Consider the following 126,360-nt stretch of genomic DNA (forward strand, 5'->3'; position numbering starts at 1 on the left):
ATAAATTTATTTATTAGTTTTTTCAGTAACTTGGCTAGACTGATTTATTAATGTTTATTTCCCCCACAATGTAAAGCATCTGGTGTCACTCCTCAGAGGGCTCAGCCGTAGGCATGCACACAATCATCCTGAGATGGCAGTGCTTCTATTAGGCTTTTTAGAGTCTCTTTCCATAATCTCTCCATTAAACTGTCTTGTACCACTGATATCATAACCAGCTGTTAGAGCTCCACTAATTTTGGTTCATTGAGGTATAGTTTTGGATGGTGCCTTGGAGAATAAATTGCTCTTGTGTGAACCAACTAAATTTGGGGAAGGGTAGTTTTTGAGGTTTTTGACTGAGGAGGGTTCCTAACTGTCTCTTCCCCTGGTTCTTACTGATAGCTAGCCTATGGTTTAGCTTGCTGATCTTAATTAAGGAGTATGTAATTTTTTACCACCCAGATTTCTTGACTGCTTACCACTCAAACCTCAATTGGTTGTGACATAATTCTTAAGGTTGAATTCCTTTACAATTTGTACAAATAAAGTCAAATAATGTCTTTGGGAAGAATTGCAGTTCTTTGTTCTTATGTACCTTCCCTCACCCTGAGCAAAAACCTCTGAGTTCCTGTTCTAGAGCTATGGGTATGACAGTGGCCACTTCTCTCAGTAACACCTCTGCTTCAAAGCAAGCACTGTATAAGGGCAGAAGCCTCTTATTTTCTCAACTTGCCCCGGCTGAATTGGAACCCCTGCAAACTATGCAAGTGTGAGCAGAACTCCAGAGTCCTCAGCCTGCTGCACTTACCATAGGTCCTCCACCGTATGAATGGGGTGGGGTTAGGGAGCCCCTGATGTCTTCCCACACTCACCAGAAATTTAGCTTCTTCAGCTCAGAGCTGGGTTGATGAAAAATGCTAATGGCCTGCCCCTCTCAATGTGATACTGTGTCCCTTAGCTGGGAGCTGAGGGTAGACAGAGCCTTGTTTTCCTGGCCACACATAACCAAAGTGGAGATTCTGTCATACTGAGCTGGGATGAGTGTGGAGAGAGAGAAAGTATTGACTCAGGTGCCATGAACTCTCACTTTTCTTACCAAAATTTAGTAGATTTTTCTGAATAAGTATTAGAGCAACTTCTAGAGACTTTAAATGGTTTTTTTTTTTCCTGTATTTTTCTGAAGCCGAAAACGGGGAGAGACAGTCAGACAGACTCCCGCATGCGCCCGACCGGGATCCACCCCCCACACCCAGCAGGGGGCGACGCTCTGCCCACCGGGGGGGATGCTCTGCCCCTCCAGGGGGGTCGCTCTGTTGCGACCAGAGCCACTCTAGCGCTTGGGGCAGAGGCCGAGGAGCCATCCCCAGCGCCCGGGCCATCTTTGCTCCAGTGGAGCCTCGGCTGTGGGAGGGGAAGAGAGAAACAGAGAGGAAGGAGAGGGGGGAGGGGTGGAGAAGCAGATGAGCGCCTCTCCTGTGTGCCCTGGCCGGGAATCGAACCTGGGACGTCTGCACGCCAGGCCGACGCTCTACCACTGAGCCAACCGGCCAGGGCTAAATGGTTGTTTTTAAAGTAATTAGCTACAGGTCTGGCCTGTGGTGTTAACCAGGAACGCTGAAGTCAGTTCGAAATTCTGGGTTTGCACAGTAAAGGCACATATGGCAATCAATCAATCAATGAACAACTAGGCTGAAGCAACTATGAGTTGACACTTCTCACTTCCTGTTTCTCTTTCTGCAAAATTAATAAATAAAATCTTTAAAAAATAATTTGCTCAGGAATGATTGTTTTATTTGGGTATTGGTTCTCTGAAACTCTTGACATTGCCATTCTAGAATTCAACAACTTTTGAATTCTTTATTTTTGTGTAGTAGTGTATAGAGCAGAGGGAGACTTTTTCTGGTACAGCTGAAGACAAAGGTGGTTAAGTATTTACTCTTCTTAGTTGAAGGGACCCTCAGATCTTGGCACACACCACCTCCCTTTGCTAACTGCCTGTTTGGCACAACTGGAACGACTGCTCTCTATCTCCTCCCTATCATTGTTTGGGAACCACAACAGCATCTCCAAAGGTCTGCCACCAAGTGACCACTAAAAAGCAGTCACCTAAAAGAGCTAGATGATGTTGTTCAGGAGTTGGGGTGGAACGCTTGACCTAATCAGTTCTATGGAGTGGTTAGAGAAAGACAGAGTAAAAAGTCTTCTAATGTCTCTCTCTTCTTTCCTTTCCAATCATCATAAAAAAAGAAACATTGATTCAAGGAGAGAAAGCATGTGTGTACAACAGTATACCATGTCATATGGAAGTGTTCAGTGAAATCACAGCTGAGAAGAATATATTGTGTAATGGTGTGCATTGCCTCTTATTTTGGAGAGATGAACACAGCAGTTATTTTACTGCTTTAAAAGCCTGACTTAGAACATCTTGAATAGGAGAAAGTGGAATAAGAAACAAAGAAAATTTATGAACATCAAAATAGAAAATGATTTTCATATTAATGTCTTTTTTTTTTTTTTTTTGGTGACAGATACAGAGAGAAAGACAGATAGGGACAGACAGACAGAAAGGAGAGAGATGAGAACCATCAATTCTTTGTTGTGGCTTCTTAGTCTCCTTAGTTGTTCATTGATTGCTTTCTCATATGTGCCTTGACAGGGGGTTGGGGAGGGGTTCAACTGCTGCAGAGTGAATGACCTCTTGCTCAAGCCAGTAACCTTTTGGTTATGTCTGTGATCCCACACTCAAGCCAATGACCCCGCGCTCAAGCTGGATGATGCTGCTCTCAAGCTGGTGACCTTGGGGTTTTGAACCTGGGTCTTCTAAGTCCCAGTCCGATGCTCTATCCCAATGGTTCTCAACCTTTCTAATGCCGTGACCCCACAATACAGTGCCTCATGTTGCGGTGACCCCAAACCAAAAAATAATTTTGGTGGCTACTTCATAACTGTAATTTTGCTACAGTTATGATTTGAAATGTAAATACCTGATATGCATTATGTCTTTTCCGATGGCTTTAGGCGACCCTGCTGGGGTTGCGACCCACAGGTTGAGAACTGCTGTTCTATCCACTGAACCACTGCCTGGTCAGGCTTAATGGGTTTAAGCAAACCACTTGGGTACTATCTGATTATCAAGCACAAAACAAGCAATATGATATCTGCTCCAAATATTTTACCTTTTATCTGTTTGATGACCTTGGTTAGAATTTCATTGGTCAAACTGAAGAACAGACATGTATTTCATAAAGATAAACTATATTTGGAAACATAAAACAACTCTGAATAACTGTCTGAAGTTATTAAAGTTTAAAGAACTAAAATCATATAGAATATGCTCCTTGACTTAAGAAATTTAGATTAAAAATTAATTTAAAAATTTATAAAAATGCCAAATATTTGGAAATTAATCAAGCACACCAATATACTGTAAGAATTAAATTAGAGGTAAGAATTAAATTACAAAGGTAAATTAGAAAATATTTTGAAACTACAGTATATCAATATTTGATATTCATATTGAATTTAGGAAAATTTATAATTTTAGAATTTTATTAACTTAAAAGGATTAAAATCACTGATCTAAGTTCATATTCTAAAAGATAAGAAGAGAAAGGAATTTAAATGCAATGCATATAGAGGAAAGAAATTTATAAATTAGAAAAAAATAATGTAAAGACACATGCACCCCCAAGTTTATCACAGCATTATTCACAGTGGCTAAGATATGGAACCAACCAAAGTGTCCTTCAATGGAGGATTGGATAAAGAAGATGTGGTACATATATACAAGGAAATACTACTCAGCCATAAGAAACAACATAATGCCATTGACAACAACATGGATGGACCTTGACAACATTATACTGAGTACAATAAGTAAATCAGAAAAAGGTAAGAACTATATGATTTCACATATAGGTGGGAGACTCGTGGACATAAATACAAGTGAAGTGCTTAGTAAGGGGGAGGGGAGAAAAGAGGGACAAGTATTCCATGACGGAGACAGTTTGACTTTGGTGATGGGTACACAACACAATCAACAGTTCAAAGGCTATGGAGATGTGTACCTGAAACCCATGCATGTCACTGGAAAAAAAGTCAGACACTGGGTTACCCATCACCCCAATGCCAATAAAGAGAAATGAGGACCAAGTAGGCATAAGGTATGTCTTTCATTTAAAATTGCAGCAACTTGAGAAGGCAGGTTACTCCTGTTCAAAAGAACGGTCTTAACAGTCCCCTGGTACTTCTGGTTTTTATAGGGTTCAGGGGCTGTTAGTAATGGCATAAGGGGCAAAAGAAAAAAAAGAGAAAAGTCCGTGCAGATAGTCGCGTAACAGTGTGTGGGAGACGGGAGTCCGGTTTGCAGGAACATCTTTTCTGCAAGTTCTTCGGATGTAGCACAGGCCTAATCAGCATAGTCCAGTCCTATCTGGTGTCTTGGTAAATTTTCAAGGCCAGGGTGGAAGAGGGAGTAGCCGTCTCCAGGAACAGCCGGGTTGTGATACCTCTGAGAAGCTGTGCAAGAGAACTCCCTGTATTTCTTAGGTCAGTGATTTTCAACCTTTTTTGAGCCATGGCACATTTTTTACATTTACAAAATCCTGGGGCACAACATCTAACAAAATAACACAAAATGACACTCTAACACAGTACATATTATACATATAGTTAATAACATAGTTTCTAAATGTATTTATACTCACTTAGTGTGAAACCTGGGCCTGTTTCAATGAACACAAAAGGGATATCCTGGCAGGAATGGTAGAAAGATACACACGAAGCTCTTCCTTAACAGTTCTCAGTCTCTCTCTGTTTTTAGTTTTTATCGCAGTCAAGCTTGAGAAGCTCACCTCACATAGATATGTGGTTGAAAATGGGAGCAATGTCAAAATAGCTTTGTTGGCCAGAATGGGGAACTCCTTGGCAACAGATAACCAAAAACTGTCCAAAGGAAGATCAGCAAACTTTAGCTTTAAAGTTAGATAACATTGTGATGCATTGTATATCACCCTCGGCAGGGGCCTCTTTTAAAAAGAAAAAGGTCAAATATCTATATACATCATCAGGATAAACATAACCAGCTGAGGCTGAGGCTTCATCTAGTCGTGGCAACATTTACCTCCAGTCCTGACCAGGATAAGAAATCGGGACCATGGGGAGGAGTAGCAGCTTCAACTACTCGCCCTGGCCACACAATGACAAGTGCGCGGCAGCCTGAGCAGGGACCTTCCTGGGTGTGGATGAGAGGCGGCCTACTATTGGTTCATCGCTAGTGGTCGGGATGAATCCTAGAAGGTGATTGGTCAGTGAGCGTTCCTTGTGTCTCCACTCTTCCTGTCGCTGATAGCTGGAGGGATTGTGAGGGGAATGTCTATGTTCGGATGGAGGCGGCTGGCAGGGCAGATAAATAGCCTCCGCGGGCCATATCCGGCATGTGGGCCGTAGTTTGGGGACCCATGTTTAATCTCCCCCGGGCACACCTGACCATGTCTCATGGCACACTAGTGTGCAGCGGTACACTGGTTGAAAAACACTGTCTTAGGCAACAAAATAAAAGTAAATTTGTGAACTAAGCTCTTAGTTATCTACAGTGCCTTAACTCCTTGCAAGAAATTCTGTGACTTAGCCCTTAAAAAACAATCATTGTAATATAATCCCTTACATGTAATCTTATTAATCAATGTCACTCTATTAAATTTAATTTTCTAAACAAAAAAAGAAAAAGATAAAAATTTAAAAAAGTTAGCATTTTCTCATTTAAAAATACTTACAAAATTGATTACTTATAATGATCAAGAAAAAGTACAATATTGAATATAAACTGTAATTTAAAAATAAATTTTAAGTGCAAAGTGATAAATTACTAATATCAAGAATTACAGTGAACATATCATGGCATATTTTACACACAAAACTGAACCTATTAAAGAAATTTATGAACATATTTATGCCAATACATTTGACAATTTGGATGAAATAGTCTCTGAAAATGTCAACTTATCAAAATTGACCAAGTAAAATGAGAACATTTAGATAACCATGTATTAATCAAAATTAATTTCAGACTTAAAAATTTCCCAGGAAAGAAGCTGAATGGACAGATAGATTCATTGGTGATTGCTATCAAATATTAAGGAAAAATAAAACCAGTCATATATTATCTTTCTCAGAAAAATGCTACAAGCACCTCATATGTTATTTTATGAGGCCAGCATAAATTTGACCCCCCAAGTAGGACAATAATAGTACAAGGTAATAAAATTATACATCAAATCTCTAATAAACATACATCAAAAAATCCTTAACAAAACATTGCAAATTGAATATAGCAATATAAATTAATGGTGGTACATCATGACCAATGGGGCTTTTCTCAGGAAAATAGGATTGCCTGACCAGGTAGAGGCACAGTGGATGGAGCATTGGCCTGAGATACTGAGGACCCAGGATCAAAACCTCAAGGTTTCTGGCTTGATTTCAGGCTCACCAGCTTGAGCGTGGGGTCGCCAGCTTGAGCGTGGGGACATAGACATGACCCCATGGTCGTTGGCTTGAGCTCAAAGGTTGCTGGCTTGAAGCCCTAGGTCACTGGCTTCAGTCTAGGTGCTGGCTTGATTAAGGGGTCATTGGCTTAGCTACAGCCTCCTGGTCAAGGCACATATGAGAAAGCAATCAATGAACAACTAAGATGCCACAACAAAGACTTGATGCTTCTCATCTCTCTGTTTCTGTCTGTCCCTCCATCACTCTCTCTCTCTCAAAAATGTATTAATTTTTCACTTAAAAATAAATACAAATGCAATTCACAAAATTAAGAGATTAAAGGAGAAAAATCATATGATTATCTTAATGGAGGCGGAAAAAAATTTTTTTTTTATTCAGTGAGAAGAGAGGAGGCAGACACAGACTCCTGTGCATCCCAACTGGGATCCACCTGGCAAGACAACTAGGGGACGATGCTCTGCCCACCTGGGGCATTGCTATGTTGCTCACTAACCGAGCTCTTCTTAGTGCTTGAAGTAGAGGCTATGGAGCCATCTTCAGTGCCTGGGGCCAATTTGCTTCAGTCAAGCCATGGTTGCAGGAGGGGAAGAGAGAGAGAGAGAAGGAGAGAGAGAGAGAGAGAGAAAGAAAGAAAGAAAGAGAAGTGAGAGAGGGAGTGTTCCCTGGTTGGGAATTAAACCCGGGACATCCAAATGCGGAGCCAGTGCTCTACTACTATGCCAACTGGCCAAGGCCAGAAAACAATATTTCACAAAAGTCAACATGTATTTTTAACTAAGAAAAAGAAAGAAAAAGAGAGAGAGAGAGAGAGAGAGAGAGAGAGAGAGAGAGAAAGGAAGGAAGAAAGAAAGGAAGGAAAGAAAGAAAGCCTGACAAGAAAATTGAAAAAGAACACTTTCTCAATTGGATAAATTATATTAGTGAAAATTTAAAATGAACATTCTACATTGCAGTGACTCTTGAGGCTTTTCCATTTAGACCAGGGAAAAAAAATGGATTTCTCTCTCACCACTTTCATTAAACCTAATAGTAGAGATCTTCAGGCCATAGTAGAGGTGCTAATCAGTGCAGTAAAGCTAGAGGTAAAAGTCATAAAGTTATGAGAAAGACACAAAACTGTCTTTATTCACAAATAAAATTATTATTTTGCCACATAATATCTTTCTCCACTTTGTCAAAACATAGACACTGATAGTCTCTGCATATTAAATATATGCAGAAGACAGGAGCAAAGAGAGATTGAGATCTTCCTTAGTCTTACTGTATCAGGGAAGGGATCGTTAATTCATGTTTGATCAGAAGCTTTTCACTGGACCAATCATCTGGGCACCATATTTAGTCCAGCATGAGACACAGGGCACAAAAACTGTAAAACAGAAGGAAATCTTACCTCTTGCCACAGCATGGATGGACCTGGAGACCATTATGCTGAGTGAAATAAGCCAAACAGAGAAAGACAAATACCATGTGATCTCACTCTCATATATAGAATCTAATGAACACAATAAACTGAGAAACAAAATTGAAACAGAGCCACAGACACAGGAAACAGGGGGAAAGGGGAAGAGGGGACTGGATCATAGAAGGTGAAGGGATTAGCCATAAACCTATATATATAACACATGGATACAAACATCAGAGTGGAAATAGTCAGAGGGAAAGAGCAGGTAGAGGTAGGGGATGGAGGACAAAGCAAGGAGACTGGGAGTAGAAAGAGACTTTGCTTGGGGCAGGCAGGGGGCAGGATGCAGGGTAAAGGTGGTGTTATATTGAAGTATACACTTGAAAAAGGTATCTTTAGGTGAACCATGTCAGCCCAATAAATTAAAAAAAATATATATATATGGTCTACCAGAAAGTTCTTTCCGTTTCTATCACAACAAGTTTTGACACGTAAGCACATGTTTATTTGGCGCATGTGTGCCTCTCTATTTTTATCACTTAATGTATACATACTGACGTAGCAAATTAACTAAAACAAAGTTGATTCATGTTAGTCTTATGTATGAAGCGATAGTGTACCCATGGCTACTGATAAAGTTCATTTATGCCACTGTAATTTTTACGAATTTCAACAAGGAAGAAATGCTACAGAAGCATGTCTGTCACATCCACCATATTCCCTGGACTTAGCACCCTCCAACTATCACTTGTTTTTGTCCTTACAAAATTTTTTGAAGGGCAAAAAATTCAAAAATGAAGAAGATATCAAACAAGCACTGGTTCAATTTTTTGCATCAAAAGAGAAAACATTTTTCAAAAATGGGATATACAAACTTCCTTTACTCTGGCAAGAAATCATTAATAATAATGGTAATTATATTATTTAATAAAGTTTATTGACGGTAAGAAAAATTTGTATTTTGTTTTATTCCAAAGATGAACAGAACTTTCTGGTAGACCATATCTATATATACATATTATATATATAATAAAAGAAAGTGTCCAAGAGACAGGATTGTGTTGTCTGAAATAAGAAAAGTCTTGTTTAAATAATTTTGAAGCCACACATCTAAGAGAACAGATTCTAGAAAGAACTCTCCAGAGTTGCCGTATCAGTTATGGTGTAATCATGAAAACAGAAATCACTAATTTGTTGAAATATAATCCATTTGTATAGCTGATAGAGGAAGGCTCATGATGCAAGCAGCCCAGGGCTAAGTAGCGGCTTGAAGAAGAAATAATCTAAAGCTGGAAAGACGACAAGGAAGTGATATTGAAGCCCACAGGCCTGGGCTTCAGTACATTACACAGGGCCTATCTTGTGGGAGCTGGAGCAACCGAGGGGGTAATCTGGCGATCGGATAACACCAGGGGCAATCAGCAAGTAGGGAAACCCCAAATTGCCCTCTCCTCCTCACTCACAATTTTCATCCAGGGCTTCCTATATTGGCCAAACCCAGCAGGAGCCAAATAAAGGAGAAAAGGGGCTACTGTGCTGCAGATGCAATATCCACTGCAATAGAGAGCAGCAGGCTAGGAGAACAGGTCTCAGAGAAAACAGATAAGACCAGCAATGATGTCCTCTCCAAATATTAGTATTAGAGAGACAGAAAATTTTCTATGACAAATAGGGGCTTAGAAAAATTCACAAACTTGTTTTTTTCTTTTTTAGTTTATAGATGCCATAAAGCTTCATTTATTCTTTTTTTTAATATTAAATTTAATGCAGTGACATTGATAAATCAGGGTACATATGTTGAGAGAAAATATCTCTAGATTATTTTGACATTTGATCCTGCTGTATACCCCTCCCCAAAGTTAAATTGTCTTCTGTCACCTTCTATCTGGTTTTCTTTGTGCCCCTCCCCTCCCCTAACCCCTCTCTCCTTCTTCACCCCCTCCCCCCTCCCCCAACCTCCCACCCCTGTTGCCATCACATTCTTGTTCATGTCTCTGAGTCTCATTTTTATGTCCCTTCTATGTATGGATTCATCTTAGTTTTTTTTTTCTGATTTACTTATTTCACTCCGTATAATGTTGTCAAGGTCCATCCATGTTATTGTAAAGGATCCGATGTCATCATTTCTTATGGCTGAGTAGTATTCCATAGTATATATGTACCAAAGCTTTTTAATCCACTCGTCCTCTGACAGACACTTGGGCTGTTTCCAGATCTTCGCTATTGTGAACAATGCTGCCACAAACAAGCGGGTGCATTTCTCCTTTTGGAGCCATTCTATGGTGTCCTTGGGGTATATTCCTAAAAGTGGGATAGCTGGGTCAAAAGGCAGTTCGATTTTCAGATTTTTGAGGAATCTCCATACTGTTTTCCACAGTGGCTGCACCAGTCTGCATTCCCACCAGCAGTGCAGGAGGATTCCCTTTTCTCCACATCCTCACCAGCATTTATTCTGTGTTGTTTTGTTGATAAGCGCCATTCTGACTGGTGTGAGGTGATATCTCATTGTGGTTTTAATTTGCATTTCTCTAATGATTAGTGATGTTGAGCATTTTTTCATATGCCTATTGGCCATCTGTATGTCCTCTTTGGAGAAGTGTCTATTCATCTCTTTTGCCCATTTTTGGATTGGGTTGTTTGTCTTCCTGGTGTTGAGTATTACAAGTTCTTTATAAATTTTGGTTATTAACCCCTTATCAGACGTATTGTCAAATATGTTCTCCCATTGTGTAGTTTGTCTTTTTAATCTGATCTTGTTGTCTTTAGCTGTGCAAAAGCTTTTTAGTTTTATATAGTCCCATTTGTTTATCCTGTCTTTTATTTCACTTCCCCGTGGAGATAAATCAGCAAATATATTGCTCCGAGAGATGTCCGAGAGCTTACTGCCTATGTTTTCTTCTAAGATGCTTATGGTTTCACGGCCTACATTTAAGTCTTTTATCCATTTTGAGTTTATTTTTGTGAGTGGTGTAAGCTGGTCATCTAGTTTCATTTTTTTGCAGGTAGCTGTCCAATTTTCCCAACACCATTTGTTAAAGAGGCTGTCTTTACTCCATTGTATTTCCTTACCTCCTTTGTCAAATATCAGTTGTCCATAGAACTGTGGGTTTATTTCTGGGTTCTCTGTTCTGTTCCATTGATCTATATGCCTGTTCTTATGCCAGTACCAGGCTGTTCTGAGTACAACGGCCTTGTAGAATAACTTGATATCAGGAAGTGTGATACCTCCCACTTTATTCTTCTTTTTTAAGATTGCTGAGGCTATTCGTGTCCTCTTTTGGTTCCATATAAATTTTTGGAATATGTGTTCTATATCTTTGAAGTATGTCATTGGTATTTTAATTGGTATTGCATTGAATTTATAGATTGCTTTGGGTAATATAGACATTTTAATGATGTTTATTTTTCCTAACCATGAGCACGGTATATGCTTCCACTTGTTTGTATCTTCCTTGATTTCTTTTATCAATGCTTTGTAATTTTCCGAGTACAAGTCTTTAGTCTCCTTGGTTAAGTTTACTCCTAGGTACTTTATTTTTTTGGTTGTAATTGTGAAGGGGATTGTTTCCTTAATTTCTCTTTCTGACTGTTCATTGTTGGTGTATAAAAATGCTTCTGATTTCTGAGTATTGATTTTATATCCTGCCACTTTGCTGAACTTATTTATCAGGTCCAGTAGTTTTTTGACTGAGACTTTAGGGTTTTCTATATATAATATCATATCATCTGCAAATAATGATAGTTTTACTTCTTCTTTTCCAACTTGAATGCCTTTTATTTCTTCTTCCTGTCTGATTGCTGTGGCTAGGACTTCCAGGACTATGTTAAATAAGAATGGTGAAAGGGGGCACCCCTGCCTTGCTCCTGATCTTAAGGGTATTGCTTTTAATTTTTTCCCATTGAGTATGATGTTGGCTGTGGGTTTCTCATAGATGGCTTTTATCACGTTGAGGTATGTTCCCTGTATTCCCACTTTGCTGAGAGTTTTGATCATGAATGGGTGCTGGATTTTATCAAATGCTTTTTCTGCATCTATTGAAATTATCATATGGTTTTTCTCCTTCTTTTTGTTTATGTGATGAATCACATTGATTGATTTATGAATATTGTACCAGCCTTGCCTCCCCAGAATAAATCCCACTTGATCATGGTGTATGATTTTTTCCATATATTGCTGGATCCGGTTTGCTAATATTTTGTTGAGGATTTTTGCATCTATATTCATCAGAGATATTGGCCTATAATTTTCTTTCTTTGTGTTGTCTTTGCCTGGTTTTGGAATCAGAATTATGCTCGCCTCATAAAAGGAGCTTGGAAGTCTTCCTTCCTCTTGAATTTTTTGAAATAGTTTGAGAAGGATAGGAGTTAGTTCTTCTTTGAATATTTGGTAGAATTCCGTTGTGAAGCCATCGGGCCCCGGACTTTTCTTTGTTGGGAGTTTTTTGATAACTGTTTCGATCTCATTTGGTGTAATCGGTCTGTTTAGGTTTTCTGATTCTTCCAGATTGATTTTTGAAAGATTGTATGTTTCAAGGAATTTGTCCATTTCATCTAGGTTGTCTAGTTTTTTGGCATACAGTTCTTCATAGTATTTTCTTACAATATTTTGTATTTCTGTTGTGTCAGTTGTTATTTCTCCTCTCTCATTTCTAATTTTATTTATTTGAGTCCTCTCTCTCTTTTTCTTGGTGAGTCTACTTAAAGGTTCATCAATCTTGTTTACCTTTTCAAAGAACCAGTTCCTAGTTTCATTGATCCTCTGTATTGTTTCTTTAGCCTCTATGTCATTTATTTCTACTCTGATCTTTATTATTTCCTTCCTTCTACTACATTTGGGCTTTACTTGCTGTTCTTTTTCTAGTTCTTTTAGATGCAGGGTTAAGTTGTTTATTTGAGCTTTTTCTAGCTTCTGACAGTGTGCCTGTAGTGCTATGAACTTCCCTCTCAGCACTGCTTTCGCTGTGTCCCATAAATTTTGAGTTGTTGTATGCTCATTGTCATTCGTTTCTAGGAATTTTTTTATTTCTTCTTTGATCTCATTCTTAATCCATTCATTATGTAACACCCTGCTATTTAGTTTCCATGTGTTTGAGAATTTTTGAGCTTTTCTGCTGTGATTCATTTCTAGTTTCATGCCGTTTAATCGGAGAAAGTGCTTGATATGATTTCAGTCTTCTTAAATTTGTTGAGAGCACTTTTGTGCCCTAACATGTGGTCTATCCTGGAGAATGTACCATGAGCACTTGAAAAGAATGTATATTCTTCTACTTTAGGGTGAAAGGATCTGAAGATATCTATTAAATCGAGGTGATCTAGTGTTTCCAATAAGTCTGCTGGTTTTTTTTGTTAATTTTCTTTCTTGAGGATCTATCTAGTGATGTTAGTGGGGTATTGAAATCCCCTACTCTTATAGTATTGCTGTTGATCTCGCCCTTTAAATCCATCAAAGTCTGTTTTATATATTTGGGTGCTCCTATATTAGGTGCATAGATATTTATAATAGTTATATCTTCCTGTTGGATTACTCCCTTTATCATTATGTAGTGGCCTTCTTTATCTCTTACTATATCCTTTGTTTTAAAGTCCAATTTGTCTGATATAAGTATTGCTACCCCAGCTTTTTTTTCCTTTCCGTTTGCATGAAATGTTTTTTTCCATCCTTTTACCTTCAATCTATGTGTGTCTTTTGTTCTAAGGTGTGTCTCTTGTAGACAACATATGTATGGGTCCTGTTTTCTTATCCACGCAGCTACCCTTTGTCTTTTGATTGGATCATTTAATCCATTTACATTTAAGGTTATTATTGATATGTAGTTGTTTATTGCCATTTTCTTCTTTAAAGGTGTATTCCTTTTTTTGCTATATTCTTTTCCAACTTTGATCTGTTTACAACAGGCCCCTTAACATTTCTTGCAGCGTTGGTTTGGTTGAAATGAATTCCTTGAGTTGTTTTTTGTCTGGGAAGCTTTTTATTTCTCCTTCAATTTTAAACAATAGCCTTGCTGGATAAAGTAGTCTTGGTTGTAAGTTCTTGTTCTGCATTACTTTGAATATTTCTTGCCATTCCCTTCTGGCCTCAAGTGTTTCTGTTGAGAAGTCAGATGTCATCCTTATGGGGGCTCCTTTGTAGGTGATAACTTTTTTTTCTCTTGCAGCTTTTAATATTTTCTCTTTATCGCTTAGCTTTAGTATTTTAATTATGATGTGTCTTGGTGTTGGTTTCTTTGGGTTTCTCTTTAATGGAGTTCTCTGTGCTTCTTGGACTTGTGAGAGTTTCTCTTGCATTAATTTAGGGAAGTTTTCAGTTATGATATGATTGAACAAAGTCTCTATCCCTTGTTCTTTTTCTTCTTCTTCAGGAACCCCTATGATGCGGATGTTATTTCTCTTCATGTTGTCACATAGCTCTCTAAGTGTTTCCTCTGACTTTTTGAGTCTCTTTTCTCTTTTCTTCTCTGCTTTCATGCCTTCATTCCAGTTGTCCTCCAACTCGCTGATTCGATCCTCAGCTGTATCCATCCTGTTTTTAATTCCTTCCATTGTGGTCTTCATTTCTGATATTGTATTTGTCATCTCTGACTGATTCTTTTTTAATATTTCAATATCCTTTTTTATACTTGCTATTTCTTTATTTAGGTTTTCAAACTGCCCCTCCATTGTTGTTCTAAGATCCCTAAGCATCCTTACAATCATTATTTTGAACTCTGCATCTGGAAGTTTGATTATTTCCATATCACTCAGCTCATCTCTCAAAGGTGTCTCTTGTGGTTTCATTTGGGTTGCACTCCTTTGTCTTCTCATAATGGTGTTTTATTTGTAGAGTTGTTTGAGTCTAGGCTTGGTGTTGTCTGCCTCCAGTTTTCAGTTGTGTTATTTCTAGGTCTTCTTGGGTTGGTATCAGCTATTATTTGTAATCCACTTTTGGATTTGGGCAGCTTTGAAGTCTTGATTTGTTTGTTTTCTTAACAGGTGATAGTCTTGTTAACTGATCTCAGCAGGGGGCTTACTTGAAACTGTAACCAGGAATGCTGTGGGTGTAACCTGAGATGCTGAAGGTCTCTTCCACCAACTAATCTCACTGGGGGCAGGGTTTTTTCTCAGCTTCAGTAGGGGGAGGTGTATCTCAGATCTCCATGGAGACCTGAGTTACTGTCCCTCCTCCCCACTTCTTGTTTTCAGCTGTGTCTTGTTGCGCTGATTGGAGCTGGATAGATGTCCCCAGATCTCTGATCCGGAAGCACTTCAGCTCTGTTTTGTGAAAGGTTCAGTCCCTCCCCCAGCTATGGCCGCCTCCAGCACGAATGAGTCAGCTTTTTTTATTTCGTTTCTTGCATACCTTAGCCCCTCACAGTCTTTCCCTCTCCTTGTCCTTTCCACTTGGGAGATAAGCTGGTCTTTTCAACCCACCTTGCTCCCTGGTCGCCAGGTAAGTGGCTGTGAGCAGTAGTTTCTGCTCTTTTTCCTCTGTGAAATCCTCTCTGGGCTCTCAGCCTCACCTCCCCCCCTCCATTTCTGTAAGCAGAGGAGATTCAGGCACTCCTTACCAGGATTATTGTGGCTTCCTCTTTGCTCCTTGGTTTTTGAGAGCTGTTCTTGCAGTTCAGTGTTGGTTTTTCATGCTGATTTTTCCTAAATTGATTTGTATTCCAGTTTGGTGTTGGGAGCTGGGCGTCTGTGCGTCCGCCTACTCCGCTGCCATCTTCAAAAGTCAAGCTTCATTTATTCTATTTATTATTTTTATTTATCTATCTATCTATTTATTTATTTTTTCCTGTTCTTGAAATTGATGTTATTTAATATAGTCCCTTTTTTAATTCCCCTACACTTTTTTTAAATACATGGTTTTTATTACATCTTTAAAATAGAGCAAATAAGTCTGAAGAATTATTCAGCACCTTGCTGTTTCTATAGTTATGACAACCTGAATTTTATTCATCAGCCTGCTCAACTGTCCCTTTTTCAGAAACATAGATACCATCCAAAAATGTTCTGATATCCTTCTTTTTAACTTTTGTGGTGTGCTGGCTGAATTTGATGTAAGTTCAATGCCTTTTCCTTCAAGAATCAACTCATCTTTCTGTACTTAAGATACTGAACAAGCAACGCCTGACCTCATCTGAACCCTGCAGATGCATTTTTCACTCATTGGTGGGGAAGTGAGAGTACACAGACCTCATCTTGTTACGAAAGCTCAGAGTAATGCCCTTGATTACGTTTTGCACGTGACTGCAAATATTGCAAACGGTGGCCAGTTCCTCTCTATTTCCCCACCATTTGTCAACCCAGAGCCTTTTCTTTTTCTTTCCAAGAGGCTGAGTTCTACAGTGATGTGATTGAAGTTCCTCCACAGGATGCCTCGGGGGCCCTTCAAAATAACTATGTCCCTTCAGAGTGATGTCAACATTTCCTGGGATGTAGACAATCTGATTGCTGAGACTGGTCTTCATGGTCTTCATGCTCGTAGTACATGTGCCAAAGAGAGAATGTCTTTGGCCCTAAACCGTTTTCACTTACTCCACTCTTCCTGCTTCTAGCAACCATCAGTTTGCTCTATGTATCTATGGGTATGTTTCTCTTTTGTTTTGTTTATGTATTTGTTTGTTTTTTAAATTTCCACAAATAAAATAAAATGGTATTTATGTTTGTCTGTCTGACTTATTCACTTAGTACAATACCCTCTAGTCCATCCATGTTGTCGCAAATGGCAAGATTTCATTCTTTTAATTGCTATGCAATATTTCATTTTATATATACTATATCTTCTTTATCTGCTCATCTATTGATGAACACCTACGTTACTTCCATATTTAGGCTATTATAAGTAATACTGTAATAAACAAGGGTTGCATATATCTTTTCGAATTAGTGGTTTTGTGTTCTCAGATTAAATATCCATAAGTGAAATTGCTGGGTCATATGGCAGTTTTATTTTTTAATTTTTTTGAGGAACCTCCCTACTCTTTCCCATAGTGACTATACCAGCTTACAACACCTCCAACAGTGCACAAGGAGTTCCTTTTCTCCACATCCTTGACAACACAGTTACTTGTTGACTTTATGATGATAGCCATACTGATGGTTGTGAAGCGGTATCTCATTGTGGTTTTACTTGCATTTCTCTGATAATTAGTGATGTTGAGTATCTTTTCATTCATCTGTTGGCATCTATATGTCCTTTTTAATGATACATCTATTTAGGCTCTCTGCCCACTTTATTTTGGGTTTTTGCAGGGTTTTTTTATGTTGAGTTATATGAATTCATTATATTTTTGGATATTAACCCCTTAATTGGATACATCATTTGTGAATATATTTTCCCACTCAGTAGATTGTCTTTTCATTTTGTTAATGGTTTCCTTTGCTCCATGAATATTTTTAGTTTGATGTAGTTCTGTTTGTTTATTTTTGCTTTTGTTGACCTTGTCTTGGGATACATATTGAAATGATATTGCTAAGACCAATGTCAAAAAGTTTACTGGCTATGTTTTCTTCTAGGAGTTTTATGGCTTTGGGTCCTACATTTAAGTCTTTTTTTTTTTTAAAGTTAGTGAACTCAAATTTTATTCATCATAAAATTTATACAACTCTTTATCACTGTCAAAACTCCCCTCCATTAACTTTTCCTCATCTGTATCTGATGATGAATCACTGTCTTCAACGAGTGCAAAAACAAGCGTGAAAAAGTGAGAAATGCAAGTAAAAAAATCTACAACCACTGTATAAGATACACCAAGTTGTTTTTTTCTGTTGTTGTTGTTTTTTTATAAATTTTTATTAATGTTAATGGGGTGACATTAATAAATCAGGGTACATATATTCAAAGAAAACATGTCCAGGTTATCTTGTCATTCAATTATGTTGCATACCCATCACCCAGAGTCAGATTGTCTTCCGTCACCCTCTATCTAGTTTTCTTTGTGCCCCTTCCCCTCCTCCCTCCCCTCTCCCTCCTTCCCTCCTACATCCTCCCTCCCCCCACCCCTGGTAACAACCACACTCTTGTCCATGTCTCTTAGTCTCGTTTTTATGTCCCACCAATGTATGGAATCATGTAGTTCTTGTTTTTTTCTGATTTACTTATTTCACTCCGTATAATGTTATCAAGTTCCCATCATTTTGTTGTAAATGATCCGATGTCATCATTTCTTATGGCTGAGTAGTATTCCATAGTGTATATGTGCCACATCTTCTTTATCCAGTCTTCTATTGAAGGGTTTTTTGGTTATTTCCATGTCTTGGCCACTGTGAACAATGCTGCAATGAACATGAGGCTGCATGTGTCTTTACATATCAATGTTTCTGAGTTTTGGGGTTATATACCCAGTAGAGGGATTGCTGGGTCATAAGGTAGTTCTATTTTCAGTTTTTTGAGGAACCACCATACTTTCTTCCATAATGGTTGTACTACTTTACAGTCCCACCAACAGTGAATGAGAGTTCCTTTTTCTCCACAGTCTCTCCAACACTTGCTATTACCTGTCTTGTTGATAATAGCTAATCGAACAGGTGTGAGGTGGTATCTCATTGCAGTTTTGATTTGCATTTCTCTAATAACTAATGAAGATGAGCATCTTTTCATATATCTGTTGGCCATTTGTATTTCTTCCTGGGAAAAGTGTCTGTTCATGTCCTTTTCCCATTTTTTATTGGATTGTTTGTTTGTTTGTTGTTGAGTTTTATGAGTTTTTAGTAAATTTTGGATATTAGGCCCTTATCTGAGCTGTTGTTTGAAAATATCATTTCCCATTTAGTTGGCTGTCTGTTTATTTTGTTGTCAGTTTCTCTTGCTGAGCAAAAACTGTTTAGTCTGATGTACTCCCATTCATTTATCTTTGCCTTCACTTCTCTTGCCTTTGGAGTCAAATTCATAAAATGCTCTTTAAAACCCAGGTCCATGAGTTTAGTACTTATGTCTTCTTCTATGTACTTAATTGTTTCAGGTCTTATGTTTAGATCTTTGATCCATTTTAAGTTAATTTTAGTACAAAGGGACAAACTGTAGTCCAGTTTCATTCTTTTGCATGTGGCTTTCCAGTTTTCCCAGCACCATTTGTTGAAGAGGCTTTCTTTTCTCCATTGTGTATTGTTGGCCCCTTTATCAAAAATTATTTGACCATATATATGTGGTTTTATTTCTGTGCTTTCTATTCTGTTCCATTGGTCTGAATGTCTATTTTTCTGCCAATACCATGCTGTTTTGATTGTCGTTGCCCTATAATATAGTTTGAAGTCAGATATTGTAATGCTCCCAGCTTCATTCTATTTCCTTAGGATTGCTTTGGCTATTCGGGGATTTTTATAGTTCCATATAAATCTGATGACTTTTTGTTCCATTTCTTTAAAAAATGTCATCGGAATTTTGATGGAAATTGCATTAAATTTATAAATTGCTTTGGGTAATATGGCCATTTTGATTATATATATTCTTCCTATCCAAGAACAAGGAATATTTTTCCATCTCATTGTGTCTTTTTCGATTTCTCTAAACAATTCTTTGTAGTTTTTGTTATATAGGTCCTTTACATTCTTTGTTATGTTTATTCCTAGGTATTTTATTTTTTTATTGCAATCGTGAAGGGGATTATTTTTTGAGTTTGTTTTCTAATATTTCATTGTTGGCATATAGAAAGGCTATGGACTTTTGTATGTTAATTTTGTATCCTGCAACCTTACTGTATTGGTTTATTGTTTCTATTAATCTCTTTGTGGAGTCCTTCAGGTTTTTGATGTATAGGATCATATCATCTGCAAAAAGTGAAACCTTTACTTCTTCTTTTCCGATATGGATGGTTTTTATTTGTTTCTCTTGTCTGATTGCTCTGGCCAGAACTTCTAGTACCACATTAAATAAGAGTGGAGAGAGTGGACAACCTTGTCTTGTTCCTTATTTAAGGTGGAAAGTCCTTAATTTTATGCCATTTAATATGATGTTGGCTGATGGTTTATCATATATGGCCTTTATCATGTTGAGATATTTTCCTTCTATACCCATTTTGTTGAGTGTCTTAAACATAAAGTTGTGTTGTATTTTATCAAATGCCTTTTCTGCATCTATTGATAAGATCATGTGGGTTTTTTTGTTTTGTTGATACGGTGTATTATGTTCACTGTTTTATGTATGTTGAACCAACCTTGAGATTCTGGGATGAATCCCACTTGATCATGATGTATTATTTTTTTAATATGTTGTATTCGATTTGCCAGTATTTTGTTTAGTATTTTAGCATCTGTATTCATTAGAGATATTGGTCTGTAGTTTTCTTTTTTTGTGCCGTCCTTGCCAGGGTTCAGTATGAGTGTTATGTTGGCCTCATAAAATATGTTTGGAAGTCTTGCTTCTTCTTCAATTTTTTGGAAGACTTTCAGTAGAATAGGAACCAAGTCTTTGAATGTTTGATAGAATTCACTAGTATAACCGTCTGGGCCTGGACTTTTATTTTTGGGGAGGTTTTTAATAGTTTTTTCTATTTCCTCTCTGCTAATTGGTCTGTTTAGGTTTTCTGCTTCTTCATGAATCAGTCAAGAAGGTTGTATTGTTCTAGAAATTTATCCATTTCTTCTAGATTGTTGAATTTGGTGGCAAATAGTTTTTCATAGTATTCTACAATAATTCTTTGTATATCTATGATGTCTGTGGTGATTTCTCTTCTTTCATTTTGGATTTTGTTTATAAGAGTCTTTTGCCTTTTTTCCTTGGTGAGTCTTGTCAAGGGTTTGTCAATTTTGTTGATCTTATCAAAGAACCAGTTCCTTGTTTTATTAATTTTTTTTATAGTTTTTCTGTTCTCTATTTCATTTATTTCTGCTCTGATTTTTATTATCTCCTTTCTTCAGCTCATTTTGGGTTGTCTTTGTTCTTCTTTTTCCAGTTCATTAAGGTGTGAAGTTAAGTGGTTCACTTGGCTCTCTCTTGTTTGTTCATATAAGCCTGAAGTGATATGAACTTCCCTCTTATTACTGCTTTTGCTGCATCCTATATATTCTGATATGTCGTATTGTCATTTTCATTTGTCTGTATATATCTTTTGATCTCAGTGCTCATTTCTTCTTGGACCCATTCATTTTTTAAATCTATGTTGTTTAGTTTCCACATTTTTGTGGGGTTTTTTTCCTCTTTTTTGCAGTTGAATTCTAGTTTCAAGGCTTTATGATCAGAAAATATGCTTGGTACAATTTCAATTTTTCTGAATTTGCTGATGTTATCTTTGTGGCTCAACATATGTTCAATTCTTGAGAATGTTCCATGTACACTACAGAAAAATGTATACTCTGTTGCTTTGGGATGAAGTGTCCTGTAGATGTCTATCATATCCAGGTGCTCTAGTGTTTCATTTAAGGCCAATATGTCTTTATTGATTCTCTGTTTGGATGACCGATCTAGAGCCGTCAGCGGTGTATTGAGGTCTCCAAGTATGATTGTATTTTTATCATTTTTTTTTTTTAGGTCAATAAGTAGCTGTCTTATATATTTTGGTCGTCAGCGGTGTATTGAGGTCTCCAAGTATGATTGTATTTTTATCAGTTTTTTTTTAGGTCAATAAGTAGCTGTCTTATATATTTTGGTGGTCAGCGGTATATTGAGGTCTCCAAGTATGATTGTATTTTTATCAGTTTTTTTTTTAGGTCAATAAGTAGCTGTCTTATATATTTTGGTGCTCCTTGGTTTGGTGCATATATATTAAGGATTGTTATGTCTTCTTGATTCAGTGTCCCCTTAATCATTATGAAATGACCATTTTTGTCTCTGAGTACTTTTTCTGCCTTGTAGTCAGCATTATTAGATATGAGTATTGTTACACCTGCTTTTTTTTGGATGCTATTTGCTTGGAGTATTGTTTTCCAGCCTTTAACTTTGAATTTGTTTTTATCCTTGTTGCTTAGATGTGTTTTTTGTAGGCAGCATATAGTTGGATTTTCTTTTTTAATCCATTCTGCTACTCTGTATCTTTTTATTGGTAAGTTCAATCCATTTACATTTAGTGTAATTATTGACACTTGTGGGTTCCCTATTGCCATTTTATAAATTGCTTTCTGTTAGTTTTGTATCTTGTTTCATTCTTCTCTTTTGTTTTTCTATCATTTGGGTTTTTTTTTGTTTGTATTCCACACTTCTTTTTTCTGTTGCTAACTTTTTCAAGTCATGTGCTTCTGTGGTGTTTTTTTCAAGTGTGGTTACCATTAAGTATTGAAAAGGGTTACCTACCATATTCATTGTAGTACCCTATCTTATGAGTGTTTCTGCGCTTCATCATCCTTTGCTACTGCTAATCTCCGTCCTCTCTCCCCCCTTTTTTTCTTTTGTTGTCACAGTTTTAAATTTGTTTTTATTGTGTTCTTGGTAGAGCTGTTACTTGTGGTTTTGTTTTGTTTTGTTCTTTGAATCTGGTTGGAAATCCCCCTTTAGTATTTCCTGGAGTGGGGACTTTCTGATCATAAATTCCCTCATCTTTTCTGTATTTGTGAATGTTTTTATTTCTCCTTCATACTTGAAGGATAGCTTTGATGGGTATAGTATTCTTGGCTGTAAGTTCCTCTCTTTCAGGGCTTTAAATATTGGGGTCCACTCTCTTCTAGCTTGTAGAGTTTCTGCTGAGAAATCGAATGATAATCTAATAGGCCTTCCTTTATATGTTGTATTCTTCTTTTCCCTGGCTGCCTTGATAAATTTTTCTTTGTCGTTGGTTTGTGCCATCTTCATTATGATGTGCCTTGGAGTAGGTTTGTTGCGGTTAAGAAAACTCGGTGTTCTGTTTGCTTCTTGAATTTGAGGCTTTAGTTCTTTCCACAGGCTTGGGAAGTTCTCATCTATTATTTGTTTGAGTATATTCTCCATTCCATTTTCTCTCTCTTCTCCCTCTGATATACCTATTATTCTTATGTTATTCTTTTTGATGGAGTCAGACAATTCCTATAAGGCTTTCTCGTTTTTTATTTTTATTTTTGAATCTCTTTCTTCTTCTCTCTGTTGTGCCTCAAGTTGCTTGTCTTCTATTTCACTAATCCTCTCTTCTATCTGGCCTGTTCTATTAGCTAAGCTTGTTACCTCATTTTTTAGCTCGTGAATTGAGTTTTCATTTCTGTTTGATTTGTTTTTATAGTTTCAGTTTCCTTGGTAATATATTCTTTGTGTTCGTTGAGTTATTTTCTGAGCTCCCTAAATTGCCTTTCTGTGTTTTCTTGTATATCTCTGAGTATTTTTAGGATTTAAATTTTAAATTCTCTGTCATTTAGCTCCAAGTTTTCCAATATATTAAATTTTTTCTCCATAGATTTTTCCACATCTATCTGTGTTACCTCTCTATCTTTTGTATCCATGATATTTGATTTCCTTTTTCTTAATGGCATCTGAGGGTGGTCTTGTTGATAGCACTGAGAATTAATAAAGAATAAAAAGCAAAAAAAATGGAAAAAAATTTGGAAAAAAACCCCACAAAAAAACCCCAATAATAATTTATTATTCCCCCCCCTTTTCTTTCTTCTCTTCCCCTTCTCTCCCCTCCTCCTTAGGAAAGTATCGTGATGACCTCTGAATTATATTATGCTAAATGGAACAAAAACTGCCTATCACGAAGGGCTTGAGTTTGGGGGAAGTGTTCAAGGGGCAAAAAATGAAGTAGGGACCTAAAAAATGCAAAAAAGGAAAAAATTATTTTCTAGTATAAAATGATTTGCTTGTATGTTATGTTCGACTAAGAGATATAATGAAAGGGATAAGAGGGAAATAGAAAAAAGGAGAAAAAAAACTATTGTATTAAGTAGAGCAAAGACTAAATAGAATGGAAATCCTGGGTTGGGAGGAATGCTAATGAGTTAAAAAGCGAAGTAAAAAGCACCCAAAATGCCACAAAAAAAAAAAATCCTTGAGTCCCAAATTAAATTATTTGTTCGTGATTGAGGATTGAATGAGAGGAAAAGTAAAACGAGAAAAGAAGAAACTAATAGAAAGGGAGAAATAAGAAAAAGGGGAAAAAGAAAGGAAGAAAAAAAAGGAATAGAAAAAAACAAAGAGAGAGAGAGAGAGAGAGAGATAGAGTTAAGGGTTTTGGAGTGTAGCTCTCATGGAGAGTAAGGAAGAAGAAAAGAAATAAAATGTAACACTTATGGGTAGTGTAGTTCAAGAAAAGGGAAGAATAAGATGGGCAGAGAATAAAAGGACCAAGGTGGAGGAAATAGCAATAATAATAATAAAGGCATGAAGATAAAAGTAACAAAAAAAACCAGTGGAACAAATTATAAAGTCTGTGGATTTTTCTTTTTCTTTTTTTTGTATTTTTCTGAAGCTGGAAACAGGGAGAGACAGACAGACTCCCGCATGCGCCCGACCAGGATCCACCCGGCATGCCCACCAGGGGCCATGCTCTGCCCACCAGGGGGTGATGCTCTGCCCCTCCGGGGTGTCGCTCTGCCGCAACCAGAGCCACTCTAGCGCCTGGGGCAGAGGCCAAGGAGCCATCCCCAGCACCCGGGCCATCTTTGCTCCAATGGAGCCTTGGCTGTGGGAGAGGAAGAGAGAGACAGAGAGGAAGGGGGGGTGGAGAAGCAAATGGGCGCTTCTCCTATGTGCCCTGGCTGGGAATCGAACCCGGGTCCCCCGCACGCCAGGCCGACGCTCTACTGCTGAGCCAACCGGCCAGGGCCAGTGGATTTTTCTTGATTTTGAGAGGTTAACTTCTTCCTTTTTTTTACTCTCCCTCTTCCTGGTCGGTGACTCTGTACCCCAGGCTCTGCCCCTGTGTCACGCTTAGGTAGGGATTTGCAGGTGATGAGATTCTACGGCAATGTCATATAGTTGGCTTCAGTCTCGTTGGTAATCAAGGCTTGTTAGCGTTTGCAGGCTCCGACAATGAGAGAGTCTGTTTTCCCGGAGCCTCTCTCCTAGTCTCCCCTTCCTGAATTAGCAGCCTGGTGATCCAGCTATGAGGCTGCCACTTCCTCTGCCTGGGGAATAAGAGGCTCCAAGAGCTGGCAAATCCCCACTCTAACCCCACTCACTGCAGGGCTCTGGGTAAGGTTCTGGCAGTTAGAGCCGCCAGCATAGTCAGGCGGGACTGGGAGCCAATTGCTCTCAAGGTGACTTTCAATGAACATCTAGGCCTGTTCAGCACGCCTAGCCCTCTGTGGGACCACTCTCCCCAGGCTTTCTGCACTTTGTAGCCTGTTTTGGCTGAGAAGAAGATGCCCTATTTACTGCCTGCAGTACAGGTCTTAACATCTGCCAAGTCCCTCTTTTTAGCGTATATTCCTGAGTATGAAAGCTCTGTCAATCAGAAGTTGCCCCCACCCCTTTAGCAAGAGGCACTAAAGAATATCACGCCTCTTGTCTTGGATCCCTGAACTGAGAGAGATATTGTCAATTAGAGCCCCGCAGGTCAGTTGGGAGGTGTGCAGACTGTGGGTTAAGGTATGTCAGTGATTGGATCCACAGTTTGATTGGATCCACAGTTGTGCTTCAGGACAGACTGGAAGCTGCCCACGCACCCCTCCCCTGACGCTTGATTGTTAGCTTGAATGGCTGGGTGAGGTGTCCCGCCCGTGGAGAGAAGCTCGGGCATAGGGAAGTTCGCTTTGGCGCACTCCCTGCTTGCCGCTGGCGGTTGGGGTGCTCTGGGCACGCGGGCAAGTGGGGTGCTCTGGGCACGCCCACAGCTGGGGATGCTCGCGGTGTGTGGGTCACTAGGGATGCTCACAGTGCACTGGCCCGCAGGGGCGTGGTTTTTTATGGCACACGGGCTGCCACTCCTGGAGTGCGGGCAGGCAGTTGCTCGCGTGGGTTAACTCACCACAGGCACACTCCCTCCTCGGCTTGAATGAACATCCGTCCATGCCACAGTTAGCTTCCTCCACACCCTCAGCTCCCTCCTGATTCTCAGTTCCAAGTGAAAGCAGCCCTTTCACCTTCAGTGTGTGTGGAACTCCTGGATGCTCCCAGGATAGATTTTTCTGTCTCTAGTTGATGAATTTGTTGAAATTTTGGGGAGATCTGTCGGACGCACTGCTCACGGCGCCATTTCTGTGATGTCACTCCCATTTAAGTCTTTAATCCATTTTTAAATTTATTTTTGTATTGGTATAAGAAAATAATCCAGTGTTATTTTTTTTCCATCTATATGTTCTATTTTCCCAAAACCATTTACTAAAAAACCATTTACTTTTTCCTATTGTATAATCTTGTCTCCTTTGTCATATTTTAATTGACCATATACGCTAGGGTTTATTTCTGAACTTTTTATTTTATTCCATTGATCTATGTGTCTGTGTTTGTGGCAGTACCGTAATTGTTTAATTATTGTATCTTTTGAGTATAATTTCAATTTAAGACACATGATAACTCCAGCTTTGTTCTTTTCTCCTGATGTTCTTTTTTCCTGAGGTAGCTTTGGCTATTTAGGGTCTTTTGTGTTCTATATAAGTTTTATAAATATTTGTTGTAGTTCTGAGAAGAATGCCTTTGGTCTTTTGATAGAGAGTTCACTGAATATGTATATTGCTTTGGGTAGTATGAGCATTTTAGCAATATTAATTCTTCCAATCCATAAGCACAAGTCCTTCCATTTATTTTAATTCTCTTCAATTTCTTTCTTCAATGTCTTATAATTTTCAGAGTACAGATCTTTAACCTCTTTGGTTAAATTTATTCATAGCTGTGCTATTTTTTTATGCAATTGTAAATGGGATTGTTTTCTTAATTTTCCTTCTGATTGATTGTTATTAGTGTATAGAAATGCAACAGATTTCTGTATATTAATCGTGTATCCTGAAACTTTACTGAATTAATTTATTAGATCTAATGGAATTCCTGAGCTCATTTTAAAAAGGTTTAAACCTCTGATAAACACTCAACTCTAAGATAGAAAATCCTTTGAGTATTTACTTACAGTCAAAAGCATTTTGCGCTGAACTCATTCTGGGCTTTGTAGCTCTAAATCCAGTGTTCAGAATTACAAACCCCAATCCATGTTCTGCGAGAGAGCTTGCAGATTGTAGTTGTTTTCATCATTCCATTTATCAAGGAACTTGAGCCAGTTCATGAATGTAAACTATAGTCTTTCTGCTTAGTATCTTGTCCATGTTTTGGTTCTAAGAACACAACATTCTCAGCAGGTCTTAACATTTTTATGTTTACTTTTTTTCTGTTAAAATTACAGGAAAAATATGTATCACCCTGTCAAAATTGTAAACAAATGTTATACTTATTAATTCATCCAATTATTCATCTATTTATTCATTCTTTCTATCACAAACCACTTTGGGTTTTACAATGTTTAATGTTTATGTATTGGATCCTTAGGACTTAATAATGAGTACCCCTGAAGAAGCATGCAATTATATTTTCAGGAAATATAAATTAGATGAAGTGAAAGTAAAGAAAGACTGTTGGTTCCTATACGAACAGTTCTTAATCACTAGCAGGAAAAAAATATTGTTTATTACTGCCTACATAGTATTATTTATTTTTAAGGTCCTTATACATTGTAAGCTTCATAAAGAAAAGAGCTTTATCTGTCTCATTCCTTTCTTTTTTCATAGAGGCCAGAAAATGATGAAGTATATAATGAAAATTGAGGTGACAGTTCAAATAAATAATTCTAATAGTTAATGCTTATAAAAAATATGTATAAGTTATTAATTAAATACAAATATTTTTTTTATTTTTTAAAATTTATGATGCATTAGTTTCCTATTATTGCTATAACAAATTACCACAAAATTAGTATCTAAAAATAACACAGATTTATTCTTTTAAAGTTCTGGAAGTCAAAGGTCAAAAATGGGTTAGCAAGGATGCTTTCCTTTTAGAGGCTCTTAGCGAGAATCTTTCCTTACCTTTTCTAGCTTCAGAAGATATATTCTTTTCCTTGGCCTTCCGGCACTTTTTTTTTTTTGTATTTTTCTGAAGCTGGAAATGGGGAGGCAGTCAGACAGACTCCCGCATGCGCCTGACCGGGATGCACCCGGCACGCCCACCAGGGGGTGATGCTTTGCCCATCCGGGGCGTCGCTCTGTTGCAACCAGAGCCATTCTAGCACCTGAGGCAGAGGCCACAGAGCCATCCTCAGCGCCTGGGCCAACTTTGCTCCAGTGGAGCCTTGGCTGCGGGAGGGGAAGAGAGAGACAGAGAGGAAGGAGAGGGGGAGGAGTGGAGAAGCAGATGGGCGCTTCTCCTGTGTGCCCTGGCCGGGAATCGAACCCAGGACTCCTGCATGCCAGGCCGATGCTCTACTACTGAGCAAACCGGCCAGGGCTCCTTCTGGCAATTTTAAAGACAACAATGCCGTATCTTTCAATCTCTCTCACTTTTATGTCCCGCTGACATTTTTTCTGAATTTTAACCTCCTGCTTCCTTCTTATAAGGACCCCTGTGATTACAAGGGTCCACTTGAGTCATGTACCTATTTCAAGAGCTTTAACTAGATCACATCTGCAAAGCCTTATAACCACATAAAGAAATATACTCACAAGTCTAGCAATTATCTATGGACATCTTTGGGGAGCCATTATTTTGCCTTCTATATAGAATGTCTCTAAGGGATTAAAACAACTGTTGAATTTCAACTCTCAATGGGAACAGATATTTCTGTAGAATAGCTTGCTTTTCCATTGAACCTTATCATGTACCGGCTGCATATTCATTACTGTATGGTTTCTTTCTTTAAAAAGGTAAATTCATTTTTTCTTCTGAATGCTTGAAATCACAACTGGATAAAGCAGTTTAAAACCTCTGGTGCAGGTGTATTAACAATCTCACAGAGGCAGATTCTATAACCCCCCAACTCACAGAGGAGGAAATGTACATAGAAAAGTTTCTCTTCCACTGCTAGCTTTTAAATGATCTTAGAGACCCTGATCTGGTTTCTAAAATGCAAACTACCTGTCACCTCTTCCAACATTTGACACATTTATGTAATTCTTGCAATTTAAAACAATCATGTATACATCATCTTTTTGTCTTTACTATAGAAGTTTATGTAGCACATTCCATGCCTAAACATATTCCGAGGGATGCACACAAAAACGTGACAAACTGTCCTCAGATGAACTTTACTATCTAACTGAAAACAAATACTAGACCCAAGTTAGTTGTAATTGGGCAAAGACTCACTTATTACCTGAATTCATGTGTCCCTACTTTAATAGGGAGTCTGTGAGTCTATCAGTATCTGGGTATCAATGCCCAGTTAGATTCCAAATCAGGATTTCTTAAGTGTTAGATATTGCTGTGTCTTCAAAGCATATGAACTTGAGTAAATAGCCAGTGGTCCCCTAAAGGGAGGGAAGGAGGAATAATTTTCATTATTCTTGTTCTGGAGTTCTAGGGTCCTTCTTCCTGAGGACCCAGCTTCTCCTTCCTAAGGAACCCCTTCTTCCAGATGATGAGTTTGAGGTCTGAAATTGGTTCAGATCAAAAGATTGTAACAATTAACTGAGGCTATAAATCAATAGCCTCTTCATAAACCATCCTTGACTGCACTGATTATTTTCATCCTGTCCTTCTTGACCATGCTCTATTCATCATCTTCTGAATGTTCCATGGTCAGACCTAGCAGGATATCACCTCAGCCTTGGTGCTCAATAATCACTGCATCAACTTGACTTCTGATATTTAAGTGCCAACACCTGGCCTCTATGTGTTGGTATCTCTCATGTTCTACACCACCAAATGCCCTGTTCTGTAGTGGCACGATGGACAACCTGCACTGGCATGCAGCGGACAGGCCACCATGGAATGTTTTAAAGATAAAGGGATCCATCCTTCTCACCAGCACATGTTCTTATTTTTGGTAATTCTGCTTCTAACATCTAAAAGCTGTGATTCAGAAATAGAAAATAGAGGACAAACTGGCTGAGATTTCAAAGAATCACCAGAAATTTTATACCTTAGTTCTGAAGTAAATATGGGGATTAAAAAAACAAAGCCAAAATGAAAATATTAGGATGCAAACTTTGTGCTTTCTGGAACTCTGATTCTTAGCCTTAAGCCTCTTATTGAAATTGGCTGTGATTTCTAGAATTAATGAACAATTTATCATCTAGTGGTCAATTTTATATCTTATTAATATTTATTATTAGTATAATATTTTGAATTTCTTTCTTATTTATGAATAGGTAATACAAATTGTCTTATTAAATTCAAAAGACAGAATTTATAACGAAAACTATGGGTCCTTCCACTTTGGATCTCACTCATGTTAGTAATTTTCATAAATTATTTTTATTTCCACAGAAGGCACATTATACACACTGCTTTGCACTTATTTTTTCATATTAAAATATATTTTTAAAGTTTTCTTTCTGTATTAGTATAGATAGACCCCACGTCAAATTATTTAATGACTACCTAGAATTCCACTACATGTCTGTACTAAACTTTATATTATCAATCTCTCCATTAAAAATAATGCTGCTTATTATGTTGTGATGGGCACAAAACATAATCAACAGTTCAAATGCTATAGAAATGTTTATCTGATACCTATGTATTCTTATTGATCAATGTCACACTGTTAAAATTAATTTCTAAGTAAAATAGTAAAGTAGTACAACCATTATGGAAGAAAGTATGGTGGTTCCTCAAAAAACTGAAAATAGAACTACCTTATGACCCAGCAATCCCTCTACTGGGTATATACCCCCAAAACTCAGAAACATTGATACGTAAAGACACATGCAGCCCCATGTTCATTGCAGCATTGTTCACAGTGGCCAAGACATGGAAACAACCAAAAAGCCCTTCAATAGAAGACTGGATAAAGAAGATGTGGCACATATACACTATGGAATACTACTCAGCCATAAGAAATGATGACATTGGATCATTTACAGCAAAATGGTGGGATCTTGATAACATTATATGGAGTGAAATAAGTAAATCAGAAAAAAACAAGAACTACATGATTCCATACATTGGTGGGACATAAAAACGAGACTAAGAGACATGGACAAGAGTGTGGTGTTAACGGGGGTGGGGGGAGGGAAGGAGGGAGAGGGGAAGGGGGAGGGGGAGGGGCACAAAGAAAACTAGATAGAGGGTGACAGAGGACAATCTTACTTTGGGTGATGGGTATGCAACATAATTGAATGACAAGATAACTTGGACATGTTTTCTTTGAGTATATGTACCCTGATTTATTGATGTCACCCCATTAACATTAATCAAAATTTATATTAAAAAAATTAGAAAACAAACAATGCTGCAATGGGTCTCACTTGTGTGTGTGTGTACATGCATGTGAGTCTATAATTAGGCACATGTATTTCCTAAAAGTTAACATGCAATATTAAGATATAAGTACATTAAAATGTAAGAAATATTAGGACAGTTTTTCAACAGAAGTTGTACAATTAACACTCCCTTATAAGACTTTTTTTCCCACATGTTTCTAACACAATTTGCTATAAAATTTATTGATTCTTGCCCTGGCCAGTTGGCTCAGTGGTAGAGTGTCAGCCTGGCGTGCAGGAGTCCCGGGTTCGATTCCTGGCCAGGGCACACAGGAGAAGTGCCCATTTGCTTCTCCACCCCTCCCCCTCTCCTTCCTCTCTGTCTCTCTCTTCCCCTCCCGCAGCTGAGGCTCCATTGGAGCAAAGATGGCCGGGGCACTGAGAATGGCTCTGTGGCCTCTGCCTCAGGTGCTAGGATGGCTCTGGATGCAACAGAGCGAAGCCCCAGAGGGGCAGAGCATCACCTCCTGGTGGGCGTGCCGGGTGGATCCCGGTTGGGCGCATGCGAGAGTCTGTCTGACTGCCTCCCCGTTTCCAGCTTTGGAAAAATGAAAAAAAAATTTACTGATTCTTGGTAATCTGAGGAGTGAAAAACTATATCTGGTAGTTTTTAGCTTATTTTTAAATTCTAAATAAGGCTGCGTATATTTTATTTCTTTCCTGTAAACTATCTATTCACTTATATTGAGTTTTATCTCTTTTGTAGTACTCAAATAAGTTAGCTCTTTTTCTGTGAAAGAGGTTGAAAATAGATTTTCAAAAGTGCTATTTGTCTGACCTTTTTTTTTTAGCAAAAAAAAAAATAGTTTATTTCAGTCTTATTCATTTTTATATGTATTCTATGTCTTCTGGGTTTTATGTTATGTTTAGAAAGGGCTTATAAGATTTTTAAAAATTATTTGAGATTTCCAAATTTTATGATTTCAATCTTCATGTTTAAATGTATAGTAAATCTGAAATTTACTTTGCCATACCATATATATGAGCTCTAATCTCTGTTTTCTTTAGTTGTCTATCAAGTTATTTTTGACAATTTATTCAACAGTTAATTATTTTTTACTGACTTGAAATAAAACCTTTAAGATAAATGCTTCTTCAAATTATCTGCTTCTATCTCTAGAGCATGTAAAATGTTCTATAGCTTCATCTGTATTGTTAGGGTTAGGGCTGCTCTGGTCTGATTAATGCAGCTCTAAAACAGGTTTTCATGTGGAGAGATGTGATTCCTCTTTTTTATTCTTAACTCTATCACCCTGACAATTATTAAAGGATTTGAAACATTTTAATTTAAACTTGTCTGAAGGTAGAAGTCTACCTTTTTAAATTGAGGTACAATTGACATATAGCACTATGATAATTTCGTATATACAACACAATAATTCAGTATCTGTTTATACTGTAAAATTATCACAAAAACAAGTCTAGGTAACACTGATCACCCTACAAACTTACAGAATTTTTTTTTGCAATGAGAATGTTTTAAGATCTATCTTAGCAACTTCAGATATGCAATAGAGTATTAATAACTATAATCATCATGTTGTACACTACATACTTGTGACATTTATTTTACAACTGAAAGTTTGTTCCTATTGACTCCCTTCACTCATTTCACCTACCTTGTCCTTATAAAAACAATTTTAAACCTCAGAATACATTAAAGTTATAAATGAATTAAGGAAGAACTTATTTCAATATATATTAAGTGCCCAAAGGGAAATATTTTAGGTTTGGTGGGTCATACAGTGATTGTTGCAACTACTTCACTCTGCTGTTGTGGCATGAAAGCAGTTACAGACGATATGTAAGGAAATGGGCGTAGTGGTGTTCCCATAAAACTTTATTTACAATAACAGGCAGCTGGACAGATTTAACCTGTAGGCCAAAGTTTGCCAACTTCTGTAATAGTTTCTTGGCTTTCTATTTAAATGAATAAAATTGACTCAACCTATCTAAGTATGTCAGGCACTGATATCTTAGTAGGCACTTTTTATGTTTAAAACTTTTGCGAATGAAACTTAAAAACATACACACCAAAAATAGGACAGAGCATATATGCTCATTCTACAATTTCATTTAAAAAAATGCTAATCCTACTTAAACAGTGAACTCAGAGCCTTCAGACCCATCCCAATTAGATTAGCAGGAATAGATAGGACTGCAGTGGCTTGATCGGCAAATGTGTCCAGGGCCTGTGATATAAAAGGAGTTTTACTCTTTTTAGTATTTTCAATCATACTTCTCAGATGATTTATTTCTGCCTTCATTTCATCAGCTTTCTTCTTAAATCCATTATTAAGAAATTCCTCTTGGGTCTAAAACAAAGGGTGTGGAGAGACAGAAATTTGCTTTTGAAAATTGTTAATTCTCAAGAGTAAGATTTTCTATGCAAGAATGTTATTAAATTTTCTTTATTTTATACATAAAAGTATTCTCTCTTATTAGATCATCAGAGGATAGTATTTGAAGCAGACACTATCTTCTGGGTTAGACCTGAATAGTGAGAGGAAGGATAGTTTTCAACCTTATTAATAATCACGCACCATTAGGGTCTTGCTCAGATACTAAGCCAGGCTTGAGGCAAATGGAATAATATGTTCCACAAAAGTATTAATTAGGTGGGAGACATCAGTCCACTTGCACAAATTTTCAGTCTGCTTTGAATGGCCTGGTCCCTCATTTTGTGGCAACAATAGGAACATATAGCTGATCAAGAAATCTGATGTAAACACCTCTAGATGAGAAAAAAGAAAATTCCCCCAATGCTATGTGATGACTTAGGCAAACTATCCATAGCTGGAGCCAACTGAAGCTGGTTTAGAAGGTGTGGGTTCCCCGTATTTCTATGTCTGGACATATCTGATAGTTTTAGGCAAGCATGAATCCAAATCAGGGGTTTTGCTGGTAGTAACTTCTTGATAATTGACAGTGATCTTGGTGAAGTACTCTACTGGTGCTTATATTAAAAACACCAGGTTGGAATATCTACTTGATAATCTAAAAAACCTTGTTTAATTAGGGCTCCACGAGATTATCCTAGAAACGCACTACTGTAGCAACTCAAACATTGCACAGGCAATTTATATTCATCAGGGACTTGGAGGAGCCAAGGTCACCTTGGACTCCTGAGAGTCTCAGTGTGGAGCAAAACTCAGAGGCCTTTAGGAAAGCCAGGATTCAGTACTTCTGGTGAATCAAATGCACTAAATAGCAGCAGTGGTTCTCTTTTAAATTTTTCTTTAATTTTCACCCATTCCTTTCTCATTAACCAGGGCGATGACCATCAGCAACTACTGAGGCCAGGGCCGGCCTTACCTTCAGCTTGTGTTCCAGTGTCTTCGTCTGTTCTTTCAGAGCCTCGTCTCTTTCCCACTCCAGCTTCTCTCTCAGTTGGACCATGTTTTCCTGAAGGCTTCTATTTTGCGCCTCCATCTGCTGCTGCTGCTCCCAGTGTTTCTGTCTCAGCCACTCCTTCTCCATCTCAGCTGCCTCCTTCCTGGCCCGCTCCTCTGCCCCAGGGAGGTGTTAGAAAGAGAAGAAAGTAAAAGATCAGGCCTAAACTCTACCATCTTGATATCAGAGAGCAAATCAGATTTGAAAGGGAGGATGAGGAATCTCAGATTTCACCTGATTACGGCTACACCATCAAGAGCTGCGTTGAGAATGTGATGGGAAAGGCCTTCGGATCTGCCTGATGTATAACCACAGCTCTGCTTGTTATTTTCAAATTTGGCAGGAGAAGGGCAACTTTGGTGTTTTGGAAAAATCTTCATGTGATCTGTCAGAGGGCACTGCAGGGACCTCCCCTCCCCCCAATACTGAGAGTTGGGTTGTGCCCCATACCTTCTATGGCCTTCTGCCCTTGGGTCAGGGTTCTATCTGCCTGCAGGATGGATTTCTCTATTGGCATCTGTGACTGCAGGAAGTCTTGGAAGACTTCTTTTGCCTGAGGAACCAAGAAGAAATGAAGAACTTGGAGTTCCACTGAGGAGATTTGTTCTGTGCAAACAAGTCTATTCATGTCATTTTTACTTTTTATTTAAAATGCTCCAAAGTGTCCAAGCCCCTTACTGTGGACAGAGACTTTGTATATCTTCTTCCAGCCCCTCTTCCAACAGTAGTTGTCTCCACATGCCCTACCTTTCAGCCAGTCAGAATTATGTGCAGCTGTACAAACCCATAATCTCTTGGTGCTTTTATGTATTTGCATGTTTACTTGGGGTACTTCCCTTTGGATAACTTCTCAACCTGGACAACATGTACACATACTTCAAAATTTATATCCCTGTCCTCTTCTGGCAGGTTTTATAGACTATATGTCCAATGTGAAATGCAGACTCTAATCTATACTGCTGTTCTCTCTAGCCGCTTGCTAGAAGTATGACTTGAAGCAAGTTATATAATCTGCTTTCTAATTCACATCTATAAAAAAATGTGAGCAATAAAGGTAAGTGCTTCATAACATTTTTTTGGAAGACTAAAATAAAATTTTAAGAGAAAGAGATTAACACTCTGCCTACAGAGATTAGCAGTTCAATATGTTAATTGTATTTTTACTATTACATTTATTACCATTACCAGTGCACACCAGGGTCAAAGGTTCGTGTTATCACTCTATGTAACTGTCGATTAATTTGGTTCTCTCTCTCATGTTGATCAGCTGTGAGTACAAAATTCAGACATTCCATCACAGATACTCAATACTTAGTACACTAAATTTCATATTGCTGGATGGAGAAATAATTATTTCTCTTCTGTATCTTGTGGATCTCACAAATCCATACTCAGCTTTTAGAATAAACATTTCTTCTCTCTTCAGTAGGAAAGACCAAACATTCAGCTTGAAAGCTAAACAGGCATGCTATCCCCATGATCTCATATTACCCACAAGGCTACTGTGCTCTCAGATTTTCAGGCGTGCCTCTTGACCTTCATCTGTGGGATCCCCATGCTCCCCTCCCTCCTCACCTTCACTCCTTTCCTGGGTACTTCCCAATAGCGCCGTTCAATCCTTTCCTTTGCTCTCCTGTAGTTCTCGTGCCCTCCGGGAACAGAGAAATTTCCCTTCGAAATAGCATCCATTAGAGCCATTGAAAGCTGATCCAGTGTATTCTGGCAGTATTTAATAGAAGCCTCTTTATTCTTCTGCAAGAAACTCTCTTTTTTATTCTTTATGATATCCTGCAAGAGAAATGTAAACAGGAATCATCAGTCAAAAGGAACAGAGGAGATAAAATTCTGAAGAATCTAGTAGTTGGATACTCTTAAGAATGTACTTATTGGTCCAATGTATTAGTTGGTCCTCTTAAGAATGTACTTATTGATCAATACCCTGTTAAATTTAATTTTCTAAATAAAAGTAAAAAAAAAGAAACAAAGAAAAAGTATCCTAAGTAGAGCAGCACAACCAATGTAGCAATAATCAAGAGATTTATTTCTAACTCTGAAAACTCTCTGCAAGACCCTGCTAAAGCTTCTTAACCTTCCTGGGCCTCAGCTTCCTCTGTGAAATGTTGAGATTGCATATATATACTTTGTGGTTCCCAGCAACTGTACCATTCTGTGATTTTTATCTTCTATAACAATCATACAACCAGAAATACTATAAATAATTACATGTTAAGAGAGTCAGTCTAAGGAAACAGTGTCTAGGAGTAGGAGTGCATATATCCAGAGAGCAGCCAGCTCGGGAATGACTTTCGGGGATTATGAAATCATGCCACACTTCACTAAAGAAGACACTGATGCTGATTTTGCTTGAGAGATCTTGAATAACTTTCTCCAGTTTGAGGAAAAAGAAGTAAATATAGTTCTCTAGAATTCTCCCTCTCAGGAGAATTCAGTCTACTTTAGTCTGAATAGGAGATGAGCTATGAAATAAATATGTAGACCGGCAGGCATCATTCGAGAAGGACGAGAATAAGGAGGACAAATGCTAAGACAAAGTACCATAAGCTTCTTCTGGAACTCCCTCTGGTCATCCTTGAAGGAGTTCTCCATGAAGATTGCAATGGCTTCCCTCTCACAGGCCATGTGCACATCCAGCAGCTCCTGGAGCGTGTCTGTGGGGAAGCTCACTCGCTGCGCCACCTGCTGGCTGTAGTGCTCGGCTGCCTTCTGCACGGCCGCTGAGTTCTCAATCTGGGCCAGAGCTGTCACAGCGTTCTCCAAACAAGGCACTGATCCTTTGTTGATGGTATCTACGTAAGTCACCACCAGAGTCCCCAACCCTGTAAGAAACAGAGAATAGGGTTCAATGCCAATTTATACTCAGTGAGATCCAAGATTCTGAGATCACAATTCTGAAACTACACACACACATCCACACACACCTACTTATTTCTATCATCACTTTAATTTGCACATTTACTCACTATTCCTGTGTTCTCCAGGCCATCATATTAAACAAATGTTAAATTCCTACCCTCATCTAACATAATCAGAAGTTTCTGTGAATAATTATTACACATTACACAGATAAAGGAAAAATAAACTACACAGATAAAGAAGAAGGATAGTTTTGATAATAATCATTCTTAATTCTTAAGCTTTCAATAGATTTTCAAATACTCAGATATGTATTTTGGACTAAAATAACCTCCCAAGAAGTGTCTTTGAGGAAAACACTTAATATATAGGAATTCCCCTGAAAATACAATGTACTTTGTTTTTATTCCTAGTTCATGGTTTTATTATCAGTGATGGCTTCTTCTTAAATGTGGGACTCCAGGGTATATCAGTGATAATATTTGGAAAGGAATTTGTTAATCCTATAGCAAAAGACACATACATATTTCTCTTTGGAGTATGAATATTATAAATACACATTTTTATGTAAAATAAAACTACTAAAAACCATGTATTATAAATAGTTAACCCATATTAGACCATCAGAAATATGGTTTTGTAAAAGGACACTCACGGTTCCCAGTAACTTGGACTCCTTCCCTGAGGGTCTTAGTCCTTGCATGGGTGAAGATGTAATTACAGAAGTTTTCCGATTGTTTCCGGAACTTAGGATCCAGTTGACTTTCCAAAATATTATCAATATGGGCTAGGAGCTCTGTTTCTTTTGTTGGCCGGTCAAAGACAAAACACTTCCGTTTTGGAAAAAAATGCCTGATACACTCCTTAAGTATGTTGGAACTTTTAGCCTTGGGATTTAGACCTGGAGTAAATAAAAAACATAGTTACAGTCAGCATGGTCCTGGTACAAGGCAGCAAAGATTTTTATGAATGGGATTGTTGATCATTGGAGACTTTTATACTCACTGAATTTCTTTAACATATTCTTACAAATTATAAAATAAATTCATATGAATGACAAATTACTGGAGAGAAATTTTAGGACACATCTACCTGAGGGAAAAAATTATGGCTCATATCCACAAAACCAAACATGGTAACTGATCTATTAGATGTTTATCAAATGAGTGATTTAATGAATGATGGTCAAATATCAATTTCTGATATACTTCAATCAATGTTGAAAGTAGTAAACTGTAGGAACAAAATGAGGAGGAGCTACAAAGATAATGGAGGAATGATTACCATAGGACATAGGATACCTTGTTCAGTTAAGAAAAACTTCATTGACTGAATTTGCATACTACAAATAAGATTAGCTATTTGTTTTATATAGAAAGTCTGAAAGCTACACACTACCTAAATGTAATTTGAAAAAGTCATCAGTACTCCAGAAATACTTTGGTTTTGCCAAACAATCACTTACTTAAATACAATTATTTGAAATAATTTATTAACTTAAAATAATGACACAGTGAATAAATATGTTAGCACAGGGGTCCCCAAACTATGGCCCGCGGGCCACATGCGGCCCCCTGAGGCCATTTATCTGGCCCCCGCCGCACTTCTGGAAGGGTACCTCTTTCATTGGTGGTCAGTGAGAGGAGCATAGTTCCCATTGAAATATTGGTCAAAAAAAAATATATATTGGTCAGTTTGTTGATTTAAATTTACTTATTTTTTTATTTTAAATATTGTATTTGTTCCCGTTTTGTTTTTTTACTTTAAAATAAGATATGTGCAGTGTGCATAGGAATTTGTTCATAGTTTTTTTTATAGTCCGGCCCTCCAACGGTCTGAGGGACAGTGAACTGGCCCCCTGTGTAAAAAGTTTGGGGACCCCTGTGTTAGCATAAAAAGAGGACATAGGCCCTGGCCGGTTGGCTCAGTGGTAGAGCGTCGGCCTGGCGTGCAGAAGTCCCAGGATCGATTCCCGGCCAGGGCACACAGGAGAAGCACCCATCTGCTTCTCCACCCCTCCCCCTCTCCTTCCTCTCTGTCTCTCTCTTCCCCTCCCGCAGCCGAGGTTCCATTGGAGCAAAGATGGCCCGGGCGCTGGGGATGGCTCCTTGGCCTCTGCCCCAGGCGCTAGAGTGGCTCTGGTCGCGGCAGAGCGACGCCCCGGAAGGGCAGAGCATCGCTCCCTGGTGGGCAGAGCGTCGCCCCCTGGTGGGCGTGCCGGGTGGATCCCGGTCGGGCGCATGCGGGAGTCTGTCTGACTGTCTCTCCCCGTTTCTAGCTTCAGAAAAATACAAAAAAAAAAAAAAAAAAAAAAAAAAGAGGACATAATGAGGGAAATTAAATAAAAAAACTGGCTATTGTAAGAAATTATAAAAATGTTGTTCTAGTTCCAGATGGCGATGTAAGAAGATACTCAACTCACTTCCCAAAGGCACACCGAATCTACAGCTACGTATGGTAACAACTTCTTCTGAGGTGAAAAACAAAACCTAAAAACTGGTGGAGCAGTCCCCTCACATCTGGCAAATGAGAGGGAAACCACATTGAAGTAGGTAGGAGAAGCTGAGACACAATATCACCTGAAAACCCACTCCAGGCACAGCCACTCACAGTCTGGGAAGAACCCAAATCCTAGAACTTCTCTCTGAAGAATAAAGTGTTTGTGTTCCAAGTTTTAAGACCAGCACCTGAGATGAGCCTCCAAAACATCTGGCTTTGAAAATCAACAGGCCTTATCCCTACTAGACCCATGGGGCTAAGGTGAGCTCTTAAAAGGCTCACGTGCAGACTCATCCATTCCAGGACTCAGTGCAGAAACAAATCTTAGAAAACACTTTGAAAAATAATTATTTGCTAATTTTAAAGTATTAGTCTAAATGGCAGTGGGCTGCTGGGATACTCTGGAGATGGAGGATTGTGGGTGCCATCTTCCTGTTCTCTAACACCTTTAGCCTGAGGGGCAGGTTTCTGATTTGGCACACTTACAGGGGACTATTGAGGTGGTCTCGAGAAATTGACACAATTTTTATACTCTATCTTTATTTTATTCTAGCTCACTGGTATCTTCCAGAAAGGACCCTATACCTTGTCATGTGTCCTGATTTCTGTGGTTGCTGTCAGGAGACACCTCTACATCTCCTGGCTCTGTTTCCCAGTGTGTCTTATACTTGCGGGTTCCACAGGACTGTAACCAAGGGAGAAAGGGTTCTTAAACAACTACTACCCCCAAGACAGAGCCAAAGGAAGCAGACACAGGAGCTCAGTCTTTCTGTGAAAGATACCTATTGGTTTACCTTCACATCTGCAGCCTGAGGGGCAGGTTTCTAATTAAACAAATATATAAGGGTCTGCTGTAATCTTCTCCAGAGACCTCTGAGGACAGGCACTATATTCATGCTGTTACTCTGCCCCATTCCAGAGCACCAGTATCTCTCGGAAGGGAGTTCTTATTTGGGTTCCATGCCCCAACTTTTATATTTAGTACCCCAGTTTTTGTGGCTGCCACCCAGGGGTACTTCTTGATTGCTTAGACCCATTATCCACAAGTGCTTGTGTTCCTGGGTCCCATGAGACTGTACAAATAAGGCCACCACCCCCAAAATAGTACACAGACATCAGGTTAAAACACAGCCCCAGTTGTTTTTTGTTTTGTTTTGTTTTTGTTTTTTAAAGTCCCACTAGCTTGTCTTGGAGTTTTGGCCATAAGGGCAGAAATCAAGTTTAGCTCAATTAAAGGATATGGAGTTGCTTTCAGGGAACACAGATTGGGGGACACCATCTTTGCAGTCTGTCTCTGCCTTGCTAGATCTTACCAGCATCTCCCAGAAAGGAGCTTATACATTTGTCACGAGCCCCAATTTTTGTGACTGCTGCCCAGATCATCAGGTTCTGGTGGCTTATGAGGCTTATGCTTTTGTTCTCATAAGACTATATATTTATTTGCATACTTTTGGGTATTATTCTTAAGTGGGAAGCAGGGAGGTGGAGAGACAGACTCCTGCGTCCACCTGACTGCAATCCACCTGCCAAACCCAGTAGGGGGCCAGCTCTGCCCATCTGCGGCTATTGCTCCATTGCAACCCGAGCCATGTTAGTGCCCGAGGCATGGCCATGGTGCCATCTTCAGTGCCTGAGCCCACTTGCTCCAGTGGAGCCTTGGCTGCAGGAGGGAAAGGGAGAGAAAAAGAGAGACAGAGAAGAGGAGAGGAGAGGGGTAGAGAAGCAGATGGTCACTTCTCCTGTGTGCCCTGACCAGAAATCAAACCTGGGACATCCACATGCTGGGCCAATGTCACCACTGAGCTAACCAGCTAGGGCCTATTTATTTGCATTTTAAAAAATCTTCTGGCTCTGGCCGGTTGGCTCAGCGGTAGAGCGTCAGCCTAGCGTGCGGAGGACCCGGGTTCGATTCCCGGCCAGGGCACACAGGAGAAGCGCCCATTTGCTTCTCCACCCCTCCGCTGCGCTTTCCTCTCTGTCTCTCTCTTCCCCTCCCGCAGCCAAGGCTCCATTGGAGCAAAGATGGCCCGGGCGCTGGGGATGGCTCTGTGGCCTCTGCCTCAGGTGCTAGAGTGGCTCTGGTCGCAACATGGTGACGCCCAGGATGGGCAGAGCATCGCCCCCTGGTGGGCAGAGCGTCGCCCCTGGTGGGCGTGCCGGGTGGATCCCGGTCGGGTGCATGCGGGAGTCTGTCTGACTGTCTCTCCCTGTTTCCAGCTTCAGAAAAATGAAAAATAAATAAATAAATAAATAAAATAAAATAAAAAAATCTTCTGCCTGCAGATATGACTTCTAATCAGTCTGAATCTAGGTGCAGTTTTCCTTTTGGGTCAAAGAGAAATCATATCACACCCTAAACTAATGGGTGTGACAATAAAACAAAATAAGCTTCTGGGAATCACAGAGGTTTGAGAAACAAGCAAGAGTTAGGGTAGGGCTGAACAATAAGGCTCATATTCTATACAAGGCCACTACTTAATGAACAGGACAGGTGGTCGTTTCATCTAAAGCAGTGGTAGTCAACGTGGTCCCTACCGCCCACTATTGGGCTTTCCAGCTTTCATGGTGGGTGATAGTAAGTTGTTTTATAAAGATTTATTCTGCTAAACTTAGCAAAAATCCAACATAAAGTACTTGGTAAGTAATTATTATTATATGCTTTAACTTGCTGTAATTCTGCTTTATAAATTTTATAAAGTAAAGTTACTTTCCTACTTTATAAATCACCATTACTGTGGAACTAGTGGGTGGTTAGAAAATTTTACTACTAACAGAGATACAAAAGTGGGCAGTAGGTATAAAAAGGTTGACTATCCCTGATCTAAGGCCTAGAAACCAACAAGAGAATTAAGCAAGATGTGGAAACACAGGAACATGTTCCAAATGTGATAGCAAGAGAAAACCTCAGGAATATAAAGAAAGCTAAATGAATTTGAGATAGGTAATTTACCCAATAAAAAGTTGAAAGTAATGGTCATAAATATGCTCATCAAATGAAAGAAGAATAGATGAACACAGTGGGAAATTTAACAAAGAGTTACACAATATTAACAGGTACCAAACAGAACTCACAGAAAGGAACAATATAATAAATAAACTGAAAAATATATTAGAAAGGTTCAATAGCAGACTAGATGAAGCAGAAGAAAAGACAAGTGAATTTGAAGACAGGGAAAAAGAACTCACCCAATCAGAGCGACAAAAAAGAAAGAAGATTTCAAAATGGCAACATAGGAAGACTCTAAACTCACCTCCTACCATGAACACGCCAAATGTACACCTACATATAGAATAATTCTTCCTGAAAAAATGAGGGCTGACTGAACAGTTTTTAAAAATTTTTTATTAATTTTAATTATGTTAACATGGATACAAGTGTCCCACTCAATATAACACAATTAACACCACTCCATGCCTCATTACACCCCTTTTACCCCCCTTCCCTTAACTCCCTTGCCCCTTCCCTCTGGGATTTTCTGTCCTGTTATCTGTATCTATGTGTTATGTATATATAATTTTACTAATCCTTTCACCTTCTCTTGTCCCATCACATCATCTCCCTTCCCTCTGACAGCTGTCCCTCTGCTCCCTGTGACCCCACCTGTCTCTTTTCCATTCCTCAGTTCACTTTATTCATTAGATCCCACATATAAGTGAGATCATATGATATTTGTCTTTCTCTGCCTGGCTTTATTTCACTTAGCATAATAGTCTCCAAGTCCATCTATGCCATTGCAAAAAGTAAGAGTTCCTTCTTTTTTTGTGGCCACATACTGTTCCATTGTATATATGTAGCACAGCTTTTTAATCCACTCGTCCACTGACGGACACTTGGGATGTTTCCAGATCTTGGCTATTGTAAAGCTTTTGCACAACAACATAAAAAGGACTATACAGAGAAGTATAGAAGAGATAGAAATATGATACTCATGTGAACCCTATTCAGAGAAGGAGAACTGCCATAGAATAATATCTCTGAGGGGCCAATAGGCAGACCTGTTTACTCTAGGACACATACACACACACACACACACACACACACACACAGAGATTTAAAAACCACTCAGACTATATAAAACATTTATTAATGACTAGGTGCCTGTCAAATGTTTGGGGAACTGCAGGAACTCTCCAGGATCTGTGGGCACTCTCTGAGATCAGTGGTGCCAGCAAACACCATTGTTTATGTTTCCCCTCCTTAAAGTAATGGCGACAGAGCTCAGTACATGGGTTCTAGCCAGTCTGCAAGGCCTATACAGTGTGGCTCAGGGCCACCATGCAAGGTCTGCTGTAGCCCTGACCAGTGACCACCCTAAGACAAACCAGAGTCATGTTTCCAGGGTCATCTCAGCAAGTGCCCACTTCAGCCCCAGACAGTTGGCTCCCCAGAATTTCCAACAACTCCACTCTCTGGATGACCTCAGACAACATCCACTACAGCCCTAGCCAGCCAGCTCCCCCAAACTCTCCAGAGATCCATGTCCCAGGCTGCCTCAGCCAGCATCTGCTGTACTCTCAGGGAACCCCTGAAGCCCTGTACATTCAACCACCTCAATCACCAGCCAGCCAGACACCCAGGTACTGCACAGATACACCCCAGTTGACCAGACCAAACCACCCAACTCATGCAATCTACACAGTAGTCACTCCTACACAAAGTCACTCCTTCAAAATCAGAAGAGATATCTTTTATCTAACCCATAGAAGCAAACACAGAGAGTAAAGCAAAAGGAGAAGATAGAAGAATATGTTCCAAAAGAAGGAAAAGGAAAAAAACCCTACTGAAACAGAGATAAGTATTCTGGCTGATAAAGAATTCAAATTCTCAAAGAAAACCAGAGAGAAGGTGATGGAAGACAATTTGACTTTGGGTGAGGGGTATGCAACATAATCAAATGTCAAAATAATCTGGAGATGTTTTCTCTGAACATATGTATCCTGATTTATTAATGTCACCCCATTAAAATTAATAAAAAAGAATTCAAATTCTTTAAAGATATAGAACAAAATATCATCAGATTTGTATGGAACCACAAAAGAACCTGAATAGGCAAAGCAATTCTGAGAAAAAAGACTGAATTTAGAGGTATCACACTCTCTGATCAAATATCATAGAAATGTACACTTAAAACCTATAAGATCTTAATAACTAATGTCACCCCAATAAATTTAATGAAAAATAACCAATTATTGACTCAGAAGAAAGAATAGTGGATCTCACCCAATCAAAACAAAACAAAACAAAAATCCAAAAAGAATGTTTTATAAAATAAAAATAGTTAATGAAACCTCTGGGATAATGTCAGGTGCATTACTATTCACTTTATAGAGTTTCCAGAAGGAGAAAAGAGAAAAGGATAGTAAGTTGTTTTTTTAGGAAAAGTGGCTGAAAACTTTCCATTCTGGGAAAGGAAATAGAGAACCAAGTCCGAGAAACACAAAGAGTTCCAAATAAGATAAAGCAAAAGAGACCTACACCAAGACATATTACATGACAAAAGTTAGGGGAGACTCTTGAAACCGGCAAGAGGAAAACAATTAGTAACATATAAGGGACACCCATAAGGTTATCAAGCAATTTCTCAACAGAAGCTACAGGCCAAAAAGTCAGAGACAGTATTTATTTATTTATATCTATATATTTATTTATTAGCGAGAGAGACAGACAGGGACAGACAAAAAGAAAGAGAGATGAGAAGCATCAATTCTTTGTTATGGCATGTTAGTTGTTCATCCATTGCTTTCTCATCTATGCCTTGACCAGGCTGGGGGTCTCCAGCTGAGCCAGTGACCCCTTGCTCAAGCCAAGGACCTTGGACTTCAAGTCAGCAACCTTTGGGCTAAAGCCATAGAACTTGAGGTCACATCCATAATCCCACACTCAAAGAAGATGAGCCTGCACTCAAGCCAGAGACCTCAGGGTTTTGAACCTGGGTCCTTCGCATCCCAGCTCGATACTCTATCCTCTGTGCCACCATCTGGTCAGTCAAAGACAGTATATAGTTAAATTACTGAATGGAAAAAGCTTACAACACAGAATACTTGGTAAGGGTACATTCAGAATTAAAGAAGAGATATTTTCCCAGAAAAGCAAAAACTGAAACAACTCATCATTCCTAAACTGGTTTATAAAAAATCTTTATGTGGAAAATTTAAGGCCATAATCAGAAATTTTAAAAATACAGATAAGGAAAGATGTAATACATACAGGCAAATATTTAGTAAATGCAATGGATCAGCCATTTAAAAAGCTAGTATGAAGGTTAAAAGAAAAATCAAATATAAATATAAGTAGTTAGGAAATACAGAAAACAAAATGATTTAAAACACTATGTTGTAAACAAAGTATGGAGGGTGAATAAAAATGTATTATTTTTAGAATGTATTAAAACTTAAATGCCTATCAGCTTACAATAGGCTGCTACTTATAAACATATATATATATGCATATATGTATGTTTGTGTATGTATTTAGGTATATATATACATATAAATGTATGTGCATATATATACATATACATGTATGTGTGTGTGTGTGTGTATATATATATATATATATATATATATATATTTGAATGTCATGGTAACAAGTAAAAAAACCTACAAAACATGCAAAAAAAAGAGAAAGAAACCCAACATAACAGTAAAGGAAAGCAACAAATTACAGAAAAAGAAACCAAGAAAAGAAGAAAGAAACGGAAAAACTACAAAAACAACCAAAAAAATTAATAAAATTGTAATAAATACATACCTACCAATAATGCTTTTAGGCCCTGGCTGGTTGGCTCAGTGGTAGAGCGTCGGCCTGGCGTGTAGAAGTCCCGGGTTCGATTCCCGACCAGGGCACACAGGAGAAGCGCCCATTTGCTTCTCCACCCCTCCCCCTCTCCTTCCTCTCTGTCTCTCTCTTCCCCTCCCGCAGCAGAGGCTCCATTGGAGCAAAGATGGCCCAGGCGCTGGGGATGGCTCCTTGGCCTCTGCCCCAGGCGCTCGAGTGGCTCTGGTCGCGGCAGAGCAACACCCCGGAAGGGCAGAGCATCGCCCCCTGGTGGGCAGAGCGTCACCCCCTGGTGGGTGTGTCGGGTGGATCCCGGTCGGGCGCATGCGGGAGTCTGTCTGACTGTCTCTCCCGGTTTCTAGCTTCAGAAAAATACAAAAAAAAAAAAAATAAAAAAATAAATAATGCTTTTAAATTTAAATTTAAATGAGCTAAATGCTCAAATGAAGGAGCATAGGGTGGCTGAATTAATGAAAAACTATGACCCACAAGATGCTGCCTATAAGAGATTCACTAAGGATGGAAAGATACCTATAGATTATAGGTGAAGGATGGAAAATGATATTTCATGCAAGTAAAAATGAAAAGAACGCTGAGGTAGCAAAATTCATAAAAACAAAATAAACTTTAAGACAAAGACTATAAAATGATTCAAAAATAGCAGTACAAAATGATAAAATGGTCAATCCAAGAAGATAAATCATTCACAAATATTTACATACCTAATATAGAAGTATGTAAATATATTCAGAAAATATTAACAGACACAGAGAGCAGTTGACAACATAATAATAAAAGAAGACATTAATAACCCAATTAAATCAATAAATACATCATTCATACAGAAAATTAGTAAGAAACCATTGTTCTTAAACAACAAAAAAATTAACTAGATGGATGTAATAGTTATTTGCATAACATTTCATCTAAAGCATACAGGATTAATATTCTTTTCAAGAGCGTATGGAACATTCTTCAAGATAGACTGCATAATAGGCCACAGAACAAGTCTCAATATACTTAAGATGATTAAAATCACATCACATATCTTTTCTGACCACAATAGCACAACACTAGAAATATATCATAAGAAAAAAACTGGAAAAACATAAACATGTGGAGACTAATTTACATGCACTTAAAAACCAATAAATTGAAAACAATTTTAAGCAGAAAATAAAAAACTATCTTGAGACAAAAATAAAACACAACTCTCCAAAATCGATAAGATATAACAAAAGCAGTTTTATTAGGGAAGTTCATAGATATGCAAGCCTACCTCAAGAAACAAGAAAAATTCAAAATAACCAATCTAATTTTACACTTAAAGGAATTAGAAAAAGAAGAGCAAACAAAAGACAAGATTGGTAAATGGAAAGAAATAACAAAGATCAGAGTAAAAATAAACAAAATAATATAAAAGATCAACAAAATTAAGAGCTGGTTCTTTGAAAAGATAAACAAAACTGATAAGCCATAAGCCAGACTCATAAAAAAAAAAGGGATGGCACAAATTAATTAAATTGGAAATGAAACAAGAGAAATTACAACTGACATCAAAGAAATGAAAATAATCATATAAGAATCTTGTGAGCAACATCCATTTATGTTTAAAACACTCAATAAAATGAGGATAGGAGGAAAGTACCTCAGCATAATAAAGGCCATATATGACAAACCATCTGCTAATATTATATTGAATAGTGAAAAACTGAAGGCTTTTCCTCTAAAATCAGAAACAAGAAAAGGCTGCCCAGTCTATTCCACCCTTATTCAAGATAGTTTAAAAATTTTTATTTTATTTACTTATTTTTTTTATTTCTTAAGAACATATTTATTATTTTAATTTTAATTTATTGTGTCTACATGGATTCAAGTGTCCTACTGAATATAACTCCCTCACCCCCACCCCTGTGTCCTTTTTTATACCCCCTTTGCCCACTTCCTCTAACTTCCTCCCTCTGCCCTCTAGGATTTGCTATTCTGTTATCTACATCTCTGTTATATATATATAATTTCACTAATCACTTTACCTTTTCTGATCTCATCACCTCATCTCCCTTCCCTCTTACTGCTGTCCCTCTGGTCCCTGTGAACCCACCTCTGCCTCTATTCTATTCCTCTGTTCACTTTGTTCATTAGAGTCCACATATAATTGAGATCATATGATATTTTTCTTTCTCTGCCTGGCTTATTTCACTTAGCATAATAATTTCCAGGTCCATCCATGTTGTCACAAATGGTAAGATTTCCTTCTTTTTTATGGCTGCATAGTATTCCATTGTGTATATGTACCACTGCTTTTTAATCCACTCGTCCCCTGATGGACACTTGGGCTGTTTTCAGATCTTGGCTATTGTAAATAATGCTACAATAAACATGTAGGTGCATATCTTCTTTTGAATCAGTGATTTGGTATTCTTAGGATATACTCCTAAAGGTGGGATAACTGGGTCAAAAGGCAGTTCCATTTTTAATTTTTTGAGGAAATCCCATACAGTTTTCCACAGTGGCTGCACCAGTCTGCATTCCCAGCAGGTTCCCTTTTCTCCACACCCTCACCAGCACTTATTGTGCATTGTTTTGTTAATGAGCACCATTCTGACAGGTATGAGGTGATATCTCGTTGTGGTTTTAATTTGCATTTCTCTGATGATTAGTGACATTGAATACTTTTTCATATGCCTGTTGGCCATTTGTATGTCCTCTCTGGAGAAGTGTCTACTCAGTTCTTTTGTCTGTTTTTTAATTAGATTGTTGACATCCTGGTATTAAGTTTTACAAGCTCTTTATAATTTTGGTTATTAACCCCTTATCAGATGTATGGCAAATATGTTCTCCCATTGTGTAGGCTGTTTTTTTATTTTGTTCATGGTTATCTTTTGCTGTGCAGAAGCTTTTTTGTTTGATATAGTTCCATTTGTTCATCCTTTTCTTTATTTCACTTGCCCGTGGAGACAAATCAGCAAAAATGTTGCTATGAGAAATACTGGAGAGTTTACTGCTTATATATTCTTCCAAGATGTTTATGGTTTCATGACTTACATTTAACTCTTTTATCTTTTGAGTTCATTTTTGTGAATGGAGTAAGTTGGTTGTCTCATTTTTTTTGCTTGTACCTGTTCAATTTTCCCAACACCATGTATTAAAGAGACTATCTTTACTTCATTGTATACTTTTTCCTCCTTTGTCAAATATCAATTGACCATAAAAGCTTGGGTTTATTTTGGGGTTTTCTGTTCTCTTCTATTGATCTGTATGCCTGTTCTTATGCCAGTACCAAGTTGCTTTGAGTACAATGGCCTCGTAGAATAACTTGATATCAGGAAGTGTGATACCTCCCACTTTATTCTTCTTTTTCAAGATTGTTTAGGCTATTCGTGTTCTTTTTTGGTTTCATATAAATTTTTGAAATATTTGTTCTATACCTTTGAAGTATGTCATTGGTGTTTTAATGAAAATTGCATTGAATTTATAGGTTGCTTTGGGTAATATAGACATTTTAATGATGTTTCTTCTTTCTTCCTCTTGTTTGTATCTTCCTTGATTTCTTTTATCAATGTTTTAAAATGTTCAGAGTATAATTCTTTTACCTCCTTGGTTAAATTTACTCCTAGGTACTTTATATTTGTTGTTGTTGCAATCATTAATGGGATTGTTTCCTTAATTTCTCTTTCAGACAGTTTATTGTTGGTGTATAAAAATGCCTCTGATTTCTGAATATTAATTTTGTATCCTGCGACCTTGCCGAATTCATTTGTCAGGTCTAGTAGTTTTTTGACAGAGACTTTAGGGTTTTCTATGTACAATAGCATGGCATCATAAATAAGGATAATTTTACTTCTTTTCCAATTTGGTGCTTTTTATTTCTTCTTCTTGTCTTCCTGCTGTGGCTAGGACTTCCAGAACTATGTTGAATAAGATTGGTGAAAGGGGTACCTCTGACCTGTTCCTGATCTTAATGGGATTACTTTTAATTTTTGCCCATTGAGTATGATGTTGGCCATGGGTTTGTCATAGATGGCCTTTATTATGTTGAGGTATGTCCCTGTATTCTCACTTTGTTGAGAGTTTTGATCATAAATGCAGGTTGGATTTTTATCAAATGCTTTTTCTGCATCTATTGATATTATCATGTGATTTTTATCCTTCCTTTTTGTTCATGTGATGAATCACATTGATTGATTTGCAAATATTGTACCAGCCTTGCCTCTCCAGAATAAATCCCACTTGATTATGATGTATGATTTTCTTCATGTATTGCTGGATCTGGGTTGCTAATATTTTGTTGAGAATTTTAGCATTCAAATTCATCAGGGATATTGGCCTATAGTTTTCTTTCTTTGTAGTGTCTTTACCTGGTTTTGGAATGAGGATTATGCTCACCTCATAAAACCAGCTTGGATGTTTTCCCTCCTCTTGAATTTTTTGAAATAGCTTGAGAAGGCTAGGTCTTAGTTCTTCTCTGAATATTTGGTAAAATTCACCTGTGAAGCCATCTGGTCCAGGACTTTTGTTTGCTGGGAGTTTTTTGATAATTGTTTCAATTTCATTTGTTGTAATCAGTTTGTTTAGGTTTTCTGATTCTTCCAGATTGAGTTTTGGAAGATTATGTGTTTCTAGAAATTTATCCATTTAGCCTAGGTTGCTCAATTTTTTGACATACAGATCTTCATAGTATTTTCTTACAATCCTTCATATTTCTTTGGTGTCAGTTGTTACTTCTCCTCTCTCATTTCTAATTTTATTTATTTGAGTCCTCTCTCTGTTTCTCTTGATGAGTCTGGTTATAGGTTCAATTTTGTTTACCTTTCCAAAGAATCATCTCTTGGTTTCTTTGATTTTCTGTATTTTTTTTTTAGCCTATATGTCATTTATTTCCTCTCTGATTTTTATTATTTCCTTCTTTCTACTTCTTCTGGCCTTTATTTGTTGGTCTTTTTCTAGTTTTTAGATGCAGGGTTAAGTTGTGTCTCTGAGCTTTTTTTTTTTTTGCCTCTCACTGCTTTTGCTGTGTGTCATAAATTTTGAGTTGTATATTCATTTACATTTGTTTCAAGAAAATTTTTTATTTCTTTTTTTGATCTCTTTGTTAACCCATTCATTGTTTAATAACATGCTATTTCACCTCCAATTGTTTGAATGTTTTTCAGTTTTTCTATTGTAATTGATTTCTAGTTTCATGCCATTGTGATCAGAGAAGATTCTTGATATAATTTCAATCTTCTTAAATTTATTGAGACTCGTTTTATTTCCTAACATGTGGTCTATCCTAGAGAATGTACCATGAGCACTTGAAAAGAATGTAAATTCTGCTGCTTTGTGGTGAAATGTTCTGAAGATATCTATTAAATCCAGTTGATCTAGTGTGTCATTTAAGGCTGTTGTTTCTTTGTTAATTTTCTGTCTGGAGGATCTATCCATTGATGTTAGTGGGGTATTAAAATGCCCTACTATTATAGTACTGCTGTTGATCTTGCCTTTATGTCCATCAGAATCTGCTTTATATATTTAGGTTCTCCTATATCAGGCACATAGATATTTACAACAGTTATATCCTCCTGTTGGATTGCTCCCTTTATCATTATGTAGTGACCTTCTTTATCCCTTATTATAGCCTTTGTTTTAAAATCTATTTTGTCAGATATAAGTACTGCTGCTCCAGCTTTTTTTTCATTTCCATTTGCATGAAATAGATTTTTCATCCTTTCAGTTTTAGTCTATGTGTATCTATTTTTCTGAGTTGGGTCTCTTGTAGACAGCATATGTATGGGTCCTGTTTTCTTATCCTTGCAGTTACCTTATGTCCTCTAATTGGAGCATTTAATCCATTTACATTTAAGATAACTATTGATATGTAGTTGATTTTTGCCATTTTATTCTTTAAAACTATAATTCTTTTTTTCTCGATTTTTTTCTCCTTTGCTTTTTTACAGCAGGTTCCTTAAAATTTCTTGTAGTACTGGTTTGGTTATAATCAGTTCTGTGAGTTTTTTTTTTTTTGGGGGGGGGAAACTTTTTATTTCTACTTCAATTTTAAATGATAGCCTTGCTGGATAAAGAATTCTTGGTTGTAGGTTCTTGCTTTGCATCACTTTAAATATTTCTTGCCAATCCTTTCTGGCCTCAAGTGTTTCTGTTGAGAAGTTGGATGTCATTCTTATGGGGCCTCCTCTGTAGGTAATTAACTGCTTTTTTTCCTTGCAGCTTTTAGTAGTCTTTCTTTGTCTCTTAACTTTGTTACTTTAATTATGATGGCTTGGTGCAGGCCTCCTTGGGTTCCCCTTTAATGGGACTCTCTGTGCTTCTTAAACTTGTGTGAATTTTTCCTTCATCAATTTAGAGAAGTTTTCAGCAATAATTTCTTCAAACAGGTTCTCTAACACTTGTTTGTTCTCTTCTCCTAAAGGAACCCCTATGATGTGGATGTTGTTTATCTTCATGTTGTCACATAGCTCTCTTAGAGTTTCCTCAGACTTTTCGAGCTTCTTTTCTTTTTACTGCTCTGCTTCTATGCTTTTGTGTATCTCATTCTCTAAATCACTGATTCGATCCTCTGCTTCATCCAGCCTGCTGTTATTTTCTTATAGTGGAGTCTTCATTTCTGATATCATATGTGTCATTTCTGACTGGTTCTTTTTAATGATTTCAATACTTTTTTTTGATTATTGCTACCTCTTTATTTAGTGCTCATTATGTCCATCTGTTGTTGCTCTAAGATCCTTGTGCATCCTAAAAATTATTGTTTTAAACTCTGCATCTGGTGTTTTAGTTAATTCCATCTCATTCAGTTCTTTTTCTGGGGATTTCTCTTGTTGATTCATTTGGGCAACATTTTTATCTTTGCCCATTTTGTCTGTATATTAGATAGCACTGTCTGACTTTGCAATTTTGTGTGGTCTTTATGAAGAAGATGGGCTCTGTGGTACTGTCCTCCTGACCAGTTGTGTTCCTTGTTCTAGGATGCTTTTTGAGGGTACTATTTTCCCTCCTGTTGTATGTATTAGATGCAGTTGGTCCTTTCATGGGTATGGTAATCTCTTCAGGCTGGCTGGCTCTAAAGGTCAATCTTAATCATGTGTATTACACACTGTGCAATGTCTTTCTTATTGGGGTATTTATTCTCCATAGTGTCTAGTGCCTGCTAGACTTACTTTTGTGTATGTTGCTTGTGTAAGTAGTTGAGCCTAGGGTTGGTGCTGTCTGCCACCCCCTACCAGTAGTGTTGGCTCTAGTTTGTCTTGTGTTGATGACAGCTGTTGTTTATAACCCGCTGTGGGCTACTGGTCTGCAGCTACTGCAATTTTTGCTGTTTGTGTCTGTGTTTTCTGAGCCTGGGTACTGTGTGAGGGGCCAACCTTTTTATTCAGGATCAGCTTCTTCCTGCTTAGAGATGATAACAGCTCCATAAAAGCCCCAAGCTCTGTAAGACTTATCTCCAATTTTCAGCTTCTCTTCCTCTTCTAGCTGCCTTGGCTTCCCACAGAGTCTTCTGTAGTAAGACTGTAGTGTGGGCTAAGATTGGCCTCACCCAACCAACCCTTCTACAGGTTGCATGCTTGGTGGATTAAGGCAGCTGAGGTTGTGAATACAACATTTGTGGGACCTCCTACTTCATGCGTATCTTGGTCAGGAGCTCAGTACGGGGAATGTGGCCCCTACTAAACAGTTTTATCCCTCAGCCACTAATGGATACTCAAATTTTATTTCTCCCCAACAAGGTGAGCAGCAGGTTCAGACTAAGTGTGGCTGACAGTCTCCTCTGCAGAAGTTCATTCAGCTGGTGAGACCTTAGTCTCAAGGAGGAAGACTGAGAGATTCCTTTCCTGGTGCTGGCTGTGCCCCTACAAATGGTGGCTAAGTCCCTTAACCAGATCCAGTGATAGACTCATAGGGGCACACATGTTAAATGTCCATGCACCAAGCCTCTCTCCCTTCCCCTTGAGGAATCTAGCCTAGAAGAACAGATTATCCAGTGCCCAGGCTGGCTGACTGTGAAGCTCCATCCTATCCTATGCACATGATCCACCTTGCCGCTGCTGATCACAGAGAGTGGAACTCACCTCACATGGGCCAGGTGTGAGGAGTTTTTCCTTAGGATACTATCATAGCAAAGGTTGTGAGGTCCTGAACCAATGCTTTCTGCACCTGGCCCCTGGATGTGCCAGCCCTGGGCCTCCCAAACAGTAACCCAGCACAGACCTGTGGGAGACACTGCCCATGACTGGCCCTTAGCTACTTTCATAGAGCTACAAGCAATTAAGAGTTTGTGGCTGCCTCTGCTATACCCAGGTGTACATGGAAATACCAAGCTGCATTTCTAGGCTGGCTTTTACCTACACTGGGCCTGGGGGAAGGTCTGCTCAAATAGTCACATTTCCCTGAGTCCTGCCTTTTGCAGCCTCTGTCTGCTGGCTGCTTGTTGGGTTTAGCTTTTAAAAAAACCTCTGCTAGAGTCAAGAGCCTGCAGCAATTCAGGGATTAGGAAGGGTGATGGGTGTGGCTCTGCCCTTTGGCCCCAAGTGTCAGTGTGTTCAGTCTTTTTTCACAGACTTCGGTAGGGTGTGGCCCCGGGAGTCTGGTGGATGTGGCCTCTGAGACCCAGAAGTGTGGTCTTCCACTCTTCAGACAGTTTCAAGTGTGTCTACCATGAGGTAGAAGCACCAGTCATAGACTCAGGAGAGTGTGTATGGGGGAGCTCTGGTCTCAACACCAGAAAACTGAGTCACTAATGTGCCCCCTGCTTCCTGGCCTATATGAAAGACCTGTCACCATGACTGGGGTATGTGAGACTCCCGAGAGAAGGGCAGCTGCTTTTCCTCAGGCTGATGACATTCTGAGGTGATTGCCCCACTCAAGAAAATGGCGACTGCAGTACTGGAGAATGACTGAGCACAGGGATTCTGGTGGCTGGCCCCCACAGTGTCTCTTCCTGGGCCTCCAACTTTACACTCTCCTCACACAACTCCAGTCCTCTCAGCTCTCCCTCAACCCCCTGATCCCCAAGTGGCTGTGAACGAGGTTTTCTGTGCAGACCCTTTTAGACCAAGTCTGTGTCCGAGAGTTCTGTCTCTTTCTTGCAGACAGAAACCCTGCTCTTTTCACAGCTAAATGCTGTCTAAGTTTCTCCTCTAGGCTCTGGGGCTCTATTGGGGCTCTGGTCCTGGGCCTGGGCACCCACACCTCTGAAGGCCAACCTCCCACAGTGAGAGTCCTTCCAGACCCTTAGCTACAGCTCGCTCCTGGGATCTGGGTAGCCCTTTCTGTGTCTCCGCCCTTTCTACCAGTTTCAGTTTGGCTTCTTCTGTGATCCTTGGTTATAGACTCTGCTTAGTTTAGTCCAAAGTTGGCTTTGCAAGATGATTGTTTTTAAACTAAGTTGTAATTCAATTTGGTCCTGAGAGGTGGCAATTGGAATGCCCGCCTACTCTGTTGCTATCTTTGTTCTCCAGTTCTAAAAGTTTTAGCCAGAGCAATTAGACAAGGGAAATAAATAAAAGGCATTCATATCAGGAAAGAAGTAAAGGTATCATATTTTGCAGATGATATGAGCCTGTACATAGAAAACCCCAAAGACTCCAATAAAAAACTATTAAAAACAGTAAACCAATAGAGTAAAGTCTCAGGATACAAAATCAATGTATAAGTCTATTGCTTTCCTATATGCCAGCAATGAAACTTCAGAAAATGAACACACACACACACACACACACACACACACACACACACACACACACCTAATTCCTTTTACATTTGCAACAAAAATATAAAATACCTAGAAAAAAACTTAACAAAAGATGTGAAAGACCTATATACTGAAAATTACAAGAAAAAGAAATAGAAAAAGACACAATAAAATGGAAAAATATTCCATGTTCATGGATTGGAAGAATCAACATAGTTAAATAGGCCATATTACCAAAGCAATGAACAAATTTAATGCAATTCCATTAAAATACTGTCATTTTTAAAAGAAATAGAACATAAAATCACCAGATTTGTATAGAAAATTGCCAAGTAGCCAAAGCAATCCTGAGGAAAAAGAATGAAGTGGAGGTATCATACCATTTGACTTTAAATTATACTATTGGGCCATGATAATCAAAACAGCATGGTATCGTGCTGTGCAAGAGGTACAGTACACTGTTGGAAATACTCACAGATGGATTTTAAGGGTAAATTTATCATGATTAATAACAATAAAAAAAATCAAGGCAAAATAAAAAGGGGTTTGAAGTTATGTAACCTAAAGTAGAATTAAGAAAAAGAATCAATGTAACAATGAGCTATACAACATCACCAGATAATGAAACATCAGCCTGGTTTCTAGAGTAGTAGTTAAAGCAATAGACTAAGAAAAACAGAATTATGAGTATGTACAAATCTCACCAAACTGTGGAGGAACAGATTCCCAAACCGGGAAGTGTCAGCCTGGACTCCTAAGTCAGCCATCACCTTGCACATCAATGAGGAAGAGTTAGAGCTTCACGGGTGGTATAAAACCCTACCTTTTTTATGGGAAAATTTTGGCTGGAGGCTATTACACAGGGTCCTTCATGCATATATCCTCTAGGAATAAAAAAAAGGTCACCAAAAATCATAATAATTAACTAGACTAGCAATTAAGTGATAAGAACATCCTCTCTGGCTTCCAGGAAATCTGCAGCAGGACATCTTATCCCACCCTAAGTAATGATTCAGTCATTCTTGTAATCATTTTTTGTGACCTTTATTGTTCATGTTCAATTGAGTTCAATTTCATATATTTTTTACATACTGTTCCTCCACAGATATTGGCAGAACAACAGACATACAGACCAATGGAACAGAATCAAGAGCCCAAAAATAAAACCACATGTATATAGGCAAATAATATTTGACAAAGAAGCCAAAAACATACAACAGAGAAAAGAAAGCCTCTCAATAATGGTGCTGAAAAAATTGGAAAGCCACATGCAATAGAATGAAACTTGACTACACTTAGTCCCCATGCACAATGATTTATTCAAAATGGAATAAAGACCTAAACATAAAATATGAAACAAGAAATTACACAGAAGAAAACATAGGTATTAAACTTATGAACCTTGATTATAGAGAACAATTTATGAATTTGACCCCAAAGGCAAGGGAAGTAAAGGCAACAATGAATGAATGGGACTATATCAAACTAAAAAGCTTCTACACAGCAAAAGAAATCAGCAACAAAACAAAAAGGCAGCCAAACCCAATGGGAGATAATATTTGTAAACAACAGCTCTGATAAGGGATTAATATTTAAAATATATAAAGAACTCACAAAGATTAACAACAAATAAGCAAACAATCCAATAAAAATATGGGGAGAGAACCTATACAGACACTTCTCCCAAGAAGACATAGAAATGGCCAACAGATATATAAAGAAAATGCTCATCTTCACTAGCTATTAAAGAAATGCCAATCAAAACTACAATAAGATACCAGCTCACACATGTTAGATAGGCTATTGAGAAGACAGGTACTAATAAGTGTCAGATAGGCTGTAGAGAAAAAGGAATCCTTATTCACTGCTGGTGGGAATGCAAACTGGTACCACCATTGTGGAAGAAAGTATGGTAGTTCCTCCAAAAATTAAGAATAGAACTACCATATGACCTGGCAATCCCTTTACTGGGTATCTACCCCTAAAACTAAAAAACATTGGTATGTAAAGACACATGCACTCCCATGTTCATCGCAGCATTATTCACAGTGGCAAAGACATGGAAACAACCAAAGTGTCCTTTAATAGAGGATTGGATAAAGAAAATGTGGTACATATACACTATGAAATACTACTCAGTCATAAGAAATGATGATATATTACCATTTACAAAACATGGATGGACCTTGATAACATTATACTGAATGAAATAAGTAAATCAGAAAAAGCTAAGAACTATATGATTTTACACACAGGTGGGATATAAAACTGAGGCTCATGGACATAGATAAAAGTGAAGTGGTTACCAAAGGGAGGGGGTTGTGGGAAAGCAAGTGGGGTAAGTGGAGTAAGGAGGAACAAATATGTGATGACAGAGAGTGATTTGACTCTGGGTGATGGGAACACAACGTAATCAACAGATCAAAGGTTACAGAAATGTTTGCCTGAAATCTATGTACTTATTGATTAATTTCATCTAGTTAAATTTAATTTTCCAAATAAAAAATAAAGTCAATTAACAAAAAAGAAGAATCCTGTGAACAATTATATGCCAACAAATTGGACAACCTAGAATAAATGGATAAATTTCTAGCAACATACAACCTTCTAAGACTAAATTTGAAAGAAAAAGAAAATCTGAACAGACAGTTTGTAACAGAATTGAATCTGTAATCAGAAACTCCCAACAAACCAAAGTCAAGGATCAGAAGGGACCACTTCTAAAGAAGAATTAATAGCTTCTTTCTCAAACTAGTCCAAAAAATTCAAGAGGAAAGAGTGTTGCCAAACTCATTTTACAGAGTCCTCATTACCAAATACCAGTAGCAGACAAAAACATTACAAAAGAATTACAGTTGACCCTTAAACAAGGTGGAGGTTAGTGGTGCTGGACAATGTGTTCTCAAAAACCCATGTATAACTTTTGACTCCTTAAATCTTAAATGCTAAAAGTCTACTGTTCATTGGAAGCCTTACTAATAACATAGTTAATTAACACATATTTTTGTATTTTATATGTATTATATTTTGTATTCTTGCAATAAAGTAATCTAGAGAAAGAAAAATATTAAAGAAAAGAAAGGAAGAGAGAATACATTTGCTGTATTTATTTTAAAAAATCTGAGTATAAGTGAAACCATGAAGTTCAAAACAGTGCTGTTCAAGGATTAACCACAAAGACCAATATCCCTAATGAATGTATTTAGAAAACTTCTCAACAAAATATTAACAAACAAAATTCAACAACACATTAAAAGAATCATGCACCATGATCAAGTGAGATTCCAGGGATGTTCACAAATTAATCAATATAATGCACCATATAAATAAAACCAAGGGTAAAAATCATATTCTTTCAATAGATTCACCAAAAAAAGTGTTTGAAAAAATTTAGCATCCTTTTATGTTTAAACATCTTAACAAAATCTTAAAGAAGGAACATAACTCAATATAATAAAGGTCAGTATGCAAATGTGCAGCTCACATCATACTTAATGATGAAAAAAATGAAAGCTTTCACTTTCAAAGAAAGAATAAGACAGGATGCCCACTCTCATCAGTTATAATCAACATACGATTGAAAGTCCTATCCGCAGCAGCAGAGAAGAAAAAGAAATAACGAGTATTCAAATCAAAAAGAAAGAAGTAACACTGTCACTATTTGCAGATGACATGATACCATATACAGAAAACCCTAAAGACTACACCAAAATTTATCAGAAATAATCAATGATTTTAGTAGCTTCAGAGTACAAAATTAATATTCAGACATCTGTTGCATTTTAATATACTAATAAGGGATTAGAAGAAAATGCTAGAAAAATATGATTTATAATTATACCAAAACCAATAAAATACCTAAAAATATATGTAATCAAGGAGGCAAAAAATCTATACTATAAAAAATATAAGATATTACTGAAAGAAACTGAAGAAAACACAAATAAATAGAAAGATATATTATGCTTATTGATAGGAAAAAGCAATATTGTTAAAAAATCCATACTAGCCAAAACAACCTACAATTTAAGGCAATCACTATGAATGTCAATAACATTTTTTTCACAGAACAAGAGCAAATATTTCTAAAACCTATATGGAACCACAAAAGACCCAGAATAGCCAAATCAATCTTGAGAAAAAAAAACAAACAAACTTGGAGGTATCATACTCCCTTATTTAAAACTATATTATAAAGCTATATTAATCAAACAGTAAGTTATAGATACAAAAATAGATATATAGATCAATGATGCAGAACAGAAAACCCAGAAGTAAACCCACAGTGATATATAAATAATTAATCTACAACAAGGGAAACCAGAATATAAAGTGGGGAAATAACAGTCCCTTCAATAATTGGTGTTGGGAAAACTGGATATATATAAAGAATCTTGACAACTTTCTTACAACATATATAACAATATATTCAAAACAAACTGACTTAAATGTGAGACCTGAAACCATAAATCTCCTACAAGTAAATACAGTCAGTAAACACCATGACAGTGTCCTGTTGTCCATGATACAATTATGTTTTGGATTTAACACCAAAAGCAAAGGTAACAAAAGCAAAAATAAACAAATGGGCCTGTATCAAACTAAAATCCTTTCTACAGCAAAGGAAACCATCAACAAAATGAAAAGACAGCCTATTGAATGGGAGAAGATATTTCAAATGACATACCCAATAAGGGGTTAATATCCAAAATATTTAAGGAACCAATAAAACTTAACATAAAAACTAACAATCTGGTTACTAGATCTATCTTGGTGATCACATTATAAGGTATATATAAATATAATATCATCATGTTGCACACCTAAAAGTAATACAATATTGTGTGCCAACCTCACTTAAAAACAAATATAAATAATATTTTAAATAAAAAAATATGAAGATAATTTAAAAGATTTATGGGGCAACATTAAGTTTACTAAAATTTGCAATATAAAAATCTCAGATGGAGAAAAAAGAAAAGAACAAAAAACTAATTTGAAAAAAAATGGTTGAAAACTTCCCTAACCTGAGGAGGGAAACAGACTTCCAGATCCAAGAAACACATAGAGTTCCAATAAGGTGAACCCAAAGAAACTTAAACTAAGACATATTATAATTAAAGTATCAAAAGATAAAGACAAGGAGAGAATTTCAAAAGCAGCTGGAAAAAAATAACTTGTTATGTACAGGAAAACCCCTATAAAACTGTAAGCAGATTTATTTAGCAGAAATTTTGCAGGCCAGAAAACAGGATCAAGATTTATTCAAAGTGCTGAAAGACAATAACATACAGCCAAGAATACTCTACCCAGTAACTTACCATTCAGAATTGAAGGAGAGATAAGAGTTTTGCAGGCAAACAAAAGCTAAAGGAGTTCATCACCATTAAACTGTCCTTAAAAGAAATGTTAAATAAAATTCTTTAAGATGAAAAAAAAGTGTACTAGTTAGTAACAAGAAAACATGAAAGTATAAATATTACTGGTAAATGTAACTATATAGTAGAGGTAGTGACTGAATCACAAAGCAAGTATGAAACTTAAAGAAACAAGTAATAATAATTATGGCAACAATAATTAAGGCATACTCAAGATAAAAAGATTTAAAATGTGGTATAAAAATATAAAACATAGTGGGGGTAGGGGGACTAAAAATGTAGAGTTTAGAATGTGTTCAAATGGAAATTGTTATCAGCTTAAAACAGATTGTTATAAATATATTCTTGTAGATCAAACTTACGGTAATCACAAAACAAAAACTTATAATAGACACAGAAAAGATAATGAGAAATGAATCCAACCATGTCTCTAAAGAAAGTCATCAAACCACAAAAGAAGGAAGGAAGAAAAGAAGAAAGAAAGGAAGAAAAGAAGAAAGGAAGGGAGGAACTACAAAATGGCTAGAAAATAAAATAAACAAAATAGCAATAAGTACATATCTGTCAATAATACTTTAAATGTAAATGGACTAATTCTTCAGTCAAAAGAAATAGAGTTGTTAAGTGAATAAAAAGGCAAGACCCATCTATATGCTGCCTACAAGAGACATACTTCAGATGTAGGGGTACCACAGGCTGAAAGTGAAAGGATGATTAAAAGTTAATCCATGCAACTGAAAACAAAAAAACAAAAAAAACAAAAAAACCCAAAAATTGGAGGCAGCAATACTTAGACAAAATAGGCTTTCAGACAAAGACTGTAATAAGAGACAAAAACGGGCAGGCATTACATGTTGGGGTCAACACAACAGATGAATATAAATTTGTAGTTACTCATGCTTTTAAATATATAAAGCTATTATGAACTGACCTAAAGGGAGCAATATAATAACAGTAATGATGTGAATGTCTCACTTATATCAATGGATTGCTCATGTAGACAGAAAATCAATAGAGAAAAAAGCACCTGAAATTACACATTAGATCAGATGAATTTAACAGATCTATACAGAACATTTTACATAAAAATGTCAGACACATGTTCTTTTCAAGCACACATGGATTCTCTAGGATCTACCATTGATTAGGTCACAAAAAATCCTAATAAATTTAGAAAGATTGAGTTCATATCAAGCAACTTTTTGTCCACAATGGTAGAAAACAACAACAACAAAAAATCAATTACAAGAAGAAAACTGGGGCCCTGGCTGGTTGGCTCAGCGGTAGAGCGTCAGCCTAGCGTGCGGAGGACCCGGGTTCGATTCCCGGCCAGGGCACACGGGAGAGGCGCCCATTTGCTTCTCCACCCCTCCGCCGCGCTTTCCTCTCTGTCTCTCTCTTCCCCTCCCACAGCCGAGGCTCCATTGGAGCAAGGATGGCCCGGGCGCTGGGGATGGCTCCTTGGCCTCTGCCCCAGGCGCTAGAGTGGCTCTGGTCGCAACATGGCGACGCCCAGGATGGGCAGAGCATCGCCCCCTGGTGGGCAGAGCGTCGCCCCTGGTGGGCGTGCCGGGTGGATCCCGGTCGGGCGCATGCGGGAGTCTGTCTGACTGTCTCTCCCTGTTTCCAGCTTCAGAAAAATTAAAAAAAAAAAAAAAAAAAAAAAAGAAGAAAACTGAAAATCTCACAAACAGGGAGATTAAACAATATGCTACTGAACAACCAATAACTGGGTCAATGAAGAAATCAAAGGAAATTAAAAAGTTCCTTGAAATAAATGAAAATGGAAATGGACATATAACATACCAAAACATGAGATTCATCAAAAGCTGTTCTGAGAGAGAAGTTCATAGTGATAAATGTTTCCCACAATAAACAAGAAAAACTCAAATAACCTAACTTTTCACCAAAGAAACTATAAAAAGATATAGCTGTATGAACACAGTAAATGTGCACTTCCATTTACAGCAATTATTCCTGAGAAATAGCTGATAGACAACTGAACAGCTTTTGCACAACACAGAGAGAGCCACCATGCACAGAAGATAGGAGAATTGTATGAGCTGTCTCAAATCTGAGGAAACTTATCAGTAATGGAGGAGCCTGTGACCACCATGAGGTCATGCCAGTGAAAGTTCTACCCAAGTTGTATGTCAATTATATCCCTATTTACAAAGAATAAAGAAAGAAAGAAAAGAGAGAGAGAGAGAGAGAGAGAGAGAGAGAGAGAGAAAGAAAGAAAGAAAGAGAAAGAAAGAAAGAGAAAGAAATGGAAGGAAGGAAGGAAGGAAGGAAGGAAGGAAGGAAGGGAGGGAGGGAGGGAGGGAGGGAGGGAGGGAGGGAGGGAAAGAAAGAGAAAGAAAGAAAGAAAAAGAAAGAAAGAAATATAAATTATCTTAGATAAAATTTTATTGTGAATAATTTCACTCTACATTAAGCCCCAGTCTTCTTGGGTGAGCTTATTAGCTATTCATAAGTGACACTGTACATTCATTTAAGAAAAACTGAACTACAATATGTACTATGCTAGTCACAAACTCTTAAAATAAAGCCAATTAAATTAAGTATTTATAAGCTATTACTAAGTGTTACATATTTTTCTTAGTTATAGAGAAACAAAAATGAATATGATAATTGTTACATTTGAGATGACTAATGGTATTACCAAACATTTGTTTGAAAACAAATCTGAGTGAAAACAATAGCCATTATATCAAATAAAAATAATGAATCTGTCAAAGGGGAACAGCACATACTGGAGTTAGAAAAACATTTTGTTCTGAATGTTAAAGGATTTGTAGAATGTGGACATGAAGAAACTATAGTCATTAGAACTTACCAATGAATAACAACCTAGGTCCCAGTAACCTAGGGCTCGATCTAGTCTTAAGATATGCAACTCCTAGAGATAATAAACAGTGTTTATTCCTTCCCACCCTCTATTGGACCATCCACTGCTGAGCCATGCTCTGTTACCTGGAATCAGCTTCAAGGCATTCTCCAGGTACTGATCTTCTGTGATAGGTTGACCATTTAACTTCAGCTCCAGGGTGAAATCCCGTACAGTCCAGATAAAGTCTGGGAAGAAACTCACAAAATCTGTGGAATCTTTTACTTCACGCTGGGTGGGGGAGGACTTTGCCCTGATGAGTTCTGTGAGCTCTGTCACATAACTAGGACCTGGCTAAGGAAAAATAATTTCCTACCCACCCTTCCTACATTTCCCTCAAAAAAATTATTATAAACATTATTATTTGCCCTGGGTTCCCTCTGTGCCACCAAAGGCCACTCAATCACAGGGAAGGGGAACTTAACTTGATCTCCATTCCCATCAATTTCTCAGTAAAACTGGGAGGATACTGTAGTTTCTCCAAGGCATCATGGTTGATGGTGCTCATGCTGTTGTAGACAAAGCAGCTACTCAGAAGTACAGCCAGGGCGAAGATCCATGAGTCATTCTTAGGATCGCCCTAGAAAACATGTTGAAAAACACTTAGAAGTCTTCTCCTCAGAAACTCATTCAGTTATTTGTTTAATTATTTTTTCATTTTTTATTTCAGATCATTGTGTTTGGTACAAAGAAAAAACTTTAAAATCAGAATTAAAGGCAAATCTCAGCTTTGGCAATTATATTAACATTTCTTGTGACCTCAGTTTCCTCATGTACAAAAGAATTCTAATAATACTTTCCTCAGAGTATCCTTTTTATTTGAATGGAATTAAATGAGATTATTTTGAACAATTAGCTATTCATAAGTGACACTGTACATTCATTTAAGAAAAACTGAACTACAATATGTACTATGCTATTCACAAACAAACTCTTAAAATAAAGCCAATTAAATTAAGTATTTATAAGCTATTACTAAGTGTTACATGTTTTTCTTAGTTATAGAGAAACAAAAATGAATATAATTGTTACATTTGAGATGACTAATGGTATTACCAAACATTTGTTTGAAAACAAATCTGAGTGAAAACAATAGCCATTATATCAAATAAAAATAATGAATCTGTCAAAAGGGAACAGCACATTCTGGAGTTAGAAAAACATTTTGTTTTGAATATTAAAGGATTTGTAGAATGTGGACATGAAGAAACGAGAGAAGCACGTTAAGTAGAAAAACCTGCAGAAACAAAATGAGAGTAGACTGCAATAAATAGTTATTTGGTCTGACTGACACAGAGCAGAAGGCAGGTAGAGAAGATATATAAAATTATTCACTTCAGTGCTCAAAAGCATCTTACCTAATATACCACATTTTAAAAAAATCTAACTTAATTATGAGTTTCAAAAGGGCCAAAGTCTGCTGTCTCATTCATTATAGTTGGATTTCAGCATTTCAAGAATAGATCACAATAGTTAAACTACAAAGGATCATAAAGAGATAAAGAGAAAATCTAGAATCAAAATGATCTGTTTGTGACTTTTTGTCTTACCTTTTCCACATCACCCAGGCCCTCGGTGTCCAGAAGAACCAGAGTGTGGTTTGGTTTGGACGGGTGCGGTACACACCACATCCAGATGCCCTTGGTTTCAGACTGCACTGTAGAGCCCAGAGGGAAACCTAAAAGAGATGGTAAAAGCAACATAAAGTGACAACAGATAGTCCAAGGAGTCCATGGGCTACATAGTCAGACATAAAGGGTTAAAAATCCCCTAGGATACAACATAGTGCTTTCTCCATTTCAAGGATGTCAAAATTTGTGTCATCTAACTCTTCATACATTTAGTGGTCATATTCTTTCACACACACACACACACACACACACACACACACACACACACACACCAATTTTATTTATTTATTTTTAAGTTTTCAATGATCATGACTCCCTGAAGAAGTTAAGCTAGTTGAGTGTACTATAATTAGATCAAGACCTTTCAATAGTCTGAAGAATGAACAAGACAATTTATTCAATAATTATTTAAGTACCTATTATATTCTAGGCATTGGGGATATTTCCAAGGCCCTGGAGATAAATTAGTTGTTAAAATGGATAGAAATACCTTCCCTTTGGAATCTTATTGTCAGTGAGTGCTAAGACCTTGCTAATTTACAACCAGTTAATGGATTGGTCTATGGAGAGACAGAAGTGGGTAAATAACAATAATAAATAGATAAATCAATCAATTAATAAATATACTTTTATAAGCCTTCTTAAAAATGTGGTTACATCTCACCTCTTACTTGTTTTAAAGATGTGACTCACAACTAATTTAAGAGATCCCAACAACTATTAAGACACTCTTTAAGAGAGATATCACATCACATTTATTCTGATTATTTTCTATTTTGGGAGAAAACAGAACTTCTCAGAGCCCTGCAGAGAACCAAAATAGAAAAAGTGTTGATGTGCGGTTGATGTCGCTCATTTTCTGCCTGTGAAATTCAGTATGTTGTCCTTTATTTTTCTCATGACTTATTTTATATTCTCAGTGTCAGATTCTCTTTACATCAAACTATACTCATGGGCTTTGTAGAATTTGGATATGTTTACCTAAAAGATATTCTGCAACACCAAGGTACTGTGTTCTAATCAGAATTTTCAGGAAGGCCAGCCAAAGCCACATAAAAATAACAGTGAGCTAAAAGATAAACATTTTAATTTATTTTTCTCTTATTCCATGAAAGAAGCATTTATTTTATGCTTACTATGTTCTATACACAAACTTGTTGCTGCAAATTTGTCAGCAAAGACTCCAGGTAAGGTTTTCTCCTTCACTGATTTTAATTTTAATATAAGTGAAAAATAAACAAGTAAATATATAAATACATAAACTATGTGATATTGTGTTAAATTTAAGTGGAGAGGCAGCATGAGACAGAATGGTCAAGGAAGATTTCTTAGGAAATTGACATTTGTGCAGAGCCTTGACTAAAAGGAGCTAGCTGGGTGGAGGAGCAACAAGCATTGCAGGCAGAGTGAACCAGAAGTGCAGTGACTTGGACATAGGAAAGGACTTGCAATTTGCAAAGGTAAAAAGGAGGCTGGTATGGCTTTAACATAACCAGTGGTAAAAATAATATTAAAGATGTGTTTGTAGAAATAGGAAAAACTAAGTCATAGAGGGCCACTGTGGAATACAGATTTTGTATAAGAATAATGCAAACTTAAGGAAAGCATTAAAAGCAACTAGATTAAACCTTGCTTGGTTGTATTAAAGAGAATTTATTACGGTTAAGTAAAAGTAAGGAAGACATTTAAGAAAAAAAAGTATTTCAGGTAAAGATGACACTGACTTACCATCATAAATAAAAATGTTAAAATAAAATTGTAGAGAAAGAGACTGATTTGAGATATGTTTAGTAAGACTAACAAGAGGACAGATGTATTAGCTGGGTGATAAACTAAGTGAGGAATATAAGGTTTGCACCTTGAGACTGGAAAATTGGTACCCAAATAGGAAAAAAATGATTGGAAAAGTAGTAAGTGTGCTGTTATTTTGCTTTGTATCATTTTTTTTCAGTATTGTTCTTTGTTTTTCTTTTTCATTGTATTTATTGGGGTGACACTGGTTAATAAAATTATATAGATTTCAGGTGTATAGTTCTATAATACATCATCACATCATCTATATATTGTATTGTATGTTCAACACCCCAAGTCAAGTTTCCTTCTATCACAAATTTATCCTCCTATACCTTCTTCTACCATAGCCCCTTTCCCTCTGTTAATCACCATACTGTTGTCTATGTTTATGAGTGGTATTTTTGTTATTATTTTCTTAATCCATTCACCTTTTCACCCAGCCCTGAAACACTCTTCACTTCTGACAGCTGTCAGTCTGTTCTCTATTATTATGAGTATGTTTCTATTTTGTTTAGTTTCTTCTGTTTGTCAGATTTTTCTTCTCAAAATAGGGATTGATCTAGACTTTTATTATGAACATGATGATTTTAAGTGGACAACTTTCAAAAAGAAGAAAATTAGTGGTTATTTGATAGTAAGTCTGAACATCAGAAGAGATATTAAGGTAAGAAATATCAATTACAGAGATATGGGGATAAAAGTGACATTTAATCCAAAGACTGGTTGAGACCACATAGAGAAAGTATGAATAGAGGAGAGAAAAGATCACAGTACCAAGGTGACTGGATGAATAGTTGCTGGTAAAAACGCTGAAGAGAACTAAACGCAGAGGTGGAAGGTACCCCCAAAGAGTGTAGTCCTTCAGAAGCGAAGGAAGAAAAGAATTTCAAGGAGCAGAAAGAATTCAACTAGAAGATATGATGTCAAACAGGGAACTAAGGTGGGTCCAAAGATGCATCTATTAAATCATACAAAATGGAAGTCATTGGTAAATATAACAAGAGTATTCAGTGGACTGTTAGGGTTAGAACCAGAGAGGAGTCAGAGAGAGGTGTTAAGAGAAGAAGTGAAAAAGAGAAAATTAAGATAAAATATTTTAGCTTGAAGAGGAATAAAAAGAAAAAAATGGGGTGATAGTCATAATGAAATATGGCGTCCAGGGAGAATATTTAACATGATAGATATTTATCAATCATCTTATTAGTTAATAAGAATATTAGAGTATAGAGAGCAAAATTTCATGGGGGAGACATAATTTCAAAAGTGCAATACCTGGTGGGTTAGAAAAGATGGCTCTGAGAACACTAGTATGGAAGATTTTTCTGTTATTGAAAGTAAAAACAATAGGAATGAGAATTAGGAACAACAAAAATCAAGTTGCAAGTTTAATGGTGAGAATTAGCTTTATTAATGTGTTTAATAAGAAATTTAGAGTCTCCTTTCATGTGACCATAGACAAGTGGTGAGAAGTTGAGATTCAGCTGGAGTTAACAAATTGCCTCTATCACAGGACTTCACTCACCCTTCTTTTCTCTTGCAAGACAGTTCATCAAATAGGATTTTCCTGTTCGGTACAGCCCAACGATGGCCACAACCACCACTTGTTGAGAAATCTTGTGAAGGATCTTTAATGCTTTCTTGTTCACCGACATCTGCTCATTCTTGTTTTCCACCAAACACATGGGAACCAACATGATGGGTCCAGATGCCATGGCAACCTGAAACCCCAAAAGAGTGTCTCTGTAGCAATAAGATAACAAACTCATTCTTTTCCTCAAGATTAATCAAAGAATGTGTACATCAGCAGAGGGCCTGTGGGACTTCTGTACTTCTCTATGGCACAGAATGTAAGTTAGCATTAGCAGACCACAGAGGAAAGGGCTTCCTCCACCATAATCTCCTATGATGATAGAGATCAAACAGCAGATATTACCAGCCTCCAAAGTTTTACTTTCATAATAAAAATAAAATCCAAGCAATGTTTTTCATCCAGTGAGAATCTACATTGTGCTGAGCTCTGTGACACATGCTTTACAAAGCTAACCTCACTGGTATTTATAAGAACCTTTCGAGTTTGGGTTTATAATACCCACTTTGTATATGTAGTAGATGAAGTTCAGAAAGACTGAGCAATATGCTCGAATTTATATGTGAATAAGTGGTAGATCTTAGAGTTGAAATCAGGGAAATCTGTGTCGCCATACCATGCTTTGCAATCATTTATCTGGCAGAATAATATTCCTCAGCAACACTGATTATTCCACATACTCCTAGATTAGTAATGTATAGGAGCTTCTATCGACTATCCTATACCAACAATACATTCTCTAATGTATTAGTGTGCTGAGATGGGTTTTCTTATATTTCTGCAGTTAGGCCCTCATTCCACATACCACCCAGCAGTTTCTGGACCAGGCTCTTACCTTGCATGATCCGTTTTTCATCAAGGGCTCCAGGTCACCTAGTATGTTTTGAATAGTATGACCTCATGTTTTCACTCCTTGTCTTTATTTAAATACACTGAATGAGTACCTATTATGCACCTGAAACTGTGCTTGTTTCCTGGGATAAAATTATTTATAAACTATGGTTTCTGCCCACAAAATTATACTATAGTAGCTGTATCAGGTAGTATTAAGTTTAGCTATGAGAAACAAAAAAAAAAATGGTTCATAAAGAATTATACTACTCTCTTACATAAATTTCAGGATTAGTAGTCCAAAACTGGCAGGGTAAATTTATTTCATAAAGGACTGGTGCCCAGAAACCTTCCTTATATCATATACTCAGCCAAGTGTGAGGCAACCCAAGGTCTAAGAAGGCATGCCATCATACTTATAGTAAGAGCAGACAGGAGAAGGGAAACTAGCATAGGCTTTCACTTAAATAAGAGTTCAGCCCTTTTACTTAAAACAAAAAATAATAAACTTTAAGTTATCACATTACCATATCCACAGGAGAAGCTGAAATAATCATGAGTAGTCTGGAAAAAATATATACACAACAAATAAGCAAGTGTTCTAATAGTATAAAAGATGGAAAAAATAGATGTGGAGAACAGCTACCATTGTTTGCTGGCAACTATCTCAAACTAGATGCAGACAGTTAATACAACACCGATCACAGCTCCCTCTCCACCTTTAATAATCTCCACTAAAGTCTAAGCTTGCTCTCTGCTTACTCTCCATGCTGGGCACACAGAATGGACTCAGTCAATGTCTGTTAAGGTGAAATTATTCTGAAGCAAAGGGTCTATGTGAGTGACATGTGTTTGAGAGAAAGCTGTGTATAGACAGTAATTGAATCATGCGTTGAGTTGGCAATTCAGCCTTAAGAATTGTAAAAAAAAAAAAAAAAAAAAAAAAGATCTGAGGAAGTCTAAGGCATGATTATCCTAGGAGAGTCGACAGGCCAGGTCGACAGGATGAGCATCCAGAGAGGTGAGAGATCGGCAATGATAAAGAGCCAGATCGTTCACTGCAGATTTCAGCAGGGAGGTCAAGGACACCCCTCCTGAGCACAGACTTACTAAAGTGGTGGAACCTGAGCTGAAGGAAGAGGTGTCCATGAGGGAAGGAGGGAGATCCAGAGAAGGCAGGTTCCCTTCCAAGAGGGAAAGATTGGAGGAGCGTGTCCGGGTCTCAGGAGATATACGCTGAGGTATGAAGTGGTGAAGGGTCAGGGCCTCTGCTACATATACCTCCCCCCCAAAAAAAATCAGAATAAGAGTGTAAATAAAGGAAAGAATACATTTATTTAAAAAGAGAAAATGCATTGAGAGGATCCTCTTCAGACAGCGTTAAAGGGAACAATATTTTTCTCTCTAAGTACAGGGTGGTTCAGATATGTGTTTAGTGACCCTTCATAGCCACTAGACCTTTCTCAGATTATGGATATTACAGTATCTTAGAAATCATCATCCTTATCATCATCTTTTTTATTTTTTTTTGTATTTTTCTGAAGCTGGAAATGGGGAGAGACAGTCAGACAGACTCCCACATGCGCCCGACCGGGATCCACCAGGCACGTCCACCACGGGCCACGCTCTGCCCACCAGGGGGCGATGCTCTGCCCCTCTGGGGCGTCGCTCTGCCGCGACCAGAGCCACCCTAGCGCCTGGGGCAGAGGCCAAGGAGCCATCCCCAGCGCCCGGGCCATCTTTGCTCCAATGGAGCCTTGGCTGCGGGAGAAGAAGAGAGAGACAGAGAGTAAGGAGGGGGGGGGGTGGAGAAGCAAATGGGCGCCTCTCCTATGTGCCCTGCCCGGGAATCGAACCCGGGTCCCCCGCATGCCAGGCTGACGCTCTACCGCTGAGCCAACCGGCCAGGGCTCATCATCTTAGTATATTTTAAGAACTGTGAATTTTGCAGTTAATATTTATAGACTGATAGTAGAAGACACTTCAAAATCAGCCTATATTTTAGGCCAATTAGTGATTAGTATTTCATACTAAAAATGTAGATCAATAAAATAGACTTTAAATATAAATATATAAAATTAAAAAATAAAAAGAGAAAATGAAAATATCATAAAATATCACCAGGGTAAATCTAAGTGAAAGGTACATGATATTTCTCTGTAATCTTAAACTTTCTCTGTATTTCAGAACTATTTTTTCAAAATAAGAGTTTAATCTGAAATAATTGAATTGTAGTTGAGTTATAGAGAGTTCTCTGTATTACTGAATATTAATCCCTATTCAGATATATAACTTTCAAATACTTTCTCCCATTATCTGAGTTACCGTTTTACTCTGGTAATAGTGCTCTTGACACAACTTTTTAATTTCATAAAGTCTAGTTTGTCTATACTATCTTTTGTATCTAATGCTTTGGTGTCATATCCAAGAAATCCTTGCTAAATCCAATACTGTGAAACTTTTACCCTATGATTTCTTCTAGGAGTTTCATAATTTTAGGTCTTATATTTAGAATTTGGAAAATTTTTGAGTTAATTTTGGTATATAGCATTAGGTAAGGTCCAACTTCAATCTTTTGCATGTGGATATATAATTTTTCTAGCACTGTTTGTTAATAAGACTGTCCTCCCCATTGAATGGTTTTGGTAACTTGTTGAAAACTATTTGAACATAAACATGCAAGGGTTTATTTCTGGGGTGATGTTCTACTCCATTGGTCTATACGCCTGTCTTTATGTCAATACTACATAAAATATAATTGATTACTAGAGATTTGTACCTTTTGTGAGTTTTGATATCAAGAATTGTGAGTCCTTCAGCTTTGTTCATCTTTTTGAGATTGTTTTGGATATCAAGGCCTATTGAGATTCCACATGAATTTGAAGACAAATTTTGCTATTTCTACAAAAAAAGTAATTAGGATTGTGATAAGGATTGAATTGAGTTTGTAAATCACTTTAACTAGTATTATTGAAGTGTTAGCAATGTTGTCTTCTTATCCATAAAAATGAGATGCCTTTCTATTTATTTATGGCTTATTAAATTTCTTTCATCAATGTTTTGTAGTTTTTATTGTACAAGTCTTTCACCTCCTTGTTAAATTAATTCCTAAATGATATTTTTTGGCACTATTGTAAATGAAATTGTTTTCTTAATTTCCATTTGTCTGTTTATTGTGAATATATAGAAATGCAACTGTTTTTTGCATGTTGACTAGGTATCCTGCTACTTTGCTAAATGTATTACTTCCAATTTTGTGGAATTTTTAGTTTTCTATACATAAATCATGTTATCTGTGAACAGCGATGATTTTACTTCTTGCTTTCCAATTTAAGTGATTTTTTTCCCCAAAAGTGCTCTGGCTAGAATTTTCAGTACTGTGTTATATATACTAAAAGTGGTGAAAACAGGGATACTTGTCGTGTTCCTTAATCTAGAGAAAAACCTTTCAATCTTTCACCATTATGATTTGTGCTTTGGGCTTCTCATATATGAATTCTACTGTGTTGAGATAGTTTCCTTCTATTTCTAGTTCACTGAGTATTTTTACCTTGAAATGTGTTGAATTCTATTAAATGTGTTCTCTGCATAATGACCGTGTGCTTTTCCTCCTTCATTCTATTTATTTAGTGTATTACATTCATCAATTTTTGTATGTTGTAACATCCTGTATTCCAAGAAAAAACCCCACTTGGTCATACAGTGTTATGGATTATGCTTCTCTTAATATGCTGCTAAATGCAGTTTGCCAGTGTTTTCGTGAGGATTTTTGCATCGATATTCACCAGGAATATTGGTTTGTAGTTTTCCTTGTAGTGTTTTTGGTATCAACATAATACTAGTTCAAAGAACGAGTTAGGAAGAATACTTTCTTAAGTTGTTTTTAAAAGTTTAACAATTGGTGTTAATTTGTCAAATGTTTGGTAGAACTCACCAGTAAAGCCATCAGGTTATTTTTACTGTCAAAAAATTTATGGCCCTGGAAGGTTGGCTCAGTGGTAGAGTGTTGGCCTGGCGTGCAGAGGTCCCGGGTTCGATTCCTGGCCAGGGCACACAAGAGAGGCGCCCATCTGCCTCTCCACCCCTCCCCCTCTCCTTCCTCTCTGTCTCTCTCTTCCCCTCCAGCAGCCAAGGCTCCATGGGAGCAAAGATGGCCCGGGCGCTGGGGATGGCTCCTTGGCCTCTGCCCCAGGCGCTAGAGTGGCTCTGGTCTCAGCAGAGCGACGCCCCAGAGGGGCAGAGCATCGCCCCCTGGTGGGCGGAGCGTTGCCCCCTGGTGGGCATGCCTGGTGGATCCCGGTCAGGCGCATGTGGGAGTCTGTCTGACTGTCTCTCCCCGTTTCCAGCTTCAGAAAAATACAAAAAAAAAATTATTACTAATTAAATATTTTTACCAATTATGGGTAAATAATTTTTTTTGTGATTTAGTCTAGGTAGATTTTGTCTTTTCAGAATTTGTTTATTTCATCTAAGTTATTTAATTTGTTGATGTGCAATTGTTCATAGTATTCTCTTATTATTCATTTCTTTTCTACAGAATTGATAGTAATCTTCTTTCTAAAACTACCCTGAGGAAAGAGTCTATGTGTGTGACTTTCTTTTCTGATTTCAATATATATTTTTTCTTAATCAATCCAGCTAAAAGTTTGTCAATTGGTTGATCATTTTGAATACCCAACTTTGGTTTCATTGATTTTTTTCTACTGTTTTTCTTTTCTCTATTTTATCTCTACTCTAATCTTTATTATTTACTGTCTTCAGTTACCATATGTTTAGCTTGCTCTTTTTGTAGTTCTTTAAATTAGAGAAAACATATTTTGGCCCTGGCCGGTTGGCTCAGCGGTAGAGCATCGGCCTAGCGTGCGGAGGACCCGGGTTCGATTCCCGGCCAGGGCACACAGGAGAAGCGCCCATTTGCTTCTCCACCCCTCCGCCGCGCTTTCCTCTCTGTCTCTCTCTTCCCCTCCCGCAGCCAAGGCTCCATTGGAGCAAAGATGGCCAGGGCGCTGGGGATGGCTCCTTGGCCTCTGCCTCAGGCGCTAGAGTAGCTCTGGTCACAATATGGCGATGCCCAGGATGGGCAGAGCATCGCCCCCTGGTGGGCAGAGCATCGCCCCTGGTGGGCGTGCCGGGTGGATCCCGGTCGGGCGCATGCGGGAGTCTGTCTGACTGTCTCTCCCCGTTTCCAGCTTCAGAAATGAAAAAAAAAAAACAAAAAAAAAAAACAAGGAGAAAACATATTTTTTATTTGAGATATTTGTTTTTTAACATTTTAAAATTTTTATTGATTTTAGAGAAAGATGAAGGAGAGATAGAGAGAGAGAAATGTCAATTTGTTGTTCATTTATTTATGCATTCAGTGGTTGATTCTGTATATGCCCTGGTTGGGAAGTGAATCTGTAACCTTGATGTATTGGGACAATGCTCTAAGCAACTGAACTATCTAGCCAGGGCCCTTTCTTCTTTTTTAATGTAAACATTTATACCTATAAATTTCTCCTTTAGCACTGCCTTCACTGAATCCCATAAGTTTTGTTGTGTTTTTTTAGCATTATCATTTGTCTCAAGTACCTTTCAATTTCCCTTGTGATTTCTTCTTTGATCTATTGGTTAAAAATGTGTTGTTTAATTTCCACAAATTAGTTAACTTTCTAGTTTTACTTCTGTAATTGACTTCTAATTAATTACATCCATTTTGGTCAGGAAAGGTACTTTGCATAATATTTATCTTTTTATATTTATTAATACCTACTTTGTGGTTAACGTGTTCTAGTTTGAAAAATGTTTCATGCACTGGAGAAGAATGTGTCTTCTGCTGTTGTTTGTAGAGGGTTCTGGTAACTCTAGTTGGTTTACTACATTGTTCAACTCTTCTATTTATTTATTCTCTGCTTTATTTATTTATTTACTGTATCTTTCCAAAGCTAAAAGCAGGGAGGCAGTCAGACTCCCGCATGCGCCCGATTGGGATCCACCTGGCATGCCCACCAGGGGGTGATGCTCTGCTCATCTGGGGCATTGCTCTGTTGGAACTGGAGCCATTCTAGAGCCTGAGGCAGAGGCCATGGAGCCATCCTCAGCACCTGGGCCAACTTTGTTCCAATGGAGCCTTGGCTGTGGGAGGGGAAGAGAGAGATAGAGAGGATGGACAGGTGGAATGGTGGAGAAGCAGATGGGCACTTCTCCTGTGTGCCCTGGCCAGGAATCAAATCCAGGACTTCCACACACTAGGCTGATGCTCTACTGCTGAGCCAACTGGCCAGAGCCTCTCTGCTTGATTTGTCTATCCATTACTAGAGTGGGATATTGAAGTCTCCAACTATTATTGTAGAAATGTTTATTTTCATTTCAATTTCAATTTTTACTTTATATGTTTTGAAGGTCTATTATTAGGTGCTTAAATGCTTATAATTATACATCATACTTTGGTATATAGAACTTCTAATTAATATATAATGTCCTATGTTTTTTTATAACTTTTTTACTTTAATTTTTCTATTGACTTGAGAGAATGAGGAACAGAGTGAGAAAAGGGGAGAGAGAAGCATCAAAATCATTGTTCCACTTAGTTATGCATTTATTGATTATTTCTTGTACGTGCACCAAAACAATTATCTATCCATGTTGCCAAAGAGCCAGAGTCATTTTTTTATTTTTTATTTTAAAGACAAGTTTGTCTGATATTCATATAGCCACTGAGGCTCTCTTTCTGTTACTATTTTTGTAAAATATCATTTCCAATCGCTTTACTTTCAGACATGTTGTGTCTTTGGATCTAAAGTAAATCTCTTAAACAGCATATAGTTTTAACATGTGTTTTTAAATAATAAATTTTGTTACTCTATGTTGTGATTGTAGAGTTTAGTTTTTTTACATTTAGAGTAATTGCTGATAAAAAGGAATTAAGTCTATCATTTGCTATTTGTTTTCTATGTGCCTTATAGTTTTTTTATCCCTCATTTCCTGCATTATTGCCTTCTTTTATGTTTAACTGACTTTGCACTAAAAGATTTTAATTCCCTAATCATTTCCTTTTGTATATATTTTATAGCTATTATTTTTGTGGGTACCATCAGGATTATATTTAATATCCTAAAATTATCACACCTTAATTTAAATTTATACCAGCTTAGTTTGAGTAACATACAAAAACTCTCTTCTTTAAAGCTCTGTTCTGATCCCTTTTAATTGCTGATATCACAAAATAACATCTTTTATACATTGTGTATTCAAAAACATAAATTAACCATTTTAAATCATTAGTGTTTTAAATAATGTAGAGAATAAAACGTGATCTTACAATTCAAAGCTAAAATAATATTAGCTTTTAGGCTAATTATTTAAATTAATTGTCTCTTAAAAATAGTCGAAAACAAAAGGAGTGACAGGCTGGCTTTACAATAATACCAGCTGTTATAATTGGCCAAGTGTTTACCTTTAACAAGATATTTGTTCTATTGGTGCTGCTGCTATGAAGCAATGGGGCAGAGAAGCGTCCTGAGAAAATCTCAGCTATGCTTTGCCCTTTCCCTCAAAAGTCCATCCAAGCCCTGACATCTTCTAAGGCTAACCCACTCAACAGTCCACAATTTGGTCCTAGTAGAAACTCCACTCATTAATTATATTTCAGAGAAACTATGAGGAAAGAGAAACAAAATGAGTAACCAAAAGGAAATGGTAACATCAACTCCTCCTGGGGGTCCCTAATCACCATTCCAATCATAACAGTGATAATCACCACCTTGTGCTTCTCTGGAAATATGGTTTTCGTACCTAGGCTGCAATTTGGCAGTCCTTGACTTTAGTTGTTCCTTTTCTGCTACATTCCTGACATAGTAAGCATACACTATGCCTTGTAATGAAAAATTCATCTAGTTTTGGGTCTGCCTTACGATCTCTGCAAGAGTCAAAGTGCTATCAAACCTGTGAGGACCTCAGGCTGAATGTTATTGCTGTCAGAGGACAGCGCCATCTTATTGTGTAATGGATAGAGTGGCTCTATCCAAAGCAGGCATTCTCATCAGAGAAAGGCAAAGTCGTCGCCTTATGCAATGTCCTCTCTTAAGATTTAATGTCTAACCAGATACGGAGAAAGCAGAGAGGCTTATGATGCCGAGGAAGAACCTGACATTAAGACAACCTGAGGACAGAGCCATAACGGTTAAGCCACAGATTTCATACATCATGTCTGCTGTCTCATGGTCCTAGTTGTTGAAAACAGCTACAGAACTACTGATGGGCATGGCAAGTATTCATCAAAATCTGAGTTTTTAAATTGACAATTATAGTTTGACATATGACATCATTTATGTAATAAAAATATGTAATATCTATAAGAACCATTTATGATATGTAAGGGACTGAAGGAATTTTAGGTCCCAGAGTGAAACAATGTTTGATTTTTCTCTTTTTTGAGAAGTCATAAAAATCCTTTTGACCACAAAGTTGAAGTATTCCCCCATATAAGAAAACTGAGTCATTGGGAAATTGATTTTGTTTTTCAAAACTGAAGTGTACATCAAAATAAAAAAAATATATAGATGCATGTTATAGGCTAATAAAAAGTATATATCATATTAATTAAAAAGTGAAGAAAGAATAACAAGAAAACCTCTCAACTTCTGCACTCTCCATGTAACTGTTCAAAAATATGCCTGTGGAAAGACCCTGAATCAAACTGCCCTTGGGTGGGTCTGGATAACTCCTGAACATGTCTGCCTTAGCATTTCAGTAGGGAAAAGAAAGAACTACTTTTCTTCTATGAAGTGCTAAGTTGCTCCTGCCCTATTTTCAGGATGTACCAAGAAAGAAGCTGCTCCAGGAGTCCAAAGCAAGTTTGGGCCTGAGCAGGGATTTACAGCCACTGTGTGTTTTCCGACTTTTAAAAATGCAACTGGGGGTTGAGAGAAGGCTGAAATCTTTAAGCAGCCCATTCGTTTTTTACTCTCCTTTAGTCTTTTCCCTTCCAGAACATAAAGGCAGCCAGCACTTTCTGAGTCAGTCTGCCCTTGATAAAAAAAAAAAAAAAAAAAAAAAAAAAAGACAACTGAGAGGTAAGTGAATCTACTCTACTTTGGAGTCAGGATTGAGATAAATCCATCATAATACAAATTACAATGCGGAACACGGAGGAAGAACGGTCTTTCCCACTTTCTTGCCTTTAAAGAGACAGAATACCCTAATCTCTCATCCCTCCCTGCACCTATCTTTTCCAGATCACTTGCTGCTGTCCTGGATATGTGACATGCTGCCAGGCTGTCACCACACACGCATTATTGCTCCAAAGGCAGAAGCTGAGCTCCCAGAACCAGAGCCAGCAGCTGAACCCTGCAGCCCAGACTATCAGGCTGCCTGCGCTGTTCCTCCGGGGTCCTCAGAGGCCATTTTGAACCAGATATTGAGAGGTTTAAGCTTAAGACCAAGTTGTCTGTGAAAGAAAGTTGATGAATTAGCACTTCTGCCCCACAGCTCCTGGAGTCTGTGTGTTTAAGAAGTTCCCAGTGGTTTCTCACTCCTCCTTGCTCCCTTTTCTCCCCCCACTTCTCTGTTGCTATGTTATAGAAGGTGGAAAGAAATGGAGCAAAAATCAGAAACTGAAAATAAAAGTAATTTATGTCATTTTTTTTTGGTAGGTACCACACATCTGGAAACAGTGCAGGATACAAAACAGGCTTAGACCTTTATAGTTATTCTTAAGAGTTGATTTAAGAGACTGAGAATGAATTATTTTATATAAATAGAGTTTCATAGAAGTTTTCAAATACTAAAATGGTTAATACAAAAATAATTTTAATATTATATATGTGTGCGTTGAGGACTCCTTTTAGTCTCTCTCCAGTGTCTAGCAGGGGCCAGTCTGAAGCAGGGAGTGAGGAGAGGGAGGAAGCCACTCCACCCTGTACCTCTAAGTTAGGGTTAGAGTTCAGTCCATCAGTCCCTGAGAGGACTTCTGCCTCTTTCCATAAATGAGGGAGTAGGCACTCCTTCTCCAATGCAGGGCTCTTTGTGCAGCCACGCTGAGTGCCCGAGAAGAAGAAGCATCCCTCCAGGACACTTTGCTTGCGCCGTCGCCTCGCAGCTGCCTCGGATACAAACGCAAGAAAGGCTGAGCTGCCCAGAGCAAAGCGCTCCGCCGCGCCCCTGCCGGTGCCTAGCTGCCCCGCCGGTTGGACACGCGCCGTTGTTTTACGAACACGCGCGTGGAATACCACGTCTAAGAGTGAACTTACTTGGTGCAGGGTCACACAGACTGGGGACAAGTTCTCAGCTGGCCTCGCTTTTCCCTGGCGCGCTCCTAGTGCGTCTGGCTCCTTCCGGTCCCGACTGGTCTGTTTAGAAGCCGAACATCCAGCCAGATATCACAGCCAGGGAGGTATGGGTCGGCGTGCAGAGCCGAAATCGAAAGGACACGCGCGTCTAGGGATTTTAACTGTTAAGGGTTTTCATGTTTCTTAACGAGTGTGGGGGCCATCTGAGGTGGACGATTCTTGGTTTCTCCACACCCAGTGCCCCCCCCCCCCTCCCGCCACTTGGTTAGTGTCTCCTGCCCCCGCAATGAACACAGGGCAGCAAGCTGAGTGGCAGCCCCTGACAGGAGGCTGACAGAGGTCCACAGCCTCTCTGGGGTATTTTTGGAAACAATTTGAGTGTTTTCTTGTTTGTTTTAATTTTTACTATGTCATTTCTTTCTTTCATTTTAAGGACTCTTATTATCACCATAAGTCATTTTTTATTAAGGAATTTTACAGCACAGATATAATCGCTATAAGCATCAACTCGCATATGTGCCTTAACCAGGCAAACCCTGGTTTCCAACCAGGGACCTCAGTGTTTCAGGGTTCCTGGTCCGAGGCTTTACCCACTGCACCACCACAGGCCATGCCTATCAACACACCTTTAAAAAGCCGCCAATACCATAAATATTTTCGTTCAGTGTTCTGGTTTTATCTTCCATTAAGGTTTTCCCTTCATATTTGAATTTTAGTGTGATCATTAATTCAGAAAAAATAAATATAAAATTTTAAAGCATTTCACTGTATTAAACTACAGACCAAAAATTGTATAATCGTTAGTCATTTTCTGCATCTGTTGCCTTCTGGATGGCTATAGGGTAAGAATTGTGTTATTGAACAATTTTGGGTTAGTTTCATTGCCCATTTTTTATTCTGAGTTGGTTTCAAAGGCATTAAAGTGTTAATTCCATTTTCATCAATCTGTTTGGTGGAAATTGGCCCTGTGACAACATGGTAAAAACTAAGTAACAACAGCTAGATGTTATAGAGTCACTTTAATGGTATAATCAAAAATAGATTATTGTGGGTGGAGCGCAGAGCACATTCCTAGCAGCTGTGGCTGATGCAACACTGTGAGAATACTACAGCTCCCAGAAGCCTCCTGGGCATTCCCAGGAAGGAAGCTCGCCTGCAATAAGGAAGTGACTTAGCGCCAACCACGCAGCTCCCTGATCTTTTCAGCCATTGGCTTTGAAGGACATGCTGTAACACCCTATAGGCTGAACCTGTGTATATAAGCTAGTTTACTTCTTTTTTTTTTTTTGTATTTTTCTGAAGCTGGAAACGGGGAGAGACAGTCAGACAGACTCCCGCATGCGCCCGACCGGGATCCACCCGGCACGCCCACCAGGGGTGACGCTCTGCCCACCAGGGGGCGATGCTCTGCCCCTCCGGGGCATCGCTCTGCCGCAACCAGAGCCACTCTAGCGCCTGGGGCAGAGGCCAAGGAGCCATCCCCAGCGCCTGGGCCATCTTTGCTCCAATGGAGCCCTGGCTGCGGGAGGGGAAGACAGAGACAGAGAGGAAGGAGTGGGTGGGGGTGGAGAAGCAAATGGGCGCCTCTCCTATGTGCCCTGGCCAGGAATCGAACCCAGGTCCCCCGCACGTCAGGCCGACGCTCTACCACTGAGCCAACTGGCCAGGGCCTAGTTTACTTCTTGAATAAAGTGGATCTGCATCACTGAACCTGGTCCCCGGAGTCAGGTCTTTGCATCTCCATCGTCCTCACCGCTGGCAGGACTTGTCCACAACTGGTGCCCGAATGTGGGGCAGCGACCTAACCGGCATCCAAGGGATGGGTGAGTGACTCTCTGCAATGGGAAACTTTCTCCCTCACTTTCAAGACCCGCAGGCTCGAGCCCTGCATGCCCTATTGCAGAGTAGGCGAATTAAAGTTTGTGAAAAGGATCACTGTACTTGCTGGGAGATTCTCTCTGGTCTCAATCCCTGGATTGAGGACGCACCCCTCTGTGACCTGGATACTTGGGCCCGAGTTCTCTGACGCGTTCATTCGGCCGAGGTGCATGGGGGCAAACCTTCCTTCTCAGCCTCACTTCTGCCTTATTGGCAATACATGCCTGCTTGACTGGTGCTCCTGCTGGGGACCCTCCGCCAGTCCCTAAGGTCTTACAGGCTACTCCTCTTTCAGAGGAACCCCTACCTCCATATTTGCCTCCCCCTGTAGAGGAAGAAAAGGCTTGGGCCACCGGTTTTGATGGACTTGCAGCTGAGCATGCAGAAACAAAACTAGATACATTAGAAACCGCGCCATCAGCTTTGCCACCCGTAAAAGCAGTAGTCGCTACTTCTGCATTCCCTGCTGTGGCTCAGTGCCCCACCCCAGCCTCTCAGATGCCATTTTCTCCAACATGTGTTCCTGCTGCAAACCCATGGGCCAGCTTATACGCCCCCATTTGCCTTTTTTCTTTGTCTGTCTTGTCTATTTTTTTGTATCTCTTGCTCTCTCTCCTCGCCCCCTCTCTGAAATGACACTGGAAGGACCCTGCCACAGCACAGTGGCAGGGATCACACCCTCTTCTAACACAAGGGAGAGGTTATGCTTGTGTTTTTCAGCCAGTTTGGATCCCAGGAACCCCCTAACCTGCTTGAAAGGGTTTCTTGGGCGCCCACTAAGTGGTTCAGTCTTCACCCATCCAAAGCCACAGCCCTGGCCTTCTCCACACTGACTACGCCTGAGGGGAGGAGGTCCTTGGTGCTCCAGAAGAAGACCTCGTGGCCGGCATGCGCACCCCATCACCTGGGGGGATGTGGAGGCTTTGTCAGGGCGAGCCCAGAGAATTGCCCCTGACGGGCCCCCAGGCCCTGGTGCTCTGTTCTTGCTTGTGTGTGCTATAGTATCCACTGACTCCCAGATGCAGGCGGCGACAGCCCGGGGCTCAAGCCCAGCAGTGCAAGCTAGTGTTTTCAGTTCATCTTTGGAGGGTGAGCAGAATTGGGCCGGAGTTGCGATTCGCAGATTCTAGAAAGTAAATGGTGGCAGCTGCGGCAGGAGGATGAACGGAAGCCAGGCTTGCATTGCCGAGTGGCCACTGGAACAGCAGGGAGTGCCTGCTAAGCCGCTGCTGGATTCACTGACATTTTGAAACATAGGGGTGGATGCCATCATGCTCTCCAGAGCAGAGATGGAAATGCTGACTGCTATTGCCTCGTGCTCCTCTTTGGGACAGTGTAAGACCTGCCAGGACGGCAGGGATGAGGGGGGTGGCTGAGGCCTTATGTGCGTGGACTGATTTCCTGGACTATGACCTGAGTGAGCACTAGCTCCTTTGTTGGATGGACTTACGGGTTTTGGACAATGTGAAATACTCTGATGGGGGTGGAAGACGGCTTTACTGGAGGCCCTTCCCCTTCCCTGGGAATCTTTTCCCATGGCTAGAAAGAAGGCCAAGGACATTTTACGCTTTTGGCAAAGTGCTCAGAGACTGGTGAAATGTATCTTTGTAATTGTTGAAATTGTATGATTTGTCAAGTTGTTGTAATTTGTGTAATGTGCCTTGCAACCATATGCAGTACGCAGCCCACGGCAAGCCATCTGTTCTGTGTTTGGATGCTGGACCTTTGTGGGAAGGGGGTGTTTATGGACCTACATCCATTTTTTACAATCAAAATAAAACTGTGCTTAACGACACCTAGAAGGTCTCTGTAACACAATGAAAGGGAAATGACATCCCGACCCCTAGGAGAAATCCCCCATTCAATTCTTAACTAGTCAAACATTACAGAAGCTTGCCTCATTGTTTAATCCAGCTAATCTATTAGCATATATTATAATAGGTATTATAGTTCTTTTAGTTCTACTAGGGTTCTGTTGCATAATGCATAACATTCAGAAGCTACAACAGCAAGCTGTCATTCATCAAGTCCTATTGGCCTTAATTAAAAGAGAAGGGGGAGATATGGGTAGACCACAGAGCACATTCCTAGCAGCTGTGGCTGATGCAATGCTGTGAGAATACTACAGCTCCCAGAAGCCTCCTGGGCATACCCAGGAAGGAAGCTCACCTGCTAAGGAAGTGACTTAGAGCCAACCACGTTGCTCCCTGATCTTTTCAGACATTGGCTATGAAGGACACACTGTAACACCCTATAGGCTGAACCCATGTATAGAAGCTAGCTTATTTACTGAATAAAGTGGATCTGCGTCACTGAACCTGGTCCCTGGAGTCAGGTCTTTGCGTCTCCGTCGTCCTCACCTCCGGCAGGACTTGTCCACAGATTATTATTTTGTGTGTGTGTGTGTGACAGAGACAGAAAGATAGAGGGACAGATAAGAGAGAGAAATGAGAAGCATCAATTCTTTATTGTAGCACCTTAGTTATTCATTGATTGCTTTTCTCTTATTTACCTTGACCGGGGGGCTCCAGAAGAGCAAGTGACCCCTTTCTCAAGCCAGTGACCTCGTGCTGAAACTGGTGAGCCTGCACTCAAGCCTGATAAGCCCACATTCAAGCCTGGTAAGCCTGTGCTCAAGCTGGTGACCTCAGGGTTTCGAACCTGGGCCCTCTCTGTCCTAGTCTGATGCTCTATCCACTGTGCCACTGTTTGGACAGGCAAAAAATAGAGTATTAAAATGAAAAACTAGTTACAAGAAAGCTGTTACATTGAATACAGTAGCAGAAAATACATTGAAAATTGAAAATTTTAAATTCCTTTAAATTTGTGATGTCATATTACCAATCAATCATATTTTCATTGGAATGTTTATCTCTCTCTCTTTTTTTTTTTTAGAGAGAGAGGCAAGAACATGGAACTTCTCCTGTATGAGCCCTAACCAGCAAATCAAACGGGCAACCTCCATGCTCCTGAATAATACTCCAACCAGCTGAGCTATTGGGCCAAGGCTAGGAATATTTCTCTTTCGATATGAGTTTATATCCCAGACTCCTTATTTTCAGAGTTAAAATGTATTCTTATTGAGTTATATTGTTAAACAATTTTTAAAAATTGTCTTTATTTGGTATTTTAAATTTGGGCAATGTGTTTTTTCTTGCAACACATAGTGGTACATTTCACTTGTACAGGTAATACAATTGTGAGGCCCATTACTATTGTACATTTAAAGATCAATGAAGCAAAGCTCTTACTTTTGGATGATCTGTATCTTGAAGGTGATAAATAAAAAATAAAACCAGAAATAATGGGTGTTGAAATGATGTTACAGATAAAGTGCTTGTGTCTACAAAAGCAATGTTTAATTATATTAAGAATGGTTATAGATGGTTTCACAGAGAATATTTTATTTCTGTTTAATTTTAAAGAATAACTCACTTTTGGACAAAGAAATGATTGAAGGAAAAATATTTTAAAGCAAAAGAAGGAAATGAGCAAATATACAGAAGTAGGTGCCAAATGCTAGGAATCAGTCCTGTCCAATGCAGCTAGTATAATGGGCTCACTGAAAATAATATAAAAAGATTGATTAGGACATGGATCATAGACTATTTTGCACAGGCAGGTAGAGATCTTGCAGATTACTCGGCATGCTGAAAGCCGTGTTTGAATTCCATTTCTCTAATAGCAAGGGTAGAGAGTGAATAAATTGAGTATATTAGAAGTCGAGATCTTTTAGGTGTTGGGGACTATAGCTCAGAAGACATGTTACAGTCCCACCCCTCTAGGTTCCATAGAGTCATTCAGGGTTTCAGGTTCCTTCCATTCTATTGTTTTATATTCACTAAGGCATTGTACACATCTACATGGTCAAAGATTTGAGTGCTGCCACATTTGATGTCCAGATAGATGAGAAAAAGTGACTGGTGGAGAACAAGCTTAAAGTTACCTGACCCAGATTCAGAAGAAACATACAAATGCTTCTGGTTACATTTTATGTACACATGATCATACTTAGATGCAAGATCAACTAGAAAGATGTAATGTCTACCTGGGTTACCATGAGCTCGTCATATAATATATATATAAAACTATAATATTTGAAGCCAAAAATTTTGTGATAGTTCTAAAAGTATATATAACAATATCAAAACAAACTTTATTAAAAGATCTTTAATTTAACTTGGCATTTCTAGAGCTGAATGTAAGCTGGGTTGGGTGTCATGACCCTATACTACTGTGACACAGAGACTGATGATGAAGGATGAGAGCTGATGAAGGCTATAAAACTAGTTAGTACTTTTGACCTTTAAATCAATATAATATCATTGTTATTTATTATTTTATTGTTTTGTTAACTTATTTTATTATTTAAAATTTATTATTTTTTATTGTTTAAAAATATATTTGGAGTCTTTCTTCTACCTTCCATGGTAGTAAATAAATAGTTGTAAGAAAAAGTATCTTTAAAAGCATATATTCTAAAAGTGTAAGTCATAAAGTGTACTATTGCTAAAGAAAGAATTATTAAAATTATTTCTTAAACTGATAGAGAGTAATGAGACTGGATTTAACTGAAATAAAATGTTTTCATGTCCTACTAGTTTACTTACAGAAAAGATGATCGAGCAAATTTTTTAGAAAGTATGTTTATTTGGCTTCAAGTATACTCAGCTTTTGGGAATGGTAGGAATTCTCAGACAAGAAAAGTTTTATTTTAACATGCTGTACACAGAGCTTGGCAGAAGACCATAAAGCTGCTGCTGATACACCAACCCTTCCAGAAAGCCCAAACTTGAAGCTGTCTCAGTTCCAAATTCTGTAGAGTACTGTTCTGCAACTGAGAAAAATGTAGCTATAAAGGAATAATGGCCCTCAAAAGATGACTCATAGGTCAGGAAATTCTAGAATTAAAGACAGTAGCTGACTGTGACAAAAACAAAGCAATATGAAAAGCAGCTTGGATATTGGTAGGCCCTGTAATGTACAGACTACAAAGTTTATGGTTTCAGAATTATACAAAGTGTCAGCAATGGAATCAACTTAGTGGGTTCACCATGTAAGTATATTACTTTGCTCAAAAGCTGGACTAAAATTACATCACTATAGGAAGAGTACACCTCTGCATGTTCTTCCTTTACCTAGAACATAGAGTCTAATGGGAAAACTGAAATTATATGTTTTTTTATTTGAAAGATGAATATCTTGGGGAATACTGAGGTTCTGGTATGACCTACTACAATAGAATGTTAGGATTACATCTGAATTGTTAAAAGTTCAGTTTCTCCCATGTCACATTTTGAGAAGCCCTTTCTTCAAAACCCACGTGCCCCTTCTCCACTCATCTTCAACTCATGCTATCTCCTGTCACTTGTCCACTCTTACATGAGGGGTGACTTAGACTTCTGCCACATCACTGAAGTCCCTGGTCATTCTTCTTTCAGGGAACATTTTATAGTTCACTGTTCTGAGTCTCTGTAAAGCCAGGAGCCACAGCCACTATCAGAGCAGCCCGGCTCATGCAGGTTCGCATTGGATTTGGACAGTCGGTAAAGAAACAATGGAGCCACAAACTGGTGGGCCATAGTCTTTAATTCTAGCTTGCACCCGGCGGGCAAGTAAAAAACACACACTGGGCTCCAAAAAGCCACTCACATTCAGTGCTCACAAAGCCACTGACTTATCCAAGTTTCCTAGAATCAAAGGTTTCTAGCTCACCAGCCTTATTCTCCTCAGTTCCCCATCTCCTTACTTCTCCAGCGTCAAACTGCACAAACTGGCCTCTCACTCAATACTCTGCCATCTTGGCTGCTTCTCCTGGCCACATGGCCTCTTTCTGCTCTCTGCTCTGCTCCCTCTGCTCTCTCATGCTAATCATCCCAGGAACCAAGAGAGCAAGCTCTCGTTCTGCCCCCATTTTATAGTGTAGAAATCCAAACCTTTAATCCAATATACAAAACAGGGAAGTCTCTAATACAAAGTCACTTATCTGAGGCATGATTGGATTGTACCGCCTCACATCAAAATGGGTGGGAAAGGCTTAATCCCAAAACCAAGCACCAGGCTACAAGGATTCTACCTGCCCACAGAGACACACATTAATATCACCTGGGCGACGGCCTCCTCGTGGGCAGCGCTGTCTTTAACAAAGTGAGCATAATATATTTTATCTGCCCAACAGTCTCCTAAGAACAGCTCAGTGACTTGTAAATGTGCCTTATATGAAGAAACATCTTCTTGTCCTGGAAACATAAAATGGAAAATTTTCCTCGAGAGTCACTGGTGTGGCCCCCTCCATGCCTACTTCATCTGTCATGGTGTGAAGACATCTATCTGTAAGTGCACTGTTGTTGCGCCACACCTCCAGTTACCCATTTACAACATTTGTCAGGGGTTGTCTATTTAAAGTACATGTAGATAAAAGAAATTTAAAAATTTTGATCAGTTTCCAGTCTCAGGGTTATACAGTCCTCAGTCTAAAACCTCTTCAGGTTTCATTTAGAAATGAGATGACATTTTTCCTGGCTTAATATTTTTTTTTTAGTGTTTCTTTGGTATCAGAAAATTTGCATAACAAGGTTAAGAGACTTTTAAATTTGAAGAAGTGTGTGTGAGGAAGGGGATCATTGTCTTTTAGAGCTACCCCAAGAGGTACATCAAAAACCCATATCAAGCCTGACCAGGTGGTGGCACAGTAGAGTGTTGGACTGGGATGCAGAGGACCCAGGTTTGAGACCCCGAGATCGCCAGCTTGAGCACGGGCTCATCTGGTTTGAGCAAAAGCCCACCAACTTGAACCCAAGGTCACTGGCTCTAGCAAGGAGTCACTTGCTCTGCTGATGACCCACGGTCAAGGCACATATGAGAAAGTAATCAATGAACAACTAAGGTGTTGCAACGCGCAATGAAAAACTAATGATTGATGCTTCTCATCTCTCTTCGTTCCTGTCTGTCTGTCTGTCCCTGTCTATCCCTCTCTCTGACTCACTCTCTGTCTCTGTAAAAAATAAATAAATTTTAAAAAACCCATATCAAAATAAATAATATGAATACCATCAAAATAGAAGAAGGAAGTAAAAGGGATAATTTTTTAAATGAATGAAAGACAAGAATCCACATACCCAGAAGTTTAGGCAACCTCATGTAGAATGAGAAAGAAAATCACACCATGGCCCATTCATAAAATCCATATATTAAGACAAAATCTAAAACACTTAGAGAAACAATTAAAAACTGCCTACGGAAAATCAAAAAATGGAAAGTCAGAAGACTTATTCCTAAAAACTATGACAGTTAGAAGAAAGAGGAATAACATTTCTAAAGTACTGAATGAAAAAGAATGTCAAACAGAATTCCCTTCCCAGTAAAAATGTTTCCAAAAAAATACAAACTCTGGTCAAATAGCTCGGTTGCTAGAGCATTGTTCCAATATGAGAAGGTTGCTGGTTCAATTCCTGGGTAGGACACTTATAAGAACAGATTGATGTTCCTGTCTCTCTCTCTCCTTTCCTCCCTCTCTAAAATAAATAAATAAATTTTAAAAACAAGATTATTTAAAAAAATACAAAATACTTTCTCATAGTAAAGCTGATTGAATTTATTGTAAGCAGACTTTTATTAAAAATTGATAAAGAAGGTTGTTCTCCTTCTTATAAAAAATGAGAAATGCTTAAAATGATAAACAAGTAAATATAAATTAAACAGAATGCATAAATAAATTTATATTAGGAATTAGAAAGGAGACAGTTTATCATCACAAACCCTCCAAATAGTCAAAATAGTATGAATAATGTTATGTAAATAATTTAAAAGTTGAGTAAAATTAAAAAAAAAAATCCAGTGAAATGTAAATTACCACACTGACACAAGGAAGAAATACGCACCTGGAAAATTCTAGTGACTATTATCAAAATGGAATCCATGAGAAAGAAGTCTTTCTATAAAGAAATCACAAGGCCTGGATGTTTCCATTTTGATTTCTACAGAACTTCAAGTAAAAATAATCTCATTTTTTATATATATCCTTTCAGATCACAAAAAATATAGAATATGGCCCTGGCCGGTTGGCTCAGCGGTAGAGCGTAGGCCTGGCGTGCGGGGGACCTGGTTTCGATTCCGGGCCAGGGCACATAGGAGAAGCGCCCATTTGATTCTCCACCTCCCTCCTCCTTCCTCTCTGTCTCTCTCTTCCCCTCCCGCAGCCAAGGCTCCATTGGAGCAAAGATGGCCCGGGCGCTGAGGATGGCTCCTTGGCCTCTGCCCCAGGCACTAGAGTGGCTCTGGTCGTGGCAGAGTGACGCCCCGGAGGGGCAGAGCATCGCCCCTGGTGGGCGTACCGGGTGGATCCCGGTTGGGCGCATGCGGGAGTCTGTCTGACTGTCTCTCCCCGTTTCCAGCTTCAGAAAAATACAAAAAAAAAGAAAAGAATAAAAAAAAATATATAGAATACATTAACCAATTTATTATTTGTATTGAAGATCCTTTATATCAAACTGTGACTAAGCAGTACACACAAAAAATAAGAAAGCTGTATTACTTATAAATATAGAAGCAAACATTCTAAATCAAAATTCAGTGTATACATCAAGGATAAAACGCCATGACTTAGTTAGATTCATCCTTAAAAGGCTACTGTAATTAAACTTTTAAATAATCACTGACATTAAATGATATGATTAAAAGGAAGTAAATTATATGATCATTTTAATAGATGAAAAATAAAAGTGTGATAAATCTTATCCAATTTTGGTATAAAATTCCATCAAACTGGGTATAAAAGGAAGCTCCCTTAACCTAATAAAAAAAAAGATACCTACACAAATTATAGAAAACCTATTTAGAGGTTAAATCATTCTTTTGTGACTAGGAAAAAGATAGCAAAATCATCTTTTATTACATCTGTTTTATACAGAATAGTAAATTGCAGTGTACTATAAAGTGAGGGGAAAATCTAAAAATTGGAAATGATGAAATTAAATTGTCATTATTTGTAAATTATTAAGGTGGTGATGATGGTGATATGTTTAAATTTTAAATTTTTTTTCTCACCCAAGGTCATTGTATTATTTATCTGTTATTTTATAAAATATTTATCATTTTACTGTTCACCTTTAAGTCTATAATCCACTAAGAATTTTTTTATGTGATGTAAAATATGGATCCAAAATAAAAATTTAAAGGTGGATATCAATTCTCTCAATATAATTTAATCATAGGAATGAGGAAAAGGTTACCTTGTGTGTGTGTGTGTAATAAATATATGATACTTCTACACATGTATGTAAGATCCTTTGTGTAAGTATCACTAAAATTCCTGAGTCATAGGATATGTAGTTCTTCAGTCTTTCTAGATAAAGTTAAACAGCATTTCAAAGTTTCTATAACAGTTTGCACATTACACATACATGCATGCAAACACACACATATAATTTATTAAGGTGACCAATCATCCTCCTTTAGGGAGGACAGTCCTTCTTTAATAAGTTTCATCCTCCCTTGAAAAGTGTCCTCTTACATGTCCTCCTTTTTGATATTGGAAGACTAATCTGTAAATGTAGTATTTGATTGATGTAGAGTCAATCCATTGCATGTGATGTGACATATTTGTATTAGACATGACGATTTGTCAAAGATCACTACAGTGTGGCGAGATGTGATTATAAAATGCATGTGCTCTGCACAGGAGACCTTGAGAGAGCACGTGATATACCGAGCACGCAAATGGCTTTGTGTACTTCTTACTTAAACAGGACACGGCACATATGACAATGTAGACTCATGGTTATTTCTTTCTCAGTGAATATTCAATCATAGACAGGTAAGCACAATTCACATTTTATTAACTCATTATCTATTTAATAATTTCCAAATATGTATAATATTATTTACAAGTATTTTCCCAAAATTTGAGTTTTAAAGTGGAAATCTAACCTCAAACCATATCTATTAATAGTGAATTTTGATTAAATAGTTGCATAAAACAGATGTTTTTTAATTACAAAATGAAAAATACACCCAAATATCACTCCAAATTAGTGGTTTTGTTTGATATTTAGTTTTGTTAATTTAGTTTCCAGAAAATTCACCTACTATGATGTAACATTTTCAGTTCCTAATATGCTTGCATCATTCCTGTAGCTCTATATTTTATTTTTAATTTTAAATTTTATTTAAGAAGTGAAAAAACTGAAAAAGAGAAAATGCCATTTTAATGATAAATTGAAAAAGGAATTTCCATTTCTCATATTAAAGAATGATACCATTGTTTTCTGCAATATTTGCAGTGGGGAATTTTGTATTGCAGTTGGGGGCAGAGCAGCGATAACAAAATACTTTACCACCAACTAACATAAGCAATCGTTAGATGCATCAGCTTCCAGTTGTAAAGTAACAAGTTTTTTTAAAACTTCAAATTATTCTGAAGATGAAAAACAGTTGGCTGCAATGGAGGGAACATTTGAATTTCATACTATAATTCACAATCAAAGTTTTCGTAGTATGAATTGTACAACTAAATTATTGAAAAAGTTTCACAATGTAAAAATCTCTCGTGCCAGGACAAAATGTGAGGCTATTTTGAAATCAGAATTTAAAAATTAGTGTGACAAAATACAGAGGACCTGGAAACTGCAGCATTGGTAATGATTTTAGCTGATGCATCAAATCATAATGAAATTAAGTTGTATCCAATAACAGTAAGATATTTTAATGTTCCCAAGGGCATTTTTAAATTTAGAATTTACTGAGGGTAAAATTTCTAGAATTTTCTTAAACCACCTATACAGAGTAATAAATAAAAACAATTTGAAATTCAAAGTTGTTGCACCGACGGCTGATAATACAAATACAAATTTTGGTGGATGAAGACGCAAAGGGGTGAATAATGTGTATGTAAAATTACAAGAGTTACTCCAAAAGAAAATACTAGGAATAGGTTGTAATGCACATATTTTGTCAAATGCAATGAACACAGTGTCATGTGTCATGCCAATTGATGTAGAAGTAATAATAACTATAATTTATTTGCATTTTAGTCTTTTACCATTCATATTGCTACTTTAAAACAATTTTGTGAAGAAGCAAATGTTGAATACAAAATCTTAGGATATTCAAAAGTTAGATGGTGCCTGACCAGGGGGTGGTGCAGTGGATAGAGCATCGGACTAGGATGCCAATGACCCAGGTTCGAGACCCCGAGGTTGCCAGCTTGAGCACAGGCTCATCTGGTGTGAGCAAGGCTCACCAGCTTGAGCCCAAGGTCACTGGCTCTAGCAAGGGGTCACTTGGTCTGCTGTAGGCCCCTGGTTAAGGCACATATGAGAAATCCATCAATGAACAACTAAGGAACCACAACGAAGAATTGATGTTTCTCATCTCTCTCCCTTCCTGTCTGTCTATCCTTGTCTGTCCCTCTCTTTGACTCTCTCTGTCTCTGACACACACACACACACACACACACACACACACACACACATACACACACACACGTTAAATGGCTTGCTCTAACATCTGCTATAGAGCATGTTCTACAATGATTTGAGTCTCTCCATTCATATTTTTTAAGTTTAGATAAATGTCCGAAAATCCTGGAATTGTTTTTCAATAATAAACTATCTGAGATATTAATGTGCTTTGTACATAATCAAGCATCTATTTTTCACAAAACAATTAAAAAAATTGAAGGTGAACACATTTCAGCTACAGAAGTTAGTCTTAATTTTGAATGACTTTATCCTCCAATATAAATCTAATTTTGAAGAAAAGTTTTTTCCTTTAATTATAAAAATAAAATTGTCAGACTTAGAGGAATCAAATCTGGGCATAACAGAAAAGTTTATAAAGAAGTGCAGAACATTTATCAGACAGGTTTTCAATATATCGAAGAATGGTCTGAAACAAACATCATGGAAAATAACAGTTTTCAGTGGTGTTTTTTTACTTCATTGCAAGTATATTGGGCAGATATTGAATCTTGTCTTGAGTTTTTATCTAGAGAAATGCCAGACATCAAAATAGATGACAATTGTCTCTTTGAAGAAATTAGAAGATTGAATGTATATTTAAATTCTGAAAAATTAATACAATGGGAAAATGATCACATTGAAATTGATAAAAGATGGGTGGAAATATTCAGCCATTTCAAAAATGAACATATTCCATGTGAAAATTTATTTATTTTTGTTCAATTTACATTGTTCTGCCCTGGAACTAATGTAGCAGTTGAGTTTTTTAAATTGCTAATGATTTTTGGACAAGTGAGAAATCGAGATTGAATGTTGATACTCTACCTGCAGCACTTGCCGTAAAATTTAATATAAAGGATATTTCTTGTTCAGATATTTCCAATATATTGTTACAAGATGATACATTGACAAAAAATATTCAATGGAAAAGTACTCATTTAGATAATATCTAAATGAGTACATTTTTCTTACAATTATTATCAAAAGGTAATAGGCATGTGAGCATAATTACAATATAAAATATTACAAATGTTTTATTATGCATTTATCATATTATAGTATATTATTGTTGCAATGAATAAAATGTTTCTTTTATTTACAATATTGTTTTCTTCAATTTATTTTTGTCTTCCTTTTCATTGTAAAAAAGTTGGTCATCTTAATATAATGCAATGACATTGAATGAGAAATAATTATTTCAGAACATGAACACACACACAGACACACATGCACACACTCCACCACCACCTCCCTAATCTAAAAATTACATAAGTTTGACTACATCAGACTAAGTACATTTTTCTTGTAAAACACCATTAAAAGGCAGTCACAGAACAGATAACATTTGTAAATCATCTAAGCACCAAAATACTCCAATATTCACTTTATATATATAACCCTCCTACAAATCAAGATGAAAAAGGTAGACAATGCAGTAGAAAAAAGACAGCTGCAGGAATTTCAAAGGGGAAAAAAAAGCAAACAAACTTATGAAAAGGCACTCAATCACATTTGTAGCAAAAAAAAAAAAAAAAGTATATAAATTAATGTCCCAATGAGCTATTGCCACACAGCTAGTAGATTTTAAGAAGTTAAAATTTTTTGATGTGGAGAACGGTCATAATTTGCTGATTAATGTGTGAACTGTTATAGCACACTTTTTTCTCCTCCACTGCTCACATACATCCATCTGCTTCTGCACTTGGTAGGATACATTCACATCCGAATAAGACTCTAGCCTTTTGGGGAACAATTGTGGAAACTCGAGAAGCATGGTTGGACAGGATTTTTCTGTGGAGGTGATATGTCAGCTAAGAACACATGGAAATAATCTGGTTCACTAGGTGAAGTAAGGAATGGTGAACACACTAGGCAGAGTTTACAGTTTCTGGTTGCAAATGTGGGTTTAGTTATTAATTTCTCTTTGAGGAAAATGTATCCTAAGATAGGTATACAGTTGGAATTGGGATTTGAAGTCTTTTCTGTCTCTAAAATTTAGCAATTAAGGGAATAAACAAAATTTACCTTCACATAACCTTGAAGAGAAAGGTAGGCATGCCCACAGGGCAGAATTCACAACAGATAAATATTCACAACAGATAAGAATTCACAACACTATATCACTAGTGTTGACATAGGTGGACTCATCTTCATGAGTTTATGTGACTCCTATAGTTGGAATGAGTAAACATGAGCATTATTGCTAGAATTTATAGTCACTTAAAATATTTGTTCATTATTGTAACTTCTTATTAAACTACCAGTTTTTATTCCCTCCCCAAAATAAAGAAATTCTTCCTGATACCTTTAAAATTTCAATTCAGAGTTTTTCTTTTCTCTTTCTCTCTCTTTCTTCCTCACTTCCCCCGCCCCCAAATTTCCCATAGGAAATTTAAAGAGTCGTATTCACTTTGCTTGTCTTTTATACCAGTAATGGTTACATCTCTATTGCTTTGTAAAGAACTCCAAAATATAATGTTTTAAAATATGAAATAGCATTTAACATTAAAGACTAAATTTTCTAGGCTTCTACGGCATGTATCTGGAGTCCAGACCATGACATGGGAAAAGAGAGAATCTCACAATACTTATTCAATGTTTTATGGCCTGGATTGAAATATGCATAACCCATGTGTGCTCATATTTCATTGTGAAAATTTATACACGAGGACATACCTGGATGCAATATAGGAAATAAAGACTTCATGTATGTAACCATGTGCTAAGAAAAGAAAGGCAGTCGACTTTTAAATTTTTTGATAGAAGAGGCAACCAGAGATTGCTACACCTTTTGAAATAGAGTATAGTATACTAAAATACTATGTAGGTATAATGACCATAAAGAAATAATGCAATTATACTTCATAATAGCATAAGTTTGGAACCAAATGCATGTTTGTTTGTTTTTTTTTGTATTTTTCTGAAGCTGGAAACGGGGAGAGACAGTCAGACAGACTCCTGCATGCGCCCGACCGGGATCCACCTGGCACGCCCACGGGGGGGGGGGGGGAGGGCGCTCTGCCCACCAGGGGGCAATGCTCTGCCCCTCCGGGGCGTCGCTCTGTTGCAACCAGAGCCACTCAAGCGCCTGGGGCAGAGGCCAAGGAGCCATCCCCAGCGCCTGGGCCATCTTTGCTCCAATGGAGCCTCGCTGCGGGAGGGGAAGAGAGAGACAGAGAGGAAGGAGAGGGGGAGGGGTGGAGGGGTGGAGGGGTGGAGAAGCAGATGGGTGCTTCTCCTGTGTGCCCTGGCCGGGAATCGAACCTGGGACTTCTGCACGCCAGGCCAACGCTCTACCACTGAGCCAACCAGCCAGGGCCCCAAATGCATGTTTTTAAGTTGCATTTCTACATCCTGTGACTTTTTGACCCTGAGTCATTTACCTATATTATTTCTTAGTTTTCTCATCTATAAAATGGTAATCATATGACCAATCTTGCAGCCCTGTTATGAGAACAAGTAACATCTTTCCAGTTCTGAACATGCAGTAATTAATAATTTTTTTTCCTATTAGTAACAGTAAAAATGAACTCAAATTGGAATGGTTGGTCATCTCACTACGTTTTTATTGGGCCCATGTGTGTGTTCATTCGGCCCTCAATTTAATTTAGAAATCAAGCTCCTTTCTCGTTTTTAAATATGATAGGCAGTAAGTCTAATTACAGAGAACTGCATTGATATATTGGAAAAAGAAGGATTACAATCAGAAGGTTTTCCTAAACTGATAGAAGTTAGTAAGTAACACATTTCTTTGAATTGGAATAACAGTCTTTCAAGCCCTATAAATTTAATGAATTTCTGATCCTGAACAAGGTGATTAAGCACTTTGCTCAGGACTAAGTTGTTTGGCACCTTGTGTGCTCAGCTTTGGGTACTTAGTAAACATTCCCAGACAGGAAGAGTCCCATTTTAACACCCTGCAACATAAGCAGAACAAGCACAAACCTGATGATAGCCAGATCTGCATGGGGTTCCTGAACCACGCTTTAAGCACATTCCTGTCAGAAATATTTTTAGTGAAATTCCTCAGCTGACATAAATCTGGAGAAAGAGGAACAAATGCTTTTCAGAATCAAGATTCATGGGCTTTGAACTGATGAACAGTAAAAAGAGACAATAGCTACTGTGACATAAAGTTCATAAACAACAGAATGAATACTTTGGATACGACTAGGCATAAAGACAGTTATAAAGAAGGAAGAAAGAATTGATACTGAGCGTGTCTAGAAAGAAAGTCTGCCCCCAGTTCAGCAGTTTCTGTGCCTAAGGCCTGGGAGCAGGATGGAAATGACAATTTAGAAGGATATATACTTGAAGGAAGAAAGCAGCTTTCTCTAAGAATGGGATGCTAGATGCTAGCATTTTATATCTGCAAATTTAGCACAAGACAGAAAGTTCTCTTATGCCGCTCCAATGAGAGTCCACTTCTGTTTCACATCTTTTGCCTCCTTCCTCCACTAACAGCATGTATCTGCATTAGGCCAATCACTGGTGGTGACCACAGGTCTCAAGGGCACAGCCCAGATTCTTATTCATTCCTCGTCTTGCCCTGACCCCGTTTCCCACAAAACAGATTTGATGGTTTGCAAGTGAAGCCAATTGTAAGAAGTATTTTGATCCCAAGATCCCATTTATGAAATTATAATCACAGTTTGGCCTCCCTCCAGTGCCTGGGACATCTAGTTTGAGATGGTAAATATATGTGATACAGACTGCTATTCATTTCTACAGCTGGTAATGTTCTTTAATGCATGTGTCCAAAACTTTTCAAGGGTAGTTTATTATTGATTTATCGATTGATTTAAATTTATTGCATTTAAATAGATACCAGTTTCCCACCGAATACATCACCCCCACCCCCGTGTTCCCCTCCACATCTCCCTTGCCACCCTCTCCCCAATGCCCTCTCATCTTCCCTCTCGGATTTGCTTTTCTCTCTCTATAACTCTGTTTTATGTATATATAATTACACTAATCTCTTTCCCTTCTCTGATCCCATACTCTGCTTCCCTTTCCCTCTGTCCTCTTTCCCTCTGGTCCCTTTGATCTCACCTCTGTCTCTATTCTGTTTCTCAGTTCACATTGTTCATTGGATTCCTCAAATGAGTGAGGTCATATGATAGTTTTCTTTCTCTGCCTGGCTTTTTTCACTTAGCATAATAGTTTCCAGGTCCTTCCATGTTGTCGCAAAAGGTAAGATTTCCTTAGTTTAGGTTAATGAATTTTGAAATTTGTGACACTGCTGGCAAAAGCTTATGATTTACATTTGTTCTACTTGGCATTTTTATACCTCCAAAGCCTTCAAAACATGCATGTGTTAGTGGAAAACACTTAAAAGGGGTAACACAGTCTCAAAAAAAGGCTCACTCCAGGAAGTGCACAGGTCTTGGCATTCCTTGTTCTAGGCTCCTCTTGTGTGCTCTCTGAAGGAACAAAGCCCAGGATATCCTGGATTGTGTATGTAAAAGGCCTCCTTCCATGTAATTTAAGGTGCTCCAGCCAATACTTGAGTTAGGTCAGCAAGTGACCAGCTACCCAGAAATTATCCTCCCAAACTACAGGAAGGATGATCATTCTGGAAGGATATCAAGTCTTATAACTGAGAACTGCTATTTCTGACAGTTACCAATTTTTTCTAAGATTTTATGTCCAGCACATGTCAACAAAGTTTGGCAGAGCCAGCATCTCTGTTCCTTTCCACTTGTCTCTTCCTTCTTCTGTCTTGTCCTCTTCCTCTTCTCTCCACCCAGCATTTTATTCCTCCTGCTCCTGAGGATATTATGCAGTGCCTGTTGAGTCAGACATTTCTGTTTACAACCAAGTTCATTCCACACATTATTTTGCTCGTTGTCATGGCTTCATCATTTCCAAACAAATATAAACATTTGTTATATGCTACTATGAAGAAATAGAATCCTTATATGTACACCAATTATTTTAGACTAGTTAGACTTCATAAAAGTTGTTTCTCTTTAGAAATTATTATAACTGTCAAGATGATTTGAAGTACTCTCAGAAAAATATATACTTAAGTTGAACTTAAGTTCCCTGTGACTTGACCATTTCATTCCTGAGAATATATACCGTGGAAATGTGGATACATGTACTTTAAAAACATATAAACAATATTACAATAGAGATATGTGTAATAGCTCCCAACTGCATATAACTCAATGTCTTACCTAAAATAGCTAAATCAACTGTGGTATATTGGACAATGGAATATGTAATAGTAATGAAAATATTCAAATTACACTTAAACTTAAAAACATGGATTAATCTGACAGTCATAATGGTGAGTAAAATAAACTACACACTATAGTGTGTAGTTAAATATGCTATTTAATTCTACTTTATATAAATTTCAAAAACAGTCAAAGTTAGTCTTCAATAAGAAAAGTAATAACAGTGGCTATCTTTGAACAGGGTGGAGCACTTATTGTATTAAGAGGGCACAAAATTTTTCTGGAATTTGAGAGTGTTCCTTTTTTTAACCAAGATGATAATTACAAGGATGCACTTATTTTGTGTTTCAACTACTATATACATTTCAGGTCTGAACTTTTATGTTTCTAGGTTATGCTTTACTTTAAAAGGTTAAATACCAGGGGAAAAAGTCTTATACTAATTTTAAAAAAGCCACTGGACAATTTAAAATCTGATCTAAAATGCAGATTCTTACCCACACTATCAGTAATATAAGCTCAGATGCAAAATGACCAGTATGTCATTAAGGGGCAATATACAACTCTCCTCTGAAAGAAATTCGTAAAAAAACAAACAAACCCTCACCACTTAGTTATGCCTGTCTTTCCTTTAGACTTCTTTAATTTTCTGTTTCATTAATATTTGGCAGAGGATAAAGTCTCAAGTTTGTCCTCATCTTGTGAATGTAATATTCTGGTGTCAGTTTCAGGACAAAGTTTGATACTTAACCTTCTATTAATAAAGGTGAAAATGAAAGTGAAGATCAGCAGGGCTTCTCTGAAACTGGACCAATGCTAGGAAATCAGCCACTTGTTTTTCTGCCAGATAAAATCTTTGTTTATGTCAAGGAAACAAAGGAGCTCCAGAGGCAACAAATATTTTTGTGAAATTTGTGAACTGAAATCCATGCCAATGCTCAAACCCCTTTCCAGATAAAATAAAGTTACTAATTGCATGCACAATAAACTTAATCAGTGGTATGTAGAGTAGGAGTCTGTTTTATTATGAAAACCCATAAATCAATAAGGTATGTTTAAAACCCTAGAAGAACATGCACACTAAAATTATAGTATTTCTAGGATAATTAGAAGTTACTTTTATAGTTTACTGTACTTTATGAACTTACATTCAATGAATGTGAATCATTTAAATCATAGAAGCACACATATATCATAAAACATTTTCATTTTGAAAAGAAAAACATTTTCTGACTAATGTTAGTCAACTTTATCTGTTAGAAAGTATTTAACAAGCACTGAATACATCCCAAAGTCTGTCACCCATTAGGGCCCAACTGGGCATACTTATGTTATTTATATTAAGATAGGTCAGCTACGAAAGGAGACTTGGATCAAGTGACTGCATTAGCTCTATCTGTTTGCACAGAAGCTGGGCATTTGATAGAGTTGCAGAGATTAAAGAAAAATAAAGTGTTTTATCCTGGTAAGCAGATAAGGAAGCAAAGGCTCAAAATAATAGCAGGTTGGAAATGGGACAAATTATTATTTTGTCCATGTGATAATTTAAATTACATAGTTTCTACATCTTTCCTTTTCCACTTTATGATAAATGTTGGAGATTTTCATATACTAGTAAAAATAGTATTTCCTTCTTTGTTTTAGTAACCATGAAATATTCCTTTATACATACATCTCATGATTTATATTTCTTGTATCTGAAAGATGAATTTGGAGGTATTTCCAACTTCTGCCATTAAAACAATATTGCAACCAACCTCTTAATACATATGTCATTTTCCTCTAGGGAAGATATATCTATAAGATAGCTTATCTATAAGATATATCTATAACATCAGCAGGGCTTCTCTGAAACCAGACCAAATGCTAGGAAATCAGACACTTGTTCTTCTGCCCAATAAAATCTTTGTTTATGTCAGGGAAGCAAAGGAACTTCAGGGCCAACAAATGTTTTTGGAACTTTGTGAACTGAAATTCATGCCAATGCTCAAACCCCTTTCCAGATAAAATAAAATTACTAATTGCATGCACAATAAATTTAATCAGTGGTATGTAGAGTAGGAGTCTGTTTTATTATGAAAACCCATAAATCAATAAGGTGTGGTTAAAACCCTAAAAGAACATGCACACTAAAATTATAGTATTACTTTTTTATTTATACTAATAAAATATATACTTATTTTTATTTTATTTTATTTTTTTGATTTAATTTATTGTGTTTACATAGATTCTAGTGTCTCCCAGAATGCATCCACCTCTCCCGTATTCCCCCTCAGCAGCTCCCTCCCCTCTTCCCTTTAGGTTTAATTCCATTTCTCAGTTCACATTGTTCCTTGGATTCCTCAAATGAGTGAGGTTATATGATATTTTTCTTTCTCTGCCTGGCTTATTTCACTTAACATTATAGTTTCCAGGTCCATCCATGTTGTTGCAAAAGGTAATATTTCCTTCTTTTTCATGGCACCATAGATTTCCATTGTATGTATGTACCACTGCTTTTTCAGCTACTCGTCCACTGATGGACACTTGGGCTGTTTCCAGATCTTCACTATTGTGAACAAGGCTGCCATAAACATGGTGGTACATTTCTTCTTTTGAGTCAGTGATATGGTGTTCTTGTGATATATTTCTAAAACTGGGATGGCTGGGTTAAAAGGCAGTTCCATTTTTTAATTTTTTGAGGCATTTCCATACTGTTTTCCACAGTGGCTGCACCAGTCTGCATTCCCACCAGCAGTGCAGGAGGGTTCCCTTTCTCCACATCCTCACCAGCACTTGTTATGTGTTGTTTTGTTAATGAGCGCCATTCTGATTGGTGTGAGGTAGTATCTCATTGTGGTTTTAATTTGCATTTCTCTAATGATTAGTGATGTCAAACATTTTTTCATCTGTCTACTGGCCATCTATATGTCCTCTTTGGAGAAGTGTCTGTTCATTTCTTTCGCACAATTTTGTTTAGATTGTTTGTTTTCCTGGTGTTGAGTTTTACAAGTTCTTTATAAATATTGGCTATTAATCCCTTATCAGATGTATGGTTGAATATGTTCTCCCATTGTGTGGTTTGTCTTTTTATTCTCTTCATATTGTCTTTAGCTGTACAAAAGCTTTTTAGTTTGATATGGTCTCATTTGTTTATCCTGTCTTTTATTTCACTTGCCCGTGGAAATAAATCAGCAACTATATTGTTGCAAGAGATGTCGGGGAGCTTACCTCCTATGTTTTCTTCTAAGATGCTTATGATTTCATGACTTACATTTAAGTCTTTTATCCATTTTGAGTTTATTTTTGTGAATGGTGTAAGTTGGTGGTCTAGTTTCATTATTTTGCAGGTAGCTGTCCAATTTTCCCAATACCATTTGTTAAAAAGACTGTCTTTACTCCATTGTATGCTCTACCTCCTTTGTCAAATATCAATTGTCCATTAAGGTGTGGGTTTATTTCTGGGTTCTATGTTCTTTTCCATTGATCTATATGACTGTTCTTATGCCAGTACCAAGCTGTTTTGAGTACAGTTGTGTTGTAGTATAACTTGATATCAGGAAGTGTGATACTACCCACTTTATTCTTCTCTTTCAAGATTGCTGAGGCTATTCGTGTTCTTTTTTGGTTCCATATAAATTTTGGGAATATGTGTTCTATATCTTTGAAAAATGTCATTGGTATTTTAATTGGTATTGCATTGAATTTATAAATTGCTTTGGGTAATATAGATATTTTAATGATGTTTATTCTTCTTAACCATGAACATGGTATATGCTTCCACTTGTTTGTAACTTCCTTGATTTCTTTTGCCAATGTTTTATAATTTTCCGAGTACAAGTCTTTAATCTCCTTGGCTAAAGTTAATCCTAAGTACTTTATTTTTTGTTGTTGCAATAGTGAAGGAAATTGTTTCCTTAATTTCTCTTTCTGAGTGTTCATTGTTGGTGTATAAAAATGCCTCTGATTTCTGAGTATTAATTTTATATCCTGCCACCTTGCTGAATTCATTTATCAGGTCCAATAGTTTTTTGACTGAGACTTTAGGGTTTTCTATATACAATATCATATCATCTGCAAATAATGATAGTTTTACTTCTTTTCCAATTTGGATGTCTTTTATTTCTTCTTCTTGTTTGATTGCTGTAGCTAGAACTTCCAGTACTATGTTGAATAAAAGTGGTGAAAGGGGCACCCCTGCTTTGTTCCTGATCTTAAGGGGATTGCTTTTAATTTTTGCTCATTGAGTATAATGTTGGCTGTGGGTTTCTCATAGATGGCCTTTATCATGTTGATGTTTGTTGTCTGTATTCCCACTTTGCTGAGAGTTTTTATCATAAATGGGTGCTAGATTTTATCAAATGCTTTTTCTGCATCTATTGAAATTATCATGTGGTTTTTCTCCTTCCTTTTTTTTATGTGATGAATCACATTAATTGATTTGTGAATTTTTTACCACCCTTGCCTCCCAAGAATAAATCCCACTTGATTATGGTGTATGATTTTTTTCATACATTGCTGGATTGGGTTTGCCAATATTTTATTGAGGATTTTAGCATCTTAATTCATCAGGGATATTGGCCTATAATTTTCTTTCTTTGTGTTGTCTTTGCCTGATTTTGGAATCAGAATTATGCTCACCTCATAAAAGGAACTTGGAAGTCTTCCTTCCTCTTAAATTTTTTGAAATAGCTTGAGAAGGATAGGAGTTAGTTCTTCTTTGAATATTTGGTAGAATTCACTTGTGAAGCCATCAGCCTGGAATTTTCTTTGTTGGGAGTTTTTTGATAACTGTTTTGATCTCATTAGTTGTAATTGGTCTGTTTAGGTTTTCTGATTCTTCCAGATTAATTTTTGGAAAAGTATATGTTTCAAGGAATTTGTTCATTTCATCTAGGTTGCCTAGTTTTTGGCATACAGTTCTTCATAGTATTTTCTTACAATATTTTGTATCTCTGTTCTGTCAGTTGTTATTTCTCCACTCTTATTTCTAATTTTATTTATTTGAGTCCTCTCTCAGGGCTTTTGTTTGTTGGGAGTTTTTTGATAACAGTTTCAATTCCATAGGTTGTAATTGGTCTGTTTAGGTTTTCTGATTCTTCCAGATTGATTTTTGAAAGATTATATGTTTCAAGGAATTTGTCCATTTCCCCTTGATTTTTTAATTTTTTGACATACAGTTCTTCATAGTATTTTCTTACAATATTTTGTATTTCTGTTGTGTCACTTGTTATTTTTTGCTCTCTAATTTTATTTATTTGAGTTCTTTCTTTTTTTTCTTGGTAAGTCTGATTAAAGGTTCATTAATCTTTTTTACCCTTTCTAAGAACCAGCTCTTGGTTTCATTGATCTTCTGTATTGTTTCTTTAGCCTCTATGTCATTTATTTTCTCTCTGATCTTTATTATTTCCTTTCTTCTATTATCTCTGGCCTTTACTTGCTGTTCTTTTTCTAGTTCTTTTTGATGCAGTGTTAGGTTGTTTATTTGAGCTTTTTCTAGCTTCTTAAGTTATGCCTGTAGTGCTATAAACTTCCCTCTCAGGACTGCTTTTGTTGTGTTCCATAAATTTTGAGTTGTTGTATGCTCATTATCATTCATTTCTAGGAATTTTAAAATTATTTTTTATCTTCTTTTTAACCCATTTATTATTTAGTAACATGCTATTTAGTTTCCATGTGTTTGAGTATTTTTCAGTTTTTCTGTTGTGGTTGACTTTTAGTTTCATATCACTGTGATCAGAGAAAATGCTTGATATGCTTTCAATCTTCTTAAGTTTGTTGAGACCAATTTTGTGCCCTAACATGTGGTCTATCCTAGAGAATGTACCATGAGCACTTGAAAAGAATGTATATTATGCTGCTTTAGGGTGAAAAGTTCTGAAGATATCTATTAAAACCAGTTGATCTAGTGTGTCCTTTAAGTCTGCTGTTTCTTTGTTAATTTTCTTTCTTGAGAATCTATCTAGTGATGTTAGTGGGGTATTGAAATCTGCTACTATTATAGTATCACTGTTGATCTTGTCTTTTATATCTATCAAAATTGCTTTATATATTTAGGTACTCCTATATTACCTAATAGGGATTTATAATGGTTATATCTTCCTGTTCGATTACTCCCTTTCTCATTATGTAGTGATCTTCTTTATCTCTTACTATAGCCTTTGTTACTATAGCCAATTTTGTCTGATACAAGTATTGCTCCCCCAGGATTATTTTTTATTTCCATTTGCATGAAATACTTTTTTTCATTATTTTACCTTTATTCTATGTGTATGTTTTCTTTTGAGGTAAGTCTCTTGTAGACAATATATGTACGGGTCCTGTTTTCTTATACATGCAACTACCCTCTGTCTTTTGATTGGATCATTTAATCCATTTACATTTAAGGTTATTATTGATATGTAGTTGTTTATTGCCATTTATTCTTTAAAGCTATATTCCTCTTCTACTGTATTCTTCCCCCTCTTTGTTTCCTTTACAAGAGGCTCCTTAACATTTCTTGCAGCATTGGTTTGATTGTAATGAGTTCCTTGAGTTTTTCTTTCTTTCTTTCTTTCTTTCTTTCTTTCTTTCTTTCTTTCTTTCTTTCTTTCTTTCTTTTTTGTCTGTGAAGCTTTTTTATTTCTCCTTTAATTTTAAATGATAATCTTGCTGGATAAAGTAGTCTTGGTTGTAGGCTCTTTTTTGCATTACTTTGAATATTTCTTGCCATTCTCTTCTGGTCTCAAGTGTTTCTGTTGAGAAGTCTGATGTCATCCTTATGGGAGCTCCTTTGTAGTTGAAAACCTTTTTTTCTCTAGCAGCTTTTAATATTTCTCTTTATCTCTTAGCTTTGGTATTTTAATTATAATGTGTCTTGGTGTGGATTTCTTTGAGTTTCTCTTTAGTGGAGTTCTCTGTGCTTCTTGTGCTTGTGTGACTTTTTTCTGCATCAATTTAGGAAAAATTTTAGCTATGATTTAGTTGAACAAAGTCTCTGTTCCTTGTTCTTTCTTTTCTTCTTCAGGAAGTCCTATGATGTGGATGTTGTTTCTCTTTAGGTTGTCACGAGCTATCTTAGATTTTCCTCATATTTTTTCAGTCTCTTTTCTTTTTCTGCTCTACTTCCATGTTTTTGTTTATCTTGACTTCTAAATTGCTGATTTGGTCCTCTGCTTCAACCAACCCGCTGTTAATTACTTCTAGTGTAGTCGTCATTTCTGATATTGTATTTGTCATTTTTGACTGGTTCTTCTTTATTATTTCAATGTCCTTTTTTATGTTTGTTATCTCTTTATTTATATGCTCTTTGTGTGCATCCATTGTTGTTCTAAGATTTTACAGCATTCTAATAATCATTATTTTAAACTCTGCATCCAGTAGTTTGCTTATTTCTGTCTCACTCAGTTCATTTTCCCGGGAGTTTTTCTTGTTGATTCATTTGGATTGCACTTCTCCATCTTCCCATTTAGTTTGTGTTGCCCTGGACCACCGTGGCCAGGGCCTGGTGCAGATCAGTGGGAATCACTGACTATGACTCGTTCTTATCCACCTTTTGGGAGCTAAAGGTTATTCCAATCTTGTGGCTGCCTTTGCTGGGTCCTGGTGTTTTTGTAAATATTAGCTGCCCTCCTAGGCTTGCTTTTATCTACTCTTAGTCTGGGAGAAGTTCCATTAATAGTTCAAGTTCCCTAAAATCCACTTTCTGTTGCCTCTTATTGTTGGCTACTTGTTGGTTTCAGTACTGTAATTCAGTGATTAGGTATGGTATTAGACATGCCTACTCCTTAGCCTCAGGTGTCATTCTATTCAGACATTTTATTTACTTATTTTATTTTGTTTTTTTGTTCTTTTTTAGCACTCAGTAGGGTATAGTCATAGAGGTCCAGTAGGTATGGCCCCTGTGCTCCCATTGTGTGGGCTGTCCACTGGGCTACTGCCTCTGTTGCTGCCTGGGGCATTTGGGATCAGGTGCTGCCCGTGCTAGCCCACCTCCATGGCTGCCTGGCCTCCACTGCCCAAGCTGGCTTATGTGCCTTCTTGGACTCCTTTCAAGGCTGCCTCAGCCTTCGCTGCTGCTGTGTGTGGGCCGGTACTGCTGGCAGGTTTGCCCATGGGCATGGGCTTTTGCAGCATCTGCAGTTGCTTCTGCCTTTGTGGGTTAGCCCTTGCATACCTGCTTGTACTGCTTCTGGGGCTGACTTGGCCTCCGGTGCTACTGAGTGTGGTTCTGCATCAATGGGGGGTTTGTGCATCAGCTCAGACTTCCTCAGCAGCCTCTGCAGCTTCCACCTGCATGCGCTCATTCAGACCATGCTCGATGTCAGCTGGCTTCTGTTGCCACTGAGGGCTCACCAGCACTATGGGCAGATTTGCATACTTGCCCAGACATCTGTAGTGGTCACTGTGGTTCTCGCCCTCACAGTCGTGCCTGGTTGTGCCCAGGTAGACCCCTTCCGCTGTCACTTGGGCCTCTGCCCCTGCCAAGGTTGGGCCCATGCTGCAGGTAGGTCTGTGCACAAGTTTGGATCTCTGCAGTGGCTGCTGTGGTTTCCTCCTCCATGGGCTGTCCCTTGTGTACTTGCTCGGACTGCCCTGGCCTTAGTGGCCATGCCTTGCTACATCTGGCCAGCTGACCCCACAGTGGGCACTGAGCAGTGTGGAGTGTGGTGTAGCTTAGACCACTACACTCACTATTTGTGTTCCTAATGTGCTGCTGGCTGTAAGCATCTCTTTGTTCTAACTGGGGCAGGAGAGCCTCCAGTAGACAGGTTAATTCCTTCCCTTTGCTGGTAATGCTGATCCCACCAAAAATGTCCACTTTAAATTTGGGGAGTGACTCAGCCTAGGGGTTAGTATGTTCATCCCTCAAAGTGTCTCTTCCTGTGCCTCTGAGACCACATTCTCCTCTGGCAAGTCTAATCCTCCCTGCACTCCCCATTCCTGGAGCTCTGGAAAAGTGGCTGTGAGCAAGGATAGCTATGCATTCTCTTTAATATGGAGCCTGGGTCTGAGAGTTCTTCCTTCTTCTATCAAACAGAATCTAGGCTCTTTTCTCAGACAAATATAGTCCATAAGCCCCTTCCAGGCTCCAGGGCTCTAGGCTAGGATTCTGGTTTTGGGGCTGTGGACCCACAACTCGCTGGGCAACCCTCCTCATCAAGAGAGTCCCTCTTGGTCATGGCTTGCTCTGGGGAATGGAGCAACCCTTTATGTGTCTCTGTCTTTCTTACCAGTCTCACTGCAGCTTTTTGGTGGTCCTCAGTTATAGAATCCTCTTAGTTTAGTCCAAAGTTGGTCTTTCAAAATGAGTGTTCTCAGAATTAAGTTGTAATCCACCTTGGTTCTGGGAAGTGGGAGTTGGAGTGTCCACCTATGCTGTGGCCATCTTGTCTCTCTGGAAAATATATTTCATACATAAGAAAATTTTAAAAAACTGGAATAGCAATTCTTATCTCTGAAAAAATGGACTCTAAAAGAAAGACTATAGTGAGAGACAATGAAGGACACTATATCATGATGAAGGAAGCAATACAACAAGAGGATATGTAACCCTTGTAAATATTATAGATCCTCACACAGGGCCTGTTTGTTTGAAAAGCAAATCTTTACGGACATAAAGAGAGAGGTTGATAGTAATAGAGTCATAGTATAAAATTATAACACCACATTGACATAAATGGGTAGATCTCCCAGACAGAATATCACAAGAAAATGGTGGCTTTAAATGACACACTATATCAGATAGATTTAGTAGATATATTTAGAACATTTTATCCCAAAGCAGCAGAATATACATTTTTTCAAGTACATATAGAACATTTCCTAGGATAGACCACATGTTAGACACAAACAAATATCAATAAATTTAAAAGCATTGAAATGATATCAAGCATCTTCTCTGAACATAATGGTATGAAACTAGAAATCAATTACTAAATAAATCCTAGAAAACACACAAAGACATTGAGGCTAAATAACATGTTATTAAGCAGTTAATGAGTTAAAAATAAATAAAGAAATCAAAAGATACTTAAAAAATTAAAATGAGAACATAACTACCCAAAATGTATGAGACACAACAAAAGCAGTTGTAAAAGGGAAATTTATAGTATTACAAGCCTATCTCAAGACAAGAAATATGTCAAATAAACTATCTAACTTTGTGCTTTAAGGAAATAGAAAAAACACAACAAAATGGTCCAAAGTGGGTAGAAGGAAGGAAATAATAAAGATCAGAACATAAATAAACAAAATAAAGTATAAAAAATATAAAAGATTAATGAAACCAAGAGCTGGTTCTTTGAAAAGATAAATAAAATGGACAAATTTTTAACCAGACTCATCAAAAAAAAAAAAATAAATCGAAAGAGAACCCAAATATGTAAAATCAGAAATGAAAGAGAAGTAATAGCGGACACCAAAGAAATGCAAAAGTTATGAGAAAATATTATGAACAACTATATGTAAAAAAATTGGATAATCTAGAGAAATGGATAAATTTCTAGAAACACACAATCTTTCAAAACTGCATCAGGAAGAATAAGAGAATTTGAAGAAACAGATCACAACTAGTGAAATTGAAGTAGTAATCAAAAAACTGAACAACTACAGTGCCACAACTATGAGTTGATACTTCTCAACTCAGTCCCTTCCTGTCAGCCTCTGTCTCTGTCTGTCTCTCTCTCTCACAAAAATAAACCAAACAAATGAACAAACAAAACTCTCAGCATAAAATATCCTGGACTGGATGGCTTCATAGTTTAGGATGGATTTTAGCAAACATTCAAAGAAGAACTAATATGTGTCTTTTCCAAATCATTCAAAAGTTTGGAAGACACCCATCTCCTTTAACAAGAGAAGCAGTATCCTAATTTCAAAGCCATATAAAGACACTACAAACAAAGAAAAGTATAGGCCAAAATTTCTGAGAAACAAATGATAAAGTCTTCCCCAAAATATTAGTAAGCCAGATCTAGCAATACATTGAAAAGATTATACACCATGATTGAGTGGAATTTATTCCAGAGATATAAGGTTGGTAGAATATTTGCAAATCAAAAAAACATGATACACCATATAAACAAATTGGAGAATAAAACAACATGATCATATTCATTGATGCAGAGAAGGCATTTGATAAAGTTCAGCACTCATTGATGATAAAATCTCTCAGCAAAGTGGGAATAGAAGGTGAATATCTCAACATAAGGTCATATATGAGAAATGCACAGCCAATATCATACTTAATGTGCAAAAACTATAAGTATTTCCTTGAATACTTGAAACAAGACAAGATGTCTGCTTTTATCACTCTTATTCAACATACTATAGGAAGCCTTAGCTATGAAAATTAGACAAGAAGAAAAAGGGCTTCCAAATTGGAAAGGAAGAAGCAAAACTGTCATTATTTGCAGATAGCCTGATACTGTGTATAAAGAACCCTATAAATTTCATTAAGAAAACCCTACTAGAACTTATAAATAAATTTAGTAATTAGCAGGATACAAAATAAATATCCAAAAATCAGTTGCATTTTTATACACAAATAATTATCTATCAGAAAGAGAAACAAAGACATTTACAGTTGTTTCAAAGTGAATAAAATACCAGGAATAAATTTAACCAATAATGTATAAACCCTGTACTTAGAAAATTATATGATACTAAAGAAGGAAATTAAAAAAGCAATAACATGTTTATGGATAGGAAGAATTAAGATCATTAAAATGTCCATACAGCCCAAAGCAAACTATAGGTTCAACAGAATTCTTATGAAAAGACCAATGGTGTATTTCACAGAACTAGAACATGTATTTCAAAAATGTTTATGGAACCACGAAAGCCCATGAATAGCCACAGCAATCTTGAGAAAGAAGAAAAATAATAGGAGTCATGCTACCTGATATCAAACTATACACAAGGCTACAGTAATCAAAGAAGTCTTCTACTGGCATAAAACTGACATATAGATTAATGGAACAGAATAGAGAGGAATGAAATCAACCAAGGTCTTTATAGTCAATTAATACTCAATAAAGGAGGAAAAACATACAATGAGATAAAAATAGTTTATTTAATAAATCATGTTGGGAGAATTGGACAGATATGTGCAAAAAAAAAAAAAAAAAAAAAAAAAAAAAGAAAATAGACCACTTTCTTACATCATACACAAGAATATACTCAAAATGAATTAAAGCCTTAATGTAAGACTCAAAACCATAAAACTCTTAAAAGAAAACATAGACACTATGGACATTTCTTTTGATTTTTTTTTTTCATTTTTCTGAAGCTGGAAACAGGGAGAGACAGTCAGACAGACTCCCGCATGCGCCCGACCGGGATCCACCCGGCACACCCACCAGGGGCGACGCTCTGCCCACCAGGGGGTGATGCTCTGCCCATCCTGGGCGTCGCCATGTTGTGACCAGAGCCAGTCTAGCGCCTGAGGCAGAGGCCACAGAGCCATCCCCAGCGCCCGGGCCATCTTTGCTCCAATGGAGCCTTGGCTGTGGGAGGGGAAGAGAGAGACAGAGAGGAAAGCGCAGCAGAGGGGTGGAGAAGCAAATGCGCGCTTCTCCTGTGTGCCCTGGCCGGGAATCGAACCCGGGTCCTCCGCACGCTAGGCCGATGCTCTACCGCTGAGCCAACCGGCCAGGGCCTATGGACATTTCTTATAGTAATATTTGTTCTATATATCACTTTGGGCAAAGGAAACAAACAAAAAATAAACAAATATGACTGTATCATACTAAAAATGTTTTGCACAACAAAGGAGACCATCAACAAAATGAGAATACAACCCACTGAATGGGAGAACATAGTCACTGGTACAACTCATAATTCAGTAATACCCAAAACTTACAAAAAAATTATAAAACTAAATACCAAAAAGAAAATAAACACTCCAATTAAAAATGAGCCAAGAAGCCTGAACAGGGCGGTGGCACAGTGGATAAAGCTGTGGACTGTGATGAAGAAGACCCAGGTTCAAAACTCTGAATTTGCCCTCTTGATTGTGGGGTCATCTGGCTTGAGTGTGGGCTCATCAGCTTGAGTACAAGTTCGCTGGCTTGAGCATGGTATCATGTACATGACCCCATGGTTGCTGGCTTGAGCCCAAAGTTTGCTGGCTTTAAACCCAAGATCATGGCTTGAGCCCAAGGTGGCTGACTTGAGCAAGGAATCACTCACTGTGCTGTAGCCCGTGGTCAAGGCACATAAGAGAAAACAATCGATGAATAACTAAAGTGCTGCAACAAAGAATTGATGCTCCTCATTTCTGTCCCTTCCAGAATGTCTGTCTCTGTCTGTCCCTCACTCTGTCTCTGCCACAAAATAAATAAATAAATAGGCAAAAGACTGGAATAAACACTTCTCCAAAGTGGATATACAGATGGCCAATAGACCTATGAAAAGATGTTCAATGTCACTGATCATCAAAGAATTGCAAATTAAAATCACAGTGAGATATCACCTCATACCTGTCAGAATGGTTATGATCAATAAATCAACAACCAAGTGTTGGCAAGGATGTGGAGACAAGGGACCACTTGTTCATTGTTGGTGAGAATGCAGATTGGTGCACCTGTTACAGGAACAAGCTGGAGGTTGTGCTGCTCATCACTATGAAGCCAACATAGAGACAGGGACTGAAGTGAACATAAGTGTCTTTAATTGAATTGCCAGCAAATGCCAAGAGGCAGAGGACTTTGGATCAGAAGTCTGCCTTCACATTATCAGTTTGCAGGCCGCTTCTACATGGTGACAAGGGCTAGTTAGGGAGGAAAAATAACCGTGGCTATGTATCCTTTCTCAGATCTGAATCCTATTCTTCTTTAGGCTTTGGCATGTTTAACATCTTTAAAGTTTTTGGTCTTGTTACTTTTCTCAAGGACATGAATTTGGTCAGAGAGCTCCATGGTCAGGGCTGTGGACTCCTGTGTTGGATCTGGTTTCCTTTCCTTTTTTTTTAAAGTGAGAGGAGAGGAGGCAGAGAGATAAACTCCCACATGTATCTTGACCAGAATACACCTAGCAAGCCAAGTAGGGGGCAATGTTCTTCCCATCTGGAGCTATTGCTTCATTGCTCAGCAACCAAGCTATTTTTTATCCCCCGAGGCAGAGGCTCCAAGAAGCCATTCTCAGAACCTAGGGCCAACTCACTGGAATCAATTGAGCCATGGCTACAGGTGGAGGAGTGAGGGAAACAGAGAGAGAAAGAAAGAGACACAGAGAGAAGGGAGAGGGTTGGAGAAGTAGATGGCCACTTCTCTGTGCCCTGACTGGGAATCGAACCTGGAATATCTACATGCCAGGCTTATGCTCTATCATTAAGTTAACCAGCCAGGGATGATCTGGTTTTCAAAGCCTGACATCTGGGCTAGGGAAACAGTGCAGCTGGCTTCCTTATGCCTGAAAAATATGAAAAACAAAAACCTGACAATTTTATAGTTATAGTATAAGATTAATGTATTGGAAATATGTCTACTGTCTGTCCCCCCTTACACAGCCACTATGGAAAGCAGTATGGAGTTACCTACTTATTTTTAAATGTAACTGCCTTATGATTGAGTGAATTCACTTCTGGTAATTTATCAGAAGAAACTCAAAACACTAATTTAATGGAATATATTACCCCTATGTTCATTGCAGCATTATTTACAATAGCCAAGATTTAAAAAGAGCCCAAGAATCCATTAATAGAAGAGTGGTTGAAAACTGTGATACATTTCCACAAGGTAATATTTACTTGGCTTAAAGTTAAAAGAAATCTTTTCCTTTGTGACAGCATGATAGACCTGGAGAGCATCATGCTAAGTGAAATAGGCCACTCAGAGAAAGACAAGTATCACATGATTAAATCATTTGTGCAATATTATGAAAAAAATAAACTAACAAACAAAAGTTCAGAGAATAGACTGACAGTTGTCAGAGGGAAAGGGGATTGGAGAGTGAGGTGAAAAAGGGGTAGGAATTAAATAAAAAACAAACAAACCAAAAAACAACAACTCATAAAAACAGACAACGGCATGATGATTACCAGTTGGAAAGTGGGAGGAGGTAAATGAGAATATTGGGGGTATAATTGCTGATGGAAGGAGATTTGCCTTGGGGTGATAAACACACACTACATATTGTGTGTATCATCTGTATATTACAGATGATGTATATCATAGAATTGTACATCTAAAACCTATATAATTCAATTAACCAATGTTATCCTGATAAATATTTAAAATATGAAATTAAAAAGGTGATGTCTTTACAAATATAAAATTAAGGATTTGCTTATTTTGTTGGAGGGTGGATCATGATTTTAAAAAAAGGACTTCTACTAAGAACGGCTCCTTGTGGTTATGTGGGCTCAGATTCTGTCATCTGAACCAATCCTTGAAAAGGTTTCCTGGAATTCTATTTGAACTAGTAGGACTGAGGCTTTCCATCATCTATCACTCCTGGACAGTTCTGACCAATCAGAGCAGCTCTGTTTTGATGAATCAGGATAGTGTCTTTTGAACCTATCAAAATGCAAGAATTTGGAGACTTTATTTGCATGACCATACACCAATCAGGGATCAGGTAAAGCGACTCTCATCCATATAAGCAAGCTCCCCAGGAGCTCACTTTCCTTTTCCACTGAGTATGGAGACTGTGTCTACATGTCTGAGTTGAAACACCAAAGATGTCCCCCAAGAACAGTGAATCAGACTGACACAGGGAGTAGAAGATAGAAGCTGACCATCATGGAGGGGTCAGACCAGCACAGGGTAAAGCAGACAGTCACAGAGCAGAGAAAAGCTGTCTGACTAGAGAGGGTACTGGACTGAAGTCCGCCTGGCCCCAAGGGCTTTTTACAGCTGTGCTGTTTTCCCAGCCATGCTTACAGTATAATAGTTGAGCTGTCTTGCACTGAATAGTTTCCTTCTTCACCAAACCCCAAATCGGGGATTTTTGTTGTTGAGTTGGCAGCAACAGCCATCAGTTGACAGCAGGTTTTGTGAATAGTTTATTCTTTACCCTTAAAACATAAATATCTTTTCTCTGAAATATGCAGTTATCTAGTCACTAGTTATATATTCTGTGTGATTTTTTTTAAATTACGTCATTTTATTTCATTATGATTTTTTGTTTAGCAACTTCCAATCTAATTAGCTATTTTTATCAATATATAGCAAAAAGAGCATGTGATAAAAGAGACAAGTGTGTGTTGGAAATAATAACGCTGATTGTAACCTAACAGCTTTTTTGTGATACAAATTGGTCTTAGACATTTGGCCCAACTTCCAGCCTAAGCTTTCTTAGTGAGCTTAAACTCTAGTCTCTTGAGTTTTTCAGATGAAAATAGCCCATGAAAATGAATTACCAACAACTTTTCTACAATGAACAATTACAATTAGCATGGGCCTCACTTTATCTCAAATTAAAATCAGCACTAAGTTCTGGGTATGTTTATTCTTGAATAGCTACATTTGTGAATACAGATACCTTATTTGGGTTCGCCCATTTAAATAGTTTTTTGGCAGCACATAAGTACAGCTCACTCTCCTGTACTTATCTCAGAGCCAGTCTCATGATGGGAACCCGGGCTCTCAACACTCTGTCTAAACATATGAGACATAGTAAAGAACGTGAAACAGTCCAAGACTATGTGGCTAAGTCTCCATTCCCTTCCCTAGGAATCCACTCTCAGAGTTCTTGTTTGCTAATGTATGATGGAATTCTTTATCTGCTCAGGTCATTCATTGGAATAAATGCTCATTTTTTAAATCCAAACATGCTGCTCAATTTACATAACATCCCAAAGGGAAAAGCAGATCAAGGATTTATTTCCCTTATTTCCTATGACATCTGGATGGCTTCAAGGACTACCTGAAACCATGCTGTGTCATTGTCTGATCCCTTGCAGCACAACATTTGCAGAAATTACCTCATTGTTGGGATGGCAATTCAATCAGAGATACAGCTGCATATATCACCTCCTACAACCTCATTGCCAAATGCAAGGCTCTCCAAAAATCTGATGTGAGTATAATAGATGTTACTGAAAATGGCAGAGGACATCTTTTTCCCTTAGATTTCTTTGCACACCACAGCTTTGAAGGGAACCATGAGCTCTTTGATCTCCTGAAGCCCAGCCCCTTTCTACGTTGCTGGCTCCACCCTCCCCTCCCTATTTTAGTCTGTCCTTTACTCACTACTTTGTTTCTAGGAGTAATTAAACTTTCTATTACAAAGTAATTGTACACCATTGCATTGCTGAGGTTTCCACTGACACAGCCTTGTAGTCTCCCTTCTGCTCCAATAGGCCTATTAATAAATTTTCACCAACATGCACATTTTCCTCTCTATCAAAAATTGGAGGGAAAATGTTAATAAAGTTTTTAAAAATCTTTTTATATTATGTTATCCTTGTATCTACTGTTCTGTGTGTAAACAACTCTAAGAATTCAAATAGTACCCAGACACTTTTGTATTGAAAAATGTGTGACAAAATGACCATAGGAGGACAGAGGCATGCAGCTTAAATTCAATTCAGCAATTTTAACTAAGCGTTGTGGAGTTTTAGAGAAGTTCTCAAACAAGCAGCACTGCACACTGTAAATTTCTTTTTGCCCAATAACAACAACTGGTCCCCTGTGGAAGAATGTGGTGTCTAAAGCGCATGAGCAAAGCACATTAGGGAGAGTGGTTTTATTGTCTGAACACTGTGACACATTTGGCTGTGGATTTAGATTGTCCAGACCAGGCTCTTGCACTGTTACCACAGAAAGGTAGCTGATTTCCTGGAACTGAGCTGATGGTCAGCGTAGCCTTCCACTGCTTTCAGTTTCTATCTGAATTGTGTTTCCAGGAAATGCCATTTGCAGTGGCCTTGGATGACCTTAGAGATTGTTTTTCTGACTGGAAAAACTTTGTTCTAGATTATTTTAAAACCTAATTAATGTTCACCTTAATCTCATACAATGCTATATATATATATATCAACTATATCGTAGTAAAGCTGGGGGAAAATGATTGTAATGGTGTGAAAGGAGAATGGAGCAAGAGGAAAAACATTATATATGAGTCTCAGCACCTCTCATTGTCATTTTCCAGAGCAAAGAGATGGCAGTTAGCATTTTAAATCTGTAACAAATATGTTGGTAATTTTTAAAAAATGCTGGTTGGCCTATTTTTTTTTTTTTTTTTGTATTTTTCTGAAGCTGGAAACAGGGAGAGAAAGTCAGACAGACTCACGCATGCGCCCAACTGGGATCCACCCGGCACGCCCACCAGGGGGCGATGCTCTGCCCACCAGGGGGCAATGCTCTGCCCCTCCGGGGCGTCGCTCTGCCGAGACCAGAGCCACTCTAGCGCCTGGGGCAGAGGCCAAGGAGCCATCCCCAGCGCCCGGGCCATCTTTGCTCCAATGGAGCCTCGCTGCGGGAGGGGAAGAGAGAGACAGAGAGGAAGGAGAGGGGGAGGGGTGGAGAAGCAGATGGGTGCTTCTCCTGTGTTCCCTGGCCGGGAATCGAACCCGGGACTTCTGCACGCTAGGCCGACGCTCTACCACTGAACCAACCGGCCAGGGCCTGGTTGGCCTATTTTTAAGGCAGGTAGGAGGCTTGGCCAGGAATATGCAGTTTTGTCAGTTCTAATTCATGTTCACAATGAGTTTGCAAAAAAGAAAAGGTCTTGTCATTTTTTTTCTACATAAAGTTCTAAAGCCTTAAAGACTTGCAGTCTGGCCCAGGTTGGTTTGCTCAGTCAGGTAGGGCGTTGTCTGGAACCGCCAAGGTTGCAGGTTTGATCCCGAACTGGGCACACATGGGAGGCAACCAATGAATGTACAACTAAGTGGAACAATTGAATGCTCCCCTTCACTTCTCTCTTTCTTCCTCCCTCTAAAGAGCAATTAATAAATAAAAAATTAAGCCCTGGCCAGATATGTCAATTGGAGTGTCTCCCAAAACACAGAGGCTGCTGCTGATTGAATCCCCTGTCAGGGCATATAAAGGCACAGCTCAATGTCCCTGTCTCTCTATCTCTCTCTAAAAAAACTAAAACTAAAAACAATCAAACAATAAAGCTTGCATTTCCCATACCATAGCTGCGAGATCCTACACAATTTGGCTCCTGTCCGCCCTTCTCCTCACCATGTGTTATCTCAGCTTCTGTACACCAGCCTTCATTTAGATACTGAACACACTCAACCACTCAACTCATTACCAATTTGGAATTTTGTACACAAACTCTCCTTTGGTCTAAAACTTTCTTCCCTCATTTTTTCTCCAATCGTGTTCGCTAAAATTTCATCTTGACTAATTTTTTCAGAGAAGAATCTCTGACACGAGTCCAAATTCAGTTTCTCTCTACACTTAGTTATAGCCAATTGTGTTATTCCTTCACAATGTTTATTAGGCATTCAAATATTACGTTTGGATAACTTGTTGTAATGTCTATTTTCTGAATGAAAAAAAAAAAAAAGCCCTGGCCGGTTGGCTCAGCGGTAGAGCGTCGGCCTAGCGTTCAGAGGACCTGGGTTCGATTCCTGGCCAGGGCACACAGGAGAAGTGCCCATTTGCTTCTCCACCCCTCCGCTGCGCTTTCCTCTCTGTCTCTCTCTTTCCCTCCCGCAGCCAAGGCTCCATTGGAGCAAAGATGGCCCAGGCGCTGGGGATGGCTCTGTGGCCTCTGCCTCAGGCGCTAGACTGGCTCTGGTCGCAACATGGCGACGCCCAGGATGGGCAGAGCATCGCCCCCTGGTGGGCAGAGCGTCGCCCCATGGTGGGCGTGCCGGGTGGATCCCGGTCGGGCGCATGCGGGAGTCTGTCTGACTGTCTCTCCCTGTTTCCAGCTTCAGAAAAATGAAAAAAAAAAAAATAATAATGCATGAGCACAGAGGCCATGGCTGTTGTGCTAACCGCAGAATCCTCAATGCCTTCCCCACGCCATCCCCAGGGCCCAGCCTGTGGTCAGTGGTCAATACATATTTATTGAGTGACTAAATGCAGTCATGTTTAAAGTATTCATTTGATGTCAGCCACTACATTTGAGTGTTTCAGTCTGCATTGTAAGCTTGATAAAAAAATATATAAAAAAATTGTCTGACCAGGCGATGGCACAAGGAATAGACTGTTGGCCTGGGAAACTGAGGACCTAGGTTTGAATCCCCGAGGTCACTGGCTTGAGTGCGAGCTCTTCTGGCTTGAGCACAGGATCATCTGTTTAAGTGCAGGGTTGCTGGCTTGAGTGTGGGATCATAGACAATGACCCCATGGTCTCTGGCTCGAGCTCAAGGTCGCTTGCTTTAGCAAGAAGTCACTGGCTTGGTTGGAGCCCCCAGGTCAAGGCACATATGAGAAAGCCATCAATGAAGAACTACAGTGCCACAACTATGAGTTGGTGCTTATCATGTCTCTCCCTTACTGTAATTTTTGCTTAACTTTGCATTGTATTAATACTGACAGTTTGAATTTTAATCTGAGTTCAATTATTTACTTAACATTGTTCTGAATAAAATAAAAAGAAAACATTGAGAAACATTCAATAAAGTAGCACCCACTCTCTTATTCATTAATAAAACATAATAACAACAAAAAAAGTAAAACTCTGAGACCTGATGAAGTGCAAATGAGTAGGCGGGCTGAATCATGTGTTTTGTTTTGTTTTTTTTTCCACAAAGAGTCAGGCAAGTTTAACATATTTTTAGAGAAAGAAGACATCTTCTTTAGTTATGGTTACGTGGCCCTTTCTTTCATACTTTTTTCAGCTTTTATGTTTGTTTAGACCCTAGAACACCTATTATGAAATTAGGATGTGATTGCATAGAGACAGTTTTAATTATTCCAGCACAATAATTCTTAAAGGTGGTAATTTTTCCCACCTGGTGACATTTAGCAGCATTTCAAAACATATTTGGTTGTCACCACTGGGTTGTTTAGCAGAAGAGGTGCTGCTGGCATCTGGTGTTCTGATCCCAGGGCTGCTGTTAAACATCATACAATGCCCAGGTCAGCTCCCACACAAAGAATTTTCCAGCCCCAAATGTCGACTATTGAGGTTGAAATGCTTTATGGAGCAGTGAAAGAGAATCTACTCCTTCAGTATGACACAAGGATGACTGTCACTAACAAAACAGGAAGCAAAGAAACAAGTCAGGAAAGATTGCGTGAAGTTGTGTTGTATCAAGTTCAGAAACAACCTAAAATTGCTCATGATAGAAGTCAGAGTAGCTGTTAATCTTGGGTAGCCAGAAGCAGAAACATTACTGGGATTTAAGTAATATTTTATATTTTGATCTGGATGGGTTTATGAGGATGTATATATTTATTTAAAAAAATAGGTGCTTATATACTAAAGTCTCCAGTAGACTTTTTTTAAATTTATAATTTAAAATTTTTATTTAGAAAATTAACTTTAACACAGTGACGTTGATCAATAAGAATACATAGAATTCAGGTAAACATTTCAATGGCATTTGAACTGTTGATTATGTTGTATACCCATCACCCAGAGTCAGATCATTTTCTTTTTTTTTTTTAAATGACTGATTTTATTTTATTTATTTATTTTTTACACAGACAGAGTCAGAGAGAGGGATAGATAGGGACAGACAGACAGGAACAAAGAGAGATGAGAAGCATCAATCATCAGTTTTGTTTTTTATTTTTATTTTTATTTTATTTATTTATTTTTAGAGAGGACAGAGAGAGGGAGAGAGAGAGGCAGAGAGGGAGAGAGAGAAGGGGGGAGGAGCTGGAAGCATCAACTCCCATATGTGCCTTGACCAGGCAAGCCCAGGGTTTCGAACCGGCGACCTCAGCATTTCCAGGTCAACGCTTTATCCACTACGCCACCACAGGTCAGGCAATCATCAGTTTTTCATTGTAGTTCCTTAGTTGTTCATTGGTTGCTTTCTCATATGTGCCTTGACTGGGGGACCACAGCAGACTGAGTAACCCCTTGCTTGAGCCAGCGACCTTGGGTCCAAGCTGGTGAGCTTTGCTCAAACCAGATGAGCCCACGCTCAAGCTGGCGACCTCGGGGTCTCGAACCTGGGTCCTCTGCTTCCTAGTCTGATGCTCTATCTACTGTGCCACAGCCTGGTCAAGCTTGTCAGATCATTTTCTGTCACATTATATTTGTCCCTCTTTACACCCCTCCCTCACAACCCCCTACCCCTGGTAACTACTTTATTTTTATCTATGTCCATGATTCTCAGTTTTATATCCCACCTATGTGTAAAATTATTCAATTCTAAGATTTTTCTGATTTACTTATTTCACTCAGTATAATGTTCTCAAGGTTCTTCAATGTTGTTGTAAATAGCAATATGTCATCACTTCTCATGGCTTAGTATTCCATAGTATATATGTACCACATCTTCTTTATCCAATCTTCGGTCGAGGTACACTTTGGTTGTTTTCATGTCTTGGACTCTGTGAATAATACTGTGATAAACATGGGGGTGCATGTTTCTTTTTTTTTCCTTTTTGCATGTTTCTTTACATACCAATATTTTTGGAGTAGAAACTCAGTATAAGGATTGCTGGGTCATATGGTAGTTCTATTATTAATTTTTTGAAGAACTACCATACTTTGTTCAATAATGGTTGTACTAATTTGCATTCCACCAGCAGTGATTGAGGGTTTCCTTTTTTAAAAACTTTATTGGTTCCATTGGCCTCTTCCTGGGATTCAGACTACAGCAGGAACATCAGCTCTCCTAGGTGCAGGCCCACCTTTTGGACCTGATAACCTTCATAATTATGTGAGCCAATTCCATTCTATATATCTACATATCTTCTTGGTTCTGGTTTCTTTCTCTTTTTTTGAGAACCCTAACTAATACACATGGTCAAATTTTTTAAAATAACAATAATACTCTCACTAATGAAACTTGTTACAAATTCAATTCTTTGCCCATTGCAGTCTCTCTTTTCTGTTTTGGGAGCTCTTCTTTTAGGTCTCTTACATGAATGCTCTTGAACCTCATTGAAGTCTGTATCCATTGTTCTCACAACCCTTTCACTTCTTCCATGTCCCCTAACCATCTTAGATTCCATGCTTCTGAACTATACCCTCTCCTGTAAACACTTGTAATTCAGTTTTCAGCTTCTTCTGAATAGTCAGTCACCTTGCCGAAAGTCTGGACTCTTCCTAGAGTGCTCAGTGTTCATCATTCAAAGGCCAATCTCTTAACAGATGCGGGAAAATGAGAAAGACTACTGAAGCCCAGAGGTCTTCATTAGAGTGGGTGAAGAAACTGCTAAGACTGTAGCTAAACCTCTTTCTTCCCAGCCCCATATTCTTCCACATCTTTTCATAAGTGTTCATCCCAGGAATGCTGCTACCTAAAAATCTCTTCACATACAAATTTCCATCTCAGAATTTGCTTTCTAGGAATTTCAACCAGCAGTAGATTGTACCTGGAGAAGTCTAAAAAATAAGATTTTTTTTTTTTTCACAGAGAGAGATAGGAAGGAAGAGAGAAAGAAGAGAGAGAGATGAGAAGCATCAACTTGTAGTTGCTTCACTTTAGTTATTTTTTTATTGATTGCTTCTCTGAAAAATAAGATTCTTAAGAGGGATTCTGGATCCAGAACATGGGATTCCTGGATGGCAGGGACCTCACCAGTGTGGTGAGTATGGCATACAGAACCTTGGCACAAGGTAAGTATACAGTTATTCATCTTTGCACCAGTGCTGTTCATAGTTAGTGCCACAGTTAGATCACCATCCCAAGGCACGACATCCATCCTTCTGCTGCTGTGAGTGTTCATTGCTAAAACACTCGCAGCTGCCCTGTTCTCTGGAGACTTTGCCTTAATAGTATGGTAGCTGCTCTGCTCAAGATGGATGCTCCCCGGACAATGGCTGACAGGGTACAAATGTCTAGCCCTTTGCTCCAAGGAGGGACAAACTCTCATGCTATCAGCACTCCAGAGATCCCAGTGGACCAGCTTGAAGTTCTTTTCCACCTACAACCATAGCCTCTTTTAATTTTTATTTTCTTGCCCTTTCCCTCTTCCTTTAGACCCCGTTTGTTGAAAGCACTCCCTCAATAAATCATGTGCACAAGAACCCAACACCAGGGCTTTGCTTCTAAAAAATATAACCTAAGACATTATTAGTAATGTTTTATTGTTTGGTATAAATAAAATTCATGTGAAGTTCCTTAGTGTGCTTAAAAAAAAGTGTGAGAAGTCTACTATGCTTGGGTTAGGGTCCTACATTTATATTGGGTTAACTTTGTTTATTATTGTTTTTACAATCTTTTATAACTTCACTAGACATTTTCATCATTTTTGTTTGTTTGCTTACTGAGATGTGTAAAAATAATTTTTGTCTCCTGGTGTGGAACTTAAATACTTTCTTGTTTTTAATTGATTACATTAAATGACAATATTTAGATTTAAAACACCAACTCAAAATTACTCACCTTTATTCTCCTTAAACAATTGAAAGACCTTATAAAACTGGATTTATATCCTGACTCTTTCTGAGTAATTTTATGCTATTTTAACTCCTTTGATATAATCCCAGAATACATTATTATGATCTTACATGTGCCAGAGATCTCTTGCTCTCTTGGTTCTGCATTCAGTTTTGTACTTCAGACTGTACATTTGCGCTATCTTTATTTCTTCCCAATCTGACATTATTAGAATTGATTTACTCATGGAAAACTCTTCTCCAAATATAAATGTTCCACTCATTTTGAAAGTTAACTTTTTCTGCCATACAGTTAGGAAAATGATATTTCACTACCTTGCACTTTCTCTCTTGCACTATTGTTTGATTACCCTTATAATAAAGAATCATGAGAGCCCTTCCCCACCCCCCTTTCCACCATGTGAAGACACAGCAGGAAAGCATCCCTCTATAAATCAGGAGGAGGGCCATTACCAAGAACCTACCAATGAAGGCACACTGGTCTTGAACTAACGGCCTCCAAAACTAGATGAAATCAATATTTGTTTTTTAAGTCACACAAATTATGGTAACTTTTTATAGCAGTCTGAGCTAAGACATACCATGATGTTCATTTCTATCATATGTACATAGCATCTGATATTTAAGTGTCAACACCTAGCCCCAATGTGTCACAGTCTGTCATCTCCAGCACTAGCTGGGACATCCAAATCTGCAAGGTCACAGTTCCCTTTGTCTCTTGCCAATCACAGAGACGTTATCACTTCACTTTTAAGGATGATGGGGTCCCTCTCACAAGTGCATAGTATTATGTTTGGTTATTTCTTCTATCATCTTAAGAGTATAATGCAAAGACAGGGAGTAGAAGCTACCACAGCTGAGATTTCAAAGAGAGGCAGGAAACTGTGTGTCTTATTTTGAAGCAAATACAAGGGATTGAGAACACAGCATAAATGAAAACAATATTAGAGTACAGATTTTATACTTTCTATACTTTGGTCTTAATGTTAGACCTCTCATTGTATAGGCTGATGTCATTTGTAGAAGCAGTGAGCACTTTCATCATCTAATAGTCATTTTCTACATTCTTCTTCTTCTTATTTTCATTATTAGTATTAAACTTTACTTTTTTTTTGAAATAGTAATACAAACTTTCTTTATAGGATTCAAAAGAAAGTATACAATGGTTAGCAGGAGTAGGCAGGTAGAGGGAAGGGGATAAGGTGAGGGGTAAGTGGAAGACTGTAAAGAAGGACAAATATAAAGTGATGGAAAATGATCTGATTTTGGGTGATGGATATATAGCATAATTAACAGTACATATGCTATACAGATGTTTACCTGAAATCTATGTAACCTTATTGATCAATGTCACCCTGTTAAATTTAATTCTCTAAATAATTTTTTAAAATAAAATTCCATGACTTGTTCATCCCTGATCCCAGTCACTTCTCTCAAGTAGGAACCTATATTACTAGATTCTTTGAGGGTTTCCAGAGATATTCAGTGTGTACAGATGTATGATTGCACACAATAATTACATTGTCGAGTAAGCACATTATACACACCTATGTACCTCATTTTTTTCACTTTACAGTGTATTTTCAATACTGTTATATATTCACAAAAATAGAGATGAACTTTCAATTTATTTACTGGCTGCATAGTATTTTAGTATATTCACATGCTAAATTTATATTGCCAATTTACATAGATGAATATATAAGTAGTTTCCAATCT

At 37.9% G+C, this 126,360-nt stretch overlaps 1 protein-coding gene and 1 pseudogene across 2 annotated transcripts; both read right to left on the reverse strand.

Annotated features, from left to right (window-relative positions):
- Positions 1 to 15,819: 15,819 nt before the first annotated feature.
- On the reverse strand, positions 15,820 to 16,338 carry LOC136397988 (large ribosomal subunit protein uL6 pseudogene; annotated as a pseudogene).
- An 11,650-nt stretch (positions 16,339 to 27,988) lies between these two features.
- LOC136400341 (guanylate-binding protein 6-like) lies at positions 27,989 to 80,941 on the reverse strand. Of its 2 annotated transcripts, XM_066376846.1 has the most exons (11): positions 80,682 to 80,941; positions 69,556 to 69,751; positions 66,159 to 66,286; positions 65,079 to 65,188; positions 64,695 to 64,891; positions 38,034 to 38,279; positions 37,061 to 37,341; positions 36,080 to 36,292; positions 34,955 to 35,057; positions 34,427 to 34,620; positions 27,991 to 33,426 (listed from the first exon to the last, which is right to left on the reverse strand). In XM_066376846.1, exons 2-11 carry the CDS (start codon positions 69,743 to 69,745, stop codon positions 33,205 to 33,207), a joined length of 1,884 nt encoding a protein of 627 aa, XP_066232943.1. In that variant the 5' UTR covers positions 69,746 to 69,751; positions 80,682 to 80,941; the 3' UTR covers positions 27,991 to 33,204. The 2 variants fall into 2 exon arrangements, with proteins under 2 accessions (XP_066232944.1, XP_066232943.1); XM_066376847.1 differs by lacking the exon at positions 69,556 to 69,751 and having other exon boundaries at positions 27,989 to 33,426.
- Between the last annotated feature and the right edge of the window lie 45,419 nt (positions 80,942 to 126,360).

This window comes from Saccopteryx leptura, chromosome 3, assembly GCF_036850995.1.
Source record: "Saccopteryx leptura isolate mSacLep1 chromosome 3, mSacLep1_pri_phased_curated, whole genome shotgun sequence".
Taxonomy (NCBI): Eukaryota; Metazoa; Chordata; class Mammalia; order Chiroptera; family Emballonuridae; genus Saccopteryx; species Saccopteryx leptura.

Excerpts from the sequence above, each read along its gene's own strand:
- LOC136400341 (XM_066376846.1), bottom strand. The coding sequence starts at position 69,745 with ATGGCATCTGGACCCATCATGTTGGTTCCCATGTGTTTGGTGGAAAAC. Across the intron at positions 37,342-38,033 it reads AGTCCAAGTTACTGGGAACC|GGTTGGGGACTCTGGTGGTG; the intron begins GTGAGTGTCCTT and ends TGTTTCTTACAG. Across the intron at positions 36,293-37,060 it reads AGTTCCAGAAGAAGCTTATG|GATATCATAAAGAATAAAAA; the intron begins GTACTTTGTCTT and ends TTTCTCTTGCAG.